This window comes from Myxine glutinosa, chromosome 5, assembly GCF_964187855.1.
Source record: "Myxine glutinosa chromosome 5, kmMyxGlut1.1, whole genome shotgun sequence".
Classification (NCBI taxonomy): domain Eukaryota; kingdom Metazoa; phylum Chordata; class Myxini; order Myxiniformes; family Myxinidae; genus Myxine; species Myxine glutinosa.
Genome location: NC_136265.1, coordinates 27,548,914 through 27,683,080, shown reverse-complemented (window position 1 = coordinate 27,683,080; position 134,167 = coordinate 27,548,914). Strand labels below are relative to the sequence as shown.

Here is a 134,167-nt window from a genome sequence, read left to right as displayed (position 1 = left end):
AAACCATAAGGTGTACATCAGGGAAAACCCGTCCCTTTAGCACGAGTTTCAATCGGCATTCCCCCTTCGTGCTGAGTCGAAGCCCCTGGGAAGCCATGAAGATCCGTCTCGTAGACCTCCAGATCCGCCATCCATGCCTGAGCACAAGTCGCTGGTCGATAAAACTATCCGTAGACCCTGTATCCACCAAGGCCCGAACACAATGGCCTTCGACCATGAGGGGAATAAGGGCTTGAGCCAGGCCAGACGAGGCTGCTGGGAGCGGGACTGAGCCCCCCGAATGGGTCGGACCAGCCTTGCGGGTGGATCCTACGCCAGCAGCAGTTTTGCGGTCGTGGCCGGAGTCTGCGTTGACCATGGGGAATCCATTAATGCCATCAGAGGGCTTTCCCAAGCATTCCGGTGTTTCGCGATTCAAAATCTGACAATTCTGACGGGAAAAGGCCTCCGTAGTATTTGAAATCGCCTTTTGACACTTTTGGCTTAAAAAGGCCTCCGTAGTATTCGAAATCGCCTTTTGACACATTTGGCAGCAAAAGGCCTCCGTAGTATTTGAAATCGCCTTTGTCGGGGCGTGGGCCGCCGTTAGCTCGTGGACGACACGAGGAGAACGTTCCGCTGGGGCTTGGCGAGGCTTCAAAGCCCCTTGCGTGGCCCGGAGTTTGGTCAAGGACACGTACTTCGTGCCCGATGGAGGATGAGACGGTGGTGGCTGTCCGGTGACGCCCGCCAAGGACGTCTGAGCGCCCAGGGGCCCGCAGAGAGGGGCCCTCCCCTTCGAAGTCGGGTAAGGCGCCGGGTTTCGGGCTCGGCTCGCGGGCTCCGCAATGAGCCCATTCAAGGTCGCCGCGCCCGCGTGACCGCGACCGCGCGAGTCAATGAGCCGCGAGCCGCGTGCCGTTTTCCTGCACACTTTCGCGTAATGTCCCTTTTGCGAGCACAAATGGCATATAGCGTCTCGTGCCGGACACACGACCCGGGCATGGCGTGGCCCCCCACAGAAAAAGCATGCAGCCCCGCGTAAGGCCTTGGGTCTGGTCGTAACGGCAGCCGTCAGGGCTGGGTCTTCCTCCGGAGCATCCCGGAGTTCAGCGAGCGGATCCGCGTCCTCGGCGGTAGCACTCTCTGGCCGGGCGTGTAGTTTGGTGCCCGCCAAGAGGCGCGTGCGGTCATAGGTGTTCGATTGCATCCGCGCTGCAGTGTATACTGTCCCTTGCTCGAGTGCCGTAGCGAAGGTCAGGTCGGTCTTCTCTAAGAGCTTGAGCCTTAGTTCCTGGGAGGAGACCCCTGCAATGAAGGCATCTAAAAGACGATCATCCTGAGCCTGCGCGGGAGTCCGTGGCTCCCTGACGCTGTCCAGCAAGAGCTGCCGGAGCTCCTGGGCGTAGTGGTCCATCGCCTCGTTGGGTTGCTGACGTCGCGTTTGCAGCAAATATCGTGCATACCCCGGGCTTTTTTCCTTTATGTACAGCCGTTTGAGCTCCGCGATGGAGAGGTCATACGTCGCGCATTGAGCAATAGAGTTGTACACCCGGTAGTCGATTTTTGAATGTAGTGTTGCTAGCTTCGCGGCAGCCGTCGGCGCGGTCTCAGGCTCATCAAAAAGATTCTCCAATGTTCTGAGCCAGTGCTTCAGTTGCAAGCCACCATCCGGGGCTTGCGGGTCGGCGCAGAATACGGACACCGTCAGCGTCTTGTTGCCAGCCATGTCGGTAGATATTAAATGCAATTAAGTGTTGTGGAAAACCAATCAGGTCCACACAACTTTAGTCCAACGGGTTGGTTTAATTGCATTTAGATCATAACATCATCCTGTAAAGTAGGAAATACAATAAGTATACTATGTGACATCACATGGGGACCAATCATAACATTCAATGCAAGCAAGCTGGATATTCTATGCAGGCGTACCGTTAGCGAGTCTACCAGATGTAACGTGTCACAGGAGAAGTCTCGGAGCACCGTCCGCAGCAGCGGGTCTTATAGTCACGCCCCTAGCGGTGTCAACGAGCAGCGAGCATCACCCCGGGTTCAGTACGAATACGATTTCACTACAAAGCTCTCCCGAGAATGTTTGCCTTCGGTCGGGTTTGCTTTCAGGGAAGAGAAGGAAAGTTGTTTCAGAGCAACTACCTCACCACAGGATTCGGTGTACCATGGACAGAATTAGGGTGGGATAATTAGAGACGACATGGGATGAATCTGGGTATGAGAGAGAGCAGGCTTCTGTGGAAGAATTCCCAGGTTTAGTTAATATCAGGGGCGGTAGATATGGGAGACCAGACTTGGAGAGATGGCTGCTTGCGGTTCCTGCCAATCTGTTGAGTGAAATGCCAGACTCGTCGGCGTTAAGGCAGCTCTCTGAGAATGGCCAGAGAGATGTTGACTTTCTCATAAGCATATGAGCAGATGAACCAATTGGAGCAGAGGAAGAGCAGGAAACATTTGCGGGGAAGTTTGTCATCGCCAAGTTCAGAAGGGAGAATTTTCCATTGGGAGAAATCCGGGTTGGAAAATTCACAGATCGAGTCGGTCTCATACAGGTTACAGGAGGAGGCACTTTGTAAAAGTCAGGTTTGTAAAATACTCTGGTGAAGAAGAAGAGCAATAGATAGGGATAAAGAAGAAGAACATGAGGGGTACTCATGACGGAGCAATAAGGAAAGTACAGCATTTTAAGAAGACCTTTTTTTTTTGTATACTGAATCGAGGCTCGTGAAAGAGCTAACATTTACTTCACAAACAAATCGACCAGACAAACAAAATACACAAAAAGAGGGAGCGGAAGACAAGATGGGGAGAAAAGGGGAAGCACACAAACACAACATCCGAGAGCAGGGAGATGTGTGGAAGGGAGAGGGCCCGGGGGGAGGAGGCATGGGAAGGGGGGGGGGGGGGGGGAGGGAGAAGTATAAAGCACGAGGACACCAAGGACTTCCAGGACAGAAGTTGGTATTTCAAAAAGTGGAATCCTTTTATAAAAGGACCTCCTTTTATAAATAAAATAAAACGAAATAAAATGTTTTTAAAAGCTTATAAAGGAGGAAGGAAGAAGACCTTTTGACCTCAAAATCAATAGGCTTCTTCCTGATGGCCAACTCTACCATTTGGTGAAGTTTCGTACAGATCGGTTTAAAATTGTGACCTGTAAGCGATTGGCATACAAGCAGACAAACAAACAGACAAACTAGAGATATGTCGTGCATAGCAAGATGCTTGCGAAGTCCATAAAATAAGTTGTTGACCTTTGCCGATGTTGACCTCAAAAATAATTGGTGGTTCAATTCAGTGATCAAGTATGCAAATCCTCTTCAAATTTCAGGTCAACCACATGAAAATTGACAATTTTAGAAATTAGGCCGAGGTTGACCTTTTAGCCTATGTTGACCTTAAAAATAATTGGTGGTTGAATTCAGTGATCAAGTATGCAAATCCTCTTCAAATTTCAGGTCAACCACATGAAAATTGACAATTTTAGAAATTAGGCCGAGGTTCACCTTTTAGCCTATGTTGACCTTAAAAATAATTGGTGGTTGAATTCAGTGATCAAGTATGCAAATACTCTTCAAATTTCAAGTCAACCACATGAAATTTGACAATTTTAGAAATTAGGCCTATGTTGACCTTTTAGCCTATGTTGACCTCAAAAATAATTGGTGGTTGAATTCAGTGATCAAGTATGCAAATCCTCTTCAAATTTCAAAATCAATCGGATGAAAATTGAGGATTTCAGAAAATTGACAAACTTGTTGACCTTTGGCCTCTGTTGACCTTTTGACCTCAAAATCAATACGGTTCTTCCTTATGACGAACTCTACCATTAGGTGAAGTTTCGTGAAGATCAGGTTAAAATTGTGACCTGTAGCTGATTGACAGACAGACAAACACACACACACAGACAGACAGGGGTGAAAACATAAGTCCATTCACTTTCGTGGCAGAGGTAACAACATATAAAATATAAACGTAACATATAAAAACATAACTCCATATAAAACAATATGTTAACATATAAAAGTATTTTAATTTATAATAGGATTGCACTCATTGTCTTGTGCTAAAACGATTGCCAAGACGAATTATCTGCCTTGTTAGAAACTTTTTCTTGTTGTTGTTGTTGTTTTTTAGGAGCCAGATGATCTCTCATGAGGACATGGAGTTCATCACGAGGTTCCAGATGTCTTCTCATGAGCAGAGACAGGAACTGCTTGATAAGGAAGGATTTATGGTACGCTCTTTCTTACCTTGCCTGGTTTTCTGATGCACAGTCAATGAAAACTTTCTAAATGTAAATTCATAAATGACCAGAAAGACTAGAATTCATGATGAATGTTTTTCTCCATTTCAGTGTGCGAAGACTTTCCTCAACTTGATGACGCACATTTCTCGAGAGCAGACTGTGCAGTTCGTCCTCACCTTGGTTGATGATATCCTGCAGGTGAGACGCGACCGAAACCACATCTTCCTCCACCTGCTTTTTCCAATTCACTCGAGTAACTCCTTACATCCATCAGGAATGTTGTGGAGGAGGTTTTGGAGACGAGCTGTGCAATGATGGAATCTTGTTTTGTTGTGAAACAACAACCAACGATGGTGGTGGAAAAGGCAGAAATTGAACTGCTTGAAGGATTAGGAAGAGGAGATTCCTCACACTGGCAGGGAATATGTCATAATGAAAAGTTCCAATTCTCTTTTGCAGGAAAACCATTCTCGAGTGCAGATCTTTTTCGATCACGCTCGACGCACAAAGACGTCGCCATGGTCTCACTTCCTCCCTATGCTCAACCGGCAAGACCCTTTCACAGCAAATCAGGTAGTATGCTCTTCACCTCACAAGACTGCATATTTAAACCAGAATAGCACTAAATAGAGAGAGAGCAAACCTCCGCCAGGCTGAACCGTTTACGTTTTGTATCCCACTGATAGGCCGGATCTGGATTCGAACCTGAACTAAAATCTAATCGACTTGTTCTTGTCGCCAAATCAACTCATCCACCAAGTTTGGTCATAATCTGTGCACAACTTTTTGAAATATCATGCAATATATTGTTTTAGGCCTGATCACTCCATGATGAAGAATCACAATTTTTTTTTTATCGGATCTGGATCGTCCTTGTCACACACACAAACTGTCCACTAAGTTTCGTCCGAATCTGTCCAAAACTTGAGATATCGTGCTATATATTGTTACGGTCCGCGGTTAAGGATGTTGTTTGCCGAGCGGAGGCGCCGCGGCCGAACAGTTTTTCCCCGACTAAACCCGATTCACCCAGACGTTGGCCGTATCGCGCCACAGCTATTCAATATGGAAAAGACTAAGACGACACGGATGTGAAGAAGAAGCAGACAAAAAGAAAGGTTTGAAATACAATTACTATTTATTACTATTTACAGGCTCAAAGTAACCAAGGAGAAGGAAAGATAATAAAATAATATACAGAAGCTTTTAGAGACACAGGGAAAATACTAGCTTATACAGACTTAATTGACTACCCAGGACAGCACAAACAGAACAAACTCACGTACGCAAATGGGGAACTTGCAGGCAGGAATGGCTGGAAAGGAGAGGAAGGTCCGGAGCTGGCAGCACGATCCGCGCGTTGGGCAGCCGCCGTTCCTTCGCGGCCCTGCTCCAAACTGCCGTCCAGGCCCCAAACGGCTGTCGAGTGTTGCTGCTGGGGACGCTGCCGCTGGCGAGCAAGGTGACGAATAGCAGGCTTTTGCGCTTCCCTGGATGATCTCTGCTTTTGGACCTCACAACTCAGCTCTTGTTATAGCTCATCTCCCTTCTCAGCTCATCTCATAAAAGCTCATCTCCCTTCTCAGCTCATCTGCTTTGCACCACCACGCAGCTCAGCTCAGCCTTGGACCTTTTTGCCACTCTCCCCTGGTCACCCTTGCGCGCGCGCTTTTATCACGCCTCCGGCGATTAAGCCGCCGGCCTTCAGGACACGCCCATCGGTGTGCTCACCTCGGCCATGGTTGGTCGCGCGACCCTCTGGCTCCACCCTTGATGACGACGGGCGGGCACGCCTTTCTTCCCCGACCCTGCCTCGTGGCCAATGGCGGCTTTGGAGGGGATGTAATTGCCAAATTGAGGCTTGGCCATTACGAAAGGGGAAATGGAGGTTTTTGGGAATGGGAATGAAGGGAATCTATCTCTTTTACTTGGTGCAATGGAGTGTCATGTTACTGGAAGACAAGGCCTTACTCTAAAACACATAATAAAGATATAAGCTACTGAACAAGGGTTTTATCGTGTCCTTCAATGTGGTGTTTCATGGAATTAACTACCGGGACGCCCTTTTTACCTTTACACAACTCTGGAGGCAGGAGGGGCCATAATCAACAATGTTACACAGCAATTTCCAATACAATACACACAATCAAAAACATACAATCCTCATATCCGCAACAATATATAGTGCTTGAGACTTGAGATATCGTGCTAGATATATACATATATATGTAGTAGGAAATGGGGGTTCTGGAGCACAAAAAATTTAACATTGAAGTCAATGGAGAAAATCAAGGATAATTATTGACTCACTGGATTTTCAACTCGATTTTATCCTCAAGATTTCACGATGTTCAATAAACATTTGCCGACGCTCATTTATTACTCACTACGTTTGTTCAAGCCGCCCCATTTTCCTACTACTTGTGGTGGAAGGGAAAAATGGGGAGAGGGACTGCATTTGATTATATTCACCAAGTGGACCAATGAATATTTGTTTATGTTTTATTTTAGGGAATAATTTAATTTTCCTATCACACTCATCACTGTTGTTGGTGGAGAATGAGTGTTGTTGCTGTTGGAGAGGAGGATAAGGAAGAAAGTGAAGATCGACGAAATGCAGTTTGGATTGGACTACAATCTTCCTCCATCCTGAGTAGCTTTTCTATGAGACAGCTCTCAAGAAAATCTTCATAATTATTTGGTAATCTAAGAGTTGTTCTTAAAAATGGGTTCCTCTTTTCACCTTGTATTGAGCACCCAAGTCTAATAGTTAGTGGCGTTGATTTCTTAAAAGTGTTATTTGGAGCTGTTTTAAAGTATATATCACATTGTGCCACAGCCTTCTGAATAGATTTAGGTTTATTGACAAACTTTTTAAACTTCATAATTGTTAGGGGTTTCTCTGTATTATAACAGTGCTCCATTTATAAGGTAATATTTGTAGATGCTTCTTTGCTTAAAATAAAATTTTCTCGGTGATTTAGCCATTTCATCTCTGCTCAACAAAGATACTTCCACCAAGAACCAAGTTCCAACATATTGTTTGTTAATATAATTGATGGTCATGAGTGTTGTAAGACAATTAACCACCATCTCTTATCTTCCCCATCCAAAACCTTGATCTTTTCTACCCCTGCTAATTCACCCCAGATCCACCTTTTTGAAATTCCAACTTCTTTCCTGGAAGTCCTTGCAGTGTCCATGTGTTTTATACCTCTCCCACCTCCCCCCAAGCCCTCTCCCTCCCACAGATCTCTCGATGTCCCTGCTATCAAATGTTGTGTTTGTGTCCTTGCCCCTCTCTCCCCATCTTGTCTACCGCTCCCCTTATTCTGTTTTATGTGTCGGTTTGACTTTTTGTGTGATTAATGTTAGCTCTTTCATGAGCCTCGATCTTGTATACAAAAAAAACAAACAAACAAAAAAAATTAATTAATTATTCCCTAAAATAAAGCATAAACAAATATTCATTGGTCCACTTGGTGAGTATAATCAAATGCAGTCCCTCTCCCCAATTTTCCCTTCCACCACAAGTAGTAGGAAAATGGGGTGTCTTGAACTAATGTAGTGAGTAATAAATGAGCGTCGGCAAATGTTTATTGAACATCGTGACATCTTGAGGATAAAATCTAGTTGAAAATCCAGTAAGTCAATAATTATCCTTGATTTTCTCCATTGACTTCAATGTTAAATTTTTTGTGCTTCAGAACCCCCATTTTCCTACTCTCTCTCTCTCTCTGTCGCCACCTGTCGGTGCGTTGGGTGTGGCGTCATGGCGGCTGTGAGCAACTGCTCTGTGCTTTGGTGAGCCCGTTGCGTTTCCCCCCCCTCCCCTGCCCCCCCTCCCTCTCCTTCTCCATCCTGTGTGCTTCGGCATTGTATTTTCATCCGTTCTGCACCCTTGTCTTCGAGAGAGAGAGGATTGAGAGCGGGCCCTTGTTGGGTGCGGCCTACTGGCTTTGACGGCGCTTTGTAAGCCATTTTTGTGCTTATAACGCACGTTTATTATTTACTTTAGCTCGAATATTTAGGTTTGATACCTTCTTATCCGGTCCAGACAAGGGGGAGGGGAATTTGATCTGTTTGTTGGTGTTCGACAAACAGTGGGTTTTCTCGGTTACTAACTTTTCTTTGGTCGAGTTAGAATGGCGGGCGAACGTTTCCGCATTGATACGTACGAATCGCTAACTCGTAAACACGGGCTAGCTTGTGTTCCTCCCAACGAGGTGGAAATTAACGATGTGCTTTCCGCCATTAGAAACATCGTTGGTGCACACAGTATTCGCGCTGCCTCTCGTATGAATAAGAAATTTGTCGTTTTTTTGTCCGAGGAGCACATGGTAGCGAGTGTAGTCGAACAAGGCTTGTTCATTGAACCGAACACGTTCCTCTCTGTGTTTGCTTTACAAGCCCCGACGGTAAAGATTAACATCAGTAATATCCCGCCATTTATTAGAAATGAGGAGTTACGTGAACAATTAAACAAGTTCGGTAAGGTCGTATCGAGGATTTCGATGGTGCCGATGCGAAATGTTTGCGATCGATTCAAACATGTCGTGTCCTTCAAGAGAGTGGTGTACATGATACTGCCTGCAAGTGTAAAAACGCTCAATGTCGTGTTGAGTGTGAAAATCAACGGCTTTGAATACAAAATGTATGCCTCCTCGGAGGCTATGACGTGTTTCGAGTGTGGGGCCTACGGGCATGTGAGGAGTGCCTGTCCCAATGCGGTTACACCGCAGGAACGCGGAGGATTGGTGAGGAGCGACTCCTCTTCACCGCACCCTGAAGGGGAGGAGGCAGATTGAGTGGTTAATCCACCCACCGCACCGACTGCGGTGAGTGAAGCGCCAGACCCGTCCCCCCCGACCGGGGGGGTAGGGGAGGGAGTGATAGACTTAGAACGTGAGGTGACTAACCCCGCCCCTCCACTTAAGGTGGGAATAAAAGTGGTTGAACCCTCTCTCATTTCGTCCACGTTACACGACAGTGCGGACGATACCATGGAAGTATCCATAGTGGACACCAGGAAAAAAGGTCAGAAGCGTTCAAGTGATGAATGCTGTGATTCCGAAGAAAAACAAAATAAGATTCAGATCGTGTCAGGTTCGCAGGACCTCCAGGGTGAGGCCTACACCGGAAACTCCTTGGCGGTAATGGAGATGGTACAGGAAGTGTGTGTACATGAGGAAGATTCGCTGGCACCACTTGCTGAGATTGAGTATGACCCGGAAAATAGTCGATCCTCTCAGGATGTGGTAAGTCCTTGTCCTGATAACCAAACTCGCTCAGACGAGTTAGCAGCTGGATCTGCTAGTGAGGAAAAAATAGATAAAGGGGAAAGTCCTTGCGACTGTGAGGATAACGTTAACCCTTCCCTGACAGATAAAAATGAAAGGGATGATGAGGTGGGGGACATACTTATAGCCACAGAGGATATGGTAAATTTGGAAGGGTCTGCAAAGAGTGCGGAGGTCCTTGACCCTGTAGAATTGCTGTTTCCAAAACTAAGTGTTCAGCAAATAGGAGGAAAAGATGCAGATCAAGATGAAGCACTTGATTCTGATGAAACCTCTTCTACTCCACTCTTTAGTGCTTCAAGTGCTCAAGAGAGTGAGGCGGGTGATGACGACACCATCACCATGGTTTCTCAAGAAAATGTTATCAAGTTCCTTGAAGAAACGTTCAGGAAAAGACATGTAAAAATCAGACTACTTTCCGAATCTGCATGATTTTATTTTGACTGCAAAGAACATGATTCGTGAACCTTATCAGGTTAACATGTCAGAACCTCAATTCCAGAGGCTAAGAAAATGTGTAACTCGAGCGGGCAAGGAACTGTATGAATAGTTAACAGAGTGGAGATAAAAGTAGCATCCTTAAACATCAACGGTGGTCGCAGTTGTGTGCGTCGCCTCCAGGTGTTTCAAATGTTTCAGAATGAAAAAATTGATGTGCTGATGTTACAAGAGACGCATGCAAATCAGTCTTCTGAGGTTGAGTGGCGTAATATCTTTAAAGGTTGTCACTTTTTCTCCAGTGCTTTCGTTGATGCCAAGGCTGGTGTTGCAGTAGTCTTACATCCTAGACTCCAGCCGTTGGAGATCAGATGTAGAGAAATTTGCAAGGGCCATTTACTATCTGTGGAGTTTGTCAGCGGTAACCAAAAGATTTGCACGACTAATGTATACTGCCCTAGTGCTAACTCTGCAAGAAGTGCTTTTCTTCACAAGTTAGCAGGTTTTTTAAGCACTATTGACCTGTCCATGTTGGTTTGCGTGGGGGGAGACTACAACTGTACTGTAACATATTTATGTGAATGTATGGGAATTACCATTCAGGTCTTTGCTTATCCGTGTGGAGTATATTAAGTTGTTGTGGTTGGAGGGTCAGGAGCCCTTCGGAGGGAGTGGCCGGAAACGGAAGTGACCGAAAAGGAAAGAAGAAAAGACACGAGGGAACAGGACGAGTATTCTTCTTGATCTTCCTCGCCCCGCGACGACAAAAGGTGGAATCGACCTCGCGCTGCGTGGAAAACAGAGGCGTTCCGAAACCCGTTTGGCGAGAGGAGTTACCTGGACGCGTAACTACCGTTTGACACGTCAAGTCCCCGTGAGTTCGTGCACGGAACCAAGCGGTCGCACGTTGGGCCACGCGCGCGTTGCAAACCGCGCTTGGTTTTGCCCCGTCTACAAGGACGCGTACGGGTCGCACGTTGAGCCTCGCACGCGTTGCAAACCGCGCTTGGTTTGCCCCGTCTACAAGGACGCGTACGGGTCGCACGTCGAGCCTCGCACGCGTTGCAACCCGCGCTTGGTTTTGCCCCGTCTACAAGGACGCGTACGGGTCGCACTTTGGGGCCTCGCGCGCGTTGGAAGCCGCGCTGGATTTTGCCCCGTTGCTTGGCAAGGAGGGGCGCTGCAGCAGCTGTCCCCGGTACGAGACGGCACGTTTGGAGCACGTCCGCCCGGGGTTCGTTCAACCGCCCGTGTGCGGAGACGAGAGACATTGTGAGAGACATTGACCACGGAGGGAGTCAGGAGTGGGGCTCACGTGAGGAATATATAAGATGGCCATCTTAGAGTTAGTGTAGATGAGTTTGCATCTTTGTAATATTGATTGTGCATTGTTGATGGTTGTTGATTGCTCAGGGAATATATTATTGATTATTCCGGATCCTTGGTGTGGGGTTTCTTCTTGACCGGAATTCATATGGGTTGCGTTACGAAAGCTCATATATATCATCCTACTTGCTGGCGAAGGTCCTCTCACGGTCCGGGGGTCACCGAGACCAGGTAGTCACCGAGGGGACCACGTAACAGAATTGGGGGCTCGTCCAAATTACGATTTGCGGTTTCGCAATTGGGTCTACGTCCGGGATTTAAAATTGTATAAAATAATAAAATAATAATTTTTAGTAATTAAAATTTATTAATTAATTATTAATTGGTAAATTTTTTTGTTTTGAGAAATTGCGGTAAAATCTTGGGTGAAGGTTAACAGGTGTTAACGATAGGCACCATGGCGTTTGTGGCACAGAACTTTGGGGTAACACCGAGTGAGGCACAGTTCCGAGCGTTGCTAAAGTCGGACCTCTTGAAATTGGCCAAACATTTTAACTTGGAGGTCCGAACTAATTTGAGGAAGGCAGAGTTGCAGGCCACGGTGATACAATCTATGGTGGGATTAGGAACATGGGACGAGTTAGCCTGGGAGTGGCTACCCGAAGAACCAGAAGACGTTGAGCTCCGGAAACTGGAGTTGCAGTTACGGAGCCAGGAACGGATTAAAGAAGAAGAAAGGAAAGCAGAAAAGGAAAGAGCAGAAGAAGAAAGGAAAGCAGAAAAGGAAAGAGCAGAAGAAGAAAGGAAAGCAGAAAAGGAAAGAGCAGAAGAAGAAAGGAAAGCAGAAGAGAGGAGGGAAGAGAAACAAGCGGAGGAAAGGAGAGTGGAACGAGAACTCCAGGAAAGGTTAGAAGGGAGAAAAGCAGAGGAGAGGAGAGCTGCAAGGGACCTCGAAGCAGAGGAGAGAAAAGCGGAAAGGGAATTAAAGGAACGTGACATGGAGCTTCAGCAAGAAATCAAATTCAAGGAGCTGGAGTTAATGAGAGAACGGGGAGAGGCACCACCCTTGCTGACGGGGTCGACACCTAACCAGAAAACCTGGGATGTGGGCAGACATGTGAGGCTGGTTCCACCGTTCAGTGAAAAAGAAGTCGCGAAATTTTTTCCACACTTTGAGAAAGTGGCTCGACAATTAAACTGGCCGGAGGAGGCATGGACCATACTCGTGCAAAGAGTGCTGGTGGGGAAAGCTCAGGAAATTTATTCGGCGCTACCAATGGACCAATGTGCAGATTATGAGGTACTGAAGAAGCACATCCTCAAGGCCTATGAGTTGGTTCCGGAAGCTTACAGGCAAAAATTCAGGAATGCCAGGAAGAGGGAGAGTGAGACCCATGTGGAGTTTGCCAGAGTGAAAGAAAACATGTTTGATCGGTGGTGTGAGTCAAAAGGAGTCGGGAAAGACTTCGAGGCATTGCGGGACTTGATCCTGGTGGAGGAATTCCAGCAGTGTGTCCACGAGGACATCAAAGTGTACCTGCAGGAAAAGAAGGTACCAAAGTTGTGGGACGCAGCCACCATGGCAGATGATTATGCCTTAACCCACCGAATAGGGGTCCACGAACCTAACTCCTCGCCTAGATCTCCGCAGGGGGGGGGGGGGGGAACAGCAGGTGCGGAGAACGACCATACATGGCGGCGGCCTCGAGATGATTATGGGGACAACTATGATACCCCACCGGTTCGAAATCAGAGGGATGCGGGCCCAAGACAAACTTATAGTTCGGGGGGCCCGAGGCAGACCCCGAGTTTTTCCTCCGGACCTACTTGCGCGTTTTGCAAGAAACCTGGACACTTGATGTCCAGTTGTTACCTCATGAAAAGGGACAACCCAGAGCGGAGTCCGACTATTACAACTCCGAATGCGATGGCTAGCGTAAGAAATCGCCATCAAAAGGGTTACCAACCATTTATTTCAGAGGGGTTTGTGTCACTGGATGGAGCCTCGACTAACCGGAGACCGGTTAGGATATTGAGGGACACAGGGGCCCATCAATCTTTAATGCTTGAAGGCATTTTGCCATGGTCCGAGGAGACGGCAACGGGGGATAGTGTTCGTTTACAGGGGATCGGGGGTGGTGTTAGTGCTCCCCTTCAGGTCATCCAGTTGGAGTCCGATTTGGTGTCAGGACCGGTCACCGTCGGTTTACAAGCCACGCTTCCTGTAGAGGGTGTATCTGTGGTTATCGGGAATGATTTGGCCGGGGGTCAAGTTTATGGTAACCTGAGGGTTGGTAAAGAGCCCAGCAGGGAGAATAACACCACACCAGCTCGGGATGGCGACAAAAGTGCCAAGTTGTTTGTAGGGGGACTGAACTTCAAAACAGAGGAAGAAATTCTGACCTCTGTCTTCAACAGATATGGGCCGCTGGTGGAAGTGCGGGTGGTAAGAGACTGGGAAACGCAACAGTCAAGAGGGTTCGGCTTTGTCACGTTTGCCAGCACAAAAGACGCCAACCAAGAGGCAGAGAAGAATTGGAATGGCAAGGATTTGGAGGGTCGGACCATAACAGTAGGGAAGGCATTTCGTAGGCGTCGAGAGGTCTACAGGAGAGGACAACTGGGCGGTAGTTTTGGTGGGGGCCGCAATCAAAATTATTATGGAGGCTCCCTGAGTTACGGCCGCTCCCGAAGGAAGGATTGGCAAAGTAGGGGCCGAGAAGGAGACCGCTATTCATGGGACTACAGGGACCAGTGGTCCCACCCTAATTATTAGGGAAGTTCTGAGAAGTTGAAGCACTGAAGGCGGCGGAGCCGCCGAGCCAAGATTCCTACACGAATTAACCGTGAACGCCGTTCCTAAAGGCGTCCATGTAGGAACTTTCATGCACGGACTAACCGTGAACTCCACGTTCCTCAAGGCGCCCCTGTAGAGAACTTTCCTGCATGGACTAACCGTGAACTCCGCGTTCCTAAAGGCATCCATGTAGTGAATACTCGGCTTGGCCTCCCGGAAAAAGTGTTATCGAGTTGCTTAACTTTGGATCTTTGATCAACCCCTTAACCTTCATTCCCAAGAAACTCACGGTCAAAGTCAGAGGGTCATGAGATGGAGTTTGATTTGGCAGGGACAATGTCGTTGTTGGTACTTAGTCCAGAGGGAGTAATCTGGAGGGGTTGAGTTATCTGGTTTGTTTCTCCAAATTGGCCGGCGAAGAAAGTTTTCGCTGGGTTCAAACTTTCTTTCTTGAAGGGGGGGAGTGTTACATATTTATGTGAATGTATGGGAATTACCATTCAGGTCTTTGCTTATCCGTGTGGAGTATATTAAGTTGTTGTGGTTGGAGGGTCAGGAGCCCTTCGGAGGGAGTGGCCGGAAACGGAAGTGGCCGGAAACGGAAGTGACCGAAAAGGAAAGAAGAAAAGACACGAGGGAACAGGACGAGTATTCTTCTTGATCTTCCTCGCCCCGCGACGCCAAAAGGTGGAATCGACCTCGCGCTGCGTGGAAAACAGAGGCGTTCCGAAACCCGTTTGGCGAGAGGAGTTACCTGGACGCGTAACTACCGTTTGACACGTCAAGTCCCCGTGAGTTCGTGCACGGAACCAAGCGGTCGCACGTCGGGCCACGCGCGCGTTGCAAACCGCGCTTGGTTTTGCCCCGTCTACAAGGACGCGTACGGGTCGCACGTTGAGCCTCGCACGCGTTGCAAACCGCGCTTGGTTTGCCCCGTCTACAAGGACGCGTACGGGTCGCACGTCGAGCCTCGCACGCGTTGCAACCCGTGCTTGGTTTTGCCCCGTCTACAAGGACGCGTACGGGTCGCACTTTGGGGCCTCGCGCGCGTTGGAAGCCGCGCTGGATTTTGCCCCGTTGCTTGGCAAGGAGGGGCGCTGCAGCAGCTGTCCCCGGTACGAGACGGCACGTTTGGAGCACGTCCGCCCGGGGTTCGTTCAACCGCCCATGTGCGGAGACGAGAGACATTGTGAGAGACATTGACCACGGAGGGAGTCAGGAGTGGGGCTCACGTGAGGAATATATAAGATGGCCATCTTAGAGTTAGTGTAGATGAGTTTGCATCTTTGTAATATTGATTGTGCATTGTTGATGGTTGTTGATTGCTCAGGGAATATATTATTGATTATTCCGGATCCTTGGTGTGGGGTTTCTTCTTGACCGGAATTCATATGGGTTGCGTTACGAAAGCTCATATATATCATCCTACTTGCTGGCGAAGGTCCTCTCACGGTCCGGGGGTCACCGAGACCAGGTAGTCACCGAGGGGACCACGTAACAGTACCCTCAACCCACAACTTGATAGAAACACTCCTGAGCCTCATCCACTGAGTGCAAGGCCTTTGGCACAGCTCATTAAAAAATTTCAACTTGTGGATGTGTGGCGGGTACAGAACTCTAACATCCGGCAGTACACGTGGGTTTGTGCCGCAAGAAATCTTTTGACAATGGCTCGTTTGGATAGAATTTATGTTAACCATGATAAGGTAAATCTTGTCAAGAATTCTTATATAAGGCCATCTGGTTTTTCTGATCATCACATGGTTGTTGTTGTATGTGGCCTACCTCATCACGTGTGTAGAAGTGCATATTGGACTTTCAATGTCAAACTTTTACAAAGTGAGCATTTCAAAGAAGCATTCAGAATGGTATGGAAGGAATGTGAAATGCAAAAGTTTTCCTACCTAAATTTAAGGCAATGGTGGGATTGCACAAAATCCCAAATTAAGTGCTTTTGCCAGCAATACTGTCGTTATAATACCTGTAACACACTCGGTGTGATAACTGCCTTAAAAAACGATATACTTTATTGTGAGCAGAAATCTGGAATGTCCAACGAAAATGTCCAGCAGTTGTCAGAGAAAAGAACACTACTGGCTGAAATGGTGAGAGAGCGTGCATCTGGTGCTTTCGTCCGACTGCGAATGGACAATATCCAACTTGACAAACCAAACAAAGACTTTTTCAACTTGGAAAAGACAGCCAAGATCCCTCAACAAATTCATGCTTTGCGCTCTTCTGCCGGTGCGCTTCTGTCTTCTCAAAGTGACATCAAAGATGAATTACGAAACTTTTATTCAAAGCTGTTTGCCTTGAGAACTGTGAACCAGGAAAACAGAAACGAGATGTTTGAACTGCTCCCATCTCTGTCTGAAGACCAGCGACAACAACTGGAGCCTGGCATCTCTCTCGGAGAACTTACTGTTGCTCTTAAAGGAATTCAAGATGGGAAAGCCCCTGGACTTGACGGCCTCCCATTTGAATTTTACAAGGCCTTTTGGGACATGCTAGGCCCTACTCTACTTGACATCTTTCATGATAGCCTTGAACAAGGTGAATTGCCACTAAGTTGCCGGAGGTCAGTTTTGTGTCTCCTTCCAAAAAAAGGGAACTTGCAAGACGCCACAAATTGGCGGCCTGTGTCACTCCTAAATACGGACTATAAAATATTGTCGAAGGCGCTCGCGATACGTCTAAAGGAAGTCATCCCCCTTTTGATTGATATTGATCAGTCTTATTGTGTTCCTGAGCGTTCTATTTACGATAACATTTTTTTGGTGAGAGACTTGATCAGTCTCGGTCGTACTACATCTCATGGTTTTGGTTTGGTTCTTTTAGATCAAGAAAAAGCTTTTGACAGTGTTGACCATTCTTTTTTGTTTGCTGTACTAAGGAGAGCTGGTTTTGGACAAAATTTTGTTTCCTATGTTAAGTTGTTGTATGAAAATGCATCCTGTCTGTTGAAGGTAAACAACAGCTTATGTTGCCCTTTTCCCTTTCAGCGAGGCATCCGTCAGGGCTGCCCGCTTTCAGGAATGCTATACAGTCTCTCGGTCGAACCTTTACTAGCTTTGCTCCGAAACTCAGTGGAAGGAGTCTCCTTAACAAAAAACCACAAAATGGTTACTTCAGCTTATGCAGATGACATTTGTGTTGCTGTTTCCAGCCAAAATGATGTGGGTGAGGTCTTTCGATGTCTGTCCCAGTTTGAGCTCGCCTCCATGGCAAAAGTAAATTGGAACAAAAGTGTTGCCTTATGGGTGGGCCACATTCCACCTTCCTCAGCTCTGCCTGTGTTACCAGGAGGAATGCAGTGGAACAAAGAGGGGTTTAAATATTTAGGGTTATTTCTCGGAGTCCAAGCATATGAACAAAAAAATTGGGAGGGTTTCTTGGAAAGAATTAAGCAGAAACTGGCTAGATGGAAACGGTTGCACCACCTTCTATCGCTTAAGGCAAGGGTGACAATAATAAATAACCTGGTGGTTCCTTTTATTTGGCATAAAGTTATCCCCCTCCAACCTCCGAGGTACTTGGTCACAGGCATTCAGAGGGTTCTAACTCAGTTTTTCTGGGGAGGCCACCATTGGCTTGGACCAGACACGGTGTGCAGACCCCGAAATGCAGGTGGCCAAAGCTTGATACATGTTCCGAGTCGGATAATGGCTTTCCGCATGTTGACGATAAAGCGTTTATTGCATGGTGAGTGTGTCCCGTGGCGGCCTCTCACAAACGCTTGGCTGCAGGAAGCAGATGGGTTGAAGTATGACCGAGAGCTCTTCCTCATTGACCTGCAGCATGTCAACACGACTCTGCTCCCCGAGTTTCATCAGAGCCTTCTGAATGCCTGGCAAGTCCTTGGAATACAACGATTAGAGGTGTCCTATGATGCAAAAAAATATATGCATGAGCCATTGGTTCTGAATCCTTTATTCCCTGAAATTTCAACCTCCAGGTCATTTATGCATTGCTTCACCTGTAATGGAATAAACAGAGTGCGAGACCTGATGAAGCCTTCCCTAAATGGATGGTTATCCACCGGTTCTCTCACATCAAAAGTGGGGGTTCGGTCATCTAGAATGGTGGACAAAGTTTTGAGAGTTGTGATTAAAACTTTCAGGGAATTAAATATCGGGTGGATTGGGGCAGATGAAGTGGTGGACTCTCGTCTCTATTTCCCCGAGCTCCAAGTCACCTCAAAAAAACAACAGTGTGTCTTCTCAAAGTCAGATGGTTGCGGTGTGTTCCATATGATGGGAAAAAAAGTTATTTATGGGATATGCCAAGAGGTGCTTATACCGGGTTTCACAAAACCTTTAAAAAATCGGTGGGATGAGATCATTCCGGCTAGTTCGTTCCTATCTCCAGTGTGGAAAGAGATGTATAGGTCTCCAACTTTAGGTCGAACCGGAGACTTAAATTGGAGACTAGTTCATCAGGCCCTGGTCACCAAATACTTACTTAATAAGTCTGATCCTTCTGTACTGAATGTTTGTCCTTTTTGTGAAGAGGCTGAAAATGTGACCCATGCTTTTGTGAAATGTAAGAGATTGGTACCCCTTTTTTGTTTCCTCCAACAGTTCTTTTATAAATTTAAGTTTGTTTTTTCTGTTGCAATTTTTGTGTATGGCATTTAAAGTAGCACCAAGAGCAAGACAGCGGTCCCTTTCTTGAATTTTCTGTGCGGAATTGCTAAACTCGCAATATATAAAACTAGGAAGATCAAATTGAGTGGCAGAGATGAAAATGTGCTGTTTTGCTTTAAAGGAATAGTGTCGGCCCGGATAAGGTTCGGCAGTGTGAACGACGATTGTTTTACAGATGAGGTGTTGAGTTTGTTTTTGTAAATTATACTTACGCTCAATGTCCACATATACATGTATATACATCCTTTTTGCTTGTACAACTTTCCTTTTCTTGTAAAAATTTTGCGGTGTTCTTCCGTGTGTGTTTTGATACTTTTATAATAAAAGCACATAAAAGTCAAAGTCTCTCTCTCTCTCTCTCTATATATATATACTGTGTATATATATATATATATATATATATATATATATATATATATATATATATATATATATATATATATATATATATATACACACACATAGAAACAGACCTGGCATTTAATATGGAATTTTTTTTTGTGGGGGTGAACTTACTTTTCAAGATGACTTAGAACCAAAAGTTCATTGGAATTATGTTGAAATTATTCTAGATTTTGTTAATGTGACCTTTAAAAGAAAGAAAAACCACATTTGACATTTCGAAACAAATAAATTGATCCTTGAAAGTGATGTAAACTGATATCGAACTCAATTCATGGACAGTACTGTGTTAAACTTCTGTACGTTTTCCAGAAGTATCTCTTTATTTTGCACATTAGCCAAATTTTTTTTTAACAAAAACAAAAATTAAATTACGACTGGGATTACGGACAGTAAAATTACAGTTCATTACTTCGTGTAACACCCACGAGCATTCAGGAGAGCACGTACACGTTGAGGTATGCTGTTCACGTAATTTGCCAAGGTTTGGACAGGAATCGCTTGCCATGCAGTGACAATAGCCTGCTGCAATTCACGCACAGAGGTCGGCTGCTGGTTCAAGTGGTCGATTTGACGCGTTAATTCTGCCCACAAGTTCTCTATCGGATTCATATCCGGGGACATGGCAGGCCACTCCATATGCTCTACACCATGGTCAGCAAGAAAGTGTTGGATCATGCGAGCACGATGAGGCCGTGCATTGTCATCTTGGAAGACAAAGTTTCCTCGAAAGGCTGCACGAGCAAATGGAAGCAATGTTTCTTCCAGAATGGCCCTGCACTTGAACTGGTTCAGGTTTCCATTCAGAACAACCAGGTCAGTTTTGCCCCCTGCATGAAAAGCAGCCCAAACGGTCACCCCACCACCTCCAGCTTGGACTCTTGGCACTATACAATCTTTGTTGTAGGCTTCATGCACTTGTCTGCGCACTCGGACGCGGCCATCTTGACGATAGACCAGAAATCTAGACTCGTCACTGAAGATCACGTGATTCCAGTGTCCTGGCTGCCATTGACGGTGCTCTCTGGCCCACTGCAATCGGCGCTGGAGGTGTTGTCTGGTCAGGCGTGGCTTTCTCAGGGGATGCCTGGCACGATAGCCTGCTTGAACCAGTCGTTGGTTGACTAGCCTTCTGGATACAGGCACATTTGTCAGTTACTGCCACTCAGCCCTAAGCCGATTAGCTGACTTGGTACGGCCATTGCGGACTAACCGGTGCAGCTGGCAATCATCCCTCCTTGTGGTTCTGCGGGGATGTCCTGGCCTCGGTATTGGAGTAGGGACACCCCTCTGAGCATTTCGTTTCAGGATCTTTGACACCTGACCTTGAGTAATGCCATACTGCCGAGCAATAGCACGCTGTTTCATGCCGTAATTTCGTAAAGCCACCACTCCATGACAAACAGCATTGTCGAGTTGACGGACCATCTCCAGAGGAAGCGGCAATAACTTTTGAAGACGTGCAGTAGTTGTTTTCCACTAATACAGAACGCAACAACCCTTGTATACCCGACTGTGAAGCCAATCATCAAATGCATCTGTCCGTACATTTTGCCACGCCACCTGTGATATAATCCTGTTGTTGACTTCTTGCTGCGACAGAGAATCATAGTCAGGTTCACTATGTTTTTTCGTTCAAAATTTTGGTAGATTAGCAAAACTATACATTTTTGGAATATTCAGAGCATGAGGAATCCAAAAATTAATGTTTACATTTGCGTAGACACCTTTGCGAAAATGACACTCAGGTCAGTGATGAAGATCTGTAAAAGCATATTCCTGAACGGTATAGACCTCGTAGATCCTGTGTATAGGACTTATAGTTCAATCTGATACTACCTATAACTTCCTATAACAACCTATAACTTCAAAGGACTTGCAATATCATGTATTATGTAATACAGTTATATCACAAATATAAAGACAATGGTTTTCAATTTTTTTTTTTTTTTTTTTTTTTTTTTTTCTATACTGAATCGAGGCTCGTGAAAGAGCTGACAACCGCGAGGGAAAGACAAAGACAGTACAAGGGGACCGCGAGGGAAAGACAGTACATGGGGACCGCGAGGGAAAGACAAAAACAGCACATGGGGACCGCGAGGGAAAGACAAAGACAGCACATAGGGACTGCGAGGGAAAGACAAAGACAGCACATGGGGACCGCGAGGGAAAGACAAAGACAGTACATGGGGACCGCGAGGGAAAGACAAAAACAGCACATGGGGACCGCGAGGGAAAGACAAAGACAGTACATGGGGACCGCGAGGGAAAGACAAAGACAGCACATAGGGACCGCGAGGGAAAGACAAAGACAGTACATGGGGACCGCGAGGGAAAGACAAAAACAGCACATGGGGACCGCGAGGGAAAGACAGTACATGGGGACCGCGAGGGAAAGACAAAAACAGCACATGGGGACCGCGAGGGAAAGACAGTACATGGGGACCGCGAGGGAAAGACAAAAACAGCACATGGGGACCGCGAGGGAAAGACAGTACATGGGGACCGCGAGGGAAAGACAAAAACAGCACATGGGGACCACGAGGGAAAGACAGTACATGGGGACCGCGAGGGAAAGACAAAAACAGCACATGGGGACCGCGAGGGAAAGACAAAGACAGTACATGGGGACCGCGAGGGAAAGACAGTACATGGGGACCGCGAGGGAAAGACAGTACATGGGGACCGCGAGGGAAAGACAAAAACAGCACATGGGGACCGCGAGGGAAAGACAAAGACAGTACATGGGGACCACGAGGGAAAGACAAAGACAGCACATGGGGACCGCGAGGGAAAGACAAAGACAGCACATAGGGACCATGAGGGAAAGACAAAGACAGTACATGGGGACCGCGAGGGAAAGACAAAAACAGCACATGGGGACCGCGAGGGAAAGACAAAGACAGTACATGGGGACCGCGAGGGAAAGACAGTACATGGGGATCGCGAGGGAAAGACAAAAACAGCACATGGGGACCGCGAGGGAAAGACAAAAACAGCACATGGGGACCGCGAGGGAAAGACAAAGACAGTACATGGGGACCACGAGGGAAAGACAAAGACAGCACATGGGGACCGCGAGGGAAAGACAAAGACAGCACATAGGGACCGCGAGGGAAAGACAAAGACAGTACATGGGGACCGCGAGGGAAAGACAAAAACAGCACATGGGGACTGCGAGGGAAAGACAAAAACAGCACATGGGGACCGCGAGGGAAAGACAAAGACAGTACATGGGGACCGCGAGGGAAAGACAAAGACAGTACATGGGGACCGCGAGGGAAAGACAAAGACAGTACATGGGGACCGTGAGGGAAAGACAAAGACAGTACATGGGGACCGCGAGGGAAAGACAAAGACAGTACATGGGGACCGCGAGGGAAAGACACTTTATTGGATTCCTTGACCCAGAAAACATAGGATTAGCATATTTAATTAAGTCTCTAGGTTGACTAGAAGCCGAGATCGCGCAAAATATGTATTTTATGGCGGCCATTTTCAAAATCCAAAATGGCGGCCATGCAGGTGTCTGTGCAAATGCCAACATTGATTTTCGGATTCTCCATGCTCTTAAGATTCCAAAAATGTACAGGTTTGCTAATCCCAAAATTTTGAAAGAAATTATATTTGTTAACATAGTAAACCTGACTATGGTTCTTTTAACAAATAAATCACCAAAGTGTAAAAGAAACTCACCAGATTGATATACTGAGTTAAGAAAGTAAACCGAAGTCAAGAAAAAAAAAAATATTCCATATTAAATGCCAAGTCTGTGTATATATATATATGTATATATTTGTGCAGCGTCTGTCCTGTCCTGTGTTGTGTTGTGTTGTCACTGAACTACTTCTCAAACTTTTGTGAAATCGTACCAAACTTCTGGTATGCACATATCTCTCCCGTCGGTATGTCCTAAGGGTATTTAAAAATTTTTTTTTTATATAAACCGTATATATATATATATTTTTGGAATTATTTCGGGAATTTTTTTTTTTCAACTTCAATTGTTTATAAAATGTGATATCACGTATATTACAAATACATTTGTGCAAAGTAATTGTTTGAATTATGATTGGTTTAAACCATGACAAAACGGCAACTCGGGTACAGTCATTTATCTATATATCGACACATCTGGGCAGTGTCTGTGTTGTCACTTAACGACTCCCTCAAACTTTTGTTTCCGTGGTTGTGAAGTGTTTTTAATAACGTTGTGGTGGTTTTGAATCACGTGGTGGTGAGGTATTTTGAATTATGTGGTGGTGAGGTGTTTTTAATTTCGTGGCTGTGAGGTGTTTTTATTACGTGTTTTATGGCTGTGAGGTTTTTTTATTTTGTGGTGGTGAGGTGTTTTTATTACGTGTTTTATGGCTGTGAGGTGTTTTTAATTTTGTGGTGGTGAGGTGTTTTTATTACGTGTTTTATGGCTGTGAGGTGTTTTTAATTTTGTGGTGGTGAGGTGTTTTTGTTACATGTTTTATGGCTGTGAGGTGTTTTTATTACGTGTTTTATGGCTGTGAGGTGTTTTTATTACGTGTTTTATGGCTGTGAGGTGTTTTTATTACGTGTTTTATGGCTGTGAGGTTTTTAAATTTTGTGGTGGTGAGGTGTTTTTATTACGTGTTTTATGGCTGTGAGGTGTTTTTGTTACATGTTTTATGGCTGTGAGGTGTTTTTATTACATGTTTTATGGCTGTGGGGTGTTTTTATTACGTGTTTTATGGCTGTGAGGTGTTTTTATTACGTGTTTTATGGCTGTGAGGTGTTTTTATTACATGTTTTATGGCTGTGAGGTTTTTAAATTTTGTGGTGGTGAGGTGTTTTTATTACGTGTTTTATGGCTGTGAGGTTTTTTAATTTCGTGGTGGTGAGGTGTTTTTAATTTCGTGGTGGTGAGGTGTTTTTATTACGTGTTTTATGGCTGTGAGGTGTTTTTATTACGTGTTTTATGGCTGTGAGGTTTTTTAATTTTGTGGTGGTGAGGTGTTTTTATTACATGTTTTATGGCTGTGTGGTGTTTTTATTACGTGTTTTATTGCTGTGAGGTGTTTTTATTACGTGTTTTATGGCTGTGAGGTGTTTTTATTACGTGTTTTATGGCTGTGTGGTGTTTTTATTACGTGTTTTATGGCTGTGTGGTGTTTTTATTACGTGTTTTATGGCTGTGAGGTGTTTTTATTACGTGTTTTATGGCTGTGAGGTGTTTTTAATTTCGTGGTGGTGAGGTGTTTTTATTACGTGTTTTATGGCTGTGTGGTGTTTTTATTACATGTTTTATGGCTGTGTGGTGTTTTTATTATGTGTTTTATGGCTGTGAGGTGTTTTTAATTTCGTGGTGGTGAGGTGTTTTTATTACGTGTTTTATGGCTGTGTGGTGTTTTTATTACATGTTTTATGGCTGTGTGGTGTTTTTATTATGTGTTTTATGGCTGTGTGGTGTTTTTATTACGTGTTTTATGGCTGTGAGGTTTTTTAATTTCGTGGTGGTGAGGTGTTTTTAATTTCGTGGTGGTGAGGTGTTTTTATTACGTGTTTTATGGCTGTGAGGTGTTTTTATTACGTGTTTTATGGCTGTGAGGTTTTTTAATTTTGTGGTGGTGAGGTGTTTTTATTACATGTTTTATGGCTGTGTGGTGTTTTTATTACGTGTTTTATTGCTGTGAGGTGTTTTTATTACGTGTTTTATGGCTGTGAGGTGTTTTTATTACGTGTTTTATGGCTGTGTGGTGTTTTTATTACGTGTTTTATGGCTGTGTGGTGTTTTTATTACGTGTTTTATGGCTGTGAGGTGTTTTTATTACGTGTTTTATGGCTGTGAGGTGTTTTTAATTTCGTGGTGGTGAGGTGTTTTTATTACGTGTTTTATGGCTGTGTGGTGTTTTTATTACATGTTTTATGGCTGTGTGGTGTTTTTATTATGTGTTTTATGGCTGTGAGGTGTTTTTATTACGTGTTTTATGGCTGTGAGGTGTTTTTATTACGTGTTTTATGGCTGTGAGGTGTTTTTATTACGTGTTTTATGGCTGTGAGGTGTTTTTATTACGTGTTTTATGGCTGTGTGGTGTTTTTATTATGTGTTTTATGGCTGTGAGGTGTTTTTATTACATGTTTTATGGCTGTGTGGTGTTTTTATTATGTGTTTTATGGCTGTGAGGTGTTTTTATTACGTGTTTTATGGCTGTGTGGTGTTTTTATTACGTGTTTTATGGCTGTGAGGTGTTTTTATTACGTGTTTTATGGCTGTGAGGTGTTTTTATTACGTGTTTTATGGCTGTGAGGTGTTTTTATTACGTGTTTTATGGCTGTGAGGTGTTTTTATTACGTGTTTTATGGCTGTGAGGTGTTTTTATTACGTGTTTTATGGCTGTGAGGTGTTTTTATTACGTGTTTTATGGCTGTGAGGTGTTTTTATTACATGTTTTATGGCTGTGTGGTGTTTTTATTACGTGTTTTATGGCTGTGAGGTGTTTTTATTACGTGTTTTATGGCTGTGAGGTGTTTTTATTACGTGTTTTATGGCTGTGAGGTGTTTTTATTACGTGTTTTATGGCTGTGAGGTGTTTTTATTACGTGTTTTATGGCTGTGTGGTGTTTTTATTATGCGTTTTATGGCTGTGAGGTGTTTCTATTACGTGTTTTATGGCTGTGAGGTGTTTTTATTACGTTTTTTATGGCTGTGTGGTGTTTTTATTATGTGTTTTATGGCTGTGAGGTGTTTTTATTACGTGTTTTATGGCTGTGTGGTGTTTTTAATTTCGTGGTGGTGAGGTGTTTTTATTACGTGTTTTATGGCTGTGAGGTGTTTTTATTACGTGTTTTATGGCTGTGAGGTGTTTTTATTACGTGTTTTATGGCTGTGTGGTGTTTTTATTACGTGTTTTATGGCTGTGTGGTGTTTTTATTACGTGTTTTATGGCTGTGTGGTGTTTTTATTATGTGTTTTATGGCTGTGAGGTGTTTTTATTACGTGTTTTATGGCTGTGAGGTGTTTTTATTACGTGTTTTATGGCTGTGAGGTGTTTTTATTACGTGTTTTATGGCTGTGTGGTGTTTTTATTACGTGTTTTATGGCTGTGTGGTGTTTTTATTACGTGTTTTATGGCTGTGTGGTGTTTTTATTACGTGTTTTATGGCTGTGAGGTGTTTTTATTATGTGTTTTATGGCTGTGAGGTGTTTTTAATTTTGTGGTGGTGAGGTGTTTTTATTACGTGTTTTATGGCTGTGAGGTGTTTTTATTACGTGTTTTATGGCTGTGTGGTGTTTTTATTACGTGCTTTATGGCTGTGTGGTGTTTTTATTACGTGTTTTATGGCTGTGTGGTGTTTTTATTACGTGTTTTATGGCTGTGAGGTGTTTTTATTATGTTTTATGGCTGTGAGGTGTTTTTAATTTCGTGGTGGTGAGGTGTTTTTATTACGTGTTTTATGGCTGTGTGGTGTTTTTATTACGTGTTTTATGGCTGTGTGGTGTTTTTATTATGTGTTTTATGGCTGTGAGGTGTTTTTATTATGTGTTTTATGGCTGTGAGGTGTTTTTATTACGTGTTTTATGGCTGTGAGGTGTTTTTATTACGTGTTTTATGGCTGTGTGGTGTTTTTATTATGTGTTTTATGGCTGTGAGGTGTTTTTATTACGTGTTTTATGGCTGTGAGGTGTTTTTAATTTTGTGGTGGTGAGGTGTTTTTATTACGTGTTTTATGGCTGTGAGGTGTTTTTATTACGTGTTTTATGGCTGTGAGGTGTTTTTATTACGTGTTTTATGGCTGTGAGGTGTTTTTATTACGTGTTTTATGGCTGTGAGGTGTTTTTAATTTTGTGGTGGTGGGGTGTTTTTATTACGTGTTTTATGGCTGTGAGGTGTTTTTATTACGTGTTTTATGGCTGTGAGGTGTTTTTATTTTCGTGGTGGTGAGGTGTTTTTATTACGTGTTTTATGGCTGTGAGGTGTTTTTATTACGTGTTTTATGGCTGTGAGGTGTTTTTATTACGTGTTTTATGGCTGTGAGGTGTTTTTAATTTTGTGGTGGTGAGGTGTTTTTATTACGTGTTTTATGGATGTGAGGTGTTTTTATTTTCGTGGTGGTGAGGTGTTTTTATTATGTGTTTTATGGCTGTGAGGTGTTTTTAATTTTGTGGTGGTGAGGTGTTTTTATTACGTGTTTTATGGATGTGAGGTGTTTTTATTTTCGTGGTGGTGAGGTGTTTTTATTACGTGTTTTATGGCTGTGAGGTGTTTTTATTACGTGTTTTATGGCTGTGAGGTGTTTTTATTTTCGTGGTGGTGAGGTGTTTTTATTACGTGTTTTATGGCTGTGAGGTGTTTTTATTACGTGTTTTATGGCTGTGAGGTGTTTTTATTACGTGTTTTATGGCTGTGAGGTGTTTTTAATTTCGTTGTGGTGAGGTGTTTTTATTACGTGTTTTATGGCTGTGAGGTGTTTTTATTACGTGTTTTATGGCTGTGAGGTGTTTTTATTACGTGTTTTATGGCTGTGAGGTGTTTTTAATTTTGTGGTGGTGAGGTGTTTTTATTACGTGTTTTATGGTAGTGAGGTGTTTTGAATTACGTGGTGGTGAGGTGTTTTTATTACGTGTTTTATGGTAGTGAGGTGTTTTGAATTACGTGGTGATGAGGTGTTTTTATTACGTGTTTTATGGTAGTGAGGTGTTTTGAATTACGTGGTGGTGAGGTGTTTTTATTACGTGTTTTATGGTAGTGAGGTGTTTTGAATTACGTGGTGGTGAGGTGTTTTTATTACGTGTTTTATGGTAGTGAGGTGTTTTGAATTACGTGGTGGTGAGGTGTTTTTATTACGTGTTTTATGGTAGTGAGGTGTTTTGAATTACGTGGTGGTGAGGTGTTTTTATTACGTGTTTTATGGTAGTGAGGTGTTTTGAATTACGTGGTGGTGAGGTGTTTTTATTACGTGTTTTATGGTAGCGAGGTGTTTTGAATTACGTGGTGGTGCAGTGTTTTGAATTACTTGGTGGTGAGGTGTTTTGAATTACGTGGTGGTGAGGTGTAATCGTCCCAAACTTCCAGTCTGCACCTACCCCTACCCTACGTATGTGCTGAGGGGTTCTTTCTTGAAAAAAAAACATTCAACCTAAATCTTCAACCTAAATTGCCTATAAAAATGTAATATCACAAACACAACAAATACATTTGTGCAAAGTAATTGTTTGTATTATGATTGGTGTAAATCATGACAACCACAGCAACTCAGGTACAGTCATTAGCCTCAGCTGAAATAAGCCCGTTCCTCAGTATCGACGCTTGGTGAGGCGAGCGCAGCGAGCCGAGCCAAGCTAGTATATATATATATATATATATATAAAAATACACATGTATAATGATTAACTTATTAAATGTTGGGGTCAAGAGGTCAATGGTCAGAGGTCATGTCAGGTAAAAAAATGTGATAACTTGTGAACAGCTGAAGGGATTTAAATTAAAATTGATACAGGTATGTATAATGATGTAAGCATGAACCGAGTGAATTTTGGGGTCAGGAGGTCAAGGGTCGGAGGTCATGCCAGGTAGAAATGTGATGACTTGAGAACAGCTGAATGGATTTAAATCAAACTTGGTACAAGTATTTGAGTGATGTAATAATGTGGGCGGAGGTATATAAGTCGACGTTGTGACGTTTAAGAATGTTGTTCTAGTTGGGTTATATTATCAGGCAAACTAAAATCATTAAAATTGAAAAATGAACCAATGCCACATTTCATGTGGAATGACCTAATGAGGTATCGCAGTCCATCGCAGACAAGGCATGGTGGACTCCGAGTCTCTGTGAAGGCCAGCATTGTTCTGCTTTGGCGGACAAGATTAACGACGGAGCTTATTTGTGAGAGTGATTTGCTGGTGCTTTGTCATTGCTTTCCCAGCAGTCAGTAAGGGCAGGAATTTGTAATTTGTTCAGGATGCCGGCGATAACTCACCTATTCTTACTTGAAAGACACCTTGGAATCTTTTAACATCTGCCAACTAATGTTTGCAGATTGGACACCTGGCTTCATGTCCATCCAATGGATGGCACCGCGATCCTGCCATGAGTAGCATTGATGCCTCACCCTGCATTTTGTGGAATCCATTTTTGCTACGCTGTAATAAAATTCCATGAAACTCAGTTTTATGTATTTGCCAATGCTTGTGTGTTTCCAGGCGGCACGGATAATTTCAAAACTTGCAACGTCGGGAAAACAGGTGATGGAGGGAAGTGACCTCAACTGTTACTTCAACTGGATCAAAATTCAGCTGAGCTCACAGGTATGTCCTGATTCATTACTTCCCAGGTGTATCATCTATCTATAACAACAAGAGAATATAAATGAGCAATAATAACAAGATAATATAATATATAGCTATAATAACAGGATAACATAATTTAGCCAAAATGTCACGATAATATAATCATAACTTCATAACCTCAGTGTTACACAGGTAAAAAAAGGAAATTGTAATACCCTCTGCTACCATCGCCAGGTGGTGCTACACGGTACACATTTACATCTAGAATTTATGCTCCTCTCCCGGTCCCCCACACCCTCGAATGAGGCCGCGGCCACGTAGCTTATGCTACCCCACAGACAAAGTTGTATTTGTATTTGTACCCCGAGTAAAGTATGAAAGTGTTTATAGCTGGAGTACCCGGCGTTGCTCAAGCGAAGAAGAAACATTAACATATTTGAAATGAGGGCAAATATAATTGAAAAGCAATTACATCCAAATCAGAATCCATCACAAATGTCAAATCATCATTTTACCTTTTTTTTGGAATATGCTGGTGAATGTGCCATTGATCACGTTTCTGAGTTAAGTATGATGATGTTCAAGAAGAAGAAGAAGCCTTACCACCAACTTCGACCGCTTCTGGAATTGTTTTATTATTTCTGTTCAAATGTCTGGTAATTGTTTTGTATTTATTCATTAGAATGTGTACTTGTATATAACTGTCATTAATCAAAAAGGCTTAAGCACCATAGAGCGATTTTTTAAAAAATCCAAAAAAACTAACTTTTTTTTTTTTTCAAAATGTTTTTATTTTTATTTTGCCTAAAACATTCCCAAGCATTCACTGATGAACCTCTGAAAGTTTGACGAAGATCCGTTCAGCCATCTCTGAGAAAAATGGCGACACACACACATAGACAGACAGACAGACCAACAGCTCTCTTATATAATAGATAATTGTTGTGGCTGTTGTTGTTTGTGTGCTCCTTTTGTGTATTTTTACATTTTTTATTTTGCTTTGAGAAGTATTACTGTATTTAATTTTGTGTGCTCCTTCCATGTCTTTCGAAAGGGTTCCAGCTGTCGTTGAATAATAAATGTAACTGTTGTAACAGCTGCATTAAGCTCCCATTCCTGCTTCTTCTTCCTCAACCACAGAAAGAAAAGATGTATGATTAAACAGAGACAACTTTGTTGCAAGTAAATTGATTCGCTTTCCAACAGGACCATGTTTATGATTCGATGAAATCAGAAAACCCTTCAGAATGAAGCACCAGTCGCACGCACACACACAATTTAGCAATAGATGTTTGGGAAAAAATTAAAATGTTGTTCTTCTTCTCATTTCATGGATCTCTTGTAGAGTTGCCAGTACTTGCAGTGTGTAGCCGGTTGCCTGCAGCTTATGCACCATGTTAACCACTTCCGCTACGCCTGGGTGCAAGTGGGTGGTGTTGAATGGTAAGGATGGGAGAATGGTGGCCACGTTGTGTGAAGTGATGCAAGGGTACAGACGGGGGGGGGGGGGGGGGGGGGGTCAATTAATTACAATTAGTATGATGCTGGAGGTCGTGGTGTGAAATGGAAGTGGTAGTAATGGATTGCACTTAGATCATCCAGACTTTGTCTTCCTGGCATCATGGATATTGTCACCGACAGCATTTTGTCTGTGCTGAAGAAAAATTGTGGCTTCCAGCTGCAGTACCAACTGTGCTTCTGCCTGTGGCTGCTTGCGTATTGCCCGGAGCTGTGCCACATCCTGCGAACCGTGCACGCTGTGCCAGTTCTTGCAAAAATCCTCCAGGAGTCCGTCAAGGAAAAGGTCACCCGAATCATCCTCGCAACGTTTCGGGTACGCGACCTCTTAAGATTTGCTTCATCCATCAGCCTTCTTGTAAATTTTGCTCCAATCACTTGTCTCTGCCTATTGTCATGATCATCTGACTTTGAATGTTGAAGAGGTGACTGGTGTAGTAGACTTCTGCTGTCGGTTTTCAGAACCTTTTGGAGCGAACAGAGGAGCGTGAGGCCCATAAGGACCTTGCCCTGGCCATGATAGAAGGAAAGGTGCTGAAGCAACTTGAGAACCTGGAAAAGGCCAAGAGTGACGACGAGGACGTTGTCGATGATATTCGGTTTCTACTCAAGATTCTAGGAAAGAGTCTCCAGGAGCTATGGTGCATTTATATTATCTCCTGGCCCTGTTCTTCCCACTTCTCTGTGGACCAAGCAAGAGCTTATGGTTTAGTAATGGCCATTTTAAGTGTGTTTTGAGTATGTGTTTATTTCATGCTCCCTGCAGTTCCTTTGATGAGTACGTGTCAGAGATACGGTCTGGACGTCTCAAATGGAGTCCTGTGCACAGGTCTGAGAAGTTCTGGCGGGAAAACGCAACTCGTTTCAACGAGAACGACTACGAACTCCTCAAGTACTGTTTCCACCATTTCATCAATCTTTGTTTCATCCTTGTTCTGTTTACGATAAACAAACTTGGTACCATACATGAATGAATTTCAGTGCAAATGCATGTAATATTGAATAAGTAAAAACATTCGTTGCAAGTGGGAGTTTAGTAGAAATTAATTTATTAAATCATTTTATGAATCGACGAATGCGACCATCACTTACACGACTGACTACTTGGCCCGTCTTTCATGGACTGGCTGATTAGGCCTGACATTCAAATTGATGTCATTTGGGCAGGACCTTGTAGTTGAGGGGGTTTGCGACAACTCGCCTTGTCTTCAAGGAAGACAACATGGGATCCTTAACGTCCACCCAAGACCAGTGCTGTCAGACGGGTCCAGGATTACCAGCTCTCGTATCATGAAAGACAACAGCAGGTGTCAAAGGGGGCTACTGTAGGGCCCGCTGCCTTGTGGGAATCGGAGGGTCAGGTCAGCTCAAGCTATGGGATTTGAAATATTTAAGAAGTGATGAGTTTTTAGTTATTTAAATAACTCAAGAGGTTTTAAGTATTTAAATATGTCCAAGACAGCTCCTAGACTACGTCATTGCTTGAAACCTTTGAGGGAAGAGGAAGACAGAATGGCCTATGGAAGGTGGTTCCATAGATGGGAAAACTGTGAAACAAGTAAAGCTACATTCAAAGTACACCGCTCTCATGCCAAACAAATAAATAACATATCCTCCAGTGTGCGACATTACCGGGGTGTCTTCGACGCCCGGGGATGCCGTAGTGCAGAACATGGAGACAGAATTGGGAGGTAACGGTGTATTAACAGTCAATATTTGCAATTTTTAAAATTCCATAGGCATTTGGTTTACCGTGTCGAAATTATATGTGTGTGAATTTACATCACGTGTGGTCATATGGTGGGTACGGTACTTGCTGGGAATCCTCCGTCTCCGTTACATTCGACGAACGTGGCGAAAAGGGAATAAAGGTGGATCCACCGAGATGCAATCAATGCTCCCTAGAAGCTGGTCGAAGGTCTCGGCGGGTAAACCAGTCATGAAATGTTGATTTGCAGGAGACTAAAATACCAATGCTTCGGGTTGACCAAAGCGGTGGTTAAAACAAAATGAATATTCCTCCAGCAAAAAGCGATTAAAAATGGCGGAAGGAAAAAAAAAACCCTGGGAAGATGAAAAGTTTGTCGGGTTGCGTGAACAGCGAGCGGGTGGTGAAGTAGAACTCTGCTGATAGTCCCAAGGGAAACAAAAGAACGATGAAGTAAAGTATTTATCCGCTCCACGTTATCACACCTTTTAGCTCCAAGCCCCTCGAGATGAGAGAGTCAGCGTAAACCCTCTTCTTCTTCTTCACCCTCATGCTTCGTCGTCTCGTACAGAGAGAGTCGATTGGTTGTTCCTGATTTCAAACCATGCCCCACTAACTGAACGTTTGCCTGTAGAGCATCAGTACATCGGGAAAAATCTTGGTGAATTGATTCTGCCTGCACCGTCTGTTCATGTAGAAAATGATGCATGTAAAACTAGAAGTCACTACAGCTGCAAACCCAGCGTTGATTTTCGTAATACACGCACTTATTCACCAAAAAACAATACTATTAATTAGTTTTACGTTCTCAGCGATCAGATGTTACACAGTTTTTTTTTTCCAAGTTGCAAAATGTAATTCTCATTGAGACATGAATGCAAAACTGCTGTAAAGGCCTAACCTAGCGCTAGACGTATCGCTGGCCCAGACGTAATGCCGTCATATTAGACCGCCATCTTACTAAGGTCCGCCATCCAAACGCCTAGTGTCTGGCATTCAGGCGATTACCAATGGATGTTAGATAATATAGGTTAAGATGTTCAACTGTTGTCAGCTACGGGACGGGATGAGCGCTGGACGCCGGGATGACGTACACGGCGGTAGAGGCCTAGCCCGTAATGATGTTACAGCAAAAAGAGCGTGACAGACAAAGGGAAGGACGGACTGAGAAATCCGGCTATTTCAAAATATAGATTATTTGGGGTACGGTATGTGTGGGCATGACATTCGATCATGTGATCTATTTTGTCAGTTTATCATGAAACAAATTGAAATTTGTCCTGCACAGTCTCAGTCTGTGCGCACCTGTGAATAACTGGCTGTGTTGTGGGCTAGAATTTTGATGCATCTCCTGGAACACTCACAAGATCCGCAGGTGATCGCCGTGGCGACCCACGATGTCGGAGAGTATGTTGGGTCGTACCCTCGTGGATCAAGGCAAGTCCCTTTTTGTTTTTTCTTTATTTAAAAATCGATTCTTGCAAAGGCCAATCAAATGATGTCAAATGGATGGCAGTTTGGCCCTGACTCTCTGCTTCGACACAATGTCCTGATAAACACACGTTCTTGCTTTTTGCTCGCTATTGATTCTATAATAAGGTAGAAACCCTGTGATGGATATCACAAAGCCCCTGATTTCAACCGAAGCAAACCACTCTGCGATGCGGAATTGGAACACCGCTCGAGAGCTGAAGCATTACTGAACTTGCACTTGCTCTGCAGGAGGTTGCTCCTTCGGCATAATTTTTTTTTTTCTTCCATACAGGAGTGAGGCTCATGGAAGAGCAAGATAGTGGGACAAACATCACGAGAATGAACGAACCAGAAAAGATTAGTTTGAGGAGCCGAGGGAACACTGAAACTAGTAAGTAAGAAGGTTGGGTTATCAAAGGTTAAGGATCATGGGTCAGCATTGGGGATGACAAGAGATGGCGGTGCACTGCTTGCTTTTGAAGCCCTGGAGGGAAGCGAGACCGAACGGTCTCTGGAAGGTGGATCCACAGACGGCAGATGCGGGGAATAGAAGAGTTGAGCTGTGCGGTCAGCTGGAGGCTATCCTTTTGCCGTCCCCTTAAATTGAACAGCAGGTTAAAGAGTTAACCAAGTTAGAAGTCCAGGATCCACTGCAGAAGGAACGCATGTGGGATTGCAACAGAAGGAACCTTCAAGGGTAATGGTAATTCGGCCAAAGCCAAGCGAAGCGAGGTTCGAGACCGTTTTTCCTGATACTTGAAACACCAGGCAACCCATACCTACAGAAAACAGACTTTGGGAATGCCGGCCGCATTTTCTATCCAATCATCATGTAACTTTGTTAGCTTGGCGCTCCATGGGTAAGCGCTCGTATGTTGAAAGTTTTGTTTCAATTACTCAAGTGGTTGCGGATAAATCAAATAATTTTTTTTAATAAAGGTGAAAAAGTGAAGACCTCGGCCGACGTTCCACAACATGGTCAAGGATGGTTGTGGATGCCTATTACGAGTTAAAAAAATACCATATTATTTGTTGTTTTATGTACAGTATAATTAATTTGTTTAATAAAAACAAAATCCTAATCCAAGCAAGGATTACAATACTCATTATGTGAACTGAAATGAACAAAATGTGGATTCGTCAACTTGGATTTTCAAGTAAATGCCGTTGGTCATGTGCTGGTAAAGCGCTCATTGTATTCTGTTTCAAAGGCAACTCAGAGAATGGAACTCATTTGTTGGATTAGAATATTGTATATACCGTGGGACCCTGCTATTCGCAGGGAATACGTTCCTGGAAAATGCCGCGAATTGTGAAACCGCGAATAGCGGGGCATTGTTTCAAATGGAAAAAGGGGGGATAGGTTCCCGAGTCACGAAAATCCGCGAATAGAGAGGAACAAACCGCGAATAGCGGGGCATTGTTTCAATGGAAAAAGGGGGGATAGGTTCCCGAGTCGCGTAAATCCATGAATAGAGAGGACCAAACCATGAATGGCAAGGCAAACTCCATGAATGGTGAGGCAATTCCTGAGAATGTCGACGGTAATCTACGAAGATCGATGAAAGTCCCGGAAATGGTGAGACGAAACCCGCGAATGTCGGCGATAATCCCGGAAATGGCGAGGCAAATCCCGAGAATGTCGATGAAAATCCCGGAAATGTGGAGGCCAATTCCGCGAATGTCGGCAATAATCCTGCAAATGACGAGGCAAATCCCGTGAAGCTCGAAAACGCAAAGTACACAGCAGTGAAGGTAGAAGCAGGTCATGCTTGTGGCTCGTAGAAGATGTTTTTTTTTGTGTATGTCCTCCTGCTTTATGCATGGCTTGTGAAAGATGGGTTTTATAAATGTGTCAAGCTAGTGGCTCGTTAATTTTTTTTTTGCACCCCTGAAAAATGGCCATGAATAGATAAAAATAACCGCGATTTTGCGGAACACGGCCGTAAATATAAAAAAATCCCGCGAATATGCAGGACACTTTTCCGCGAATAGAGAAACAGGGCGCATTTTATCAACTGCGAATATGCAGAACCTGTGAATAGCGGAACCGCGAATAGCAGGGTCCGACTGTACTAAGTTATGTCTGAGAGGATGTCCTCGAGGTACGCACATTCACCTCAAAGCAGTCTAGCCTGGGTTTGAATCTCGACCCAGCTAAAACCAGTCATCCCGGTGTTTCCCAGGCAGGGCAATACATCACTGTGTCATGTGTGTGCCCGTCCCTTGGACGGACGTTAAACTGATTGTCCCGTCTGCCGGCATTAGTTGGTGGAAGTTAAATATTCCACGGCATCCTTCGCGTGGAGTAGGTGAGCTATCACTGACACCATGAACCAATTACAAATTCCTGCCCTAACTACTGCTGCGAGAGGGATGGCAAACCACCCAGCATGACCTCTAGCCAAGAGATTGCTCCGGCAGAACCAACTCTCCGTAACAGAGTATGGTACATCAGATTGGATGCACTCAGTTCACCGCCTCCCTCCGCTCTGCTTGGTGCCTTCATCATCTTCATGTCCTGTTATGGAGCACTGTGGGTTTTTGGTGGTTATAAACAGTTTTGGTGATTTTTTTTTTTTTTTTGCCTGCAGGGTAATTGAACAGCTGGGTGGCAAAGAACTTGCCATGCGCCACATGCACCATCCAGACTACGGAGTGCAGCACAATGCATTGTTCGCCATGCAAAGGCTAGTGATGCACAACTGGTAAGCCATCGGGTCGCTTGGCTCAGAATACTCGTACAACACTGCACCATAGACCATTTCCAAAGGTGGCAGATACAGCAGCGGTTCTTCACAACGTTTTATCTATAATCCTGATGCAATACAGATAGGGGCTCTTAGGAGAGTTAAACTGCTGTGGATATCACTGAAGGTCAATAAGACTGAGAAATGGTGTCTTAGTCTGACATGATGATGCAGAGGTATCACACTTGCCTCTAAGTGTCTGGATTTGGTTCCAAAACTGACTGACCTGTTGCGGTGCGATGCGATCAGAGTGTTGCGTCAATGAGTAAGCCATCCCCACGGTGTCTTTCAAAAAGAGGAGGTTGCTGTGAGCCATCACTCCGGCCAAGTCGCAAATTCCTGTTCTAACATGCTGAGGAACTAGCATTTGGTGGTGCCGAACGATGCAACCAACAGGACAAAATCGTAAATAAAACCAGGTCTAACATGCAATTGTTAGAAATATCAATTTGTGCTTATGATAAATCAAGGCAATGCCCAAAACAAGCAGAAACCAGAACAACAACTCAGTAGAGTGCATACCTCCACCAGGCGAAACAGGTTCCTTTTTATATCCCACCGATAGGCCAGATCTGGATCCAGACCTGAAATGAAATCGAATTGGCTTGTTCTTGTCACCTACCCAACTCGCAACTCATCCAAAGTTTTGTCACAATCCGTCTACAGCTTTTTGAAATATGGTGTATGTCATTTTGGCCCAATTGCTCAATGGTGAAGAATCACTTAAAAAAAAAAAAACAACCCAAATCCATATTCTGATCTTCACCAAAATCGAAAAATTCGTCCTTGTTAGGGTTAAGTCACCACAAAAAATACCGCCACCACTTACACACACCCAACTCATCCACCAAGTTCCGTCCACAACCTTTTGAGATATCCTGCTCATAGATAGACAGACAGACAAACAGGGGTGAAAGCATAACCTCTGTCCACCTTCGGTGGCGGAGGTAACAAAAGGAGATCAGTGTACTAGGCCGGCAGCCCAGAGCATTTTGGTCAAACGAACAAGGTACCAATATCCGAGTACAGAAACATTTATTGTGCAACCTAACATATTCAGATATGGATGTCTGTCGGGGACCCCCTGCTGTGTGGGGCCCCTGGGGCCCAAAGAGGGGGGCCAAATAATGGGCTGGATCAAACATTGGGGGTACCACATGAAACCAAGTGGAAATCAACAGGTACATCTCACAGAGCACAGAGTGACCACCGCCAGACAAATTTGCCTCTGCATAGGCTCCCCCAGACCCCCTCAAAGGGTCCCAAAATTTGGGCTGGATTAAACATAGGAGGTACCACATGAAACCATGTTAAAATGAACAATTACACTCTACTAAGTATAAAAAACCCATCGCCAGACAGATTGTCTGCTGCATAAGGCCCGCCAGACACACCCCAAAAGTTGACCCTGGGGGCACTGTGGTAGAATTGGCCTAGAACATATATCAAAAGTACCACATGAAACCAAGTGGAAATCAACAGGTACATCTCACAGAGCACAGAATTACCACCGCCAGACAAATTTTCCTCTGCATAGGCCCCCCCAGGCCCCTCTCAAAGGGTCCCAAAACTTGGGCTGGATTAAACATGGGAGGTACCACATCCCAATCCAAGTAATGTGTGTTTCCAAGGCCGCACGGTACCCCTTGATGTGTTATACACTGCATCTGATGACATGCCTATCACTTTTGTATTTACTGCTTCTCTGTTATCAACACCTGAAGGTTCACGAAGGCCACAAAGGAGTGTTTTGTAAAACAGCAACATTTCTCCTGGCAGGTCAGGTGAATATGACTTGAGTGTCTCTACAGATGTTGGAGTCAGTGTTATAGATTTGGGCATTGCCTGTATTGCAGCTCGAAGATGAAGTGCCGCAGTGCGAATCACATGGACGTGCTTCTCATCATCCTTATGGAGGCTTGCTCTAGCATCAGCATCAGACATACTGGAACTGTATACAAAATTTCCTTTTCGATGGTCATACATAGATACTGAAATTTTGTCCCCAAATTTGTCCTTTATCGTCTTTATCAACGCCTGTGCCGTGTAGCTTTCAATCTCGTATGGTGTCCCACATGCACTTAGAAATTCAGACTTGTATAATTCAAGAATCGAAGTAGACAGCATTGCCTTGCGATTGCCAATGACTTCCATCTCGATTAGAGCTGATATTGTTCCGAAGGTAGTGGAATGCAGTCGCCTATTCGAAACGTCTTCATTCTTTGGAACAGCCCCCTCAACTTCTTTGAAAAATTCCCGACGGCATGACTTGTGATATTGGGCTTCTTTGGCGATCAGGTCAACTTCACTATGGACTAAAGCTTTGACCTGCTCGTTGCTACTTCTTGGAGCTGCTGCAAATATGCTATCACAACCGTCTTTTGTAAGACAATCTGACAATGGCTCCACCTTACGGTTGATGGTTTTACGCAGTACAGGACAAAAGATGCAGGAGCCCTTCAAGAAACCTTTCGCATCCGATGGTGGCATCGAACTTCTGCGCCGAGTCTTTGGTTGATTTGAGGGAGAGTCGCTTTGTGAATTTGTTGATGGCCTTTTCACAGCAGTGTAATTTCTGTAGCATTTAGAGTGGTACTTTGCATTACCTGCTTGTTGCTGCATATTGACTTCTGTAGTTGTATCTATATAGAGATCCGACTTTAGTGCAAGTCTAAACTCTGCCGCCCTCTTGAATGCACCCCACGTTCTGTCCACGAATATCTTCAGTGATTCATCTTGACTTGCTTTACAAATGATGCACACCAGATCGGCTTCACGATTATCAATGTCGGTTGAGCTGCCCTCATCCATCGTGGGTGTGTCTGCAGCCTAGAATAGAACAAAGTATTAGGTTATGGGTTTGTAGCAGGTCCTAAATTTTTGTGTTGGCGAATTTTAATTAAAATGAATAAACAGAGTTTGCTTTGTGGAAGAACATCGATGGCTAAATAATTAGGTGCTTCGTGATTATCATGGTCATTGGTCATGGTACACCTCCACTTCAACAAGGATGCATACCTGATTAGATTGTTCACCATCAGCAATGTTGTTAGGGCTGTCATCATCCATCGTGGGTGTGTCTGTTGCCTAAAAGAGAACAAAGCACACATTATATTTAAAAAAAAAAAAAACCCACCTTTAGAGGCCATTTTTCCCCGCAAAGCGGGGGTTGGCCTTTTTCGGGCACCGTGATTGTTGTTGTTGGTCCCCTTTTTGAAGCAATGTTTTACGGCCGGATGTCCTTCCTGCCGCCAACCCTTTTTGTCGCCTTTTTACGACAAACAGGGAATTACCAGTGAACTGGTACTCAATTTGCTGACCTCGGAAGGATGACAGGCTGAGTCAACCCCCCTGGCGTTAATTCAGCGATCGACCAGGATTTGAACCCAGGATCCTAAGCCGGCACCCTAGCCGCTAGCCCAACACCAGGGTTATAGTTTACATTATATAGTTTATGGTTATTACAAAGCTATTATATCAATTTTGTAATTGAATTTTAGTTGAATGGAATGAACCAAGCCCACCTGAACGATGCATACCTGATTAGTTGTTTAACGATCAGCAATGTCGGTACCACTGTCATAAATCGTTGTGGGTGTATCTATTGCCTAAACTAGTAGCTATTACCTGGGTTGGTACAGACTGGTTTGGGATGGAGCACTTTTCAACATATTCTCCCTTATCCTCCCCCCCCCCCCCCCCCGTTCCCACGCCTCCTCCCCCCAAGCCCTCTCCCTCCCACACATCTCCCTGCTCTTAAATGTTGTGTGCTCTCAAGTGTTTGTGTGCTTCCCCTTCTCTTGTCTTCCGCTCCCTCTTTTTATATATTTTGTTTGTCTGGTTGATTTGTTTGTGAAGTAAATGTCAGCTCTTTCACGAGCCTCGATTCAGTATACAAAAAAAAAACAAAAAAAAAATGATCATGAGTGAACGAGGTGTGAACAGGCAATTTATGCCACTGCCTGCAAGTTCACCGACAAAATCATGTACACAATTCTAAAATATTGGGAAGAGTATTGTTCCACCCAGAAAAATGGAACACTTAAATAGACCAAATAAAACTAAATGCTGGGGGAACTCGCTCAAGACTCAACATCTGAGGATCGAATTACGCGAGGAAGAAATGAGGGACAATGGTATATAAGTAACCTCAAAAAAACCCCAAAAAAACAACAATATTGCCAGAAAAGAACGGTTTGAGAACTTTAAACAAAGAGGTGACTGATCACACTGCCTTGGCCAAGGTTACACAAGAGGCTCCATTGTTTATCGAGATTCCCAATGTGTGTAGATGCGATCAGTAATTGATTCAGGGCATTAAGCAAGCTCATGGTAACTGGCCTTCGGAAAGTGAAGGTGGCAGGGTGCAGTGTTTTTCTTATTTAACATTGTACTTTACTGATAACACCTGATAGGAGTCAGAATGAAACTGGTGTTTAGAATTCAGAATTTTTGGCTAATGGGAGTTTCATGTATTGCTAACCTATGAGACTTGATGACACATAAATGGTATTGGGACCTCCATCCACTCTCCAAATTATCATGAACCTATGAGAAAACCTGTAGTACAGTGTAACTTGCAAAGCTGATAATACCGCCCTGTCTTGGTTCATATTGTTGTCTTGTTGTTTGTTACAAAATGGCTGCTGTTGAGTTTCAGTCACAAGCAGAATAAAAGAGTGTTGTGTTCCTGGAATATTTTGTCCAAGACTGGTTAAACAACCTATGTCGATCAGGTAGCCTAATTGTGCAAAAGTGCACATGCCTAGCTGAGCATAGCCTAGCCTAGGCCTATATTATATAGTAGACCTGCTTTCATTATCTGATCAGATACATTGTCACAAGAAACAGTTCCATGCCATTTCCATGACTTTTTAACAGTAGGCCTAATCTATTATGCCATTATTCTATTTTACATGTAAGCTCATAAGCCTCAATTTACTTACATTCATCTCGAAGAAGATCCTTCTATCTTAAACAACAAGACATGACCTTGACCATTGTTGACTCTCAAAGCAGACGTTAAAAGCTCTGCTGCCACCTATGTTTCATTACACATGCTGTGGCGCCCTCTTTGGAAGTGCAGACTCAGATTGTCTGGTACTCTCTATGCAGAGGAAAATTTGTCTGGCGGTGGTCACTTTGTGCTCTGTGAGATGTACCTGTTGATTTCCACTTGGTTTAATGTGGTACTTTTGTTATATGTTCTAGGCCAATTCTACCACAGTGCCCCCAGGGTCAACTTTTGGGGTGTGTCTGGCGGGCCTTATGCAGCAGACAATCTGTCTGGCGATGGGTTTTTTATACTTAGTAGAGTGTAATTGTTCATTTTAACTTGGTTTCATGTGGTACCTCCTATGTTTAATCCAGCCCAAATTTTGGGACCCTTTGAGGAGGGTCTGGGGGGGCCTATGCAGAGGCAAATTTGTCTGATGGTGGTCACTCTGTGAGATGTACCTGTTGATTTCCACTTGGTTTCATGTGGTACCCCCAATGTTTGATCCAGCCCATTATTTGGCCCCCCTCTTTGGGCCCCAGGGACCCCACGCAGTAGGGGATTCCCCGGCAGACATCCATATCTGAATATGTTAGGTCACACAATAAATGTTTCTGTACTCGGATATTGGTACCTTGTTCGTTTGACCAAAATGCTCTGGGCTGCCGGCATATACAGCTGACTCTCACCAAGAACACTCAAAAATACAAATACTCCGGAAGATAAATATCACATTTATGTAACTATTGTTAAGTTCCATCTAAGACAAATACGCAGAAATGTTTTCTTTGTGTCGCAATGAAATGAGTTGATAAAGCCGGAAAACATTGCTTTGAAGGAAGTTATACATCTGAGACTAACATGAAATATATCTCCACGCTTGTGTTTCCGTGAATGTTTCGTAGACAAGGAGTTGGATTCAGCTTGCCAGGTCGTGACCTCACTCATATCACTGTGCCAAACACCATTTACCTCTACTTTCAGTTCGTTCATCATTATCATCCTCAAACAATTTAAAGGGGGTATTTCTTGGCAAACAGCGGGTTATCTGAAAACTTGAAAACTCATACAAGAACCAAAAAAAGGAAATGAGATGCTTCCAAGCAAGCATCAATACCCCTTTGATGTCACTGTTTTGCAGGAACTTCTCAGACAAATAGGTGCAGACACAGAAAAAAGCAAAAAACCAAAACGATGGTACAAGCACAGCTCCCTGCACAGTCAAGAATCTCAACTTCCAGCGATTATTGGTTGATATTTTGGCGTCTTAAGGTGGGCATCTGTGTGCATTGTCCGACGCAGTTGACGTTACCAAGTTATTATTGGCCGCTTTGCCTTCCCAGCAATGGCGATAAATTATAGATTTCTACTCGGGCAGGAATAAAAAAATGCTTTTGGTATTTTTCTTAAGATCAGATTGGGGGTAAAATGACTGAAGCGAAAATAGAAAACTTTTGGTGAATAAAAGGAAACATCAGCACAAGGTAGTTTGGAGACTATCGTACATACACTGCGTCCATGGTATCGGCCAAGGGAAGTTTTCTACCTCGAGCACATAACCCATTTTATAACTTCCCATCTTATTGCCAATTCACCTTGCTCATGCCTGTAGGTGCTTAAACATCACTCATATTTGAGATACTCTTGTGACAAGGTCAGCCATGATTACGATACTCCTCACAAAAGGTGACCTGTGGCATACATCATCTTCAACACTTACCCAAACTCATCCACTAAGTTTTATCTTAAGTCATCCACAACTTTTTGAAATATCATGCTATATATTTTCTTTTTGGACCTAATCACTCAATGGTAAAGAATCACTTTAAAAAATTATCTGATCTGGATCCGGATCTTCACCGAAATTGAAGCAATTCACATATTTGTCACATACCCAACCTGCCCACCAAGTTTGGTCCTAATCCGTACACAACTTTTTAAGATACCATGGTATATATTGTTGCTTGCCCTATCTCTCAATGGTGAAGAATCACTTTCAAAATTCTCAGATCCGGATCTTCACCAAAATCGAATCATTTCGTCCTTGTCACATACCCAACCTCTCCACCAAATTTCGTACGAATCCGTCCACAACTTTTGGAGACACCCTGTTCACAAACAAATAAAACGGGCAGGATGAAAAAATAACCTCTGTCCACCATCTGGCGCGTAGGTAACAAAAGGTGAAAATCACCCGAAATTAACTTTTTTCACAACAAAAGTGGCAGAACCGGAACAGGATCCTTGGTCTGTCCAGCTCATCTGTGGTGTGCTCATTACCAAGCAGCTTGCTATCGCTTGCCAAGCCAGCCGTTCCTTATCAACGGTTTCAATGGAGTGCTTGCTTGAGCGCTTAAGCCACTTGGTCAGCGCTTCACAAGAAACTTTTAGCTCTTCCACGAGCCTTGTCTATGTATACAAAAAAACAAACAAAAAGAAAACCTGATAACTGAACACACCCCTGCAAATGCAGGGGTGTGTTCCATTAACAATCAGCTTGAAGAGCAGCATTACCAATTAGCAACCGCCTCTGATGTTTAAGCAACTACGTTCTACAACGTACTTATGTTGTACTGTATCCTTAACATACTTGCGTCTTGCTGTGGAGAGGGCGGACCTTGGACTGCGGATACACGTTTTTCCGAAGCCCCCTTCCTCAGAATATACAATGCCTTCAGAAAGTATTCACACGCCATGACTTTTTCACATTTTGTTGCGTCACAGCCTGAATTTAAGATTGATGAACTTTAATTTTTTTGTTACCGATCTACACAAAATACCCCATAATGACAAAGTGAAAGCATGTTTTTACAATTTTTTTTCAAATTTATTAAAAAGAAATACAGCAATATCGAATTTGCATACGTATTCAGCCACCTGAGTCAATATTCCATTGAAGCGCCTTTGGCAGTGATTTCAGCTTTGTTTGTTTTTTTTTCTTTTTGTATACAGAATCGAGGCTCGTGAAAGAGCTAACATTTATTTCACAAAAAAATCAAACGGACAAACAAAATATATAAAAAGAGGGAGCGGAAGACAAGATGGGGAGAGAAGGGGAAGCACACAAACACAACATTTGAGAGCAGGGAGATGTGTGGGAGGGAGAGGGCTTGGGGGCAGGAGGCGTAGGAAGGGGTGGGGGGGGGGGGGGGGGGGGGTGGGAGAAGTATAAAACACAAGGACACCAAGGACTTTCAGGACAGAAGTTGGTATTTCAAAAAAGTGGATTTTGGGTGAAATTAGTGGGGGTAGAAAAGATCAAGGTTTTGGATGGGGGAAGATGAGAGATGGTGGTGAACAGCTGTTTTAAAGACCTGGAGGGTGGAGTGGGATTGAAGAGAGTGAGGGAGTTTGTTCCAGAGGCGGGAGAAAAGAGGAATGAAGGAGTGAAGGTGAGCAGAGAGTCTTGATTTTGGCAGTTTAACCATAAGAGGGTTGCAGGCAGATCTTGTGCGACCTGTAGGACTATTTGGGGGACAGAGCCCAGAGAGAGCTGGGGGAGCAAGGCCGGAGAGGAGTCGGTAGAAGACGGAAAGACCACCAACCTGCCTGCGGTGAGTGAGTGAAAGGCCCTTGGAGTTAGCTTCATCACGATAGATTCCAATGATTCTGAACGCTTTGGTTTCAACAGCATGAAGACGAGATAGGTGTGAGGCAGGAGCACCAGCCCAGAGGGGAGAGCAGTATTTCATTGAGCTGCGGATGAAAGCCTTGTATGTGGTGAGGAGCTCAGGTGTGCCAAGGAAGGACTTCGCATGACGGAGGATGCCCAGTCGGCGACTGGCTTTGGAGGCCAGATTTGAAATGTGGTTTTCCCAGGAAAGATCATGGCAGATAGTGAGACCCAAAAGCTTGAGTGACACAACTTCTTGGAGAGGATTATTCAGAAAGTGGATGGGAGGGTTGTCCAGTCGGTCTTTTCGGAGAGACATCGTAAGAGTGTGAGATTTGTCAGGATTGAAAGACATGTTCCACTTGTTTGCCCAGTCTGTGATTTTGTCCAGGTCTGCAGAGAGTGAGGAGGCTGCAGACTGCTGATCTGAGGGATGAGGAATGGAGCGACAGAGAGTAGAGTCATCAGCAAAGAGATAGAGAGGATTTTCAAGAGAGTCAGAGAGATCATTGATGAAGACCAGAAAAAGCACAGGACCCAGAACACTGCCTTGGGGAACTCCAGCCTGAACAGGAAGAGGAGATGAGACAAACCCATTCAGGGCCACACGTTGACTACGACTCGAGAGGAGGTCCGCCAGCCATGCGTGGAGATATCCATGGATACCAAAGGAGGAGAGTTTGGTGAGCAGAGCGGGGTGCCAGACCGTATCGAAGGCACGTGATATGTCAAGGGAGACAGCTCTAATTTCCTGTTTGGCATTGAGGACCTCCATCCATTGTTGAGAAAGCAGAAGCATGTCCAGAGTAGAGTGACCAGGTCTGAAACCAAATTGATGATCAGAGATCAAGCCATTGGAGAAGAGATTTCATATCCGAAGCAATGAGGGATTCCATGACTTTGCTGATAATTGGGAGAAGGCTGATTGGTCTGTAGTTGCTAGGATCTGTTTTTGCACCTTTTTTGTGCAAAGCGGTGATGTTGGCTGATTTCCAAGCAGATGGCAGATGACCTTGAGCAAAAGAGAGGGTGAAGAGAACAGAGAGAGGGAGTGAAAGAGCGGAAGAACAGGATTTTAGGTCCAGTGGGCTGATCCGTCAGGTCCAGTTGCCGAATCAGAGTCGAGGGTTGACAGAGACTTTTCCACCTTGTCAGGAGGAAAGGACACAGAGTCCAGGAGCAGCTGGGTACGACTGGGTACAGAGAGGGATGGGTTTGGGACACAAGATTTAGAGGCAAACACACAGTTGAGGCATTCAGCTTTTTCACGTGCGGAGTCAGCCGTGTAGCCATTTGAGGTGAGGGAGGGGATGGAGGGGGGAACAAACACCTGAAACAGATTTGACCAGATGCCACCAGGATTTGGAAGAGGGAGACAGATAAGAGAGTTCGGTCTTGAGACAACAACAACAACAACAACAACATGCATTTTAAGGCCATTTCCCTGCTAGTGCGGGGGTTAGCCAACTTGTCGGTCTTGAGAACAGAGAGATATTGTTTCCTGGCTCTCCTGAGGGTGGACACACACTTGTTTCGGGCTTTGTGAAAGGAAATGAGATTTCCTTCTGTTGGATTTGCTTTCCAGGAGACGAAAGCAAGTTGTTTCTGGGCAACAACCTCACCACAAGATTCCATGTACCATGGACGGGAGGAAGGGTATGACAACTGAAGACGAGATGGGATAAATCTGTGCATGAGAGAGAGCAATTTACTTTGGAAGAATTCCCAGGATGAGTTGATGTCAGAGGCGGTAGAGATGGGAGACCAGTCCAGATGATTGATGGCTGCTTGAAGACCGTGCCAGTTGGCCTGAGTGAAATGCCAGACTCGTCGACGCTGAGGAGGCTCTCTGAGAATGGTCAGAGAGATGTCCACTTTAACAAGCACATGATCAGATGAGCCGATTGGAGCAGAAGAAGAGCAGCAGACATTTTCAGGGAAGTTAGTCATAACCAAGTCCAGAAGAGAAGATGCTCCGTTGACTGAGATCCGGGTCGGGAAATGGACAGATTGTGTCAGTCCCAGTGAGTCGCAGAAGTCCTTTGCTGAAGAGCCATGGATGGTGAGAGAGGTACCCACACCCAGCCAACTGGCATGGTGACAATTGAAATCACCACATATGAGGAAGAGAGAGTTGGGATGGGTAGATAGAAGTTTGTCCATATTATCAGACAGCGAGATGTAGATGGAGTCATCACTGTTTGGTGGACGGTACAACACACATATGAACAAAAGGTGGGAGCGAAGGGGGAGCCGTGGCCAAAGGTATTCCTGGGGGTGAGGTGGAGAGAGGGCAGTGCAGGGCGAGTGAGGAAGAGTTTTTTAAAATAAAGATAGCAACCCCACCTGCAGGACGAGGCTCAGGTCTATCATACCGGAGGAGGGAGTAACCTGGGAGAGATACCAAGGAATCAGAGACATCATGAAGGAGGAAAGTTTCTGTTAAGCAGAACATGTCTGGTTTGTCAGAAGCAACCTGCATGGAGAGATCAGTCAAGTTTGAGCAAAGGCCCCGGATGTTTGAGGTCCATGCCGTTAATGAAGAGGAAGGGGGAGCATCGGATACAGACGGGGGGGGAGGGGTTGGGTAAGATGTGGAAGAGGAGGAAGTGGTAGGGAGAGCTGTTGAAGGTGTGTCAGACATTTCAGAATAGCTTGGAGAAAGGGAAGAATGGGGCGGACAAAAGGTTTGATGGTGATTGGGTGAGGCACAGTGAGGTGTTATTTGAGGAGGGGGAAAAGCGAGGCAGAAGGTTGGGGGAGATGAAGGTGAAAGTTGGAAGGGGGAAGAAGCGGGGAGGACGCTTTGAGGAGGAGGGGTGAGAGGGGAGTCTAGGAGGGGAGGAGCGAGGGAGAGTCTCGGAGGGGGGGGGGGGATGTGGGGGGAGTTTAGGAGGGAAGGGGCAAGGGGGGAGATTTGAAAGGGATGGGTGATGGGGAAGATTTGGAGGGGAGGGGTGATGGGGAAGTTTTGGAGGGGAGGGGTGATGGGGAGGTTTTGGAGGGAAGGGGTGATGGGGAAGATTTGGAGGGGAGGGGCAAGGGGGGAGATTTGAAAGAGATGGGTGATGGGGAAGATTTTGAGGGAGGGGCAAGGGGGAATATTTGAAAGAGATGGGTGATGGGGAAGATTTGGAGGGGAGGGGCAAGGGGGTAGATTTGGAGGGGAGGGGTGATGGGGAAGTTTTGGAGGGGAGGGGTGATGGTGAAGTTTTGGAGGAGAGGGGTGATGGGGAAGTTTTGGAGGGGAGGGGTGATGGGGAAGTTTTCGAGGGAAGGGGTGATGGGGAAGATTTGGAGGGGAGGGGTGAGATTGGATTTTGAAAAGTGTACGATTAATGGGAAACGAACATTTATTGCAAAATGAGTTTCTTGAGACCTTCGAGTCAAAAATTCGTTTGAGGACGCTGAAGGAGGGGTGGAGTGCAGGAGAGTTTCGGGAATGTAGAAAAGAGGAACTGTAAGAGATGGATTTTTTTTTTTGAATGAATAGATTTGGAGAGCAAGTCGAAAGCATCCTTTTATAGAAGAAGAAGAAAAAGAAGTTATAATATACGACAGAATACAGTTCTTCAGGGGAAAGTTTTAACATTCTAAAATTGAGCAGTGAAAACTATCTGGGGAAATGGAAAATGGAAATGGGGGTGAAACACGTGATCGAAGAACGAACGAACAAATAAGAACAACGAATAAGCGAATAAGAACAGAGAAGGAAATATTTTTTTTTGCTTTGTTTTTTGTTTTTGAGTTGAGATTTTAAACAAGGAAGTATGGGGTGAAAGACTGGGACAAAAACAGAGAACGAAAGTAATTGCAGCGCAATCGACGGACCGCTGAGAGAAAAACAAAGCCTCAAGGTCGGACACGGTAGCCTACTAGGCCTCAGAATACGCCACACGAATTCACCGACGATTTTGTATACATGTATGAAAAATTAACACCGAGAATCTTACTGAAGACACACTGTAGGTACACACACCGAAAGATAGATACAGTTTTGACAAAAATACAATTGTGAACAATTACTTAACTTCGAAAGCATGAGCGCATTGACAGCTTCAAAGAAGAGTTTTCTTGGATATGTCTGTATCAGCTTTGTACATCTGGATTTGGGGAGTTTCTCCTATTCTTCCTTGCAGATTTGCTCAAGTTCTGTCAAGTTGGATGGGGAGTGTCAGTGAACAGCAATTTTCAAATCTTTCCACAAATTCTCAATGGGATTCAAGTCTCGGCTTTGGCTGGGACACTGAAGGACTTTCACGTTCTTGTTCTGAAGCAATTCCAGTATTGCTTTGGCTGTATGCTTGGGGTCATTGTCCTGTTGAAACGTAAATCTTCGCAGCAGTCTAAGGTCTTTTGGCATTTAGGCCAAAGAGTTAAATTTTCGTCTCATCAGACCAAATAATATTTTGCCTCATGCTCTGAGAGTCTATAATGTGCCTTTTTGCAAACTCCAGGAGTGCTGTCATGTGCCTTTTTCTCAGGAGTGGCTTCCGTCTGGCCACTCTCCCATAAAGCCAAGATTTGTGAAGTGCGGCAGAGACTGTTGTCCTTCCGGCAGATTCTCTCATCTCAGCCAAGGAACTCTGTAGTTCTGTCAGAGTGGTCATTCGGTTCTTGGTCATCTCCCTGACCAAGGTCCTTTCTGCCCGGTTGCTCAGTTAGATTGGACGGCCATCTCTCGGAAGAGTCTGGGTAGTTCCATATTCTTTCCATTTCCAAATGATGAAGCTCACTGTGCTCTTGGGAATTTTCAACACGAGAAATTGTTTTATGCCCTTCCCCAGATCTATGCCTCTTCACAATTCTATCTCGGAGGTCTACGGACTTCATGGTGGAGTTTCTGCTGTGACGTGCACTGTCAACTGTGGGACCTTACAGTCACGTGAAAAAGCAAGTACACCCCATGTAAAGTTTTGACTTTTTCAACATATTTCAACATACAGCTATTTGATCTTCATTTCAACAATATTGACAGATAAAGGTGATATCATATAGCAAATATCATGAAACATTTACATTTTGTCGTCCATTGTATAATTTAAATAAACATAAATGTAAATTTCGCATGTGGAAAAAGTAAGTACACCCTTGGCTCCAATAGGTGGTATTGCCCCCTTTGGCAGAAACAACCTCAAGTTGGCGTTTCTTATAACTGTCGACCAGTCTCTGACATCGACTGGGAGAAATTTTTGCCCACTCCTTCATGCAGAATTCTTTCAGCTGTGCGATGTTTGAGGGGTTTCTTGCATGCACAGCTAGTTTCAAATCCCCCCACAACATCTCGATGGGATTTAGATCCGGGCTTTGACTTGGCCATTCCAGAACCCTCCATTTCTTTCTTTTCAGCCATTCCTTGGTGGATTTACTGGTATGTTTAGGGTCATTGTCAGGTTGCAAGGTCCACCTTCGGTTGAGCTTCAACTTTCCGACAGATGGCCTCACATTATCCTCAAGCACCCTCCGGTACAATGAAGAATTCATAGTGGATTCTATGATGGTGAGCTGCCCAGGCCCTGATGCAACAAAGCTGCCCCAAACCATAATATTTCCACCACCATGCTTTGCAGTTGGTATCAGGTTCTTGTGGTCAAATGCTGTCTTTGGTTTTCGCCAAACATGTCTTCTGGTGCTGTGGCCAAATAGCTCTACCTTTGACTCATCTGTCCAGAGCACATTGTTCCAGAAGTGCTGGTCTTTGCCTAGGTGTTCATTGGCAAACTTTAGGGTTGCCCTGATGTTCTTTCTGGACAGCAAAGGTTTCCTCCTGGCACACCTCCCATGGAGATCAAATTTGTGCAGCCTCTTTCTAATGGTAGACTCGTGCACTTTGACATCAACAGTGGCAAGAGCTACCTGTAGGTCCCGTGATGACATTCTGGGGTTCTTAGAGACTTCTTTCAGCATCTTGCGGTCTGCTCTCGGGCTGAACTTGCTGGGGCGGCCTGGTCTGAACAAGTTGGCAGTTGTTTGGAATCTTCTCCACTTGTAGATGATCTTCCGGACAGTCGAATGATTGATTTCAAATTGTTTGGAGATCTTTTTAAATCCCTTCCCAGACTCGTAGGCATCTATAACCTTCTTTCTGAAGGCCTCAGAGAGCTCTTTTGATCTAGGCATGGTGATGCCGCACACTTCAACAACAAAGAGCAAACCAAACGAAATGTCTGAGGTTTAAATAAGACAGGTTCTTCCAAGATGCTCTCTATGTTCTAATCATTTGCACCTGAGCTGGTGCACCTGATTCTAATTTTAGGTATTTGAAGTAGTGATAAATGTAGGGATTTACTTACTTTTTCCACATGCGAAATTTGCATTTATATTTATTTAAATTATACAATGGACTCCAAAATGTAAATGTTTCATGATATTTGTTTTATTATATCGTCTTTATCTATCAATATTGTTGAAATGAAGATCAAATAGCTGTATGTTGAAATATGTTGAAAAAGTCAAAAACTTTACTTGGGGTGTACTTACTTTTTCACGTGACTGTATATGGAAAGGTGTGTTTCTTTTTAAATCATATGTACTCCATTGAATTGATCCCAGGTGAACTCAAATCACATTGCAGAAACATCTCAGGGATGATCAAAGGAAATTGGATGCACCTGAGCTCAATTTGGTGTCATTGCAAAGGGGTAGAATACTTATTGACTCAAGACATTTCAGCCTTTCATTTTTAATCCATTTCTAAAAAATTCAAAAAAAAACCCATACACTTTGAAATTATGGGGTATCATGTGCATATCAGTGACAAAAAAAATCTCAATTTTATCAATTTTTCATTCAGGCTGTAGCGCAACAAAAAGTGAAAAAGTCAAGGGGTGTGAATACTTTCTGAAGGCATTGTATATTGTTACAATCGCCATATTTGGCCGAGTTGCCTGGTCTAAATCCCGACGAACCACATCAAAGAGGTCAAGTCGGCCAACTGACTCTAGTGTTCCGACCAGGGTCTCGGGCCTATTTTCCACGTTATTTACTGCCTGGTGTTGGGCTAGTGGTGTTGGGCTAGTGGCTAGGGTGCCGGCTTAGGATCCTTGGATCCTGGGTTCGAATCCCGGTCAATCGCTGAATTAACGCCAGGGGGGTTGACTCAGCCTGTCATCCTTCCGAGGTCGGCTAATTGAGTACCAGTTCACTGGTAATTCCCTGTTTGTCGTTAAAGGCGGCAAAAAGGGTTGGCGTCAGGAAGGGCATCCGGCCGTAAAACATTGCTTCAAAAAGGGGACCAAAAAACAACAACAACCATGGTTCCCGAAAAAGGCCAACCCCCGCTTTGCGGGGAAAAATGGCCTCTAAAGGTGGTTTTTATTTTATTTTTTATTTACTGCAATGGAACGCTCGGGTGGCACGTTGGTAGTACCGTGCCAGTTCATCCTCAAAAATAACATAAAGGACAGATGTACAAAGGAATTCAAAAAGATCAAGAGGGAAAGCGGTTTTACACATGTGGGGAAAGCGGTTTTACATATGTGGTGAAAGCTAACAGCAGCTTGCTATACGAGTGACGACGCATTTCCTATCACATAGACTTTTTACCTCATGCTTATACTATTATAATACATGCACAAAAGGAAATAACTATCATTATACTAAGCCTCATGTATCCCCAGAAAACATTTAGGCAATAATATATATATATATATATAGATATACATATATATATTATTTATAAATAAACAGGAATTAAATTCCTGCGTGGGGCCAGTGTGGAAAATTCTGACTCAACCCGGGACTCGAACCAGGGACCTCCGTTACTTACGCGGTGACAGCCCACTGCGCCATTGAGCCAACCGAATCTCCTCAGAAATTTTCCACACTTATCACTGCGAGCTTTATAATGGCCGATGTCTTACATGCCTGCTCGGCAGACCCTGGATGTGAGCGTAAGTATATATGCATATGTACGTGTATGCAAGTATTTGTATAAGTGCATTGGAGATTAACTCATCTGCAATTTTTAATAAACAGGAATTAAATTCCTGCGTGGGGCTCATGTGGAAAATTCTGACTCAACCCGGGACTCGAACCAGCGACCTCCATCACTTACGCGGTGACAGCCCACTGCATATATATATATATATATATTGACAAGTCCATGGCCGATGCACACCAGCCTTGGACAGATAGCCGGTCGGTCCTTAATTCTGAGGTGCGTAGCCGAAACTGGCGGTTGGCCCGTCGTGCACGAGTGAAGGAAGAACCAAAGTGCTTACCTGCACGGAGCTTCATTGGGTTTTAGCTGAAACCCACAGAACAAATAAACAACACAACAAATGAAATGCACAATACTGAATTTAATGAAAGTAAATGTAATGAATAAAACATAGGGGCAATACCCCTGGCACTCACCTGGTGGAATAAACAGTATACTACACTGACTAAATGTATTTTAAACCAATTTGAATAGTTTCTAGAAGACAGGGAAGCATGTAGAATCATACTAACATAATCATAACACTTTAAACAAACAAACAGCACGGGTGATGAAGGCTGTGGTCAAGTTTCTTCGAAATATTGTGTGTAGTTTCAGAGAAAAAAGCAAATTTTTATTTTGGGGGTTCAAACATGGATGCACTTTGACCCTGGTAAACCCCCTTAGACCCGATTTTTTTTTTTTTAAATGCCGTGAACAAACTTTAGTTACAACACAAGTATAATTTTTGCCAAAGTTGGTCACAAACCTTTCAGCGATTTCGGAGAAGAAGTTTCAAGTGTTTACGGACGGACGAACGGATGACGAGCCATCGCATAAGCTCCCCTGAACTTAGTTCCAGGTGAGCTAAAAAAATGAATGGTGAGGTAAGTCTTATATTTCCTACTTCAGGATGCTCCAGTCAGACACAGAGACAAACAAGAGGAAAGATAAAATAAAGTAAATTGTTTTATGCCGGCCGGCACTCAGCTTGGCGTCCAGACTACGCCTGGGAACTTGATGGTCGCGGCAGTCCGTGCAGCCTCTCGCATGGGAAATGCTCCAACAAATGGCGCGGAAAACGCCCAGGCATGAGCAAGCAGCCAACCCGCCCTTCCTCGCTTCCACCCCAAGCGAGACGCGGCTCTCTCCTCCCCCGAAAAGCACCGAGTCAAACAACGCCCCCTCCTCCAACATTGCAAAAGTTCCAAAGCTCCGAAATATTCACTTCACGAGCGCACCCAAGACAAAAGTGACCCCCCTCAAACCAAAGCCAGAACGAGAGAGCGAGGGACTGAGTGATTCTTCTTCCTCCTAGCTCTCGAACCTTCCAGCTCTGACGTCACACTGTCCAATCATGCACTTCGGGGGCAGGGCGCCGCAGCCCTCTTGACCGCCCACCGGTTCTCTGCCTTTATTGGGCGGAGCCTTTTTCCTTTCATGTTCATGTGGGCGGGCTAACTTGTCGATTACGATTCCTTGGAGGTGGGGTTTAGTCTGCTCAGTAATGTTCGGGTTTCTTTCGGCTGTTGTTGTTTAAAGACGTGCGTTTTTATGCCTGGCTTGCTACAATTGTAAAAACATAGGGAAAAACCACAGGGAGCAATCACATACCGGGGAAATACATCGAGATTGGCTTCCTACTTGCACGCGGTCCATGCTACCTTACACAGTTCTATCTCCACTATGGTATGTCATCACCTACCCCCCCAAACGTAACTATATATATATAGATATATATATATATATATATATATATATATATATATATATATATATATGGTTTGGTCATGTGTTGAGGAAGGATGAAAGTGACTGGTTGAGAAGAGTGATGGAAATGAATGTAGAAGGAAGTAGAGGACGGGGAAGACCGAGAAAGACTTGGCTAAAGATGGTCGAAGAAGAAATGTGGGCAAGGGGGTTAACAAGGGGAGATGCAGAAAATAGGGCAAAATGGAGAAGATTGTCATGGGGACCGCAAGGCTAACCCCCGCTCTAGCAGAGAAAATGGCCTTAAAATGCATGTTGTTTGTTTGTTATATATATATATACACATGATTATTGAAATTCTCCGACCTGGACAGGCGTCGTGATGATACCGTCATGACTGCAAATCCAGAAAGGCCTCAAGCAGTGCAAAGATGCCAAGGTCAAACACTCAACAAACAGATGAAAAGTGAAGTTACCAACTACTTTGGCCCTTATTGAGGCTCGTTAGGACAACACATCGCTGTTCTATCCACTTCGTGACTTTGAAGCCTTTTGGCTTATATACTGGTCAATGATATGCCTCTAACTGTGATTGGTGAGGATGCCAGATCTTATTTGGAACCCACAAATGCTATCTGCGACATGGACAATATAGTGTTTCGCCAAACCAATCACAACCAGGAAGCATTGCTGTTGTTTTAAGTTGGATACAATAAGCTAGTGAATTTATGAATAAGAAAAGAGGAGGGGGGCAGGGGGAAGGAAATACAATAACCTATAAGAAGCTTCGGGTGGGTTGGGTTCATGGGGGTAGATAATTTCACGTGTATCAATGGGAGATGACAAGAGTGTAGTGTGCCACCTGCTTAAAGTCCTGATATTAAGAATGCAAGTGAATAATCTCAAGAAGGTGGTTCCATGCACAAATGGGAAAAAAGAGCAACTACCGAGTTTAAGTGTATAGTCAGCCTGGATTTTGAGAGTTTCACCCGGAGCGTGTTACTGGGTGAAGGCGTGCGTCCTGGAAGGGCTGGGGAGGGTCCAAGGACTGGGAGAGTGGAGGCAGCAATGTTGGAGAATGGACTGTAGAAAACAGAGGCCACCGACCTGCCTGCAATGTGAGAGCAAGACCTTGTGCTCCAGTCTCATCACGGGAGATTCTAATACTTTTGGGAGCTTTAGATTCCACAGAATCTGGGAGAGACGGATGTGAAGCTGCAGTACCGCCCCATAGAAGAGAGCTATACTCTGTTGAGCTGCGGACAAAGGCTCTGTCGGCTGTGATTCCTTCCGATTTTCCAATGAATTACTTGGAATAACAGAGAATGCCCAGTTCACAGGTGGCTTTGGATGGCAGCTTTGCTCTACGAGTCAGCCATTTCGTTTATTTTTTGGATCTACCCCTTCCAACCCTACATAATATGCAGTTGACTCCTTAAATCATATCTGAAAAGGTGTTGTAATATACGAGGGGTTGGGAGATTCCTCAATTGCCTCGCCAACTGTGGAGAGAAAACAACGTGACAAGATGGCGTCTCCATCACCCAGAATTCACCAGGAAGTTACATCACTTCCGCCAAGCTCACGGGCGGTTTGTCTGAAGTCAAGTTGTCCGACATTGTTTAACGTTTCTGTATGTACATTCTTCATTTACAGCGAGATAAGTTCAAAATGCTTTTGCAGAAACTTTATTTTCCAAAGGGAGACCAATAGGAAGGAAACAAGCAAAAAACAACTGTACAAGGGCAATAAAGTGGAAAAAGGTGAAATTAAAAAAAAACCAAACTTTAAAATGTCTCCCATATCCCATAAAACTTAAAGAAGGTTTAAAAAGTGAGAATTCAGAGTGTGTTGCATCACGATAACGTGTTTTCACTGAAGGGATGGATGCCGAGACTCCATGCTTCTCTTCAGGAGATCAACTGGAAAGAAACGTCTTCAAGTTCACTTCAAAAGCATTTCTCAAAAACCCTCCCCATCCAACAGCACGATTAAGGACCAACAAATATTACACTTTCAAGTTTTCATGAGTGGTAATCTACAAATACAATGCAAATTTAAAGATCAAATGCAACAACTACTACTACTTCTATGGCCCGGATTACTCCCAACTTGTGGGGTGGATCAGGGAACGTTTTCACTTGAGTCTTTCATGACCCATCTGGCCAGGTCGGACATGCGACAGTTTGGGTATGAATTTAGAATTTGTTTGAGTGCTGGTGATAACTCGCTTCATCTTCATAAAAGACTAGAATCTACCGTGCACCAACAAGCAGTGCTGGCAGACGGGTCCTCCGTTCGGCTCAACGTCTTCCCCACGGACGGTACACACGTTGATGAATCGCCACAATAACCACCGTTTAGGTGAATCACCACAATAACAGTTTATATTCAAAGTCTAGACAGCTTAGAGGTGAATAAGCATAACTCTAGGGCCGAGGCCATCCTCCCAACCTCAAATGATGGTGGATAATTTTGCAATGTCATAGCAGGCCATGGATTCCTGTATGTCTATAAACCCGAGTTTGACACAAAATGCACAAATCCTGGCTCACCATACCTCTTTAATAGTCTGCTTGATGAACTCTTTCTGGTCAGTGAGGTCGAATCTTGGGAACTGCGCGTAAACCTAGAGAGCAGATAAAACCAAAAATGGACACAATTCTACCCTAATGGCACCAAGTGTGAGCCAATGACATTCATAAATCCATAAAATATATACCGGATCTTGACAAACAGTCTTTGAGCGACCCAAGACAACAACCAGACAGTCTAATTGTACACCGCTCCTTTCCTATGCAATCTCCAGGCGCTGCATGACGTCATTGCCAGGCACCGAAGGAGCCCTGGCAATGACGCGCGCTGAAAGGGAGTACTCAGTTTTCACTCTGGTTTCTTTCTTGTTTATTTTCTTGTTTGTTTGTTTGTCCGGGGGATATCTCAGCCATTCTTTGAGCTGGGAAACTGAAATTTCGGCACAATAGTGAGGAAGTACTTTGGCTCTAAAGGCTATTTTTGATTTCTCGATTAATCGATTAATTGTTTAATTATTCGATTAACGACTTGTGGATAAAACGGTGGTGGTTTAGGCATTCTATTAGCCAATTGATGAATTGTTTCATTATTTTATGATTATTATTATTTATTTATTTTCATTATTAATCATTTATTTATTTCCTTTCTCATCTGGGCAATATCTCAGGCACCTTTTGAGCTCGGAAGCTGATACTTGGGCACAACAGTGACCAAGTGATGTGGTTATAAAGGATATTTTTGATTTATTGATTACTCAATTAATCCATTAATTATATATTGATTAACCAATTATTTATTTAATTTTTTCGATTAATGGCTTATTTAATTAATTTTCAAAAAGTTACAGCTTCGGATGAAGCACTAGCACAAGTGCTTCAGGTTTGCTATTAGCCAATTGATTAAGAAAATTTTGTATGATCATGATTTATTGATTTTAATTATGCAATTAGGCAATCAATTATTGTACACCTCTCCCTCCCAATACAGTCTCTGAGCTGCAAGGCGGTATCTCCGGGCGCCTTAGGCACCCCGGCAATGCCACGCTGGAGAATATTTATTTATTTGGCATGGGGGCAGTGTACTTATGACCTTTCATCTTTGGCATGCACCCAGAAATGGAATCGGTTCATCTTTTTATTACAGTCCATAGTTGTGCCAAGTTTGGTTGACATCCCTTTGGCGGTTCTCAAGTTATTGTGGTAACAAAACACCGATAACGGACGAATGGACTGCTGGCCAGACTTACAAGCCGAAAACCTAATGCCTCGGGCCGACGGCTGTGGAGGCATTAATACATCTCACCATGAAATTGCCTTTTCCACTAAAGGCAGCCATTTTTAAAAGTAAGGCATGAGAAAGGTTGTTCATCTCACATGTGCCGGGTTCCAGCGATGCAGCATATCCTTAAATCGGACAATCTTCCATATTTGTGGGTAAAAGTTACAGGATGGACGTGCAAGTGTAAACATAGAGTGCGAGCGACATTTTCTCGACCGTTCCCACAGTGGTGCTCACCTGACGGCATATCTCCTTCATGGTGACCTTCTCCAGATTTGCACCCTTGAGCAAATGCGCGACCTCTTTGCGAAGTTCATCTTCAGATGGCGGAGATGCTGACTGCCTGACCTTGCAGATCAAGGGCTCATCATCTGAGTCAACTGCACAAATACCTTATTTTAGAGAAGGAATTAAAAAACACTCTGCAGCTACATACCTACTGTACACACCTTGAAGAAGCTATTATCCGAATGACTTTTGACGTCACTACAACAACACACAACAGGCATTTTAAGGCCATTTTCCCTGCAAGAGCGGGGGTTAGCCTTGCGGTCCCCATGACAATCTTCTCCATTTTGCCCTATTTTCTGCATCTCCCCTTGTTAACCCCTTTGCCCACATTTCTTCTTCCACCATCTTTAGCCAAGTCTTTCTCGGTCTTCCCCGTCCTCTACTTCCTTCTTCATTCATTTTCATCACTCTTCTCAACCAGTCACTTTCATCCTTCCTCAACATGACCAAACCATCTCAACCTGTTTCTCTTCACAGCATCAATCACAGGCTCTATTCCCATCATCTTTCGCAATTCATCATTTGTCTTCCTCTCTCTCAACGATACTCCGCACATCCACCGAACCATTCGCATTTCCACCCTTCGTTGCTGCTCTATGTTCATTACCCATGTCTCGCTCTCATAAATCATAACACTTCTCACACATGCAGCATACACCTTTCCCTTCAGCTTAAACGACACTCCCCTCCTCGTCAGCAACGCCACTCAGTTCCCGAAACTTCTTCCATGCACATCTCACTCTAGCAACTGTTGCCGAGTCTGATCCACCTTCTCCATTCAGCATGTCTCCTATCTTCATCCATATCTCCTATTTTGACGTCACTGTAAAGGTTAATATTGTCTTTCTTCTCATTTCTATCCGTGTCATACGTGTTAGGTTTTGGGCCTCCCAGGCGGATTAAAAAAATTGAAAGGAAATACAAGTATCAGTTTCACTTTAGATATAAAGCACTGGAAAGGCCATTCAAAGAAAATGTCGCCAAGTTGTTGCTGATGTTGTCGAATCCAAATTTGGACTGGGATGCAATTGCTAATTCAGCCTGTGAGTTGCATCACTCCCGAGGCATGGCTGTACCTGCACATTCGGGGAGGTGTTTGTAAAAAAATAATTGCTGGGTTCCAGCGATAACTCGCCTCATCTTCACAAAGGACATCATCGGATCTTTCACGTCCACCAACGGATGCTTGCAGACGGGTCCTCCGGCTTAATGTCCTTCTGAGGGACGGCACACAGATTGATGCTTGGCCTTGCATTTGAAACACCAGGGGACAGTTTATGGCTGGGTCGGGATGCAAAGCCAGGTTAGACAGCTCAGATGAGTGGGCGTACCTCTAGAGCACACCTCTAGACGATACCATCAATCCAAGATTTAATTTGATTCGGGTGAAAGAGTGAGGCGTTTTTGTGCACTTCTCATGCAGTATTAGATGGTGACGTCTACATCTGAGATTTATACTTTTGATGGAGCGAATTATTGATGACCTGTAGCCCAGGGAGGAATGCCAGGGGCTTTCTCCACGAGTTACAACAACCAAGTGAAAGGAACTTCCATAAAACCTGAGATGCACAGATTACAGTTTGGAAGTACGTTCATGTGACATCTAGGAACACCCAAATTCCAGCTACAAAGTAAACCCAAGAGAATGAGTTGTACGTTTTTAATAAGCGAACTAGAAATACAAAACCCATCATTCAAGTTTTGGGCCCAGGCTTCTCACCGGCCTCCTGCTTGACTTTGCGCCGCTCTTTCCGAGTAGTGCTGCTGTCAGCTTTCTTTACATTTGCTCTTCGCATCTTCCTAGACACATTGGCGACGTTTCGAGCCCGTCCCTTCTTCACGATCTTCTTGCTTGATTTTTTCTCCACTTTAGCTCTTTTTTTAGGAGGCTGTGGAGGAAACAACAAGGTTAATAATAGTGAGGAAACCGCAAGAGCTTGAACCTTTGGAGCTAAACTGCAGTGCTGTCTCACCATGATATCCTCCTCTTCCTCTTCTTCCTCCGCTTCTTCTTCCTCCTCCTCCTCTTCCGTATCATTATCGTCGTCTGTGTTTTCCTCCTCCTCATCAGATGAGTCATTGGAAGATGGAACCTCTCCACTGGAAACTACCGCTTTGCGGGACTTTCCTCCAGCTCTTGCCTGCTCCGGCTTTCGAGCCTTTTTGGCTCTTCCGGCCTTCCCCTGTCTCGGTCTAGACCTCCGTCGCTTCGTTGTGATGTTGGGCAAGGGCTGCGTGCAATAAACGTATTTATTCAGATTTTTGTTTTTAATGAGGGTTTTTTTTTTCTGTCAGTGAATGCAAAGTAAAGTCTCTTCGGATAATGACGAGGAACAAAGATGAGCAAATATCCATCTTAAAAATAAAACATCACGTGATTTTATGATACATCACACCTTAACAAAGTCAACCCCCCCATCAACAAAGCGATTTTGAAGACGCACTTTGCCGGAGCACCGTGGCTTGAGTAGAAAGGCCAGAATCCGTGCTGTGATCTCTTCCTTGGTCCCGCTGCGTTCAAGGTCTAGCGCCTCGCAGAACGCCGACTTTAACTGTCGGATTGAGTACCTGGAAAGAGAAGAAAAGAAAGAAAATGTCTCCAAGTTAGAGAGTTTTTGCTGCTGTTGGCGACTGCACATTGGACTAGGATTAAATTGCTAGTTCAGTCCGCCAGTCGAATCATTCCGGAGGCATGGCAGTGCCCAGCGCGTTCGGGCAGGGGGTGTCGGAGATAACTCATCACATTTTTGCAAAAGGCACCATGGGAGGTGAGAGCAGCAGACAGCACGTCCGGCTTAACATCCTCCCGAGGGACAGTACACACATTGATGCCTCACTCTGCATGCGAAACAACAAATTGAAAACAACCTCGGCCCACAGAGGTTAAAAATTATCAAATTTAAATTGCAAAATGTTTCCGCCAAATGCACACAGCAATGGTAAAACAGAGGTAGCATCGAACGAGAGAATTAGACGAGGCAAGAAAAACTTTGTGGCACGTGAGGACGAAGGAAGTTAAGAGTATGCAAACTTGTACTTTTTCAATGATTCCTCTTTCTTCTTGAAAAGCTTGTCGCTCTTTGAGAACGGGAACCCACTGAACTGCCTTATATTCTTTTTCACTTCGTACGTCTGGAGGAACAGAGCATGAAAATATACAGGCAATTTCCCAGCAGACATTGGCTTTCAAAATAGATTCTGTGGCTGACACGTTACCTGACCCATACGGTTGAACAGGATTCGGTGCAAGGCTTTGAGTTCTTCGGCTTTCATGCGATCGGAGAAATAACGCACTCGTTCGATATCTCCCAGCTTCATACCCTTCCCTGCAAAATAGCACCAGACATCCACAGGTCCATATCTAGCCTCTTCCATGAGCCAACTACTACTACTACTTTAATAGCAATGTAAGGTTTTTCACCCAAGTCTTTCACAAACCGGCTTCCAGGCCTGATGTTCACCCGCAGGGGATTCAGGCAGCAATTGTTTTATTCCTTTAAGGTGCCAGTGATAACTCGCCCATTCTTCAAGAGAGACATCGGGGGTCTTTAACATCTTATCTACCAACAACCAGACTTAGGAGTATATACATATATAATATAATATATATATATATATAAATATATATTTCTTCTTCTTCTTCTATCTTCTATATCTATCTTTTATATATACTAGGGCATGCCCGTACTATATATATATCTAAAATTATATCCCCCCCCTCTATTTACATGAAATGGTTTGGTCCATTCGCAAAGCCAAAGCGAACGGCTTGCGAGTACGGTGGCAATCCCCCCCCTCTATTTACATGAAATGGTTTGGTCCATTCGCAAAGCCAAAGCGAACGGCTTGCGAGTACGGTGACAATCCCCCCCCTCTATTTACATGAAATGGTTTGGTCCAAAGCGAACGGCTTGCGAGTACGGTGACAATCCCCCCCCTCTATTTACATGAAATGGTTTGGTCCAAAGCGAACGGCTTGCGGGGTTTGGTAAAGAAATCGCCATAGCTCGGTAACTACTTCTCCGATTAATATGAAACCTTGAAAAGGCACATCCTCGGGTCCCCAGCAATATACCTGGCAAGTTTAAAGTATATCGGACCCGTGGTTGTCGAGAAACAGCGGTCACAGACAAACACACAGACAAACACACAGACAAACACACACACACACAGAGATTACTGGAATTATAGATAGATACATATAATTATATATATATATATATATATAAGTTTTTGTTTGTTTGTCTACACGCGCTAATCTCCTGAACGGTGAAAGATAGGAGGAAACCTCTGAAACAAAAAATGTTGGGACGGGCCCCAGGAAGGTTATAGGCTAGGTGGCGAGGCCGCCTCGGCCGGGCTAGGCCCATTTTGCAATTAAAAGCTGAGCTGAATTATAGTAGTCAATTTTCTACGGCCACGAGTAAAAGCTGAATTATAGTAGTAAGACCTGTGTACAGAAGATTGAATTCGTTCAAAAAGAACCCGGGCAATGCCGGGTGCATTCAGCTAGTGTATATATTGTTGCGAATATGGAATTTGGCCTCCATATCCGCTTGTAAATATTCCCCTATTTCCCCAATACTCCCCAACTATCCCCAATCCCCCATTCCCTAGTCCCATTGTCTGTAAACAACACTCTGTAGAACCGACCTTCCCCTTTTTCCCCCATTAAATGTCGTGCCCAGGTCCACCGCATCTCACGTAGACAACTTTCGGACATCTTGCTAGTTATTCTTAGTCTATGTCAGTTAAGGACTCGTTTCCATTAATTCTGACTCTTCGTTGCACCAGAATGTGATTATATGGCACCAGTAGTGAGTTTAGGACCTTCCCTTACCTCCTCCCATCTTCTTCCCCAAACAACAACAACAACAACTACAGCAACAACAACAACTACAGCTACAACAACAACTACAACAACGGCGCGCGGGGGGAGTGTGCGTCCTCACACCGGCTCGGTTAGCCGCCATGACCATGCGCTCCACGGGGTTACCACGAAGGGGCTCCCTGTCAGCCCCTCGTCAAGGGTGGAGCCGGTAACCCCCCCGCACGCACCCAATGAGAAGCAACGAGCCGATTCCATCTGGGGCGGAGCTAACGAGCCGAGGGCGTGTCACTCCCCGCCGGATATACGCGGCCACGTACCGGACGTGACGTCAGATGCGCCCCGAGCTTGAAGAGGAAGAACCAGTCGTGACCTCCGAGCGCTGTGACCTCCCTGCATCTACTGGACCGTACAGTACCCTGTCCTTGAGCCAAGAGTGCACCTTGAGCCATCGATACCCGCTTTCCTTGCCATCAATCCCCGTGTGAGTCAGCCTTGTCCCGTTTATCTGTCGTCTGTTGGGGTTAATATAAGTGTGTCTAAGTGCCTGTCTTTCTATGATGTCCCTCTTGTAGTTGTAATCTAACCTTCCGCCTTAATATAACCTCCTCCGGAGGTCTTGAGAACTGAACCCTTGGTGTCGTGTCATTTTAACCCAGCCGTTGTGTCATTTTCCTCAATTGATCTAGCGTAGCGCGATTCGGCAACGTTCGAGTATAATCGGGTAACTTGTGCAGGCGCGGTCATACCAAACCGCTCGGTGAACCAACATCCACCACCGCGTCTGTAACAATTGGTGTCGAGGAGTGAAATTCGGACCCGGGACTAAATTTGTTAGGCCCAAACTTTGGGAGGTAGAATCGATCCGGAGCGCGTTTACTGCGCTCGACGAAATTATAACGGCGAAATTTGATTTTGTTATACGGAAATAAAAACCCGAATTTTGAAAGTCGCGCTATGGCAGACCAAGTCGGCTGGGGTCCGGTAGTGGAGAGTGAGGCAGGGTCGGTCCAGGACCAAATTGAGGGACGTGAGGAGAGCGAAGCAGCGAGGGTAGCAGACGCACAAAATGGCGCCTCGCTGGTCACCGCGCCCGTGACCGTGGAAGCGCCCCTGGTGGATTCGAACCTTTTCCTCCTGCAAATGAGGGCCCTTATGGAACAAATGGTGGGAATGAGGGCTGATAGTGAGCGAATGGGAAACCAAATGGGGGTAATGGGAAACGAAATGGGGGTAATGAGGGACGAAGCGAGGGGTACTGGTGAGAAGGCAGACAAAAATTTTGAGGGGTTAGACAACGGGATAAAAGAGGTGAGAAATGGGTTAATGGGGGTAGAAAACAGAATGGCCGCTCAAGAGAATCAAATGGAAGGGATGCAAAAGGGGTTAGAGGGGGTAGAAAATAGAATGGCTGCCCAGGAGAATCAGATAGAGGGAGTGAAAAATGGGTTAGAGGGGTTAGAAAACAGGATGGAAGGCAAATTGAGGGACATGAGGGACCAAGCGGAAAGGGAAGTTAACCAAATGGGGCAGCAGATAGAGGGGGTCAGAATGGGGGTAGAAACGAAATTGGATGCTCACAGGGAGGAAATGGAGCAGATGAGGATGGCATCTGGGCAGGAGATGCAAGTGATGGGAGAAGAGATCAGAAGAGGTGTGAGTGAGGAGGTCGGAGGAGTGCGCGAGGAGGTGAGGCACTGTCAGGAGCACATGGAGGAGGTGAGAAAGGGGACTGTAAAGTTACAAGGGGGCATAGAGGACCTGACGCAGGAGGTGGAGCAGCTGATGGTGGGACAGACGGAGTTAGTGGAGCAGGTTCAAAGGAACACAGCGGTAATAGGAGGGTTAAAAGCGACACAAAATGACCTAAAAAATGACTTGGTAGCGACGAAGAGGGAATGTCAGATGGTACGTGAGGGACTGACAACGAGGTTGGACGAGGTGATAGAGATAATGGAGACGAAGGACCGGCAGGTGAGAACGCACATGGAAACGGTCAAGGTAGCCTTAGAGGACGAGCTTGAGGAGACGTACCGGGACATAAAAGAGGTGAAGCAGAAATTAGAAGAAGTGGAAGAAGGGGTCAGCGAAATTAAGAAGCGACGGAGAGAGGATAAGAAAGAGATAAAAGAGGAGATAAAAGAATTGGTCCAAAGTCTGTGTTTGGATCGTGATGATGTGCTCATTAACCGGATGAGGGATTCGCAGGTGATGGAGGAGAAGCGAAAAGAAAGAGGACCCGGTGTAAGTGGTGACCAATATGGTCGTGCGTATGATGCGCCAGGGGATTTAAGAAGCTTGGGGGTCGAGATGGACCCGGGTGTTCGTGAGAGGCCGTTGGTGAAGTGTGCGACAGGTCTGGTGTGCGAAAGAGGAGGTGTGCGAGAAAGTCCGACTCTGGGGTGTGTGAGGAAAAAGTGTGTGCCAAGGAGTGAGGGTGCTGGCGAGAATGAGTCGGTCGTAGCGCGTGTGCGAGGGAGCACATGGAAGCGCGGTGTGGTGAGTGTTACAGAGGGTGTGACGGGAGAGTGTGCGCAAGAGTGTGCGCGAGAAAGGTGTGTGACGGACAGGTGCATGGGGAAAGAGTGCGCTGTCAAAGGCAAGGAAGAATGCACACCTGTGGTGAGTGTTACAGAGGGTGTAACGGGAGAGTGTGCGCGAGAAAGGTGTGTGACGGACAGGTGCATGAGGAAAGAGTGCGCTGTCAAGAGTAAGGGTGAGAGTAGTGAGAGTGACAAGGAGAGTGAGTTGGTTGTGACAGGTGAGCGAGGATGTACACCTGGGATGGAAGGATGCACACCTGGAATGGTAGAGCGTGAGTGGGAATGCACGCTGGAGTTGGTGGTGAGGCACGTGGTTGGGTGTGCGAATGAGAGCACACCTGTGATTGTCACAGAGGAGGTGACAGAGGAGGGGGCGCGAAGAGGTGTGTTAGTGAGGTGTGCGACCAACGAATGTGTGCCAAGGTGTTCGGTGGTCAGGTGTGTGACCAAGTCTGTGAGTGGAATGAGAGTACCTGGGTGTGTAAGGAAAGGTACGACGAGGAGCATGGAGACGGCTGGATGTGTGAGCAAGGAACGGGCTGCGGGGTGTAAGAATCCAGGTGAAGCATCGACGGTAACCAGGTTAGAGGTTAGGTCGACTTTTAGCCGAAGCGGGCCCTCGGTGCGTGCTGGGCCTCGCGTGGAACGGCCGCGTCCGTGCTCCACTAGGCGGAGCGGGCAGCCCGATAGAAAGGGTCGTCATGGCGACCACTTTTTGTTGAGGCATTCCGGCAGGTCGAGATCGAGCCATGGGATGGCTCCGTGCCGAGATGGTGCGTGGGATCTCGGCCCGGGTAAACCTCCTTCCCTGCACCGAATGCGGGACGTATCCAGCCGCTGGCACAGAACAACCCGCATTCATGGCTTGGCTTTACGAAGCCGGGCTTTGGACGGGAATTGGCGCACCGAGAGGCATTAGTGAGTAGACTGGGTGATGAGGTTAGTGTTTTGGCCCCGAAATTAGAGAAAAACAAAATTTGATGATTGGCAAGGGATTGGCAGTAGTGATTGGCAGATGATGGGTAGTGATTGGCAAATTTTTGATTTGTTGCAATTTGATGTGCAAAATTGGTAGTGAGCGATGGGCCCGGTGGGTAAGGGGGGCATCCCTGCCACCCTTCCCGTGGGGGCAAAGGAGCAATAGCTTATGGGGTGTATGGCAGTGAAAACTAGCCCGGATGGGTTAGGTTATATTGATAGGGATCTAGCGAAGATGACATTAGGTGACGATAAGGTTAGTTAGTGACTGATACCTGTAGTGGGGACGCAGGTAGTTTAGTGTGGATGATAATGACGTGGGAGCGCAATAGTTTAAAGGGACGACTGGGAAGCGCAAGTTTCAGAGGGGAGTAGTTAGCTGAGATGATGCCGTGTGTGTGAGAATTGAACAGGTGTGATTGCACAGGTGTGCAACTGGACAGGTGTGTGGAGCAGTGTATGAGTAGTGAGTGTGTGGATCAGCGCGAATGCGCTTGGGGAGAGAAGGGTGCAGGTGGCACCAGGTGTGAGAGCACAGGTGTGCAAGTACAGGTGTGTGGAGAGAGTTGGAGTAAGTGGTACGGAGTGGTGTGCCTGGTGCGAAGGTGTGAATGGGGGAAGAGTGGACCCCTTTCACGAGTACCCGGGGCGGGTAGTGTAAGTGTTAGGTAGAGGGTATAGGTAAATTGTGGTTGGATATTGGCATTTGTGGTGCGGTTGCAGAATGGTATTGTGAATGGGTGCATTAGTGTTGTGGAAATGGCTGGGCGTGTAGCCTGTTAGTGCGTGTAGTTGGTTGGGCACTCCACCACTGTGAGGATGTCGGCCAGGTGAGGCCGCAGGTGGGCTCTGGGAGCCGGTAGTTGTGGATGGGGCCCGAGGATCCGGAGGACGGACCCGGGTAGCCCAGTGCCAGAGAGGGCACCGAGTGGGGAGAGCGCCAGAGGGCCTTCCCCAGGTAGTTAGGTTAGGGTGAGGAGCTAGGTAAGCTCGGGTGGCAACTGCAGTGGTGAAGGTGTGCAGGTGGGTAGACCCGCTGGGAGAGGTACACGTCGCGGCCCAGAAATTGTGCGAGGGCACCGAGAGATGAATCGGGGGAGTGAGACCCCAAATTGAAAAGCACCACAGTTTGGCCAATGGGAATTGGTTTTTAGAACCCATAGTGTAAGAGGGCCAATGGTTTGGCCGGAGAAAGACCCCGGGTAGTGTAAAGTTGTTAAAGTCATTTAGGAGATAGTTAGGATTGATGAACCTGTCGCACCATACGCAGCCACTTACCAGTGGTGATGATGATGACTCCACACCTGTGTTTTCTTTGTTCTGTTGCAGGAAGTAAGGACTGCTGTTGGATTTGTGAGACGCATCACGACGTGGATGAGACATTGGGGTGATTCCATCTCTCCCTCCCTAGGAGGGACTGATGATGAATTGGTAATGGCAAATTTTGATGTGCAGTTGGAGATGGCAAATTTTGATGTGCAGTTGGAGATGGCAAATTTTGATGAGAGTTGAAAATGGCAAATTTGATTGGTTAGGAGGGAGAGAAGACGAATTTGGTATATGGGAGGAACGGGGAAGACAGTAGGGATGTTTGTTGATTTGTAAAGTAGATGTTTATGGGTAGTGTTGTGTTTTGTGGATACAGTAAGGGGTAAGGGAGGGGCCATGTAGGTTACCTGGTGGGGGGGGGGGGGGCGTACGATAGGAACGTACCTGTCTCACCTGGTTCCCATGTGCCCCCAGTGTGCATTACCTTGCATTGCGTGCACTTTTGCGCCCTTACCACCTTACTCACTTGTCTGCTTCTTTTGTCTCCCACCTCCGAGGATCTGGCTTTGGGGCAGAGAGAGAGAGGAGAGAGAGGAGAGAGAGGTGCTGGCTTCGCAGTTGTGGGCCTGCACTTTCGCTGCTTGCTGCTTGGATCGATACACCATATGGACCGCAATGTTTGTGGCCACCCACAATGGACCGCAGTTCTTTTGCGGCCAAGCACCACCCATGGATGGACCTATGGGTCAACGTGGCACCTATGCCATACAAGGTGAACCACTTTTAGTTGACACCACTGAAGGCCACAATACAGAAATGGACGCGGTTGGCGCCTTTCTTTATTTTTGAAAGAAGCCAGAAGGCCAAGTGCACCACACGAAGAGCAAGAGACACCTGCAGGGTTAGGAGTTGTTGAATTTATTTTTATTCATTGAACAATGGTGACTGCACCGATTGGTGCTGGGGTGGTGCTTTTGGTGCTTGGAAGGGGTGCTCTGCACATTATTAAAGGCCGTAGGCCACAGAGCACTCGTGGGTTGGTGTATCGATGCTGGCATGCGTGCTCTCTCTATGCATAACATCTGCATGTGTTCCTCCAAAAACAGGTCCTGGATCGTAGTGTAAATAGCAGCGTAGTCTTGTGTAAATAATGCTCCCTACCGGCTGTATGTTTAGTTTGCGAATTCTTTCCGGATTCGATTATCCTGTGGGTGTGTTTCTGAGAGGAGAAGGGTGCAACGTCGCAGGGGGACATATTTACTCATTTGTGAATATCTGTAAAACTGTCGCACTCAGGGTGGAGTTAATAGTAGTGGGAACTACATCTGAGTGCCACACTAAACTAGGTAAAAATTTATCGGGTCGGGACGCCCCGAGGGTAGAGAAGGGTGCAATGTTGCGAATATGGAATTTGGCCTCCATATCCGCTTGTAAATATTCCCCTATTTCCCCAATACTCCCCAACTATCCCCAATCCCCCATTCCCTAGTCCCATTGTCTGTAAACAACACTCTGTAGAACCGACCTTCCCCTTTTTCCCCCATTAAATGTTGTGCCCAGGTCCACCGCATCTCACGTAGACAACTTTCGGACATCTTGCTAGTTATTCTTAGTCTATGTCAGTTAAGGACTCGTTTCCATTAATTCTGACTCTTCGTTGCACCAGAATGTGATTATATGGCACCAGTAGTGAGTTTAGGACCTTCCCTTACCTCCTCCCATCTTCTTCCCCAAACAACAACAACAACAACTACAGCAACAACAACAACTACAGCTACAACAACAACTACAACAACGGCGCGCGGGGGGAGTGTGCGTCCTCACACCGGCTCGGTTAGCCGCCATGACCATGCGCTCCACGGGGTTACCACGAAGGGGCTCCCTGTCAGCCCCTCGTCAAGGGTGGAGCCGGTAACCCCCCCGCACGCACCCAATGAGAAGCAACGAGCCGATTCCATCTGGGGCGGAGCTAACGAGCCGAGGGCGTGTCACTCCCCGCCGGATATACGCGGCCACGTACCGGACGTGACGTCAGATGCGCCCCGAGCTTGAAGAGGAAGAACCAGTCGTGACCTCCGAGCGCTGTGACCTCCCTGCATCTACTGGACCGTACAGTACCCTGTCCTTGAGCCAAGAGTGCACCTTGAGCCATCGATACCCGCTTTCCTTGCCATCAATCCCCGTGTGAGTCAGCCTTGTCCCGTTTATCTGTCGTCTGTTGGGGTTAATATAAGTGTGTCTAAGTGCCTGTCTTTCTATGATGTCCCTCTTGTAGTTGTAATCTAACCTTCCGCCTTAATATAACCTCCTCCGGAGGTCTTGAGAACTGAACCCTTGGTGTCGTGTCATTTTAACCCAGCCGTTGTGTCATTTTCCTCAATTGATCTAGCGTAGCGCGATTCGGCAACGTTCGAGTATAATCGGGTAACTTGTGCAGGCGCGGTCATACCAAACCGCTCGGTGAACCAACATCCACCACCGCGTCTGTAACAATATATATACAGATATACAGATATATATATATATATATATATATATATATATATATATATACACACACACACATATACATATACATATACATATACATGAAAATGACGAGTTCATGAGTGATGAATTATTCTGCAGTTGTGTCCTAATGGGTGTCGGCATAAACCTTTTTAATCCCCAATTAGCATCGACCATAATCTCATGTACAGTTATTTCCTGTCACCGTTTACCCTTGTGAGTCTCTTTCTAACATCTCCCTTCCATGTTTCATCATAAATCACACTCTACTCTACATTTAACCCACACTAACCCTGGCAGGGGTGACATTGTTACATCCGCCACCAAAGGTGAACAGAGGTTATGTTTTCACCCCTGCCTGTCCGTTTGTGAACAAAATATCTCAAAGTTGTTTACGGATTCAGACGAAATTTGGCAGAGATGTAGCGTATGTGACACCGACAAAATGATTAGATTTTGGTGAAGATCCGGATCCGGATTCGGCTACTAGAATTTTTAAAGTGATTCTTCACCATTGGGAGATAGGGACAAAAATGATACATGGCAGGATATCTCAAAAAGTTATGGATGGATTTGGACGAAACTTGGTGGACCTGGTGGTGTATTTGGTGGTGTATGTGAAACTTGGTGGTGTATGTGACAAGGACGATTCGATTCAATTTTATTTTAGTGAAGATCTGGATCCGGATCCAAGTAGTAGAATTTTTTAAGTGATTCTTCACCATTGAGTGATATGGCCAACCAGGTGGAGGTATGCTCTCTACTGAGTGCCGTTCTAGTTTGTGTGTGTTTTACAATGGTGCTATAGCATACCTGCAGCCATTTGGGTACTGTCCGGTCGTTGAGGGGCTGGCATACTCAAACGTTCCACCTTCCTTTTCTCTCGCTTCCCCTCAACCACCGGCTCCTTCTCCAGCAAACCCACTGCAGGGAATGGAAAAAATTATATCAATCAAAACTTTGGAACCATATTCTTCATCACCCAGTGAGAATGAAAATAAGTGCAGGAGGCAAAGCAAAAGAAGCAGCACTGAGCATTGAATAACGCAGCACCTCTCTGGTAAAAGTGGTATATATAGCTCACAGTAGATCTGTGAACGAGTAATCTACATTAAAGTAGACCTGCGCGCAGACTAACTCACTGACCAGAGACCAATTACCACAGCCATTCACATCCCTTGTGGAACGGGCGAGGCCAATGAATGTGGCACTGAGCAGGGATTTGCAAAATTTGCTTTACTCAAGTTCTCCCGTAGGAGCGCAATCAAAAGGATGTGACGTTACCAATTCGACAACAGTGTGAAGCGCTTCACACACAATCTGCTCCACTCCAAAATAAACTGGAAAGACAATTTGCTCCGACATCCTACATCAAAGTGAAGTGGGCACACAGACACGTGCTGGTGTGCGGGATGGAAAATCTCAACACGTCAAAAAAAGGTGGTGGCACTAGTGTGAACATTAGTGCCACCATCTTTTTCTGACATGATGAGATTAGACCCCAATGTGGAAGGATGGGCAGGTAGCCAAAATGAGAAAACGCACACAAGAAAAGGTGGGAAGGACGAGGCAACATGGTGGAAAAAGCAGGAATGAGTCAGGAGTGGGCATAAAAAGACAGGATACCATCTTCCTCAGAACTGCACCTCTATGAAGCCGGAGCCTTGGTTGACCGTCTCCTAGGTAACTACCTTAGGAATATTATTTTCATGATGGCTCTGGGCACGTTGCAATGAGTCTGTTGTTGCTACTACTACTACTACAACTACAACGACTACTACAACAACAATTATTCCCACCATCTCGTAGGGTTGGCTGGGGAACATTTTTGACCCAAGGCTTTCACGAACTGGCTGGCCAGGCTCGGCATTTGACTGAAGCAGGTATTTGGGCAGGTATTTGTAATTTGTTACAGGATGCAGGTGATAATTCGCCTACTCTTCACGAAAGACACCGTGGAATCTTTAACTTGCACCTACGGCCTGTGCCAGTAGACCGGTCCTCCAGTTTAACATCCATCCGATGGACGGCGCAGGTCCATCGGATGGACGATAGTCAATGCCTCGCCCAGCCTGCGGAACACCAGGGTAGCGGTTTATAGTCAGGTCGAGATTTGAACCCAAGCAAAGCAACTCTAGGCTATCCAAACCAAGGAACCTCTGCCAGCTCTAGTTTACCTTCCGTAAATCGAGTGTAAAGTAAACTCATGAAAACAAGTTTCTAAACTAAAAAGGCACTCGGTAGAGCGCATACCTTCGCCAGGTTAAACAGTTTACGTTTTGTATCCCACTGATAGGCCGGACCTGCATCCGGACCTGAACAAAAATCGAATCTGCTTATTCTTGTTGCCAAACCAACTCATCCACCAAGTTTCATCCTAATCTGTTCAGAACTTGAGATATCTTGCTAACAGACAAACGGGTGAAAACATGAAGGTGTACAGAGGTAACCAGGCTAGTTTATGCTCAGACTGCTCCATGAAGAAAAAAATATATTCAGATTCAAGTAAATTTGCATGATAAAACTTACACGGAAGCTCCTCTTCATCTTCGTTATTGTCCTCTTCTTCCAAAGTGATCTCAGTTTTAACCTCGACTGCCCTTTCTTCCTGCTCTCCGAACAAAGGAAAGGTTCAATATGAGGTTTATTCATGCACACCTAACAATTAGCTCGAAGACAATACAAGTTTGGTCTATTCTGATTCCCAAGGCCCAAACACACAGGTCAGCATGAGCATGGATTGGGCACAAGGTTTGGCTTGTACAGCACAGCCGTCATACATTAGCAAACGATGACACAGCCAACCCTGAAACTCTCAGGCAGCTGACCCTTTACCTATTTGCTAAAAGCACACATGTGTCACGGAAAAATGCAACATGTCTGATTATTTCCGGACACACAATGTAGCTTGTGACTGGAGAAGATTCCTAATTTGCTCAGGGTCCCAGCGATAACTCACCGACTCTTCGGGAAAGACACGAGGAATCTACAACTTCAATCATCTAATACTAGCAGATGCGATACCCAGCTTAATGTCCATCCATGCCTGCTTGCAGACCGTGCCAGTCGGCCTGAGTGAAATGCCAGACTCGTCGACACTGAGGAGGCTCTCTGAGAATGGCCAGAGAGATGTCCACTTTGACAAGCACATGGTCAGATGAACAGATTGGAGCAGAAGAAGAGCCGCAGACATTTGCAGGGAAGTTAGTCATAACCAAGTCTAGAAGAGAAGATACTCCGTTGGCTGAGATCCGCGTCGGGAAATTGACAGATTGTGTCAGTCCCAGTGAGTCGCAGAAGTCCTTTGCTGAGGTGCCATGGCTGGTGAGAGAGGTACCCACACCCAGCCAGCTGGCATGATGACAGTTGAAGTCGCCACATATGAGGAAGAGAGAGAGTTGGGATGAGTGGATAGAAGTTGGTCCATGTTGTCAGACAGCGACATGTAAATGGAGTCATCACTGTTTGGAGGACGGTACAGAACACATATGAACAAAAGGTGGGAGCTGAGAGGACGCCATAGCCAGAGGTACTCCTGGGGGTGGGGTGGAGAGAGGGCAGGGCAAGGAGAGTGAGGAAGAGAGTTTTTGATAAAGATAGCCACCCCACCACCAGGACGAGGCTCAGGTCTATCATACCGGAGGAGGGAGTAACCAGGAAGAGATATTAAGGAATCAGACACATCCTGAAGGAGGAAAGTTTCTGTTTAGCAGATCAAGTCTGTTTTATCAGAAGGAACCTGTATGGAGAGATCAGTCAGGTTTGAGCATAGGCCCCAGATGTTTCAGGTCCATATCATTAAGGAAGAGGGAGGGGAAGCATCGGGTGCAGGCCAAGGGAGGGGAGGGGTAGGGTAAATGAAGGGTGAGAGGGGGAGTTAAGGAGAGCTGTTGATAGTGTGTCAGAGATTGCAGAAGGGTTAGGAGAAAGGGAAGAATGAGGAGCACAAAAGGTTTGATGGTTATGAGATGAGGCACAGTGAGGGGTTGTTTGAGGGGGGAAGAGCAAAGTAGGAGGTTGGAGGAGGTGGAGGTATGAGATGGAAGGGAGACGAGGGAGAATTGAAAGGGAGGGGGGAGTTTTGGAGGAGAGAGGTGGGGGGAGGGGGAATTTTGAAGGGGAGGGGTGAGGGGAAAGATTTGGAGGGGAAGGGGGAGTTTAGGAGAGGAGGAGCGAGGGGGGAGAATTGAAAGGGAGGCGTGAAGGGGGAGTTTCGGAGGTGGGGTGTGAGGGGGGAGTTTAGAAAGTGGACGATTGATGAAAAACGAACATTTATTACAAACTGGGTTTATTGTGATTTTCAAGTCAGAGATCCGTTTAAAAACGATAGAGGAGGGGTGGAATGAAGGTGGGTTTAGAGAATGTAGGGAGGAGGAACTATAATAGATTGATTTTTTTTTTGAAATGGAATGATTTGAAGAGGAAATTGAAAAAAGCCTTTTAAATAGGAAGAAAACAGCATGGTGTAATAAACCACTGAGTAAAACACTGCAGGGGAAAGTTTAAACATATTTAAATAATATTTAAACAAAACCATGAAAAACAATCTGGAAAAAGTCCCAAAGTGAGGATGTGGATTTGAGAAAGAAGGAGAAAGGGTTGAGTGAGTATGGAGGAAACTAGAGTTGGAAAGGCTGGAGAGGTGGAAGAAAAAGGAGATAAAGGGGGTGGGGAACAAGGCGAGACGAGGGGGCGTGAGAACAAGCACGTGCCCACGAGGAGAGAAAGAATTAATATATATATACACAAAGAATTAAGTTAAGCACCCCCCCCGTTTTTTTACAACTTCGCACATTACAAGTTTGTTGTCGTCAAAACGGTGTAATATACCCATGATATTGCTATATTTTCTGGAGAAGTGATATTATGGTCACATAAAAACATAACAATCATGCCGTTTTCAATATTTTATTCTGAATAATTTAAGGTGAAATTTTTTGGGAATTTTAGGCATATTTTCACCTCAATTTAAGTATGGAGCTATAGGTCCATCACGGACAGTGTGGATGACGTTTATGTTTTCTAACGTACAGTCATTGTTCTGAGAAGACCTCTAGCGATCTTTGCGTCAATCCCATCTTCATGGATGACAACGCCAGGCCTCACCGTGCGAGACGCGTCCGAGCCTTGCTGGAGCAAGGTGCTGTGACAACCATCCCCTGGCCTGCGTACAGTCCTGACCTGAACCCCCTCGAGCACGTTTGGGACATGTTGGGACGACAAATTGCGAAGATGGTCCCTCCAATAGCCAATCTGGATGAATTGGAACGTGCATTACATCGGGAATGGAACAACCTGCCACAGCAACGCATACGACGGCTTACAGGGTCTATGAGACGTAGGGTTGAGTCAGTGATCCGATCACGTGGGTCCTACACACGTTATTGACGCAAAGATCGCTAGAGGTCTTCTCAGAACAATGACTGTACGTTAGAAAACATAAACGTCATCCACACTGTCCGTGATGGACCTATAGCTCCATACTTAAATTGAGGTGAAAATATGCCTAAAATTCCCAAAAAATTTCACCTTAAATTATTCAGAATAAAATATTGAAAACGGCATGATTGTTATGATTTTATGTGACCATAATATCACTTCTCCAGAAAATATAGCAATATCATGGGTATATTACACTGTTTTGACGACAACAAACTTGTAATGTGCGAGGTTGTAAAAAAACGGGGGGGGGGGGGTGCTTAACTTAATTCTTTGTGTATATATATAATTTTAGAAACAGGAATCAAATTCCTGCGAGGGGCTAAGTGTGAAAAAATTCTGACTCAATGCGGGGCTCGACCCACGGACCTCCGTTGATAACGCATCAATAGCGTAATGCAAATGGCGCTATTGAGCCAGCCACAATCTCCTCAGAACTTTTCCACGCTTAACACTGCGAGCTTTATCATGGCCGATGTCTTACGTGGAATGTTAGCATAGGTATATGCATGCGTATGTATGTGTGAATAAGTGGAAGAAAAAGGAGATAAAGGGGGCGGGGCACAAGGCGAGACGAGGGGGCGAGAGAACAAGCACGTGCCCGTGAGGAGAGATAGAATTAATATATATATGTGTGTATATATATATATATATATATATATATATATATATATATATATATATACATATATATATATATATATTAATCTTGATTAAACCTTGCTATTATTCCACATATGATTGGATTTTTTGGGGTCGCTCATCATGAATAACATTCGATCCAAACAAAACCAATGGAAATCTGACAGAAAAAACCCAGAAAGTGTATAATCAGCAAAGGCCTACAGGCCTAATGTGTTAGGCCCACCAGAAAACCAAGATGGCGGCCATATCATTTTGTCTCAGTGCTATGGTGGGTGGAGTCAGGCGACAGATGTGGGTCTGGTTTGGTAGATGTCAGACCAAAAAAAACCAAAAAAAACCCCCACCTTTAGAGGCCATTTTTCCCCCGCAAAGCGGGGGTTGGCCCTTTTCGGGCACCGTGGTTGTTGTTGTTTTTGTTGGTCCCCTTTTTGAAGCAATGTTTTACGGCCGGATGCCCTTCCTGCCGCCAACCCTTTTTGTCGCCTTTTACGACAAACAGGGAATTACCAGTGAACTGGTACTCAATTAGCCGACCTCGGAAGGATGACAGGCTGAGTCAACCCCCCTGGCGTTAATTCAGCGATTGACCGGGATTCGAACCCAGGATCCTAAGCTGGCACCCTAGCCGCAAGCCCAACACCAGGCTGTCAGACCAATAGGTGCACATTAAAAAAAAAACACCCAACAACAACAAAAACAGCCACGTAAAGCTCTTGTTGACCTGCGACATGTTACAGGTAACAATTTTACAGCAAGGGGACACGTGAAGAGGATGGGACATAATGGAAGACTTGGTGCAACACAAGTGTGGAAACAACTCTTTTGCTACATGCGAACTCTGTCCTCATGTGAGGGTAACGTTCATATCTTTGGGGCATTGGACGACGAGTGTTGTCTAAAATAAAATGTACGTTGTACCTCAGCTTCGCTTGCCTCCTCTTTCTTTTTCTTGCGTTCTCCTTGTTTTATCACGTCCTGGTCCCCCTGCTTCCTGTCCCCTGGGGGCTTCTCACTGTTTGACATGCCTGCTTGTGCCTGTGAATAGCAAAAGAAGAAGCAAAGACGAGGGAATTCCACAAGGAATGCAAAATCCAGTGTTAAACACATTCCCGAGCACACTTAGTGGTCGTATATTTATTACATATGGAAGAGAGGAGTTACAAGTTAAATTGGTGGGGGGGGGGGGGGGGGGGGGGTTGGGGAAGGCCATGGAATGGAGATGTTAAGGAGGGAAAGACGGAAGTGAGAAAGTTTGGGAAAAGGGAGGGGTGGATTTATTTATTTATTTACAGTGATCCGGGTCACTGTTCTTGGTTTTTGGAAAATAAGTTGCAAGAAGTGGAAGAGTTAGAACACAGAATGGACTACAACATAATGGAACAAGTTTAATTTGAATCCCTTCAGCTGTTCTCAAGTATCACATTTTTACCCGACATGACCTTTTTTTTTTTTGAGTATACAAAATGGAGGCTCATGAAAGAGCTAACATTAATCACACAAAAAAATCAAACAGACACTTAAAACATATAATAAGGGGAGCAGTAGACAAGATGGGGAGAGGGAAGCACACAAATACAACATTTGAGAGCAGGGACACTGGGAGATCTGTGGGAGGGAGAGGGCTTGGGGTGGGGGGAGGTGGGAGAAGGATACAACACATGGACACTGCAAGGACTTCCAGGAAAGAAGTTGGTATTTCGAAAAAGTGAATCTGGGGTGAATTAGCGGGGGTAGAAAAGATCAAGGTTTTGGATGGGGGAAGATAAGAGATGGTGGTGAACAGCTGTTTTAAAGACCTGGAGGGAGGAGTGGGATTGAAGAGAGTGAGGGAGTTTGTTCCAGAGGTGGGAGAAAAGAGAAATGAAGGAGAGCAGGGAGTCTTGATTTTGGCAGTTTCACCAGAAGAGGGTTGCTGGCAGATCTTGTGCGATCTGTAGGAATATTTGGGGGACCGAGCACAGAGAGAGCTGGGGGTGCAAGGCCGGAGAGGAGTCGGTAGAAGACAGAAAGACCACCAACCTGGCTGTGGTGAGTGAGTGAAAGGCCCTCGGAGTTAGCTTCATCGCGGGAGATTCCAATGATTCTGGAAGCTTTGGTTTCAACAGCGTGAAGCCGAGCTAGGTGTGAGGCAGGCGCAGCAGCCCCAAGGATGTGCAGTACTCTATTGAGCTGCAGATGAAGGCCTTAAAGTTCAGATGTGCCAAGGAAACATATTGCACAATGGAAGACTCAGCCGCTGGTTTTGCAGGCCATTGTGGATATGTGATTAACCAAGAAAAAACCATGGCTGATGGTGAGGACCAAACCTTTGAGTACTGAACTTCTTAAAGATGTTTGTTGAGGAAATGGATGCGTGGGTTTGCCAGACGGCCCTTTCAGAGAGACAGAGTGAGAGTTTGTCAGGCTTGAAAGACATATTTCAAGTGTTGATCCAGTTCTATGACCTCTCTCTGACCATTCTCAGAGAGCCCCTCAGCGTCGACGAGTCTGGCATTTCAATCAGGCCAACTGGCACGGTCTTCAAGCAGCCATCAATCATCTGGCCTGGTCTCCCATCTCTACCGCCTCTGACATCAACTCATCCTGGGAATTCTTCCAAAGTAAATTGCTCTCTCTCATGCACAGATTTATCCCATCTCGCCTTCAGTTGTCATACCCTTCCTCCCGTCCATGGTACACGGAATCTTGTGGTGAGGCAGTTGCCCAGAAACAACTTGCCTTCGCCTCCTGGAAAGCAAATCCAACGGAAGGAAATCTCATTTCCTTTCACAAAGCCCGAAACAAGCGTGTGTCCACCTTCAGGAGAGCCAGGAAACAATATCTCTCCACTCTCAAAACCGAACTCTCAAACCTCCATTCAATGTACAATGTGCGCTGAGTGGGTTTATCAAAAATGTAGTGGTCTGAGAGGGTCATTAACCAGTGTGGCAGCTACATTCAAATGTAAGGTGTGCACAGAGGGAGCTGCAGATGGAGGAAATGTTGAGTTGGATCTTGGAGACGGCGTGAAGCTGGAAGGTGTGAAAACATTTTGCTACCTCGGAGACATGCTGAATGGAGAAGGTGGATCAGACTCGGCAACGGTTGCTGGAGTGAGATGTGCATGGAAGAAGTTTCGGGAAATGAGTGGCGTGCTGATGAGGAGGGGAGTGTCGTTGAAGCTGAAGGGAAAGGTGTATGCTGCATGTGTGAGAAGTGTTATGATTTATGGGAGCGAGTCATGGGTAATGAACGTAGAGCAGCAACGAAGGTTGGAAAGGGTGGAAATGCGAATGGTTTGACGGATGTGTGGAGTATCGTTGAGAGAGAGGAAGACAAATGATGAATTGCGAAAGATGATGGGAATAGAGCCTGTGATTGATGCTGTGAAGAGGAACAGGTTGAGATGGTTTGGTCATGTGTTGAGGAAGGATGAAAGCGACTGGTTGAGAAGAGTGATGGAAATGAATGTAGAAGGAAGTAGAGGACGGGGAAGACCGAGAAAGACTTGGCCAAAGATGGTGGAAGAAGAAATGCGGGCAAGGGGGTTAACAAGGAGAGATGCAGAAAATAGGGCAAGATGGAGAAGATTGTCATGGGGACCGTAAGGCTAACCCCCGCTCTAGCAGGGAAAATGGCCTTAAAATGCATGTTGTTGTTGTTGTGTCTCAAGACCGAACTCTCAAACCTGTCTCCCTCTTCCTAATCCTGGTGGCATCTGGTAAAATCCGTTTCTGGTGTTTGTTCCCCCTCCATCCCCTCGCTTACTTCAAACGGCTACACAGCTGACTCCGCACGTGAAAAAGCTGAATGCCTCAACTCTGTGTTTGCCTCTAAATCTTGTGTCCCAAACCCATCCCTCTCTGTACCCACCATACCCAGTCGTACCCAGCTGTTCCTGGACTCTGTGTCCTTTCCTCCTGACAAGGTGGAAAAGTTTCTGTCAACCCTCGACTCTGATTCTGCAACTGGACCTGACGGCATCAGCCCACGGGTCCTAAAATCCTGCTCCGCCGCTCTTTCACTCCCTCTCTCTGTTCTCTTCACCCTCTCTTTTGCTCAAGGTCATCTGCCATCACCTTGGAAATCAACCAACATCACCGATTTACACAAAAAAGATGCAAAAACAGATCCTTGCAATTACAGACCAATCAGCCTTCTCCCCATTAACAGCAAAGTCATGGAATCCATCATTGCTTCGGATATGAAATCTTTCCTCTTCTCCAATGGCTTGTTCTCTGATCATCAATTTTGATTCAGACCAGGTCACTCTACTCTGGACATGCTGCTGCTGCTGTCTCAACAATGGATGGAGGTCCTCAATGCCAAACAGGAAATTAGAGCTGTCTCCCTTGACATATCACGTGCCTTCAATACGGTCTGGCACCCCGCTCTGCTCACCAAACTCTCCTCCTACCGTATCCATGGAAATCTCCACGCTTGGCTTGTGGACTTCCTCTCCAGTCGTAGTGAACGTGTGGCCCTGAATGGGTTTCTCTTATCTCCCCTTCCTGTTCAGGTTGGAGTACCCCAAGGCAGTGTTTTGGGCCCTGTGCTTTTTCTGGTCTTCATCAATGATCTCTCTGACTCTCTTGAAAATCCTCTCTATCTCTTTGCTGATGACTCCACTCTCTGCCGCTCCATTCCTCATCCCTCAGATGGGCAGTCTGTAGCCTCCTCACTCTCTGCAACAACAACAACAACAACATGCATTTTAAGGCCATCTTCCCTGCAAGAGCGGGGGTTAGCCTTGCCTCCTCACTCTCTGCAGACCTGGACAAAATCACAGACTGGTCAAACAAGTGCAACATGTCTTTCAATCCTGACAAATCTCACAATCTTACTGTGTCTCTCCGAAAAGACCGACTGGACAACCCTCCCATCCACTTTCTGAATAATCCTATCCAAGAAGTTCTGTCACTCAAGCTTTTGGGTCTCACAATCTGCCATGATCTTTCCTGGGAAAACCACATTTCCAAGCTGGCCTCCAAAGCCAGTCGCCGACTGGGCATCCTCGGTCGTGCGAAGTCATTCCTTGGCACACCTGAGCTCCTCACCACATACAAGGCTTTCATTCGCAGCTCAATGGAATACTGTTCTCCCCTCTGGGCCGGTGCTCCTGCCTCACACCCAACTCGGCTTCACGCTGTTGAAACCAAAGCTTTCAGAATCATTGGAATCTCCCGAGATGAAGCTAACTCCGAGGGCCTTTCACTTACTCACCGCAGGCAGGTTGGTGGGCTTTCTGTCTTCTACCGACTCCTCTCTGGCCTTGCTCCCCCAGCTCTCTCTGGGCTCTGTCCCCCAAATATTCCTGCGGGTCGCACAAGATCTGCCTGCAACCCTCTTACGGTTAAACTGCCAAAATCAAGACTCTCTGATCAGCTTCATTCCTCTTTTCTCCCGCCTCTGGAACAATCTCCCTCACTCTCTTCAATCCCACTCCTCCCTCCAGGTCTTTAAAACAGCTGTGCACCACCATCTCTTATCTTCCCCCATCCAAAACCTTGATCTTTTCTGCCCCCGCTATTTTTTTTATTTTTTTTTGTATACTGAATCGAGCCTCGTGAAAGAGCTAACATTTACTTCACAAACAAATCAACCAGACAAACAAAATATATAAAAAGAGGGAGCGGAAGACAAGATGGGGAGAGAAGTGGAAGTACACAAACACAGCTTTTGAGAGCAGGGAGATGTGTGGGAGGGAGAGGGCTTGGGGGGAGGAGACGTGGGAAGGGGGGGGGGGGGGGGGGTGGGAGAAGTATAAAACACAAGGACACCAAGGACTTCCAGGACAGAAGTTGGTATTTCAAAAAAGTGGAATTGGGGTGAAATTAGCAGGGGTAGAAAAGATCAAGGTTTTGGATGGGGGAAGATAAGAGATGGTGGTGAACAGCTGTTTTAAAGACCTGGAGGGTGGAGTGGGATTGAAGAGAGTGGGGGAGTTTGTTCCAGAGGTGGGAGAAAAGAGGAATGAAGGAGTGAAGGTGAGCAGAGAGTCTTGATTTTGGCAGTTTAACCATAAGGGTTGCAGGCAGATCTTGTGCGACCTGTAGGAATATTTGCGGGACAGAGCCCAGAGAGAGCTGGGGGGGCAAGGCCAGAGAGGAGTCGGTAGAAGACGGAAAGACCACCAACCTGCCTGTGGTGAGTGAGTGAGAGGCCCTTAAAGTTAGCTTCATCGCGGGAGATTCCAATGATTCTGAACGCTTTGGTTTCAACAGCGTGAAGACGAGCTAGGTGTGAGGCAGGAGCACCAGCCCAGAGGGGAGAGCAGTATTCCAATTTCACCCCAGATTCACTTTTTCGAAATACCAACTTCCTTCCTGGAAGTCCTTGCAGTGTCCTTGTGTTTTATACTTCTCCCACCCCCCCCCCCCCCCCCTTCCCACGCCTCCTCCTCCCAAGCCCTTCCACAGATCTCCTGATGTCCCTGCTCTCAAATATTGTGTTTGTGTGTTTCCCATTCTCTCCCCATCTTGTCTACCTCTACCCTTATTATATGATTTGTGTGTGTTTGATTTTTTTTTTTTTGATAAATGTTAGCTCTTTCACGAGCCTCGATCCTGTATACAAAAAAAAAAGAAAAAAAGTTTCTGGTTCCATCAAGGTCTGCAAAGAGTGAAGACGCTGCTTCCTGCCGATCTAAAGGATGAGAGACGATACAACAGAGGGTGGAGTCATCAGCAAAAGTGATAAGCAGGATTTTCCAAAGAATCAGATATATCGTTGATGGGATATCTCCGGTGTCAAGATGCAGACAGATGGCCAGCTCAATGGCCCAGACAGCATTGGGATTGGAGCTTCCAATATTTATACATTGTATACCTTGTAAGTCCAGCTTTTTGCTTCAAAAACCATTCTTCTAGGGACACTTTCAAATAATTTTGTAATAAATTCTTGTGACATGGTGTTCCATGTTTCTTCCAAGACCTTCCAAAGACCATTTCAGTTGCTCGGATTATTTTGTACTTTTCCTTGTCCAAGTAGTCCCATACACCTTCAATGTTAGAGATCTCGGCTTTTAGGTGGCCATTGTATGCGTTGAAGGACTCCAGCTTCCTCTTTATTTTGCAAATATGTTTTGGATTACTGTCTTGCTGGAAGATTAGGTTTGGACCAAAATGTCTTGCACCACTGGGAACGGCATGGTGGATTAAAATTTTGTTCGGATCTTGGTGCAGTCGATATTCCATCAATTTCAGACATTTTCCAATAGCACTTGAGGATATGCACCTCAAACTTGAATTGAACCTCCTCCATGCTTAATTGTTGGTTTCAAGCAAGGATCTTTATAACTTTCAGCTTTTCGTCATCTCACATACTGCCTTGATTAGATCCAAACAAACAAGACCGAAAGTCTCACAGCGGTGTAGCCGGGCTTGTTTGATACTTTAGATGAAGAGGATAGTATGACCTGGGTGGAGATACCAGTTAGCAAATAATGTAAATATTTAATTTTTTTGAAGTACTCCAAGTCTCTAAGCTGTCTGTCACCATGGAAGTGAAGAGATTGCATTGAGACACTGGTTTATTCTATATGTTGGTCAGTTAGTCAATACTATCAAAGTGACCTCAGCACCATCCCGACACACACCAACAACATCCGTGTGTTACGGAGTGAGGTGTTTTACGGCGGCTGGAGTGCAAATCCTGCCACCAACCTTCTTGAGAGAGGACCCAATGAGTCGATACTAATTTTGCCGACCTTGGAAGGATGAACAGGCTGAGTCAACCCTACCTGGTGTTAATTCAACAGCTGACTGGGATCCAAACTCAGGACCCCAGGATCCCAAACCCTCCACCCTAACCGTTAAACCAACACCAGGTGGTTGGAGGCAGTCCAATAAAGAAATCCTTCAATGTTTGAAGAGCCTTTAATCCCGTGGTTCTTAACCTGGGTTCGACCGAACCCCAGGGGTTCAGTGAGCCAGTCTCAGGGGTTCGGCGGAGGTCCTCCGAAACGCATTGCAATTTGTTTTTTTTTGTTTTTAGTTTTGTATCAATTTTGAATCTATGTGTAATTACGCTTCTTATTAATATTATTATTATTTTGCTATGTATGTTACGAACGAATGGAAATGTTATTTGTAATTGTATTCCCATCCCATTTATGGTTTCTCTGGTCTGTGTTTAAGATAAGTTGTTTCACACTGACTGTAGTAAGTTGAATTAATGAGCAACTTGCTAATTATTCTGTTGATGGTGCTTATTTGCTTACTGGATTTAAATTCACTGGAACTGGACTTAAATTACTGGATTTTGGACTTTGCAGGTGTTCTGAAATTCCAGTGAATAGCCTCGATTAGCTTGCCGTGTGCCATGCGTTATTGGTCGCGCCTTACTTTGGAGTTAGATTAATTGAAAAAAAAGTTGGAAATGTTTGTGGATATGCAGGGCGGGTTCAGTTATATTAAAGTCAAAAGTGGATGGTGATTATAAAATATGATTGAATTACTCAGAAAATTAGGTGGAGGTGATATAACTCCTTTGGTCGCAATTCAAAACTAACAATTCGCAGTTTTCTATGTAATATTATAATGGGATTTGAGGTGACGTAGAGTTGAGTAGATAATAAATCCCGTCATCGTAACTATAAGTTATGTTTTCTTCATTAAAATTTCTCAGTTTTCAGAGGGGTACTGATTATATTTAAGCATGTTCCTTTTTTAATTTTTGTCATATAATTATTTGCCCGAACTCAATTAAGATCAGTTTGTTACTTTTTTTTCTTTTTTTGCAATATGTCGAGCAAAAAAGAAGTGGTCGGAGGATTACGTGCTGTACGGGTTCACGTGTTTGACAGAACAGGACAGAAGTCAGCGTCCTCAATGCATGCATGCTTTGCAATGTCAAGCTGAGCAACTCCAGCCTAGCACCAGCAAAACTACGGGAACACTTCAAAAAACTGCACTGCGAGGGGCAGTACAAAGACGCAACGCTGAATGAATTCAAATTGAAGAGAGTCCGATTCGACGCAAGTGCTACCTTGCCCACTCTCGGCTTCGTTCCAATTGACAAACCGATCCTTACCACATCGTATGAAGTTGCGTACCTGATCGCAAAGCAGGGCAAACCACACACCGTTGGCGAGACACTCATCAAACCGGCCGTGTTGAAGATGGCCAACATCATGCTGGGAAAAGCTGCTGAAAACAAGTTGTCTCTCGTTCCACTCTCAAATGACACCATCAGATGCAGAATCGACGACATGCGCGATGACATCCTCGCCCAGGTAGTTACAGATTTAGTCGCGAGCCCGACGAAATTCAGCCTTCAACTCGACGAGACCACCGACGTTTCGAATTTGAGCCAGCTCATCTTATTTGTGCGTTATGTCAAAGGAGATGAGATCAAGGAAGACTTTCTGTTCTGCAAGCCTCTCACAACAACGATGAAGGCAGCTGACGTGAAGAAGCTTGTGGACAACTTCTTCAGAAGCAACGGCCTCTTGTGGAACATGGTGTCTGCAGTTTGCTCGGACGGAGCTCCAGCCATGCTGGGATGCAACTCCGGTTTTGGAGCGCTGGTGAAGGCCGAAGCACCACACATCATCGTCACGCACTGCGTCCTGCACAGACATGTGCTGGCATCAAAAACCCTGCCTCCAAAACTGGCCAATGTTGTGAAAATCGTCGTTGAAACTGTGAATTACGTGCGAAGCCGTGCTCTGAATCATCGCATCTTCAAAGAGCTGTGCAATGAAATCGGCTCTGAATTCGAAGTCCTTCTCTACCACTCTAACATTCGATGGTTATCACGAGGGAAGGTAGTGAGCCGTGTTTTTGCATTGCGTGTAGAATTAGCCCTGTTTTTGCGAGAACACCAGCATTGCCATGCAACGCACTTCCAAGAGTCAGAGTTCATCCTCACCTTGGCGTATTTGGCTGACATCTTTGACGCACTCAATCATCTCAATTGCCAGATGCAGGGCAGTGGAGTGAATGTCATCGAATCTGAAGAAAAGCTGAGCGCTTTCCGAAAGAAGTTACCGTTGTGGAGGCGGCGAACAGAGAACGACAACTTCGCGAACTTTTCGCTACTGGACGAGTGCGTGAGCGGGATCGAAGATGAGTCTGAAGTTGGAGGCACTGCTGTACCAGGGGAGCTGAAGCAAGCGATTGCCACGCACTTGGATGAGCTGGGAAAGTCATTTGACGGCTACTTCCCTGACCAAGAGCAATACCCAGCATGGGTGCGGCAGCCGTTTACTTTCGACATTGCAACGGCAGATGTCAACAACCAATACCTCGACGACCTCATCGAACTTCAGCAGAGCCAGATTCAACAACAACTCTTCGGCACAACAACGCTCTAAACATTTTGGTGCCACCAAATGGAAGGGTATCCTCACATCGCTAAAATTGCCCTTTGCCCTCACCCTAAAATTGCCCTCACGCCGTTCGTTACAACGTATCTCTGCGAGCATGTGTTTTCGAAGCTGGTGGACATTAAAACAAAGAAAAGGAGCAGGCTTGCATGCGAAAATGATTTGAGGGTGGCCCTTGCCAAAACAAAACCACGCATTTCCCAGATCGCCTCCCGAAAAGAAGAACAGAAAACGCATTAAGATGCAATTCTTCTTAATTTTTTTGGTCAAATTTGAGGAGTGTTCGGTGGGGTTCATTAGGGTTCAGCGCCTTTAAAAAGGTTAAGAACCACTGCAGTTTAATCAAAGTTTTAATTATAAATGATCTGTGGGACATGAACCGCCTCCAACCCCCATCATATATGATCACCCTTTTGGCATAATTTCAGTTCCCCCCAATCATCAAGTGTGATAATTTGCCCCAACCAGGTATATGACGTAATATATGAACGTTCCCTAAATGGTGTTGAAACAAACATAACTGGCAAAGCCAAATCAAGGAGGTGCAAAGCACCCCTCCCTATATATACTAGCCACAAAAAGAAACTGTGCATTGTTAAAACTCTGTCTGAATTGGAAAATATAACAACAATGTAACATTTCCATGTAAACTTTAATAGGTGGATTATGAGACCATAACAAGACGGTAGAACGGCATTTGTAATGTCCATCACAATGACATAACCAGTCCAAGTTCGGAGCAGGGGTCAAGCGACAGTGACACAAAGTCAATAACGGGTATGCCCACCGTGAGCATCGATAACGCAGATCGATCTGGAATGGTCTGGGCAGTGGTCACTGCATTCTGGAACCTGTTGCGGAGATGAGTCACCCATATCCATCTGTCCTGCCTTGGCGTCGTCACACGTGGACGTCCTGAACGTAGGCCATCGGCAACGTCATTAGTGTTCTGGTAACGTCTCACCAATGCAGAAATGGTGTTTCGGTGACAATGGAAATGCACAGCCACTTGGCGGTGAGACATTCCCCCACGGATCATCCCAATAGCCTCATGACGCTGTGCGGTTGTGAGCTGTGGCATGACGTGCATTTTATTAGCCACTTAATTTTTTGAACGATTGAAAATCAAACAATTAACCTTACCAAAGTTAAAGCAGTTTGTGACATTCAGGTGCTCTATGCAGTTTCTCACGATGCACATGCAAAAACGTGTTTCACGTGCTCATACCGAAACCATTGACGTCACGAAACGTGGCGCGTGCATACCTGTTGAATTCACTTCACTAATTGCCGTGTTTAAATCTGTATTTGTATACACAGGTGTTTCTAATATATAATTTCATTTTTTGTGTGCACAGTTTCTTTTTGTGGCTAGTATATAAGGGATCGTTTCTCTGTATGCAGCTTTAACATGGGGACTGAAAATGCGTTTCTCGGCTTCTACTGGACGAAATTGGCTGCAAATTTCAGAAGTAAATGCTTTGTATGTCAAAGTAATATGTTCCAAATTTCAGCAACGTCTTTCCACATTCTTGAGTTTTATTTAGAAAACCCTCGAAATCACGTTGGTGTCTGTCCGTCTGTCCACCCGTCTGTCCGTCCGTCCGCCCAAAATGTGTTGGCGCTCATATCTCAAGGGCTATACGTTGAAATTAGCTGAAACTTGGAATATAAATCGGCCAATAGGTCCAGTTAATGGCGTTCAAAACAAATTCCACCGAAATGCTGTAATCTTTGCTTTACAATTATAGAAACGAGGGCCAGTCAATAAGTAACCTTAAAATGGCGATATAAATTCGAGAATGTAATGTGTGTAGTTGCAGACGACATATGTTATATCTATGGTTATGAGTCATGTTTTGCCTGTTTTAGATCTGGCGACATTGAGCATATGACATCAATAGAGCAGTTCCAAGATGGCGGCTCCCTTAGAAGCATGCACCAGGGAGGAGCAACGTTCTGTCATCCGTTTCTTAGGAAGTGAGGGGTGTGAATCCCAGTGAAATCCATCGCAGAATGAAGATGCAATATGGTGACACATGTTTATCACTGCAGCGGGTGTACCGGGTGCAGCGGGTGCAGCGGGCTCAGGCCGGCCTCACACAGCCGACACACCAGAAATGGTTGCAGTAGTTGAGTGCGTGCTAAGGGAAAACCGTCTTATTACGCTGGATGAAGTTGTCCCCAAATTGAACATTAGCCATGGTTCAGCACAGCATATCATTCACAATGTGCTGGGGTTCCGCAAAGTGTCTGCAAGGTGGGTGCCTAGACAACTCACACCCAAACTGAAAGAACGGCGAGTGGACGCATGTGAAGAACTTCTGCGACGTTCCGAAACAGAAGGTGATGCTTTCTTAGAGCGCTTAGTGACTGGGGATGAAAGCTGGGTCCACTACTTTTAGCCAGAAACGAAGAGGGCAAGCAAAGAGTGGTGCCCTTCAACTTCACCGAAGCACAAAAAATTCCGCACACAGCCGACTGCTGGAAAATGCAGACGCTCCTCTGGGATAGCCGAGGCCCACTTGTAGAGCATTAAATGCCCAGAGGGACCACAATCACCAGTGCATCACACTGCAACCTCCTAAAAAATCATCTGAAACTAGCAATCATATCAAAACGTCATGGACTACTCACTACTGCGGTTTTGCTGCAGCATGGCAATGCTCGGCCCCATACTGCCTGCGCTACAGCTGCAACAACCGAGGACCTGCATTTTGAGTGTCCTCCTCATGCACCCTACTCGCCAGACCTCGCCCCTTTGGATTACCACATCTTTGGGCCACTTAAAGAGGCGCTTGGTGGAACCAAGCTCTTTAGCTCTTTCACGAGCCTCGATTCAGTATACAAAAAAAAACAAAAAAACAAACAAACAAAAAAAAAAACACTTTCCGATCCGACGAAGAGGCCCAAGAGGCGGTGCACAAATGGCAATACAAGCAGCCAAAATATTTTTTTATACCGACCGACGAAGAGGCCCAAGAGGCGGTGCACAAATGGCAATACAAGCAGCCAAAATATTTTTTTTCTCGAGGAATCCAGGCCTTAATAAAAGCGCTGGAAATATGCATTGAACGCAATGGAGATTATGTTGAAAAATAACAGTTGTTACACACGTACATGCAATAAACAAGTTCTGAAAAATATTTTCAGTTACTTATTGACTGTCCCTCTACTCGTATATAAATATATGTGCATAAATAAATATTTAAAAATATATACACACTTTATAACTTCAAAATATCATTACACAAATCTCATGTGCTGGCTTAATGGCCTAATGGAAAAGGCACCAGACTCCCAAGCTGAGGAAGTGCAGGTTCAATTCCCATCTGGGTTGAGTATTTTTTTCTTCTTACTTTTTCAAGTATTTTATTTTATCTTGAATAATCAAAGGGAGGCACAAAGTACCTCTCACTTTATATGGGATAGTTTCTCTGTATGTTCATATAAAGGGGTGCCAATTTGATTCATACAGCTGCATGAAGAAATAAATGTATTTTATTTGCCAGATGTAGGGCACCCCTTTATATGAACTTTTCTATAGCATTACTTGGTTCCTCATAAGAAAACAAGGGTAGTACAGCATGCACACAAGATTTTTTGAATGTTCCTTCTTTTCTATACTTTGCCACACGGCACATACCCTTATATAAAGGGGCCTTTTCTATGCCCCTGGCATTTTACCCAAGAATGGCATTACATTCTACCTTTCAGAAGCATAATTGTCAGCTATAAAACTCACCCAATATGGAGGATAAATATGTGAGGGACATAATACATACATACATACGGAGAGACAAACACTGTAAACACAGGAACCAAACATCTACGCCGTAAAAAATCTTTTGATTAATCACGAATTTGCCAGTTCAAAAAGCCTCTTTGCAAGTTCGAAGAAGAAGAAGTGGTTTATTCACACAGCAGTTTGAACGGAAACAGTTATTATTCTACAACAGTAGAAACCCTTTAGAAGGACACGGAACAAGCATACAAAATTATATATACAGTAGTGATATTTCACAAAGTAATAAAAAAAGATATAAAACGACAAAGAATTAACCCACAAACAACAACAACCACAGCCACGAAAACAATCCAGTGTTACAAAGATCCTTATTTTCACTTCAGGTGTTTCACGTATTTGTTTGTGTTTCACAATTAATGAAAAACTTAAAGGTAGGGCATGTAGATTGTGATACATGACAGGTTCAAATATATGTCCGGCCTGAACGGCATAGGGTTCAAAATGGCGGTGTGTGGAGTCAGCCATAGTACCGCTGTAATGACATCATATCACCCCTGTCATGTGACCAGATCCTCAGCTCTGTTTGGTGTATGTTTAAGGGGACATACATACATACATACACACATACGGACAGACACTGTTCTAGATGGCTATGCCCTATTAGTACATGGTGTTATGTAGAATTATTATATGTAAGTGCAAAATGTGCTACACTAGTGGAACCAATGTTTTTTTGCATCTATATACCCTTGGCAACAAGACCTGAGTTGGTTCCATTTTTTTCAATGGCGTCTTCGTCCCTAACCCCAAGCCAAGTAGAAGTCCACGCTATGAAAACTTTAAACTTGATCAGTATCAAGATAAAGTTGTTAATGCAACACAGCAAGACTTTGCATGGCTACTTTCACGGTATTCACAGAGGCACCATGAAGAGACATCAGACGGTATACCAGTTTGGTCAGCATACAATTCTCGTGTGTGCACTCCAAAGAGAACAAGACACCCAACCTTGATCAAGATCACACAATGCCTATCATTAAGGCACCAGCTCATGAGTGGACAACACTGGTGACAGTTCTTGAGAAGCTTTCATACCTCAATAGTGTTGTGTGTCCAGAAAACACTGGAACGATCTTAGTTACATTTGACATGGATCTTTACAAGAGGGCCCTAAAGTTAGAATATCTTCATGACCAATATGCTGGGAAATGGATGGTATGCCCTGGTGGTTTCCACACTGTCTTGTGTGCACTAAGGTGCCTTGGGAGGACTGTTGAGCACAGCGGGCTTGCTGAAGCTTGGAGCAAGGATCTGTACAGCACTGTGACAGTAAATCAGATACTCAATGGGAATCACCACAATCGTGCTGTTCAAGCTCATGAGCTCACATTAGAGGTATTCTTTGATCTCTGGCTTGCAGAATTTCTGAAAGAGAAGCCTGCAGTTGTAGAAGCTCTATCTGCCTGTATGGATAACTTGATAGAAGCAAACAAGAAAGAGGTAGGCATTCAGGAAGCCCATCACCAACTTCTAATGTTGATTGAACATATAAACTTGGAAAAGCAGCTCAGTGATTTTGACAGGAGCCACAGTAAATTCCCAATGTATCAATGGGCACGAATGTACATGAGGCAAGTGCTGGCGCTGATTAACTTCACACGTTCACTGAAGCAGCCAGATTTCTTCCTGTACTTGGCGTCTCTAGAAAATTTGTGCATATACTTCTTCAGCTACAACCCACTAGATTATGCTCAAAACAAGTTGTTAGCCAAAGATATTTCTCAAAAAACGTCTGTTAACTGGATATGTGTTCTGGTGGATTTTCTGTACAAGGAATGACAAAAATGCCAGAAAAAATGGTTAATCAGTGTTTTATGTGAAAAGATACATACAAAATTGCAAAAAATGGCGGCCATTTTGAAAGTCAAAATGGCCGCCAACGACGCCATTGAAAAAAATGGAACCAACTCAGGTCTTGTTGCCTAGGGTATAAGGATTCCAAAAAACATTGGTTCCACTAGTGTAGCAAATTTTGCACTACAATGACACAACACCATGTACTATATGCCACAGATATAGACAACGACTACTCAGTCACAGATATGGACGACTACTCGGTCACAGTTATGAATGACTACTTGGTCACAGACATGGACAACTACTCGGTTACAGATATGAACAACGACTACTCGGTCACAGACATGGATAACGACTACTTGGTTACAGATATGCACGACTACTCGCTCACGCAAATGGACAACTACTGGCACTGGGTTACAGATATGGATGACGAATCGCTCACAGATATGGAGAACTACTGGGTTACAGTTATGGACAATGACTCGGTCACTGATATGGACAACGACTACTCGATTACAGATATGGACGACGACTCGGTCACAGTTATGGACAACGACGACTCGGTCACAGTTATGGACAACGACCACACGGTCACAGTTATGGACGACTACTCGGTCACAGTTATGGACAACGACTACTCGGTCACCGTTATGGACAACGACTACTCGGTCACAGATATGGACAACGACGACTCGGTCACAGATATGGACGACGACTCGGTCACTGATATGGACAACGACTATTCGGTCACAGATATGGACAACGACTACTCGATTACAGATATGGAAATGACGACTCGGTCACAGATATGGACAACGACAATTCGGTCACAGATATGGACAACGACTACTCGGTCACAGATATGGACAACCACTACTCAGTCACTTATATGGACAATGACTACTCGGTCACAGATATGGACAACGACTACTCGCTCACAATTATGAACTACTACTCAGTCACAGTTATGAAGAACGACTACTCGGTCACAGTTATGAACAACGACTACTCGGTCACAGACATGGACAACTACTCGGTCACTGATATGGACAACGACTATTCGGTCACAGTTATGGACAACGACTACTCGATTACAGATATGGACAACGACTACTCGGTCACATATATGGACAACTATTCGGTTACAGATATGAACGACTACTCGGTCACTGATATGGACAACGACTATTCGGTCACAGATATGGACAACGACTACTCGATTACAGATATGGACAACGACGACTCGGTCACAGATATGGACAACGACTACTCGGTCACAGACATGGACAACTACTCGGTCACAGATATGGACAACCACTACTCAGTCACTTATATGGACAATGACTACTCGGTCACAGTTATGGACGACGACTCGGTCAAAGTTATGGACAACGACTACTCGGTCACAGTTATGAAGAACGACTACTCGGTCACAGATATGGGCAACGGACTACTCGGTCACAGATATGGACAACGACTACTCGGTCACAGTTATGAAGAACGATTACTCGGTCACAGATATGGACAACGACTACTCGGTCACAGTGATGAAGAACGACTACTCGGTCACAGATATGGACAACGACTACTCGGTCACAGTGATGAAGAACGACTACTCGGTCACAGATATGGACAACGACTACTCGGTCACATATATGGACAACTATTCGGTTACAGATATGAACGACTACTCGGTCACAGATATGGACAACAACAAGCAGACACCACGCCACGTTTTTCGACAGCCACGAGACGCCTCTCAAAGATCATATCGATTTGGGATATGGTATTTTTCAATGATTCGTGCATCCCAAAAAGTTAAATGTCAAACGTATTCGGTACGCAATTCAAAAAAGCATGACGTCATCAGAATGTGTAACGCAAGAACCAAGGATTCAAACGATTCGGCGAGCGGTAAACACGCCATGTTATGTTATAGTGTTTGCACAATCCGCTCGAAGGAGCCGTAAAGGAGCCACGGCCTTGGCGCGGGTCTCGCATGGCATTGATAACAGCATCTTTATGTAAATATAAACGGATACGTAAACACTCGGAGCACGCACGGAACACGACCGTTCAACTTCAAGGCCCGTCACATTATTATGGTCGATCGCGACGAAGCACTCGCCTCGGGTGCTCGCACGGGGCTCGGCCGTGTCAGGCACGCTGAGCAGCGCGTACTTGCCTCTGCTGAATATAAACGTGTACGTGACTCGCCGTGCCTTTGTGCTCCCGTGGAAGAGCTTTATTTTCCTTTCCCTCAGGTCCAGCCCAGCGCGCTCACGGCGGTCCGCGGGTCGTTTCAAAATGGCGGGAAAGGCGCTTGCGGCCAATCGGCGCGAGCCAAGCGTATTATTTTCCTTTCCCTCAGGTCCAGCCCAGCGCGCTCACGGCGGTCCGCGGGTCGTTTCAAAATGGCGGGAAAGGCGCTCGCGGCCAATCGGCGCGAGCCAAGCGTATTCCCCCCCCCCTCCCCCCCTTCTCTATCCCGCACCCCCACCGTCTCTCCGGTCCTCGTGCGCGTCAACCTTAACCCCCGGGTTTGAACCCGACGCTTTACCTGCGCTCTTCCTCTTCGTGAAACTTTCGCAACGCACCGACAAAACGAGCGTACGCCTATTTTGTAGACCGGGGCAGAGTCTTCGCTCGCGCGGTCTAATAAGTAATAATAGTACCATCGCGTCACCACGAGCCAAGCACGCACCGCAAATAGCGACGAACATGTCCATTATTAACCTTTTGGGGCTTTGTTTCCTCAAACTAGCTCAGGTATCAGCACGAGAGCGAGCTGTCTACCTCGTACGTACGTGTCTACCTCGTGTCTACCTGGCGACAAGCATGTGGGATTTCCATTTCCTTCTCCGTGACGGATTTAAATGAGATGATGGCGGATGCGGAAAATTCGCGATGGGTCGAACGACTTCTTGTCCGTGGAAATGGCGCGAAAACGATGATCAGGCAACTCGGTTTTATTAAAATATTTATTGATCTCGGATAGGAAGACGATAATGACATTTAAAATTCACATCTGTGACGAAAATAACATCAATATAAAAACATAGATTTCATAGGTTTTCGATTAGATAGATATTCGTCACAACTTCCGGAAGGCCTCTTGAATTTCCAGTGACGCACTTCCGGGAGTGGTTGTGATTATGCGGATGCAGCAAAGTGGCGATCGGCCTCATGATTTATTCTTGTCCGTCGTATAAAATGGTGGTCAGACAACTCGGTTTCATTCAAATATTTCTTGCGCTCCGATAGGACGACCATAATGGCTTTTAAAACTCGTGTCACCCAACGGGGTTCTGCGAGCGGTGTAAGGTTACCGAAAATTTGGAACACATCTTCACACAATGCCCTCGGTATAGGAAACCCAGATTGCGCCTTTTCCACTGCCCGAGAAATGGGGATCATCTGGTCAGGTATACCGGATAAATTGTGACGATTGAGCCAAAAGCACCCCCGATTCTACAAATCGCTTTTGAAATTGATAAAACAAATGGGTAAAATATTATAAAGTTCCCCGTACTTGTTTGCTCCGGGCGGTGTGTATGTACAAAGAGCCGCGCGGCTCTGGAAACGCCATTAAAAACAAAAGAAGAAGAAGAAGTGGTACCATGCAACTGAAAATCCAAGATGGCGACATGCAAGGAGCTGACGGAATTAACATTTACGATTTTCGACCGAAAACGTAATGTGTTCACATTTTCTGCATTCATAAGCTTATTATTAGTCAGCATTTTCATTACTTTAGAAATAATCGTTTTATTGGAATATTAATGTAAAATGAAGTCTCAGGCGGTGCAAGGTACAATCCAAATTAAAAATGGTAAATTTTATTCGTCTTTCGCACTATCGATATTTTTCAATAAGTTGACAATAACTGTTGTACACACAATCAATAAGAGGATATTATTGTGTAGAAAGATTTAAAAAACAACGTGAATAGGGAAACGGAAGACAATTCCTAACGCTTGCGTGGCATCACGCGAGATCTCGCGATTCTTGGTCATATCGCGAGATCATCGCCTCACGAGTCACGACTCACGAGAAGAGCTGATATTGCCGTGATGGCGGATGCTACAAACGGCACCGATAATGTAGAGCCGGGTGTGACGGAAAAGGCACCGGCCACGTCCGAAGGCATCGCCCTCGCCTATGGCTCTCTGGTCGTCATGGCTCTGTTGCCTATTTTTTTCGGCGCTCTTCGCAGCGTCAAAAGCCTGAAGTGCAAGGTGATTGTAAAATTAAAATTTATTTGATATTTCTGGATGAGAACTGTTCATTGTTGATGGAGCAAGGAGCTGAAGGGCTTTTATCGCAGATTGTAAAATTAAAATATATTTGATATTTCTGGATGAGGACTGTTCATTGTTGATGGAGCAAGGAGCTGAAGGGCTTTCTTTATCGCAGCGTGTTTCCAATATCTGTGCAACATGTGAGGAGACGTCAGTCCCTCACCGCAACAATGACGTATGAGTTATAATGAATAATGCAAAAATTAATTAATTATCCAGTATTATTTTAATTATTACCTTGAGTGTATCGGGGTTAGTGCGATGACGTGCCGATGGGCATCGCACTTGAAGGACTGAAGGGGAAGGGCTTGATCCAAGGGACACATGGAGTCAAATTCCTGATAAAGAGAGGTGGGATGTTTAGGCGTGGGTGGGGTCTTTGGGGGTCTCCACCAGGCTCCCAAGTTGACATCCTTCCCAAGAGATCATTAAATTATCCTTGAGATCGAAAATCGTCAGCATTCGTTGTGGGCATGTGTTCTGGAAGGAGGAGGGGGTGTCAGGTATGTCTTTGATTGGATGCTATTGGCAGGAGAAGGGTCAGACCAACATTGGGGTCAAGGAGATCCTGGAGATGGGCATACGACAGGTGAGGATGCGGAGAGCTCGGGATAGATGGGTGTGGAGAGGAAAAAGTCTTTAAGGACACCACGAGAAGATGGGATTGATTGAGGCCGTGAAAGGTGTGTGTCGGTGTCTTCATGGGGTGTTGCTAAAAACGTTTTGATTTATGTTGAAGCAGATTTCCTGCTCACCTCCATTCATTCGTTCCTCTTTCTTTCCCACATGTAGAATCAACTTCCACGTTCTCTTCAATCTCGTCTGAGAGTTTGCGGCTGTATCCGTCTTGTCCACGCCAGACGTCCTCCTCTACCCCTCATTCTACCCCACACCTTGTTGTCCGTCTCAGTTTATTTTATTTTCTTCCGTTGCGTCCTGATCCGTTCGTTCTGTGTGTAGCTCTTCCATGAGCCTTGACTTTGTCTACAAAAAAACACGTTTATTTACCAAATACTGTACAGAAATATGGACACCCAGTTGGAAACACATGGTAAAAAATACCACAACAGAAAGCTAAAAGGAAGCCATTTATTCATGCACTGGTTGAAAGAACTAAAGTAAGGCAATATTATAATTTTTCCGTAGGTTTTCTATTAATTGAAGCAACTTTTACTGAAAAATTATAGACTTCACACAAGTGTGGATTAATTTGAAGCAACATTTGCATAATTTATTGTCTCCGAGGAGCATTTCCGTGTTTCGTGGGGAGAGGGGGGCAAGGGGAAGGGGATGAGGGAGGAACAGACATCATTGGGGTATTAAATTTATTGTGAACTTCCAACATCATCATATTTCTGAAAAGCAAATATATCACGGCATCTTGCTCAACACCAAAAAAAAATACAATTCAGGAGCGATCAAAGCAGCGGTGTGTTGCCTTATACACTGTCAGGTTCACTTGTTGGTCCGATTGAAAAAATTGTCATTTTCCTGTAGGTTTGGATTAATTTGAAGCATGTGTTGTGGAAGGATTATTATTTATCAACTTTTTGTTGAACTTTGAACTTGAACTGAATCAAAATCAACTTTTGTTGTTGATTTTCAAAAAGAAGTGCTCCTTTTTAGGAGCACTTCTGTGCTTCAGGTTGGGCCAGACAGACAGATAAACAGACGACTTGTTATATATTTACCGAGTATTAAACATAATTTGAGCTGTGCGTTCATCATCATCGATGTTCCCTTGGTGAGGGTGATGCTGGGTGTTTTGCCGTTGCCTTGGCAAGGCCGCACGATACGCCAGTCATTTGGTTACCAAACTTTATCCAATCTCAAAATTTGGATCAAATACAAATAATGTGCTGAAAATCAAACCAAGGAGATCATCGTCAAAATCACCAATCTGGTTTTTATTACCTCCACCACCAAAGGTTATGTTTTCTGGAGGAGGTTATGGAGGTTATGTTTTCACCCCTGTCTGTCTGTCTGTCTGTTGTACACCGCTCATTTCCTATGCCATCTCCAGGCATTGCAAAACGTCATTGCCGGGCACCGAAGGGGGCTCGGCTCGGAAGTGACGCACGCTGAAAGGGAGTACTCCGTTTTCACTCTGGTTGTTTGTTTGTTTTCTTGTTTGTTTGTCCGGACGATATCTCAGCCATCCTTTGAGCGAGGAAGCTGAATTTTCGGCACAATAGTGAGCAAGTCCTTTGTCAAAAACGATATTTTTGGTTTTTTGATTAATCAATTAATTGAGGAGTTATTTAATTATTAGCGATTAATTAAGTTTATTAAGTTTCAGCGATTAATTAACCCTCTGGACTGTGGCTCGTATCGAGCGATAAAGTTATTGGAGCATGGAATGATGGTATTGGAAAGGGTGTTGGAGAGGAGGATAAGGAAGAAAGTGAAGATTGAAGAAATGAAGTTTGGATTTATGCCAGGAAGAGGAACGACAGACTTGCTTTTTATTGCGAGGCAGTTGCAGGAGAAGTACATGGAGAAGAGGAAGAAGTTGTTTCTTGGGTTTGTTGATCTGGAGAAAGCATTCAATAGGGTTCCACGTGAAGTAGTGACATGGGCATTGAGGAAGTTAGGAGTGGAGGAATGGTTGATCAAAGTAGTGATGGCAATGTACAAAAGAGTGCGCACAGCTGTAACGACGAAGGACGGGAACAGTGGTGAGTATGAGGTGAAGGTGGGAGTGCATCACGGGTCGGTACTAAATCCACTACTATTTGTAGCTGTGATGGAGATGCTGGCTCAGAACGTAAAGGATGGTTGACCATGGGAGTTCTTGTATGCAGATGATCTGGTGTTGATTGCAGAAAGTATGGATGGATTGAAGGAGAAGATGAACAAGTGGAAGGAATGTATGGAGACAAAAAGTCTGAAGGTGAATATCGGAACAAAACGAAGGTGATGGCAAGTGGTAAAGCATGTGGTGAGGTGGAAAGAACTGGGAAGTGGTCGTGTGCTGTGTGTCGGAAGGGTGTCGGAGTGAACTCCATTCAATGCACAATGTGCGCTGAGTGGGTTCATCAAAAATGCAGTGGTTTGAGAGGGTCATTAACCAGTGTGGCAGCTACATTCAAGTGTAAGGTGTGCACAGAGGGAGCTGCAGATGGAGGAAATGTTGAGTGCATCTTGGAGACGGCGTGAAGCTGGAAGGTGTGAAAACATTTTGTTACCTTGGAGACATGCTGAATGGAGAAGGTGGATCAGACTCGGCAACGGTTGCTCGAGTGAGATGTGCATGGAAGAAGTTTCGGGAACTGAGTGGCGTGCTGACGAGGAGGGAGTGTCATTGAAGCTGAAGGGAAAGGTGTATGCTGCATGTGTGAGAAGTGTTATGATTTATGGGAGCCAGACATGGGTAATGAATGTAGAGCAGCAACGAAGGCTGGAAAGGGTGGAAATGCGAATGGTTCGACGGATGTGTGGAGTATCGTTGAGAGAGAGGCAGACAAATGATGAATTGCGGAAGATGATGGGAATAGAGCCTGTGATTGATGCTGTGAAGAGAAACAGTTTGAGATGGTTTGGTCATGTGTTGAGGAAGGATGAAAGTGACTGGTTGAAAAGAGTGATGGAAATGAATGTAGAAGGAAGTAGAGGACGGGGAAGACCGAGAAAAACTTGGCTAAAGATGGTCGAAGAAGAAATGCGGGCAAGGGGGTTAACAAGGAGAGATGCAGAAAATAGGGCAAAATGGAGAAGATTGTCATGGGGACCGCAAGGCTAACCCCCACTCTTGCAGGGGAAATGGCCTTAAAATGCTTCTTCTTGTTGTTGTTGTTGTTGTTGTTGTAGTAGTAGTTGTTGTTGTTGTTGTTGTTGTTGTAGTAGTAGTAGCAGCAGCAGCAGCAGCAGCAGCAGCAGTAGTAGTAGTAGTAGTAGTAGTGTAATTATTTAAATTTACTTTCTCTTCTGGCCATTATCTCAGGCACCTTTTGAGTTAGGAAGCTGATATTTGGACATGCCAATGACCAGGTGATTTGGCTGTAAAGGCTATTTTTGATTTATTAATTAATCGATTAATTATTTAATTATTCGATTAATTACTAAAAAAAAATTTTTTTTTTCAGTTACAGATTCTGATGAAATGGTGGTGGTTTATGTGTTCTATGGCCGAATTGATTAATAATTTAATTTTTTAATTATTATTATTTATTTATTTTCATTATTAATCATTTATTTTTTTTCTTTCTCATTTGGCCAATATCTCAGGCACCTTTTGAGCTGCGAAGCTAATATTTGGACATGACAGTGACCAAGTGATGTGGCTATCAAGGATATTTTTGATTTATTGATTAATCATTTTATCGATTAATTTTTTATTGATTAATCGATTAATTAATTAATTGATTAATTTTTTAATTTTTTACTAATGACTTATTTAGTTAAATTTCTAAAAGATACATCTTCAGATGAAGCACGAGTGGTTAAGTTATGCTATCAGCCAAATGATTAAGAAAATATGTTGTGATAATCTTTTATTGATTTTAATTATACAACTAATCAATCAATTAGTGTACACCTCTCCCTCCCAATGCAGCCTCTATGAGTTGCACTGCGGTATTGCTAGGCGCCGGAGGCGCCCCGGCAATTTCGCGCTGTAGGATATTTAATAATTTGGCATGGGGGCGGTGTACTTTGAATGTATCTGTACTTGTTTGTCTGTTTGTTTTTGTAGAATTTTAAAAATGATTCTTCACCATTGGGAGATAGGGCCAAAAACTTTGCATGGCAGGATATCTCAAAACGTTGTGGATGGATTTGGACGAAACTTGTTGGACCGGTTGTGTGTGTGTGTGTCAAGGACGATTCGATTCGATTTTGGTGAAGATCTGAATATGGATTCGGATATGAGAATTATTAAATTTTTTAAGTGATTCTTCACCATTGGGAGATAGGGCCAAAAACTATACATAGCAGGATATCTCAAAAAATTATGGATGGATTTGGACTAAACTTGTTTATTCAGGTTGTGTGTGTAACAAGGAAAAATCGATTCAATTTTTGTGAAGATCCTCTGGGAAAAAATTAATTAACTCCGGAAGTTTTCCGCTGTTGACGCAGTATCTTTTCCACCATATTATTTAACACGTTACATTAGTTATGCGTGCCTGTTGTTTGTGTTCTTTGACATCCTTAAAAACCATATCTTTCCTGTTTGGAGCAAAGTGTTGCTAAACTACAGGTTGGTTTTCCGATTCAAGCTCGAATTAACATTCAATTGAAATCAAGTTCCTCGATCATAAACTGATGTTTGTGGACAGACAGACAGACAGACAGAAGTGAAGCAATTGCTTTACCCGACTTTTCACTTTGTGCGCACGGGGTAATTAACCACCGGCGGTGTTTGAGCCAGTTTGGCAGACCTCTTCATGACATATTACAGGTGATTAATTGATGCTTACAAATTTCTCACCGAGATACGACGACGTCATTTTGAAAGAAGAAGCGTTTCGAGCAACCCCCATGTAATATGCATCAACAGATAAGGTATAGGCCAAAAGCTTTTGAGGCTTGATTTACTTATCTCAAAGTGTGGGAGGAAGGTCGGAAGTAAACTTGGGAAGGGCTGTTATGTCAGGGAACTCTTTGCTCAAGTTGGAGATATTGAGGTATAACGGCCTCTGAAACCACGACCTCTTTTGATTATCCACGACACTTTGCCATCGGATTGACTCAGGATAAGCGAAGATGTATGCACACTCACACTCGATCTGTCTCGACCGCACGGTTCAAATTTTGACCCGGCTCTATCTGTCGGCCTGGTATTTAGCCTGAAGGGAGATGTATCAATATGTGCACCATCCCTTGGACAGACCTCAAGTCAGAGGACCCGTCCGCAAGCCTTCGTCGTATTGCTATACCCCACCGCTCCCCACATGTGAGCATGCAGGCAAGTGCTGATATGACGGAGACCATCACGAGGCGTGACGCAGCGAGGTTTCCCTTCATTGCAAGCGCGACCCTCTTCGGCCTGTACATATTCTTCAAGGTAAGAGCTCTTACTTCTCCCGAAAGGAAGCGGGCGTAGAGCAGGATGCGACTGTGTGCCTACTGCCTACCTGTTTGTGCACCTCCCTGATTAATGTTGGATCGCTGAAGGGTTGATAAAAGCACAGTGAATATTTGATGTTCTGTGCAGATATTCTCACAAGAGTACATCAACCTGCTGCTTTCAGTCTATTTCTTCGTGCTGGGCATCCTGGCGCTTTCTCACACCATCAGGTTTGTGCACACACGTGTGCTTCGACATATTAGCCAGTTCTGTTGTTCCTGTGTCATCACTTTTGTTCACATGAATGTTGGGAGCCTGGCATGCAGAATAGCTCGAGAGGTAGCGAGCGTACTTATCCGTTTTAGATGTGGTCCCGGGTTAAAATCCAGAACCAGTTACAAACCATCACCCCTGGTGCTTCGCAGGCTGGGCGTTGTGTCGATGAGCGTGCTGTCCGACGGAGCAGACGTGTAGCCGGATGCCCACCAACCAGCATTGGTTGCAGGTGGATTTTGAACCATGCAACGTGCCATCAGATGGGTGTAGACGATTATGCTGTCACCCTGAACAAATTCCAAATTCCTGCCTTAGCTTACAGGGGGCACCGCATCAGCAGCACGACCCCCACCCCCCCCCCCCCTCACCTTCCCCAAAATGATCCAAACCAGCAGCCAGGTGTTGATTTATTTGCATACATGCTTGAGCATGAAGTCTTGGACCTTTTTGAGCATGAAGAGCATGAAGTCTTGGACCAAATAAAGCATTTACTTTGAGATCCTTCTGTTGACCCATCCGCAGCCCTGTGCTCCTGCGGTTCATTCCGCTGTCATTCCCCAACGCACCCTACCAGCTGCTCTTCACGCAGGGCAATGGTGAGAGCCGAGAAGGTGAGTACAATACTCGTATTCATCGGACCACTCCATTTGAACCGAATGCATGTGTGGAGACCTTTTATCGGTGCTCACTGACGTCCCCATTTGGAACTCGATTCTGATCCTGACTTATCCAAACAGAAATGAAGATCTCTCATTATGAATGCCATGGTTTTTTAGTCTGCGGTGTGGAAATTGGTTGTAGGTTTGGTTAATTTTCTCTTGGCGTGCTCGTAAGTTTAAAGGTATTTCCATGGGTGTATTTAACTATAAATCCTCGTTTTGGTGTTTCACAAGCAGGACGATGCATAAATGTGTGTGCCGTGTCCGCCGGATGAACATCTGCCCGCACTTCCTGCCAGTGGACGATAAAGATCCCACTGTGTCTTTGGTGAAGAGTCAGCGAGTTATCGCCGGTGCCCTGAATAAATTCCTCCCCAAATCACCTTCAGTCGAATGTCGTGCCTGGCGTGCTTGTCCGTGAAGGACTTGGGCCAAAAATGTTCCCCGGCCGACCACACTTTAGGGAAATATATATATATTTGTGGCTACTTGGGGTCTTTTTTGATGTCCTTCTTGCTCCTATTGGTGTTCATGTCGTCTGTTTATTACCCTCGCCAGAGGTATATGTTTATTACCCTCCACCTCTAGAATTTTTTAAAGGATAATTATGACGTCATAGGTCACGTGGTATGGGCGCCATCTTGGAAAAAACCGCAAAACTTTGCACCTCTATATCTCCGAAAGCACTGCATAGACAAAATTGAGGCTCATTGTAAAGAACTCTCCATGGGGATGGGGAATGTTATGTTAATGACAATATCATAGGTGCCTCCATTATGACGTCATAATTCGACAAGTACAAACTTCATCTGATCAAGATGATATTTGTTGAGCGTCGTCTAGGGATAAATTGGTCGAGAAAAACAATGATGACGTCATCGGTCATGTGGTTCGGCCGCCATATTTGTTTTAACACAAAAGCCTTAAAAACCACTAAAACCACGTCCAGGCGAGGGTCTGCAATCTCTGATTGCTCTTTCTTGTTTTGCATTGATGTTCGATGGCCCTATGATGATGATAATAGTAATCATAATATTGGGCATTATCAGGTGGAGAAAAGTACCTTCTGAGCTTTCGACTCTGCTCAGCCTCCTTATTTTATTCCTTTTAACGTGCCCTGTTGCTTTTGCCGTTTCGGTACGTCTTATGGTTTGCTTGGTCCTCTTAAACATGTGTGACTTGCATTTTGGACTTTGCTGCTCCATTTAGTGTATGCTTTCCTGTGCCGCAGAGCTGCTGAATTACGACTTTGATCGGAAGGACCTCATGTGCCTCGGTATCAGCTCAACGGCAGGAGTTTGGTATCTACTCACAAAGGTTCTGCGTCTGGGCTTGGGAACTGGGGACGAGAAACGTGCCGGCTCAGCGTTTGTGGCCTATTGCAGGTCGTGTGAACTGTAAATCAGGCCGCGGAGCCCTTGCCTACATCCCGTGTTTAACCGAGCATGTTGCTGAAATGGGCCGGGTGTGGGATGAGGGGTGGTGATGACTGAGGGTGTGAGATCGTAATGCATGCAACGTCTGCTTTTGATCGTGCCATGGATGGAGATGATGTGGAGTGACAGTATGCATGTTGTGGCATGTGTTTGCAGCACTGGATTGCCAACAACTTATTTGGCCTGGCTTTCGCCCTTAATGGCGTGGAGCTGCTTCATCTGAACAACGTGTGCACGGGTTGCATCCTCCTCGGAGGGCTCTTTTTCTATGACATATTCTGGGTGAGTTTAATCGGGTGTGACGGTGTGGGAATGAGTCTTGAGGAGGATTTGAACGTGTGATGATAACGTGTTCGTCACCGTGCTCCCTGCAGGTTTTTGGTACCAACGTGATGGTCACCGTCGCAAAGTCTTTTGAGGCTCCAATAAAGCGTGAGCGTCATTCTCTCACCTGTTTACTCTCCTAATCTCCAGCTTTGAGCATATATACTCACTTGCCCACTTAGTACCAATGTCCGCGTTGACTGAGGGTGGCATTTATTACCCTCGCCTGAGGAGAGGGTATTGCATTCGAGTCCGTTTGTTTGTCCGTTTTTTGTTTGTCTTTGTTTGTCTGTCTGTTTGTTTGTCCGCACAGAATAAATATGATTTTCTATACAACCGTTGGTCCGATTGACAGGAAATTTTCACCATAGTTGCAACTCCACCTGTATAATTTTTAATGATAATGATGATGTCATTGATCACGTGGTTCGGCCGCCATATTTGATTTCACACAAAAGACTTCAAAACCACTGAAAACACATCCTGGCGAGGATCTGCAATATCTCATTGCTCTTTCGTGTTTGCTTTGCGTAATGGAGGTTTATCGATCAAACGAGGATGTGGGGTGAATGGCAGGATAACCAAGGGTAAGGAGGAGGACTTGAACGAGTTATGAGTAAGGGGGAGAGGGGGGGCTGTGTTTGGATATTTGGGGAATGATGGGGGAGTAGGGTTGGAATCTACTTGATAATAATAATAATTAATAAATAATCCACTTGATAAATTAATAAATTGATCTGCATGTAGTTTCAATGTCTTCAGCATCCTCCTGTAACACTTTCCTCTTTTTGTCCTCGCTCTCCTCTTTGTTTTTGTTTTCTCTTTTTGACTTTTTCCCACATGCCCTCTTCCTCCCCCCCCCCCCCCCTCTCCCTCCCACACCCAACCTCTAACGATTAAGACCGCTTTCTGATGTATTTTTGTCTACCAGTTGTATTTCCTCAAGACTTGCTGGAGAAGGGCTTGGGGGCAAACAACTTTGCCATGCTTGGCTTGGGGGACATCGTTATCCCCGGTACGTCTGCATATACGTTTGACTTTTCATCTAGAACTGCTCTTATGCTCCTTCTGTTTCTCCCCCCTTTCCCAGTGGGCTAGCCAAATGTCTAAATTTGCGTTTGCCTGTTTTGACGTTCCCATCTTCAGAGCACTACGTCTCGTGACACTGAGATCCCAGGTTATAATCCCCTATATATGTAGTTTTGATTTGTCCATTGCCTACTATGTTGTTTTTTTTAGCGTCAATTAATAGTTACCTCCACCACCGAAAGTGGATGTAGGTTATGTTTTCACTCACCATTGACTGTTTGTCTGTCTGTGAACGAGATATCTCAAAACGTTGTGGATGGATTTGGCCCAAATTTGGGGGACATGGTAGGTTGTGGGCATGGTATTCTTCACCATTGAGAGGTAGGGCCAAAAATGATATCCAGCACGATATTTCAAAACGTTGTTGGCGAGTTATGACAAAACTAGGTGGTTGAGTTTGTTCGGTGATAAGAACAGAAGGGATAATGGGAACGCACAGTGGAGCCGGGCCACATGGCAACAAGCACGGGTAAGAACCAACAGGAAAAGAGGAAGGGGAGGAAACACAGCAACTTGCCCAAACGAGGCCAACGATAATATTCTGTTAGAAAAAAAAAAGATTTAAAAAACCATCGAAACAATGCCCCCACATTCGCGGTTCCGACATTCGCAGCATTTTCCCGGAACATATACCCCGCGAATGTCGGGGTCTGACTACAACAACAACATGCATTTTAAAAGGCCATTTTCCCTGCTAGAGTGGGGGTTAGCCTTGTGGTCCCCATGACGATCTTCTCCATTTTGCCCTATTTTCTGCATCTCTCCTTGTTAACCCCCTTGCCCGCATTTCTTCTTCCACCATCTTTAGCCAAGTCTTTCTCGGTCTTCCCCGTCTTCTACTTCCTTCTACATTCATTTCCATCACTCTTCTCAACCAGTCACTTTCATCCTTCCTCAACACATGACCAAACCATCTCAACCTGTTTCTCTTCACAGCATCAATCACAGGCTCTATTCCCATCATCTTTCGCAATTCATCATTTGTCTTCCTCTCTCTCAACGATACTCCGCACATCTGTCGAACCATTCGCATTTCCACCCTTTCCAACCTTCGTTGCTGCTCTACGTTCATTACCCATGTCTCACTCCCATAAATCATAACACTTCTCACACATGCAGCATACACCTTTCCCTTCAGCTTCAACGACACTCCCCTCATCATCAGCACGCCACTCAATTCCCGAAACTTCTTCCATGCACATCTCACTCGAGCAACCGTTGCCGAGTCTGATCCACCTTCTCCATTCAGCATGTCTCCGAGGTAGCAAAATGTTTTCACACCTTCCAGCTTCACGCCGTCTCCAAGATCCAACTCAACATTTCCTCCATCTGCAGCTCCCTCTGTGCACACCTTACATTTGAATGTAGCTGCCACACTGGTTAATGACCCTCTCAGACCACTACATTTTTGATGAACCCACTCAGCGCACATTGTACACTGAATGGAGTTCACTCCGACACCCTTCCTACACACAGCACAGGGCCACTTCCCAGTTCTTTCCACCTCACCACATGCTTTACCACTTGCCATCACCTTCGTCTTTCCGATATTCACCTTCAGACCTTTTGTCTCCATACATTCCTTCCACGTGTTCATCTTTTCCTTCAGTCCATCCATACTTTCCGCAATCAACACCAGATCATCTGCATACAACAACTCCCACGGTAAACCCTCCTTTACGTTCTGAGCCAGCACCTCCATCGCAGCTACAAATAGTAGTGGACTTAGTACCGACCCCTGATGCACTCCCACCTTCACCTCAAACTCACCACTGTTCCCGTCCTTCGTCCTTACAGCTGTGCGCGCTCTTTTGTACATTGCCATCACTACTCTGATCAACCATTCCTCCACTGCTAACTTCCTCAATGCCCATGTCAATACTTTGCGTGGAACCCGATCGAATGCTTTCTCCAGATAAACAAACCCAAGAAACGACTTCTTCCTCTTCTCCATGTACTTCTCCTGCAACTGCCTCACAATGAAAAGCGCGTCTGTCGTTCCTCTTCCTGGCATGAATCCAAACTGCATTTCGTCGATCTTCACTTTCTTCCTTATCCTCCTCTCCAACACCCTTTCCAATACCTTCATTCCATGCTCCAATAACTTTATCGCTCGGTACGAGCCACACTCCAGAGGGTCACCTTTCCCCTTGTATAGAGGGACGAGGGTACTCAGGTCCCAATCCACTGGAATGCGGCCTTCTTTCACCACCAGATTACAGATCTCTGTCATTCTCTTCACACCCCAACTTCCTGCTGTTTTCAACATTTCTCCCACAACTCCCGTCGGCCCTCCCGCTTTTCTACCCTTCATTGCTTTTATCGCTTCCTCAACTTCCTTCTCAGTTGTCTTCTCTGCCGGTCCTAAAACTGGGTTACTCTCAATGTTGCCATCCCATTCATTCTCTGTATTCAACAGCATTTCCATATATCTTTTCCATCTTCCTTTAATTCTATCTGGGTCGACAACGATTTGTCCCACTTCATCCTTCAAGCAACTCACCCCCATCACATCACACCTCTCTTTCGCTGTCTGCTTTGCAATCCTGAATACTGCTTTCTGACCCTCTTCCGAATCCAAGCGTTCTCCGAACATTTTCCTACATGCCTCCTGCGCCTTTGCTACCTCTTTCTTTGCAGCCTTCCTGGCTGCCTTGTAACTTTCATGCTCTGCTGTTTCTGCTCCCGTACCCTTCGCCTTCTGCCACTCCTTGAACTTCTTCCTCTTCTCGTCAATCCTCTTTCCAACTTCATCATCCCACCACCATGTTTCCGAGTGCCTCGGTGGTCCTTTTGTCCATCCACATACCTCACCAGCGGCTCCCAACAGACTAGCTTTCATTGACATCCAACCACTTTCAAGCTCAACCACATCATCCTTGACCCTACTCAGCCTCTCTTTTAATGCCTCCCTTACTGTCACCTCTTTCAACCTCCACACCTCCACACCTTCATTCTCGGTTGGTACTTCACCCGCCGAGCTCTCCTCGCACCTTTCACCCTTATGTCGCAGACAACCAAGTGGTGCTGTGAAACAGCCTCCTCCCCCGGGATCACCTTTGTGTCCCGGAGGTGCTCCCTATCTCGCCTACGCACCATCAGGTAGTCAACGGTTGTCGTCGACCCACCTGACGTGTATGTAACAAGCTTATTATCCTCTTTCTGGAACTGAGTATTACAAATCAACAAATCAGCTCCATCAGCAAACTCCAAAATCCTTTCACCTTCTCCATTTCTCACACCATATCCGTAACCCCCATGAACTCCGTCAAAACCATCCATACTCCTTCCCACATGTCCATTTAGGTCTCCTCCTCCTACCACAACAACTTCCTCATATTTCACGTTTTCCATCAGCTTCTCTATCGCACACCAGAACTTGTCCTTCTCTTCATCGCTTCGACCAACCTGCAGAGCATATCCCGAGATGACGTTCACCAAGAGCTTTCCAATCATCATTTTCACCATCATCAACCTATCACTCACTCTAGTCACACTCACCACACTGTCTACAAACTCCTCAGAAAACAGGACACCAACACCATTCACGCCCTCCAGGCACCCTTGCCACACAAACTTGTATTTCTGTCCCTGCCTACCCTTCACCATTCTCACACCACTTCCCTTCCATCTCGTCTCTTGCACACAACATATGTCCACTCTTCTTCTGACCAATACTTCCACCACTTCTCCTGATCTCCCTGTCATTGTCCCTACATTCCATGTCCCAAACCTCAGAAACCGATCTCCACTTCGGGCTGTACCCTGCCCACATGTAGTTGTAATTGTCATGGTTCTCTTTTTGAGGCAATGTTTTTATGGCCGGATGCGCTTCCTGACGCCAACCCTCTTAGTCGCCTCTTACGACACGCAGGGATACGGTGTGCCTATTCTTATCCAGGGTACACACTGGGTCTGACTATTTACTTATTTGTTTTGGCTTCTCTCCCCGCCCAAACAGTACGCCAATTCTATGCTGAAATGATCGATTACATGCAAAGTAGAATCAGGAGTTGTACCACGTGACATCAATGTTATGATAATACGATCTTATAATGGCCAATCTCTTCTGTTATGAATGTGATACGAGTTGTGGACTAAATAATAAAAGAATCTGTATGCCTCGACATGCATATGTCATTGTAACATTACAATGGATGTGTCTTCGAAGCTTCTCAAACTCAGCAGTGGAGAGAATGAGCAATCCTTGAATGCTAGCCACTGTTGGGAGCCCAGAACGCCAATGTGAACTCGCACCATCCGACTCAGCCAACGTGCGAACTCGCACCAAACGAATCGGCAAACATGCAAACTCAAACCAACCCGACTCTGCCAACGTGTGACCTCGAACCAACGCGTGACCTCGAACCGACGTGTGACCTCGAACCAACACGTGACCTCGAACCAACGCGTGACCTCGAACCAACGCGTGACCTCGAACCAACACGTGACCCCGAACCAACGCGACTCTGCCAACGTGTGACCTCGAACCAACGCGACCCTGCCAATGCGTGACCTCGAACCAACACGACTCTGCCAACGCACGGCCTCAAACTAACGCGACTCTGCCAACGCGTGACCTCAAACCAACGCGACCCTGCCAATGCGTAACTTCGAACCAACACGACTCTGCCAACGCACGACCTCGAACTAACGCGACTCTGCCAACGCGCGACCTCGAACCAACGCGACTCTGCCAACGTGCGACCTTGAACCAACGCGACTCTGCCAACGCGCGACCTCGAACCAACGTGACTGCCAACACGTGACCTCGAACCAACGCGACTCTGCCAACACGTGACCTCGAACCAACGCGACTCTGCCAACCCGCGATTCTGTGAATGTGCGACCTCGAACCAACACGCGACCTCGAACCGTCTTGATTCTGCCAATGTGTTCGTTGCTCTCCTTCCACCACCCCCTCCCCCGGCTTGCTGAGCTCAGGCATGGGGAGCGCTGATTGGGTCGCACCCAGACATGCCGTCATAGGGCACCTCATGGTCTTGTGTACTCCCGTTCACCCCCTCCAGCCTCGCATTGGTTATGCCGATTGGCTGCTTCCGAAGAAAGAAACACCATAGGGACAGAAGGAAACGTTATGGAAAATTTTAGAACCTGGGGAGGGGGAATACGAGAATTAGCAGCGTTGAAACAGACATGTGGTTGGAAAAGGCGAGGGCTGCTAAACATTTTGACTCAACACTTTTTCCCATCACAAGAAATTACAATACACTTATTCTGACACATGTTATGAAATAACTATAATAAATTATTCCCAGTTAATCCCAAATCCATATCTGCAACACTATGCACAAGTTTTGCCATGAGCCTTAAACATTGTAGAGGAAAAGTTTGTGTTTACAAATGATGTTTTGTGTTCCAGGTATCTTCATTGCCTTGTTACTACGCTTTGACAACAGGTACACGACTTCTGTCATCGATCTCGCTTCGTTGTCGTTTTCATTGCCAGTAAACTGTTTTTAAGTGAGCGTTCTGTCCTTTGGAGTCACATGGTGCTATCTTTATTGTCCTTGCATTGACAGCCTGCACACATCAAGGAGGATATATTTCTGCACGAGCTTCCTTGCGTATGTGCTGGGTCTCGGAGTAACCATATTCGTTATGCACACCTTCCGACATGCCCAGGTAACCCAGGAGTTCCATTTGAGGTCTCCTAGGCCCCATTTTGTCGTTGCTGTTAAAGTTATCCTTAAGTGAGCCTTGCTTATTGTATATGCTTCTTTTGTACCCTTGAGGATTATTAGACCTGCAGTAAACAATTGACAGCGGTATACAAATATTTGTCTGCAGCCTGCATTGCTTTACCTGGTGCCAGCCTGCATCGGATTACCGCTACTGGTTGCCCTTATCCGTGGAGAGATTGGAGACATGTTCAGGTGAGCGAAGCTTTGCAACTTCTTTCACATTGCGAGATCCCATCGACGCATGACAACATGCTTCTTCCCACCTGTCCCACATAGACCTCCACTTGTCCATCATAGCTATTCGCCACTGAACGTTTGCGGATGTGTCTGTTGAATGATATTTGATAATTTTATGACTGTACCTTTGCACACTGTACCTTTGTATATGGTATATGGCCATATATTCCCGGCGGGTGTCAGACTGGACAATAAGAAAGACCTGGAGGGAAGAATAAGATTGAAGAGGATGTGGAAGTTGGTTCCACAGTCAGGGGAAAAGAGGAACAAATGAGTGGAGATGAGCAGTGATCCTGGATTTCGGTAGTTTCACCAGAAAGGGGTTAATGGTGGACCGCGTGCCCTGCAGAAACCTGGGGGGGGGGGGGGGGGGGGGAGGGGAAAGGCTTGAAAAAAGCAGAGGTTGCAAGACTAGAAAGGAGGCGGTAGAAGACAGAGAGACCACTGACCTGTCTGTGATGGGGAAGTGATAGGCCCATAGACTCGGCTTCATCGTGGGAGATTCCAATAATCCTGAAGGCCTTGGTTTTCATGGTATCAAGTTGAGCAAGATGTGATGCAGGGGAGCCAGCCCAGAGGGTAGAGCAGTATTCCATCAAGCTGTGGATGAAGGCCTTGTCGGTGGACAGGACTCCAGGTGTGCCAAGGAAAGACTTTGTATGGCAGAGGATGCCCAGTCAGGTTCACTCTTTTGTCTCAAACTAAGTGGAGAGGTGGGGGCGAGGGACACAAAAAGCATTAAAAGATGTTGCTACTGTATCATCTTTAGGCTTGTTCTAAGGAAGTGGTTAAATTGGTTATTGTGAAATTTTCATAGATTGTACGTACAATACGGGACTGATGTTCGAGGAGCAGTCAAAAACCTCTTAGAACAGGATGATAAAAAGATGGAGACAGGCCAACGTTTTTTTTCAATAAGCAAGTGCATCTCATCACGGTTTTGCCCTTTGTGGGCGAAGACATCCGTTCACCTAGGAACGTGAACTTGTTTTTAGTGTTTGAATCGGACAACGGTCACGCTCTGAGCGAACAAGCAGTGGAACCTGGTGTCAAGGGACCACCGCGAAGACCAGACTACTTGCTCCCAGCAGTTTGGGCAGGAGTTTGTAATTTATTCAGGGTGCCGGTGATGATTTGCATACTATTCTTAAAGGACAACGCACAATCGTTAACTTCAACCAATTAATGCCGGCAGACGGGACACCCAGTTTAACTTCTATCCGAGCGACGGGCACAAACATGACACTGGTCCGGGATTCAAACCCAGGATAGACAGCTTAATTGCGAGTATACATACTTCTCGATTATTCTGCCAGCCCATACGTTTGAATAAATTAGGAAGATAACATGTAACTAGTTTTTTTTTTAATCGATATATACGTCCCGAACATTTTTGAAGTGTCCCGGACAATCCCGAGTATCCCGTTCGTCGAACTTTATGAATGCCCTTCGTGTAACAACATTATCAGGTGAGGAAGGTGTTTGAGCATTATAAATGATAGGTTTGAGTTTGGGTGTTAAAAAATGTTTTCAGCCTTTGATTTGCAAGTGATTAAAACGAAACCATCATGAAGCTTTCACGTATTGTTTACCTGGCTGGTGTACTTTTTGGTGATGACTTCATGATTTCACTTTTACCTATTCACTGGTGATGACATCATAATTCGGTATCACTGGCGTGTTATACCGGTGTGCACCCTGGTTTAGAATAGGTACACCGTATCCCTGCGTGTCGTAAGAGGCGACTAAGAGGGTTGGCGTCAGGAAGGTCATCCGGCCATGAAAACATTGCATCAAAAAGAGAACCATGACAATTACAACTACATATGAGCAGGGTACAGCCCGAAGTGGAGATCGGTTTCTGAGGTTTGGGACATGGAATGTAGGGACAATGACAGGGACAATGACAGGGAGATCAGGAGAAGTGGTGGAAGTATTGGCCAGAAGAAGAGTGGACATATGTTGTGTGCAAGAGACGAGATGGAAGGGAAGTGGTGTGAGAATGGTGAAGGGTAGGCAGGGACAGAAATACAAGTTTGTGTGGCAAGGGTGCCTGGAGGGTGTGAATGGTGTTGGTGTCCTGTTTTCTGAGGAGTTTGTAGACAGTGTGGTGAGTGTGACTAGAGTGAGTGATAGGTTGATGATGGTGAAAATGATGATTGGTAAGCTCTTGGTGAACGTCATCTCGGGATATGCTCTGCAGGTTGGTCAGAGCGATAAAGAGAAGGACAAGTTCTGGTGTGCGATAGAGAAGCTGATGGAAAACGTGAAAGATGAGGAAGTTGTTGTGGTAGGAGGAGACCTAAATGGACATGTGGGAAGGAGTATGGATGGTTTTGAGGGAGCTCATGGGGGTTACGGTTATGGTGTGAGAAATGGAGAAGGTGAAAGGATTTTGGAGTTTGCTGATGGAGCTGATTTGTTGATTTGTAATACTCAGTTCCAGAAAGAGGATAATAAGCTTGTTACATACACGTCGGGTGGGTCGACGACAACCGTTGACTACCTGATAGTGCGTAGGCGAGATAGGGGGCACCTCCGGGACACAAAGGTGATCCCAGGGGAGGAGGCTGTTTCACAGCACCTCTTGGTTGTCTGCGACATAAGGGTTAAAGGTGCGAGGAGAGCTCGGCGGGTGAAGTACCAACCGAGAATGAAGGTGTGGAGGTTGAAAGAGGTGACAGTGAGGGAGGCATTAAAAGAGAGGCTGAGTAGGGTAGAGGATGATGTGGTTGAGCTTGAAAGTGGTTGGATGTCAATGAAAGATAGTCTGTTGGGAGCCGTTGGTGAGGTATGTGGATGGACAAAAGGACCTCCAAGGCACTCGGAAACATGGTGGTGGGATGATGAAGTTGGAAAGAGAATTGACGAGAAGAGGAAGAAGTTCAAGGAGTGGCAGAAGGCGAAGGGTACGGGAGCAGAAAAAGCAGAGCATGAAAGTTATAAGGCAGCCAAGAAGGCTGCAAAGAAAGAGGTAGCAAAGGCGCAGGAGGCATGTAGGAAATTGTTCGGAGAACGCTTGGATTCGGAAGAGGGTCAGAGAGCGGTATTCAGGATTGCAAAGCAGATAGCGAAAGAGAGGTGTGATGTGATGGGGGTGAGTTGCTTGAAGGATGAAGTGGGACAAATCCTTGTGGACCCAGATGGAATTAAAGGAAGATGGAAAAGATGTATGGAAATGCTGTTGAATACAGAGAATGAATGGGATGGCAACATAGAGAGTAACCCAGTTTTAGGACCGGCAGAGAAGATAACTGAGAAGGAAGTTGAGGAAGCGATAAAAGTAGAAAAGTAGAAAATGAAGAGTAGAAAAGCGGGATGGCCGATGGGAGTTGTGGGAGATATGTTGAAGGCAGCAGGAAGTTGGGGTGTGAAGAGAATGACAGAGATCTGTAATCTGGTGGTGAAAGAAGGCCGCCTTCCAGTGGATTGGGAACTGAGTACCCTCGTCCCTCTATACAAGGGGAAAGGTGACCCTCTGGAGTGTGGCTCGTATCGAGCGATAAAGTTATTGGAGCATGGAATGAAGGTATTGGAAAGGGTGTTGGAGAGGAGGATAAGGAAGAAGGTGAAGATCGACGAAATGCAGTTTGGATTTATGCCAGGAAGAGGAACGACAGACGCGCTCTTTATTGTGAGGCAGTTGCAGGACAAGTACATGGAGAGGAGGAAGAAGTTGTTTCTTGGGTTTGTTGATCTGGAGAAAGCATTCGATAGGGTCCACGTGAAGTATTGACATGGGCATTGAGGAAGTTAGGAGTGGAGGAATGGTTGATCAGAGTAGTGATGGCAATGTACAAAAGAGCGCGCACAGCTGTAAGGACGAAGGATGGGAACAGTGGTGAGTTTGAGGTGAAGGTGGGAGTGCATCAGGGGTCGGTACTTAAGTCCACTACTATTTGTAGCTGTGATGGAGGTGCTGGCACAGAACGTAGAGGAGGATTTACCGTGGGAGTTGTTGTATGCACGTGATCTGGTGTTGATTGCGGAAAGTATGGATGGACTGAAGGAAAAGTTAAACAAGTGGAAGGAATGTATGGAGACAAAAGGTCTGAAGGTGAATATCAGAAAGACTGAGGTGATGGCAAGTGGTAAAGCATGTGGTGAGGTGGAAAGAACTGGGATGTGGCCACGTGCTGTGTGCAGGAAGGGTGTCAGAGTGAACTCCATTCAATGTACAATGTGCTCTGAGTGGGTTCATAAAAAATGCAGTGGTCTGAGAGGGTCATTAACCAGTGTGGCAGCTACATTCAAATGTAAGGTGTGCACAGAGGGAGCTGCAGATGGAGGAAATGTTGAGTTGGATCTTGGAGACGGCGTGAAGATGGAATGTGTGAAAGTATTTTGCTACCTCGGAGACATGCTGAATGGAGAAGATGGATCAGACTCGGCAACGGTTGCTCGAGTGAGATGTGCATGGAAGAAATTTCGGGAACTGAGTGGCGTGCTGATGAGAGGGGAGTGTCGTTGAAGCTGAAGGGAAAGGTGTTTGCTGCATGTGTGAGAAGTGTTATGGTTTATGGGAGCGAGACATGGGTAATGAACGTAGAGCAGCAACGAAGGCTGGAAAGGGTGGAAATGTGAATGGTTCGATGGATGTGCGGGGTATCGTTGAGAGAGAGGAAGACAAATGATGAATTGCGAAAGATGATGGGAATACAGCCTGTGATTGATGCTGTGAAGAGGAACAGGTTGAGATGGTTTGGTCATGTGTTGAGGAAGGATGAAAGTGACTGGTTGAGAAGAGTGATGGAAATGAATGTAGAAGGAAGTAGAAGACGGGGAAGACCGAGAAAGACTTGGCTAAAGATGGTGGAAGAAGAAATGCGGGCAAGGGGGTTAACAAGGAGAGATGCAGAAAATAGGGCAAAATGGAGAAGATTGTCATGGTGACTGCAAGGCTAACCCCCGCACTCGCAGGGAAAATGGCCTTAAAATGCATGTTGTTGTTGTTGTTGTTGTTGTTGTTGTTGTTGTTGTATTGGCGTGTTAGCAGCAGCACGAGTAGCCAGGAAACCAAGTCTAGAATCTGTCGGGCACTTCAGATTTGGTTATAATGGCCCCATGTTTCATCCCTAAAGGCCTGGACTCGAACCCACAGTTTACAACCCCCTCCCCCAACAACATGTCGACCAGAAATTTCTCACTTCTTTCTTGTCGTCCCACCCTTGGACATAAATTGCTATTATGACGATGATACCTCTTCCAACTAACTTGTCTTGTTTATTTTTTTTCTCCCTTTATTTTTATTCTTCCCATCTTCCCTACTCCATCATCTTTCTGTTTGCTATTTTTTTTCCTTTAATATTTTTTTTCCGCTTTCCTTTGTACAATTTCCGTTCACCTCTCCAATCCCTTGGTTTTACCCCCAAAAGCTTCGAGTCAAATGCTGATTCTTTACTTCATACAAGTCCCCCCGAACACTACCAATCTCAATCCCAACCTCACTATGCCCCAGCCACGATCCCGGCTGTCCGCTCGGCCTCAATGTTGTCCCCTCGCCGTCGCCGCCCTACACCGGCACATTGACGACGTCACCCAGTGTGGCCGACGATGGTGAGACATGGAGACGACTGCGCGTGTTTCATGTGCTTTGATTGGTGGATGTTTGTTTGACGTCAGAGGGTACCAGCTTGCTGTGCATTCATTCAATTCTGCATCTATTATTGTTGTTATCATTATCGTTATTATTTACTTACTTTGAGAGAGCATTGCCTGCTAACCTTCAGAATTGGCGTTGGTATTCAGTGCTTCACTTGAGAATAGCCGGCTTTTTAAACTCGTACTAATAATGATCACGCTCGGTGGAGCAGTGGTTCGGACCATCCATCCGTTTGGCTTTGCGGATACTGGCATGGCTGCTGCATGTTCATGGATCTTAATAACAACAACAAAAACAACAACAAATAAATCGACAGCTGTGGCTTCCACTGATTGCTTGCTATCCTTTTAAAATTTCCGATTTAATCTGGTTTATGAACTTGATCATTTTCATTACTTCTTGGTTCCTTTTTGTTTTTTTTACATTTCTTTTTTTATTCAAGCCTCAGCCTGGTAGAACTACCAGATGGAACCACCGGTTGGAACCATTTGGTCCATTATTCCTTTTCTCCCATAATTTAATTTGCATTTTCATATTTGAAACTCACTTATTTATTTACTTGTTTCTTTACATGACCACATTTGCAGAATCATTCCTTCCCCCATTTGTTATCCCCACACTTAAAAAAATAAAAAGACCAATAGTCCAACAACGGCGTAGCCAGGCTTGGATCTGCTGAGTGGAGGATCTGCTGTCCCCCAGTCAAGTGACCAGATCCTCAGCTCTTATTGGTGGATGTTTATGAGGGACATACATACATACACCGGACGGACAGACAAACGCTGTTCCAGACGGCATTGCCCTTTAGCCTATGCCATAAAAATATGGCTGCCGAACCACGTGACCGATGACATCAACAATTGTTTTCTCAACCAATTTATCCCTAGATCATGCTCAAGAAATTCCATACTGATCGGATCAAGCATTCTACTTGTCGATTTATGATGTCGTAATGAAGACACCTATGACATCATCATTAACATGTGTAATTCTGCATTGGGAGTACTTTACAATGAGTTACCTTTCAATTTTTTCCATGGAACGGTTTCGGAGATATAGAGGTGCAAGGTTTTTCGGTTTTTCCAGGATGGCGCCCCTAGCACGTGACCTATGATGTCATAATTATTCTACAGGAGGAGCCATTCCTTTGGTGAAAATTTTGTGTCATTCGGACCAATGGTTGCAAAGAAAACTAATTTTAAAGGGAATAAAGCCGCAAAATGCCGGCGGAAGGGACATACATACACTGGACGGATGGACAAATGCTGTTCCAGACAGCATTGCCCTACGGGCTACAACAAAAACAACCATGCATTTTAAGGCCATTTTCCCTGCTAGAGCGGGGGTTAGGCTTGCGGTCCCCATGACAATCTTCTCCATCTTGCCCTATTTTCTGCATCTCCTTGTTAACCCCGGTGTGTACCCCGGTTTAGAATAGGTACACCGTATCCCTGCGTGTCGTAAGAGGCGACTCAAAGGGTTGGCGTCAGGAAGGGCATCCGGCCATAAAAACATTGCCTCAAAAATAGAACCATGACAATTTGGAGAAGATTGTCATGGGGACCGCAAGGCTAACCCCCGCTCTTGCAGGGAAAATGGCCTTAAAATGCCTGTTGTTGTTGTTGTCTCCTTGTTAACCCCCTTGCCCGCATTTCTTCTTCCACCATCTTTAGCCAAGTCTTTCTCGGTCTTCCCCATCCTCTACTTCCTTCTACATTCATTTCCATCACTCTTCTCAACCAGTCACTTTCATCCTTCCTCAACACATGACCAAACCATCTCAACCTGTTCCTCTTCACAGCATCAATCACAGGCTCTATTCCCATCATCTTTCGCAATTCATCATTTGTCTTCCTCTCTCTCTCAACGATACTCCGCACATCCATCGAACCATTCGCATTTCCACCCTTTCCAGCCTTCGTTGCTGCTCTACGTTCATTACCCATGTCTCGCTCCCATAAACCATAACACTTCTCACACATGCAGCAAACACCTTTCCCTTCAGCTTCAACGACACTCCCCTCCTCATCATCACGCCACTCAGTTCCCGAAACTTCTTCCATGCAAATCTCACTCCAGCAACCGTTGCCGAGTCTGATCCACCTTCTCTTCTTTCACGCTGTCTTCCATCACGTCCATCTTCAATCACAGACTTCATCAGTCTTCCATCACGCTGGAAGCTTTAGCTCCCTACGGGCTACGCTGCGACAAAACTGGGGGATATTTTAATCGGCTCTGTCCGTCCATCACGCTATCTTCACGCGGTTGAACAGAATTTCACCAAATTTAGTAGTTGTGATCAACACATGGCAAGAAGGTGCGAGAGCAATATCATATTTGGTCAGAAAGTCTACACTAAAGAAAATCCAATGAGGGGTGCATTTTAAAATTCAACTTTGTACGTGTATTCAATATTAGGGGACGCATGGAATATGTAAAAAAAATATATTGTATTTGACATTTGGTTCATGTCCTGGGGGTGAGGGTGGCAGGGGGAAGGGGGAGACTTCAGGTTGCAGGGGTCATAACGGGAATTATTTTTAACTCAAAATTTTATATTGAGTCAATCCTGGAGGAACTTTCTGCCATCTTTCAACTTTGCTTTTTAGGGGGAAGCGTGGGGAATTGCGATGGCGCATCATCGACTTCACCCTGGTTTTTATGGAATTTTTTTGAACCCAAGACCCTCGGATTTAAATCGTCCTCGAGCCTACATCTTTTTTTAAAAACGAAACGGAAACAAACTGACCCCTTTCAGTATTGATTGGTTTTGGTGCTGACGATTAGTGTTGGTACCAGTGATCAGTTTCACAGTCCATTTGATTTGTATCCTTTTTTTCCTGACAGATACGAGGAGCAAGTCAAGGAGGAAGTGGTGGACAATCCGAGCGATGTTAAGAAGGACAGTTGAGTTAATGCCACATACCACGTTCCTCATCCCATTGCCTTCAAAACGCTTCATGACCTTTTGGTTTGATGACATAGAAGTGGACCAGAAGTGCAAAATGTCATTTTTAATATTCCCCACATTTCTTTTGTGCTAATCTTCCACCAAAAAGCGTGAAACCACAGGATTTTAAAATCCCATTATACCATGGTATTTTTCCTGCAGTTCCTTCTCCTCTACTTGTGTTGTTCATGTTTCTTTTGCTCTCTCTGATATTGTTTTAATGTTTCTGTTTGTGTAAGATTTCCACTTTTTACCGCTTCTCTACTCCCTCTCGTTCTCCAATTTGTTACAAATACCCGTCCAGTTGCTGTTTCCTTTTCCATAGTTATAGGGAAGACACTCGCATTGAACATCTGTCTTTTTGAACTTTTGAATGGCTCGGTCTCGAGCGTTTCAAAAAAATATAAAATACAAATGGCAGGGCTGATTGGCTATGGGCATTAGGAATGGATTAATGAAATGGGCCAATCAGGATTCATCAGTCATCCGACATAACTCCACTACCGACTTGTTTAACAGACGTATTCTTTGGAAAATAAATATATAAGCAAATATAAACCGAGGATAAAATCCATCTTCACCTTGGGCACCTGAAAGCTGTTACCAAACTTCAACCTGCTTTTGGAATCCATATTGATTTACTTTTTGTTTGATATTTTTTATTTTGTTGTTGTTGTCAAATGTCATTGCAAGTGGAAAAGTTACAACGGAAGGGTGGAGCTCATCCAAGCTGTTGTAAATGAGAACCGCACGCTTTATTTAAATGTCCGCCAGTTTGGCTTTCTCTACACGATGACGAGGCGTTCACGGAATACGAGCTTGGGCCGCCTGCACGTTCGAGGGCAGGAAAGTGCCAAAGAAGCTCGGCAGCCACTTGTGTGGCATTGTTAAAGGCGCCGGGGGTGGCCACGGCCGTGCCATTCTCCTGGTTCGAGGAACGTGACGAGTCGAGTGTTGGCAAGGTCTGGTGAACATCCAGTTAGTATTAGACATTTTGATTGCTCAACATGCCAAAAACATTCAACTCGATCGCCGAGTTTATAGTTTCGCTGACAATTATTCATTCCCGCTCCTTGCGTTCTGAACCGCGAATGTCGCTCGCTACGTTATTTTTGTTGTGTCGTGGACATTACAGATTTCAGGTTTTTCACCAAAAGCTCTGCACCTGAAATCTCACTGAAACTTTGGAGTAGAAACAAGCTTTTTGAATACCCCTTAACCTTGCAGTTTAATCTGCTGAAAGCTGTGGGGGAAAATTCAAATGTCTGTCCAACGTTCCTTTACCTCTCCTGTTAATAAAATGACGGTTGAATCTGTTACGTGCCTGTTTTGTTTCCATTTTGTCCAATAAAGCTACGTCCTCTTCTGCTTTTGTTGGGCAATGTAGGTTCTTCCTTCGCCGTGGTCAGTTATAGAGTTGATGAGAAGCAACCCGGAAAGGGTTTGTCCATGCTCTATCCTCTCAAAGCAAGGAATCAACAAGTACCATTTTTGAAATCTTTGGTATTAATCGGATCGTGGTTGAATCACTGACCTTCCAGATTCAGAGGATGTAATGAGTCGGGTATACCAGAGTTAACTTGGTCAATTAACCAGGTTGAATATTTAAAGTCAACAAGTCGTGCATTTTTCTTTATTGGCAATATGAAGTGGTGTGTGTGCGTCAAACTTCAAGCCTGGCCAACCAATGGGAGAATGTAGCCACAAACGCTAATCCGGCCACATCTAGGGTCGAGTTATCCTGACTGCAACCTCACTTCCTGGCTGATCAGCAGGGCAGAGACAATGTGTTAGTGTGGCAGACGACGCTTGCTGCTAACAGGCCATGCGGTATTTGCTGTTGTGGGACTCGACCGATGCCTTGCTGCCTCATCAAGTTAGGGCCTTCGGTTTTCATTTAACCGGCTTAGAATGGTCACAACTGATTTATCATTACGTCGTCCTGTTGAGCCCATAAAGGCAAAATCTGCATCGGCGGTTCTGATTTTATTTCTTGCCATCCTAGTTTGGAGGTGATGTGTTGGTATAATTTATGTGCATGATATCAGCATAGGTTAGAGTTGCTCGTTTTGTTTAATACACGCAAAGTTGCTATAATATTCTCCACCAGTTGATCTGAAGCTCTGTCCGTCCAGGGCGGAGCTTGGCTTAATTGCTTGACTCCACCCACAATTGTAACTTGGAAAAAAAGAAGCAAATCATACGTCTGCCATTTTGGTCGTTACTTATTGGCCTCAGGCCTTTGGTGTACATTTGAAGACTGAACATGTCTTCTATCATGAAATAAAAGTCATGATTAATATTTGAAGTCTTTAATATTAAAGAAAACAAGACCGAAAGTCTAACAGTCATCATCAAAGTTAAAATTTTGTTCGGATCTTGGTGCAGTCGATATTCCATCAATTTCAGACATTTTCCAACAGCACCTGAGGATATGCACCTCAAACTTGAATTGAACCTCCTCCATGCTTAATTGTTGGTTTCAAGAAAGGATCTTTATAACTTTCAGCTATTCGTCATCTCACATCCTGCCTTGATTATATCCAAACAAACAAGACCGAAAGTCTCACAGCGGTGTAGCCGGGCTTGTTTGATACTTTAGTTGAAGAGGATAGTATGCCCTGGGTGGAGAAACCAGTTAGCAAATAATGCAAGTATTAAATGTTTTTGAAGTACTCCAAGTCTCTAAGCTGTTTGTCACCATGGAAGTGAAGAGATTGCATTGAGACACTGGTTTATTTACTCGTATATGTTTCGAGTCAACAATGAACCAACCATACACCGCTTCAATCCAGCAACTTTGCAGTCATGACAAAGATCGCGTTGTTACGATTATATTTACTGTACTATTATTATTATTAACATTATTATTATTATCACGAAAACGATACTGCTGTATTAAGAAACCTGGGCGAATTTGTCCAAAAGCGGCCTGAAGGTGAAGCATGAAGGCTAAGGCCTATACATAGTGTCGTTGGAAGACCTTGAACGCTGATGCTTTTGATATTTGATGGTCATTTTAACAATCGGTTTGTTTGTGTTTCATACGGAATGAAAAACGAAAAGGAAGAGCATGGCGATTGTGATATATGACAGGTTGAACGATACATTTGGCCTGAACGGCATTAGAATCAAAATGGCGGTTTTGAACATGGATTCACATAATATGTGAAGTAAATAAATTGTGTAGATTACATCACTTATGGATCTCTCAAATTGGCAGTGACCATTTTGGAAAGCTCTATGTGCCGCATCAAACTCAACATGTCCAAGTGTCATGCATGTATATGCCAATGGGCTGGGTGCTGGCTGACTGGTATTTCTATATTACGCGACGGTCATGAAAATGTTTGGTCGGCACGTGGCACATTCATCCACGTTGCATCATAAAGTTCCATCTTTAAGTAAGTTCACAATATTATGGCTTGTATGTTTCCATTTCATTTTATTGGATTCCAAAACCGAGGACATTCGCTTCCATGAGATCTTTTCGAGGAGGGAATCTCTTGGACACAGACAGCAGCGATGGCCGCTTGATCGTAATGCACGTTGCACAAGGTCTGGGTAAGTTGCACAGCTCATATTTTATAAAAAATACAACATTGTGATGATTATTATTTGTTCTAAAAAGTTTTGGTGCAATGTTCAAGACAAATTGGCAATAATATGCATTGAATGTATATTTACAGTTTGAACACACAAATGATGCGCGATCAACATTACATTGCGGACTTTGCACATTGTCCTCATCACTAATCCACAATTACATCTCACAAAGCTGTCACTAATTTGACACTTATTCTTTATACAATCACTAACTCAGTTGTGGCAACAAACTCGGTTAATGATGTCATTGCAACTTGGTTGTGGTAAAGGTTTACATGGCCAACTATGTTTTATGTATGCGAAAATGGCTGAACTTTTGATATCCTTGTGTCTCCTCTAACCCTTGTTCCTTTTACACATGTCACATGCATGACTCTTCCCCTCTCTGAAACTCTGAAATGAGCATGGCCTAGACCACCCATGTTGGTGAGGCACATTGTGGTGACATTCTGAAAAAAAACTCTTTAGAAAACATTATCGTTCAGCTACCATTCCCAAAGTTAAGGTTGGGAAATTTCAAATAACCCTTCAAGCATGATGGGATAATCCCACATAAAGTAAGGAAGGGCCTGGTAATTCAAGACTTCGGGTTTTCGAGAAGTTATGAAAGGTTTAGGTAGCACTGTTCAAAATGGAAGGTGAGAAGGTAAGATGGAATCTTCTTTTTTCATATGCAGGGCACGGCTGTGGGTGGCACCATTTGCTGGGGGTGCAGCTGTGCATGGCACGGCTGTGGGTGGCACCATTTGCTGGGGGTGCAGCTGTGCGAGTGATGGAGTTCCCCCTGTAGCAATTTGAACAGGAGCTTGTCCAAGGTGCCGACTTGCCCAAGAAAGGATTAACCATATGGTAAAGGTCATTTGAAGGTAGCAGGTGTGTGTAATTGTGGGATGCATGGAAAGGTGATGGGGAAAGCAAAGTCGAGAAGATTAGTTTGGGATATTTGATCATCTTGGTAACGCAGGCAAAGCTCTCACCCACTTGTGCATTTTCACCAATTGGACTAGAACTTTGTATGCCCAATGATAAGGTTCTGGTCGATGGGGATGACCAGACCAGAAACATGTAGAGGGTAGGGCTGGGGATGGAGCGGGTTGTCTTCCAGGGAGACGTCTAACCGGCGATGAAAGCTTCTCTGCGACGGCGACCTCCCCTCTTCTTGGTATTCTTACCGCCGACGATGACGAAGGGGGGGCCTTGTGGAATACAAGCGGAGTTGTCACAAATACCAGGAGACCCCATCGCCCCTGGAGGACCAATACTTCCTGGTTTGCCCGGTTCTCCTGGGTCGCCCTCAGCACCGTCACGTCCTGGTGCACCTTCGCCAGGCGAACCGGGTATCCCTGAAATCGATGAGGAAAGGAAGAATAATCGAGTTTGGTCAAGTCTGAGGACTGCTTTTTTGAACAGATATGCAGTGCTCTATGTCTCTGGTTGTACCTGATGTGCCAAGAGGTCCCTGGGCTCCAACAATTCCAAGACCCTTTGGTCCCTTGTTTCCCTTTTGCCCATGTGGTCCTGTGGATAAATAAAATGCATTATCCTCCTTTGGATGAACTCTAGCATAGTTGTGCACAAGTTTTTTTTGAGGATCCAGTATAGGCCTCGGTGTTTTAGCAAAGAGAAGCAATGCACGAGTGTGGTTTGTGAGTGAAAACACCTCGGGGCCCTGTGCGGCCCATCATTCCCCATGGTCCTTTAAGGCCTGAAGGCCCACGTTCCCCTGGCAAGCCCTCAACACCAGATGCACCGAGAGGTCCGGGAGGACCGGGAGGACCGGGGAAACCAGGTATTCCCATGTCGTAACGCTGCAGTCCTGCGGCCAGCTGTGCTACCTGGTCTGAAGTGAAAATGCAATATCCCAGTCATGTACATAATCCGCACACTTTAAAGGTAGGGAATGAAAATTCAGGGAGGTGAGATTGGAGTCCTCCATACCACAAGAGTTGGGCCTTTAACAAGGTTTGCTAACCACAACATGATGATTATGATTTAACATGATGATGATTGATGATTTAACATGATTTTAACATGGTGATGATGATTGATGACGATTTACCATGATGATTTTAACATGATTTAACATGATGATGATTGATGATTTAACATGATGATTGATGATTTACCATGATGATGATTTAACATGATGATGATTTAACATTGATGATGATTTAACATTTAACATGATGATGATTTAACATGATGATGATGGTTGTACATGATGATGATGATTGATGATATAACATTTAATATTGATGATGATTTAACATTATGATTTAACATGATGATGATGATTGAACATGATGATTCATGATGATTTAACATTTAACATTGATGATGATATAACATGATTTAACATGATAATGATGATTGATGATTTAACATGATGATTTAACATGATGATTATGATTGATGATTTAACATGATTATGATTGATGATGATTTAACATGATGATTGATGACTTAACATGATGATGATGAATTAACATGATGATGATTTAACATTTAACATTGATGATGATTTAACATGATGATGCTGATTTAACATGATGATTTAACAGGATGATGATTTAACAGGATGATGATTTAACATGATTATGATTTAACATGATTTAACGTGATGATGATTTAACATGATGATTATTTAACATGCTCATGATGATTTAACATGATGATGATTGATGATGATTTAACATTGAACATTGATGATGATTTAACATGATGATTGATGATGATTTAACATGATGATTGATGATTTAACATGATGATTGATGATGATTTAACATGATTTAACATGATGATTGATGATTTAACATGATGATGATGAGTTAACATGATGATGATGATGATTGATGATTTAACATTGATGATTTAGCATGATGATTTAACGATGATGATTTAACATGATTATGATTTAACATGACGATTTAACGTGATGATGATTTAACGTGATTTAACGTGATGATGATTTAACATGATGATGATTTAACATGATGATTTAACATGATGATTTAACATCATGATGATGATTTAACATCATGATGATTTAACATGATGATGATGATTTAACATCATGATGATTTAACATCATGATGATGATTGAACATGATGATGATGATTGAACATGATGATGATTGGTGATTTAACATGATGATGATGATTTAACATGCTTAATCATGATGATGATTTAATATTGATGATTTAACATTTAACATTGATGATTTAACATGATGATGATGATGATGATGATTGAACATGATGATGATGATTGAACATGATGATGATGATTGATGATTTAACATGATTGATGATGATTTACCATGATGCTTGATGATGATTTAACATTGATGATTTAACATGATGATGATGATGAATTAACATGATGCTGCTGATGATTGAACATTGATGATTTAACATGATGATGATTTAACATGATTATGATGATTTAACATGACGATTTAACATGACGATTTAACATGATGATGATGATGATTTAACATGATTGATGATTTAACATTTAACATTGATGATAATGATTTAACATCATGATTGATGATGATTTGCCATTTAACATTGATGATGATTTAACATGATGATGATTATTTAACATGATGATGATGATTTAACATGATGATGATGATTTAACAAGAGTTGGCAAGGTACGCTAACCTCAACATGCAAAGCAAAGTTGATGTTTTAGGTGTTTGCCCTTCATTGGACGGAGTAAGAGAAGCCGTGGGAAAGGTATTCCCCTTTTGCTACAATGAAGGGATAATGCCTGGAACGTCAGGTTTACCTTTCTTCCTACCGTGGTTAGCGCACCTTTCTCAGCTTTCATTTGATGAAAATCCCATCGTTTACCATTGTCGTGTCAACGTCAATACTCCAACGGAGATTGTGCGCTCGTGCTCGAGCGGTCCGCGTGCTCTTCTCAGATCTACAGATAGATCAAGCTCAGATCTACAGTAATCTATATGTCGTGGTGAGGCTCTGCATTGTGGAATGCTCAATGTTGCTTGCTTTTGACATTAAGAGCTCATCATCACTTCCCATTTTGGAAAAGAAACCTGAAAACAGGGGCTTATGGATTTGGTCTCATCCGTCCATCCGTCCGCCCGCAACCATATCTCAGAGACGCATGGACCGATTTTGTTTATACTTGGCAGAAAGACAATACATGAGGGTATATACATACGCACATCATTTTGTTTTGCGATGCGATCAAAGATGGCCGACTGGCGGCCATTTTCGTTGTAAAAAAAACCCGATACTGAACCGTCCTCAACCATTTCTCGGATATGCACGTCATTTTCTTTCAACATCAGATCCAAGATGGCCGACTGGTGGGCATTTTGTTACTTAAACGTGTCTCCAACCATTTCCTGAACATGCAGGGTCCAATTTGGTTCACTCTTGGCACAAAGACAATACATGAGCATACAGTACATATGCAGAAGATTTTGTTTTGTAATCCGACCAAAGATGGCCAACTGACTGCCTTTAACCCTTGGGTGCCAGTGATTGGGCTTCAGAGGCCCACAAGGTTTTTTTGTTGCAAAAACTGTTATACTATTTTTTTTTGGAATGAGCCTCATTTTCACCGACTTTCATGTTGTTACACAAAATTCAGTGACATAAATAAAAAAATTTTTAATTCAGGCTCGTGGGAAAATCTTCATTCTTTAATTATAACCGAAAATCCGACTCGAATGCAGGATTGGGGCCTTTGAGGCCCCGCATAAATGTTGTTGTACTACTATGTTATATTATTTTCTTGATATGAGCCTCATTATATGCTCCAATAACTTGGTTACAAATAATTTGGTAACAAAAATATGAAAATTAAAAAACTTTACACGAATACATTCGTGGGGCCTCCGAGGCCCAATAGCTGCATAGGTGTAGGATTTTTGACAGTTGTGGACATATACATCTATCTATAATTCCAGTAATCTCTGTCTGTCTGTACGTTTGTCTGTGACCGCTGTTTCTCGACAACCACGGGTCCGATATACTTTTAACTTGCCAGGTATATTGCTGGGGACCCGAGGATGTGCCTTTTCAAGGTTTCATATTAATCGGACAATTACTTACCGAGCTATGTCCAAAAAACGATTCAACCAATCAGAGAGCAGCGAACGATCGCGTGTGCCGAACGTGGCGGGCACACTCTGCCTCGGATGGCACATTTGAGAGCGTATTCATTTATTTCACGTTTGCAAACTATGTTGGCGTTAAACTATGTTTTACAACTAATAAAAACGAATTTGCGATTCATTCGCTTTCCTGCGCGTTTGTGCACGCGATGGCGATTTCTTTACCAAACTCCGGAAGCCGTTCGCTTTGGACCAAACCATTGCATGTAAATAGAGGGGGGGGATTGTCACCACTCGCAAGCCGTTCGCTTTGGACCAAACCATTTCATGTAAATAGAGGGGGGGGATATAATTTTAGATATAGATATAGTACGGGCATGCCCTAGTTCTAAATAAAAGGATTAGTGAATCATATTTTTTGAGCAAATACTCCATGAACCTCAACTTTTTAAAGAAAAAAAGTTGAAAAACCAAGAACAAAATGTTTTTTTTGCCAAAAAAAAAAAAGATTCATTACTTTTATGGGACTCTTCCAACTAATAGGATCAATGATTCACATTTTCTGAGCAAATACACATCCATGAGCATCGACCTGGATTGAAAAAGGATATGAAAGAAAGAAAAAAAAAAAAAAAAAAAAAACATTACACAAATACATCCGTTGGGCCTCCGAGACCCAATGGCTGCGTTTTTGTAGGATTTTGACACCTGCATCTCAGAGTTAACTCCTTATAGGAAAATTACTAAAACCACAGTGGGGCTATGACATTTTATGTCGTTTTCTTGTTCAAAATGTAGCTCAGCTATGAGTTGTCATTTTTTGCAGGATTTTATGTTCCGTCAAAAAAAACCCCAGTTTAGAGGCCATTTTTCCCCGCAAAGCGGGGGTTGGCCTTTTTCGGGGACCATGGTTGTTGTTGTTTTTTGGTCCCCTTTTTGAAGCAATGTTTTACGGCCGGATGCCCTTCCTGCCGCCAACCCTGTTTGTCACCTTTTTGTTTTACGACACACAGGGAATTATCAGTGAACTGGTACTCAATTAGCTGACCTCGGAAGGATGACAGGCTGAGTCAACCCCCCTGGCGTTAATTCAGCGATCGACCGGGCTTCGAACCCAGGATCCTTGGATCCTAAGCTGGCACCCTAGCCGCTAGCCCAACACCAGGCTTTCCGTCAAAAAAAAAAAAAAAAAAAAACCTCACCGAAAATTGCAGGAGATAGGAGTATGGGGATGAGAATGAACAGGTAAGTTTAGTTTTACAAGTACCTCAATATCTTGTTTATCATTAACAGGTAATAAAATAAAAGTGTCTGCAAATATATTGAGGGTCCTCCATCTAATTATTTAACTCGGTGCTTGGGACAAGTCTATTTGGTCATAGAGGAAGATATTCTATGCTCACCTGCCATCACCTTGGCGCACAGCTCACGAATCCGTTGTTCACTTGCAAAAGGGCCCTGAGATGCAGGTATACACACGTCAGCGGAAGGGGAACACACCATGCACAGTTAACTTAAATTTGAAATTATGTTTTCAGAAAGAATTGCTTTTCATTCAAAATGTCATAGCCTCCGTGGTTGCTTTTCATTACCTTTGCCACCAAAGGTCTATCTGTTTGTTTGTCTGTCTGTGTCTGTGAATAAAATATCTCAAAAAGTTGTGGACAGATTCCGACGAAATTTGGTGCAGAGGTTAGGTATGTGACATGGACGAAAAGATCAGATTTTGGTGAAGATCTGCATCTGGATCTAGATCTGAGAATTTTTAAATTGACTCCATCATTGAGAGATATGGCAAAAAACGATATATAGCACGATATCTCAAAAGGTTGTAGACGGATTTGGACGGAACTTGGTGGATATGTTGGGTGTCTGACAAGGAAGAATCGATTCAATTTCGGTGGAGATCCGAATACGAGAATTTTTTTAATTTCCTAACTGATTCTTCACCATTGAGTGATGGGGCCAAAAATGATATATAGCATGATATTTAAAATAGTCGTGGACGGATTATGACAAAACTTGATGGATGAGTTGGTTTTGGTGACAAAACCAAGTTGTTTCGATTTTGGTTCAGATCCAGATCTGACCTCTCAGTGGGATACAAAGCGTAAACTGTTCAGCATGGTGGAGGTATGCACTCCACCGAGTTCTGTTCTGGTTAACTCTGCACTACCTCAGCTCCTTGCTTTTCACCTTTGATGAAAAGCCAGGCATTACTGACTTTAAAAGTCTTTGTGACGAAGAAAGTGTGAGAATGAGAGTGTAATAAGGAGGTGACTGTTGGTAAGATGCGTATGTTGGTGTGCGTGTATCTACCACTGGACCCGTTTGTCCTGGTGCACCCTGCTCTCCAGAATCTCCCATGGGTCCTTCCTTTCCTGAAGGTCCTCTGGTTCCAATGTGTCCCTGAAGTCCTGGAAGACCCTGCAAACCTGGAGGCCCACTCAAACCCCTTGCTCCTGCCTGTTGAGTTAAAGATAAACATATAGAGTGACCACACACAAACACACACACACCTACCATTCTTAAGGATAAATTTAAGATGGAAAGTTTACTGCAGACTGATAGGAACAAGGAAACAAAGACATCGTACATGAGTGGCAAAATGAAAGTGGTTGATGAGAGTAGAGAAGATTTTGGGAAAGCAATAGGAAATGGATGCATACCTCTCCTTTGGGCCCTTTCCTCCCTGTTGGTCCCTAGAAAGAGATGAAGAGGTTAGGTCGAGTTGCAAATTGGTGAATTTGTCATAACGAGGAAATACCCTCTCAGGGCCACACCAGGTGGATGTAAACCCAACATCATGCCCAACCTGCCCTGTCCCATATCGGGACCACTCCAGAAGGTTTATCATCTTAGTGTTGATGTATCCAGAAAGTACCAGCTCAGGATGTGCATCCAAGGATAGATCAGCGTATGGACGTTAAGCTGGCTGTCTTGTTTGCTAGCATTAGTTGGTGGGCGTTAAAGATCCCTGAGAGAGTATGTCTTTCGTGAAGAGTAAGTGAACTATCAACAGCACCATGGAACAAATTACAAATCCCTGTCTTGACCTACAAGGGCACTACATTGGCGATCCAAACCGGCAGCCCACGTGATGCACACAATTTGATGTGGGCACCTGTACCATAACCCATATTGGTCTCAGGCCTGATCGATCCACATAATCAGGGATTCATTTCAAGATCATTACTGATTGGCTTACCAGGTCTCCCTGCTCGCCTTTTTCCCCCTCGACTCCATCGATACCCTGTGCACAAGGATAAGATTTGCACATGTGGTCAATAGTTGTAGATTTTGGACTTGGGTCAAGCTGGCAAGTTTCATTTTCTACACAGTTGGCACAGCTACTTGGACCAATGCTGGGGTTTGGGTTGGTAAGGAAACATACACATGCACAACTTCAGGGTGCCCTCATTAATCCCTGAAAGTTTCAGCTTCCCAGGTCAAATCCTCTCGAAGGAGGAGGAGATGAAACGTGCAACGTACTTTCCCTCCATTGCGGTGTATATGTATAAAAATATCGTTTTATATTTAAAAAACAA

General features: G+C 44.7%; 5 protein-coding genes across 7 annotated transcripts in view; 2 read left to right on the top strand and 3 right to left on the bottom strand.

Moving 5' to 3' along the window:
• Positions 1-4,132: 4,132 nt before the first annotated feature.
• LOC137428684 (V-type proton ATPase subunit H-like) lies at positions 4,133-36,819 on the top strand. Its single transcript, XM_068118589.2, has 10 exons — positions 4,133-4,228; positions 4,349-4,438; positions 4,700-4,813; positions 29,322-29,426; positions 30,754-30,851; positions 31,050-31,242; positions 31,389-31,567; positions 31,693-31,818; positions 33,970-34,071; positions 36,702-36,819. The coding sequence occupies exons 1-10, from the start codon at positions 4,136-4,138 to the stop codon at positions 36,817-36,819; spliced, it is 1,218 nt and encodes a 405-aa protein (XP_067974690.2). The 5' UTR covers positions 4,133-4,135.
• Positions 36,820-37,876: 1,057 nt separating this feature from the next.
• LOC144892225 (uncharacterized) lies at positions 37,877-39,938 on the bottom strand. The gene is made up of 2 exons (XM_078777747.1): positions 39,876-39,938; positions 37,877-39,686 (listed from the first exon to the last, which is right to left on the bottom strand). Exons 1-2 carry the CDS (start codon positions 39,924-39,926, stop codon positions 38,439-38,441), a joined length of 1,299 nt encoding a protein of 432 aa, XP_078633873.1. The 5' UTR covers positions 39,927-39,938; the 3' UTR covers positions 37,877-38,438.
• A 16,831-nt stretch (positions 39,939-56,769) lies between these two features.
• DEK (DEK proto-oncogene) lies at positions 56,770-96,932 on the bottom strand. 3 transcript variants are annotated; one of them, XM_078777744.1, is made up of 12 exons: positions 96,861-96,932; positions 78,330-78,446; positions 73,857-73,935; positions 72,141-72,251; positions 62,418-62,527; positions 62,239-62,333; positions 61,646-61,769; positions 61,175-61,432; positions 60,922-61,090; positions 59,148-59,290; positions 57,658-57,726; positions 56,770-57,019 (listed from the first exon to the last, which is right to left on the bottom strand). In XM_078777744.1, exons 1-12 carry the CDS (start codon positions 96,915-96,917, stop codon positions 57,008-57,010), a joined length of 1,344 nt encoding a protein of 447 aa, XP_078633870.1. In that variant the 5' UTR covers positions 96,918-96,932; the 3' UTR covers positions 56,770-57,007. The 3 variants fall into 3 exon arrangements, with proteins under 3 accessions (XP_078633870.1, XP_078633871.1, XP_078633872.1); XM_078777745.1 differs by lacking the exon at positions 96,861-96,932 and adding an exon at positions 95,514-95,923; XM_078777746.1 differs by lacking the exon at positions 96,861-96,932 and adding an exon at positions 95,457-95,834.
• Positions 96,933-97,327: 395 nt separating this feature from the next.
• On the top strand, positions 97,328-123,236 carry HM13 (histocompatibility minor 13). The gene is made up of 12 exons (XM_068117547.2): positions 97,328-97,566; positions 103,538-103,636; positions 103,787-103,869; positions 104,438-104,526; positions 105,806-105,891; positions 106,167-106,292; positions 106,385-106,442; positions 107,266-107,349; positions 112,807-112,843; positions 112,967-113,069; positions 113,235-113,320; positions 121,815-123,236. Exons 1-12 carry the CDS (start codon positions 97,402-97,404, stop codon positions 121,876-121,878), a joined length of 1,080 nt encoding a protein of 359 aa, XP_067973648.1. The 5' UTR covers positions 97,328-97,401; the 3' UTR covers positions 121,879-123,236.
• A 2,348-nt stretch (positions 123,237-125,584) lies between these two features.
• The window catches only part of LOC137428690 (uncharacterized), a 220,452-nt gene continuing 211,869 nt past the window's right edge, over positions 125,585-134,167 (bottom strand). The window contains exons 26-32 of the mRNA XM_068118595.2: positions 133,828-133,872; positions 133,289-133,321; positions 132,939-133,085; positions 132,023-132,077; positions 127,184-127,363; positions 126,964-127,041; positions 125,585-126,866 (exon numbers count right to left, since the gene is read on the bottom strand). Of these exons, the coding sequence (XP_067974696.2) occupies positions 126,637-126,866; positions 126,964-127,041; positions 127,184-127,363; positions 132,023-132,077; positions 132,939-133,085; positions 133,289-133,321; positions 133,828-133,872 (768 nt within the window). The 3' untranslated portion in view covers positions 125,585-126,636. The remainder of the gene's footprint in view (positions 126,867-126,963; positions 127,042-127,183; positions 127,364-132,022; positions 132,078-132,938; positions 133,086-133,288; positions 133,322-133,827; positions 133,873-134,167) is intronic.

What these genes read in the sequence shown, in the direction of transcription:
- DEK (XM_078777744.1), bottom strand. Translation starts at nt 96,917, where the DNA reads ATGGCGTTTCCAGAGCCGCGCGGCTCTTTGTACATACACACCGCCCGG. An exon ending in AGGAAGAGGAGGATATCATG is followed by an intron (nt 61,091 to 61,174) that starts GTGAGACAGCAC and finishes TTTCCTCCACAG; the next exon opens with CCTCCTAAAAAAAGAGCTAA. An exon ending in CAAAGTCAAGCAGGAGGCCG is followed by an intron (nt 59,291 to 60,921) that starts GTGAGAAGCCTG and finishes GTATTTGTGCAG; the next exon opens with TTGACTCAGATGATGAGCCC.
- LOC137428684 (XM_068118589.2), top strand. Translation starts at nt 4,136, where the DNA reads ATGATCTCTCATGAGGACATGGAGTTCATCACGAGGTTCCAGATGTCT. An exon ending in AAATTCAGCTGAGCTCACAG is followed by an intron (nt 29,427 to 30,753) that starts GTATGTCCTGAT and finishes GATCTCTTGTAG; the next exon opens with AGTTGCCAGTACTTGCAGTG. An exon ending in TCGTACCCTCGTGGATCAAG is followed by an intron (nt 34,072 to 36,701) that starts GCAAGTCCCTTT and finishes TTTTGCCTGCAG; the next exon opens with GGTAATTGAACAGCTGGGTG.
- LOC144892225 (XM_078777747.1), bottom strand. Translation starts at nt 39,926, where the DNA reads ATGGATGATGACAGCCCTAACAACATTGCTGATGGTGAACAATCTAAT. An exon ending in ATGGTGAACAATCTAATCAG is followed by an intron (nt 39,687 to 39,875) that starts GTATGCATCCTT and finishes GTTCTATTCTAG; the next exon opens with GCTGCAGACACACCCACGAT.
- HM13 (XM_068117547.2), top strand. Translation starts at nt 97,402, where the DNA reads ATGGCGGATGCTACAAACGGCACCGATAATGTAGAGCCGGGTGTGACG. An exon ending in GCGCTTTCTCACACCATCAG is followed by an intron (nt 103,870 to 104,437) that starts GTTTGTGCACAC and finishes ACCCATCCGCAG; the next exon opens with CCCTGTGCTCCTGCGGTTCA. An exon ending in TTTGGTATCTACTCACAAAG is followed by an intron (nt 105,892 to 106,166) that starts GTTCTGCGTCTG and finishes ATGTGTTTGCAG; the next exon opens with CACTGGATTGCCAACAACTT.